At 53.6% G+C, this 121,896-nt stretch overlaps 10 protein-coding genes and 2 long non-coding RNA genes across 43 annotated transcripts; 6 read left to right on the top strand and 6 right to left on the bottom strand.

Moving 5' to 3' along the window:
* Positions 1 to 5,126: 5,126 nt before the first annotated feature.
* On the bottom strand, positions 5,127 to 8,416 carry AP5B1 (adaptor related protein complex 5 subunit beta 1). Of its 2 annotated transcripts, XM_005227034.5 has the most exons (3): positions 8,379 to 8,416; positions 7,851 to 8,018; positions 5,127 to 7,746 (listed from the first exon to the last, which is right to left on the bottom strand). In XM_005227034.5, the coding sequence occupies exons 2-3, from the start codon at positions 7,998 to 8,000 to the stop codon at positions 5,263 to 5,265; spliced, it is 2,634 nt and encodes an 877-aa protein (XP_005227091.1). In that variant the 5' UTR covers positions 8,001 to 8,018; positions 8,379 to 8,416; the 3' UTR covers positions 5,127 to 5,262.
* An 8,015-nt stretch (positions 8,417 to 16,431) lies between these two features.
* OVOL1 (ovo like transcriptional repressor 1) lies at positions 16,432 to 27,472 on the top strand. 2 transcript variants are annotated; one of them, NM_001081521.1, is given in 4 exon segments: positions 16,432 to 16,798; positions 23,134 to 23,351; positions 25,011 to 25,200; positions 25,356 to 27,472. In NM_001081521.1, coding segments are annotated over 4 exon segments (804 nt in total). In that variant the 5' UTR covers positions 16,432 to 16,698; the 3' UTR covers positions 25,652 to 27,472.
* Positions 18,372 to 66,773, bottom strand: LOC101904071 (trichohyalin). 13 transcript variants are annotated; one of them, XM_059883168.1, is made up of 12 exons: positions 64,572 to 66,773; positions 62,064 to 62,156; positions 53,566 to 53,850; positions 32,744 to 32,849; positions 30,664 to 30,845; positions 29,676 to 29,803; positions 27,979 to 28,128; positions 26,607 to 26,765; positions 21,411 to 21,523; positions 21,211 to 21,290; positions 19,409 to 19,544; positions 18,372 to 18,708 (listed from the first exon to the last, which is right to left on the bottom strand). In XM_059883168.1, the coding sequence occupies exon 1, from the start codon at positions 66,722 to 66,724 to the stop codon at positions 65,063 to 65,065; it is 1,662 nt and encodes a 553-aa protein (XP_059739151.1). In that variant the 5' UTR covers positions 66,725 to 66,773; the 3' UTR covers positions 18,372 to 18,708; positions 19,409 to 19,544; positions 21,211 to 21,290; positions 21,411 to 21,523; positions 26,607 to 26,765; positions 27,979 to 28,128; positions 29,676 to 29,803; positions 30,664 to 30,845; positions 32,744 to 32,849; positions 53,566 to 53,850; positions 62,064 to 62,156; positions 64,572 to 65,062. The 13 variants fall into 13 exon arrangements, with proteins under 13 accessions (XP_059739151.1, XP_059739145.1, XP_059739150.1 ...); XM_059883162.1 differs by lacking the exons at positions 30,664 to 30,845; positions 32,744 to 32,849 and adding an exon at positions 28,848 to 28,931; XM_059883167.1 differs by lacking the exon at positions 32,744 to 32,849.
* Positions 66,774 to 67,374: 601 nt separating this feature from the next.
* LOC789733 (uncharacterized) lies at positions 67,375 to 80,964 on the top strand. Its single transcript, XR_816550.4, has 2 exons — positions 67,375 to 79,054; positions 79,341 to 80,964. It is a non-coding gene; the product is annotated as an uncharacterized lncRNA (long non-coding RNA).
* Positions 80,847 to 84,232, bottom strand: CFL1 (cofilin 1). The gene is given in 4 exon segments (NM_001015655.1): positions 80,847 to 81,460; positions 81,664 to 81,740; positions 82,007 to 82,314; positions 84,160 to 84,232. Coding segments are annotated over 4 exon segments (501 nt in total). The 5' UTR covers positions 84,163 to 84,232; the 3' UTR covers positions 80,847 to 81,347.
* On the top strand, positions 84,180 to 84,573 carry LOC132344224 (uncharacterized). Its single transcript, XR_009493395.1, has 2 exons — positions 84,180 to 84,270; positions 84,400 to 84,573. It is a non-coding gene; the product is annotated as an uncharacterized lncRNA (long non-coding RNA).
* A 2,268-nt stretch (positions 84,574 to 86,841) lies between these two features.
* MUS81 (MUS81 structure-specific endonuclease subunit) lies at positions 86,842 to 92,572 on the top strand. Of its 3 annotated transcripts, none has more exons than XR_240673.5 (16): positions 86,842 to 87,252; positions 87,348 to 87,477; positions 87,703 to 87,788; positions 88,553 to 88,651; positions 88,742 to 88,810; positions 88,965 to 89,050; positions 89,348 to 89,488; positions 89,668 to 89,763; positions 89,844 to 89,965; positions 90,057 to 90,154; positions 90,710 to 90,826; positions 90,918 to 91,013; positions 91,302 to 91,332; positions 91,412 to 91,515; positions 92,013 to 92,096; positions 92,189 to 92,203. XR_240673.5 is itself a non-coding variant. In NM_001434789.1 (16 exons), exons 1-16 carry the CDS (start codon positions 87,118 to 87,120, stop codon positions 92,253 to 92,255), a joined length of 1,659 nt encoding a protein of 552 aa, NP_001421718.1. In that variant the 5' UTR covers positions 86,842 to 87,117; the 3' UTR covers positions 92,256 to 92,572. The 3 variants fall into 3 exon arrangements, 2 of the variants coding, with proteins under 2 accessions (NP_001421718.1, XP_005227166.1); NM_001434789.1 differs by having other exon boundaries at positions 91,204 to 91,332; positions 92,189 to 92,572; XM_005227109.5 differs by having other exon boundaries at positions 92,013 to 92,572.
* Position 92,573: 1 nt separating this feature from the next.
* EFEMP2 (EGF containing fibulin extracellular matrix protein 2) lies at positions 92,574 to 99,916 on the bottom strand. Of its 3 annotated transcripts, none has more exons than XM_010821107.3 (12): positions 99,729 to 99,916; positions 99,322 to 99,439; positions 99,044 to 99,092; positions 98,194 to 98,400; positions 97,492 to 97,614; positions 97,109 to 97,225; positions 96,845 to 96,964; positions 94,841 to 94,960; positions 94,627 to 94,753; positions 94,196 to 94,391; positions 93,169 to 93,333; positions 92,574 to 92,889 (listed from the first exon to the last, which is right to left on the bottom strand). In XM_010821107.3, the coding sequence occupies exons 2-11, from the start codon at positions 99,430 to 99,432 to the stop codon at positions 93,172 to 93,174; spliced, it is 1,332 nt and encodes a 443-aa protein (XP_010819409.1). In that variant the 5' UTR covers positions 99,433 to 99,439; positions 99,729 to 99,916; the 3' UTR covers positions 92,574 to 92,889; positions 93,169 to 93,171.
* Positions 99,917 to 101,282: 1,366 nt separating this feature from the next.
* FIBP (FGF1 intracellular binding protein) lies at positions 101,283 to 112,965 on the bottom strand. 9 transcript variants are annotated; one of them, XR_009493307.1, is made up of 11 exons: positions 112,548 to 112,819; positions 110,719 to 110,917; positions 110,389 to 110,515; positions 109,384 to 109,484; positions 108,718 to 108,872; positions 108,343 to 108,451; positions 108,203 to 108,266; positions 107,877 to 107,963; positions 107,693 to 107,790; positions 104,623 to 104,760; positions 101,283 to 102,438 (listed from the first exon to the last, which is right to left on the bottom strand). XR_009493307.1 is itself a non-coding variant. In XM_059882842.1 (10 exons), the coding sequence occupies exons 1-10, from the start codon at positions 112,645 to 112,647 to the stop codon at positions 104,694 to 104,696; spliced, it is 1,107 nt and encodes a 368-aa protein (XP_059738825.1). In that variant the 5' UTR covers positions 112,648 to 112,819; the 3' UTR covers positions 104,620 to 104,693. The 9 variants fall into 9 exon arrangements, 6 of the variants coding, with proteins under 6 accessions (XP_059738825.1, XP_059738827.1, XP_059738824.1 ...); XM_059882842.1 differs by lacking the exon at positions 101,283 to 102,438 and having other exon boundaries at positions 104,620 to 104,760; XM_059882844.1 differs by lacking the exons at positions 101,283 to 102,438; positions 104,623 to 104,760; positions 112,548 to 112,819 and adding exons at positions 107,244 to 107,363; positions 112,861 to 112,965.
* Positions 103,629 to 107,049, top strand: CTSW (cathepsin W). 5 transcript variants are annotated; one of them, XM_005227054.4, is made up of 10 exons: positions 103,629 to 103,737; positions 104,010 to 104,094; positions 104,887 to 105,000; positions 105,363 to 105,511; positions 105,664 to 105,760; positions 105,850 to 105,930; positions 106,033 to 106,158; positions 106,370 to 106,434; positions 106,521 to 106,730; positions 106,811 to 107,049. In XM_005227054.4, exons 1-10 carry the CDS (start codon positions 103,651 to 103,653, stop codon positions 106,919 to 106,921), a joined length of 1,125 nt encoding a protein of 374 aa, XP_005227111.2. In that variant the 5' UTR covers positions 103,629 to 103,650; the 3' UTR covers positions 106,922 to 107,049.
* A 351-nt stretch (positions 112,966 to 113,316) lies between the features above and the next one.
* Positions 113,317 to 114,600, top strand: CCDC85B (coiled-coil domain containing 85B). The gene has a single exon (NM_001144087.3). It carries the CDS (start codon positions 113,754 to 113,756, stop codon positions 114,360 to 114,362), a length of 609 nt encoding a protein of 202 aa, NP_001137559.1. The 5' UTR covers positions 113,317 to 113,753; the 3' UTR covers positions 114,363 to 114,600.
* Positions 114,601 to 114,735: 135 nt separating this feature from the next.
* On the bottom strand, positions 114,736 to 121,268 carry FOSL1 (FOS like 1, AP-1 transcription factor subunit). Of its 2 annotated transcripts, none has more exons than NM_001205985.1 (4): positions 121,177 to 121,268; positions 118,785 to 118,982; positions 116,666 to 116,773; positions 114,736 to 116,246 (listed from the first exon to the last, which is right to left on the bottom strand). In NM_001205985.1, the coding sequence occupies exons 1-4, from the start codon at positions 121,264 to 121,266 to the stop codon at positions 115,827 to 115,829; spliced, it is 816 nt and encodes a 271-aa protein (NP_001192914.1). In that variant the 5' UTR covers positions 121,267 to 121,268; the 3' UTR covers positions 114,736 to 115,826. The 2 variants fall into 2 exon arrangements, with proteins under 2 accessions (NP_001192914.1, XP_024842958.1); XM_024987190.2 differs by lacking the exon at positions 121,177 to 121,268 and adding an exon at positions 120,274 to 120,516 and having other exon boundaries at positions 115,199 to 116,246.
* Between the last annotated feature and the right edge of the window lie 628 nt (positions 121,269 to 121,896).

Raw genomic sequence — 121,896 nt, forward strand, 5'->3', positions numbered from 1 at the left:
TTTTACTTTACTTTTCTGTTGTTTACTCTTCTAAAGTATTAGCGTACACGTAAGTATACTGAATTCAATTTCCTAATACTTTGCGGAGGATTTTTGTACCTATGCCCGAGTGATATTGTTCTGTAATTTTCCTTTCTTGTGATGTCTTTATCCGGTTTTGGTATTAGGATAATGCTGGTCTCAGAGAATGAGTTAGGAAGTGTTGTTCCCTCTGCTTCTATTAATATTTTCTGAAAGAGATTGTAAAGAATTGCTATTGTTCTTTCTCAATTTTTTTTTCACAAGTAAAATTCACCAGGGAACTATCTCATCTGTTGCTTTCTTTTTTAGGAGGTTTTCACTATTTTTTGTTGTCTTTCAAGAGATTTTTTTTCCAACTTTACTGAGATATAATTGACATATAAAATTAGAAAATATTTGAAGTGTACATCATGATGAATTGATATATATGTACATTGTGAAAGGATTCCTCCCATCTAGTTTAACCCATCTCACATATTATAGTTTAATTATATATTAAGAACATAATATTAACTATTGTCATTATTAATTCACTTTCTCTAGAGATAGCTCTATGCAAATCTTTTATTTTCCCATGTGTAAGGGTTATTTTTTTTCCTTTGTGTAAATTTTGTTACTTTGTGTCACTTGAGGAATCAGTCTATTTCATGTAAGTTATCAGACTGTGAGCATACAATTGTTCATAATATTTATTATCCTTTTACTGTCCATGGGCTCAATAGTGGTGACCCCTCTTTTATTTCTGATATTAGTAATTTGTGTCTTCTCTCTTTTTTTCTTAGTTAGCCTGGCTAGAGGCTTATCAATTTTACTGATCTTTTCATAGAACCAGCTTTTGGTTTCATTGTTTTTCTCTGTTGAAATTCCATTGTGATTCAAGAGCAAATGTGTATTTTTTTAAATCTGTTAAGGTCTGTTTTATGGCCCAAATGTGGCCTGTCACAGTGGATGTTCCATGTGCCTTGATAACATGTATTCTGCCCTTGTTGGATACAATATTCTGTAATCTATAAGTGTTCTATCATCTATAGAAGCATTCTATAACTCAATCCAGTTGATTGATGGTGCTGCTCAGTTCAACTACATCCTTACTGATTTTCTGCCTGCTTGATCTGTCAAGTTACTGATTAAAGGATGTTAAAGTCTTCCTCAAACAGGGCATTTGTTTATTTCTCTTCACAGTTTAAAAATACTGTTGCATTGTTGTGCTGCTTTCCACATCAGTTTTTTTTTTTATTCAATTTTAATTTAAAAAAAATTATACATGTGATTCCCCATCCTGAACCCTCCTCCCTCCTCCCTCCCCATACCATCCCTCTGGGTCGTCCCAGTGCACCAGCCCCAAGCATCCAGCATCGTGCATTGAACCTGGACTGGCATCTTGTTTCATACATGACATTTCACATGTTTCAATGCCATTCTCCCAAATCTTCCCACCCTCTCCCTCTCCCACAGAGTCCATAAGCCTGTTCTATGCATCAGTGTCTCTTTTGCTGTCTCTCCACATCAGTTTTTAAAAGTCTCAGTTCAGTTCAGTCGCTCAGTCGTGTCCGACTCTTTGCGACCCCATGAATTACAGCACACCAGGCCTCCCTGTCCGAAGTCTAATGCCCTTCTAATTCTTTTGCCTTTGTAAGTTATTCATTCTTTCTGCCTAGAGATCTTGGAAACTTAAAAAAAAAAAACTCTGAAATCTGTTTTGTGAGGATATATCTCAAAATTGATAGTTCAGTCAGTTCATTTCAGTCGCTCAGTCGTGTCTGACTCTTTGCGACCCCATGAATCGCAGCACGCCAGGCCTCCCTGTCCATCAACAACTCCTGGAGTTCACTCAGACTCACGTCCATCGAGTCAGTGATGCCATCCAGCCATCTCATCCTCTGTCGTCCCCTTCTCCTCCTGCCTCCAATCCCTCCCTGTATCATTAGTTCTTCTTTGCTTTCCTCCACTAGGGTGTTGTCATCTGCATATCTGAGGTTATTGATATTTCTCCCGGCAATCTTGATTCCAGCTTGTGCTTCTTCCAGCCCAGCGTTTCTCATGATGTACTCTGCATAGAAGTTAAATAAGCAGGGTGACAATATACAGCCTTGACGTACTCCTAAAGTTGGTCATTCTGGGTTAATTTCCCAAGGTTCCCAGTGGGCCCTTTGAATGTGCAGATTTTTTTTTTCTTGGAAAGTTTTCTTAGATTATAGTCTTAAATACCAGTTCTGGTTCCCCTGGTGGCTCAGACAGTAAAGAATCCGCCTGCAGTGCAGGAGACCCAGGTTTGATCCCTGAGTTGGGAAGATCCCTTGGAGAAGGGAATGGCAACCTATTCTAGTGCTCTTGCCTGGAGAAACCTAGAGACAGAGGGGCCTGGCAGGCTACAGTCCACAGGGTGGTAAAGAGTCGGACACAACTGAGCGACTACACTTTCTGGTTCATTGTTTAGTTTTTCTCCAGGGACTCCAATAATACAAATGTGTTTCCTTTTTGACTATCTTCTGTTTCCATTACTTCCTTCTGACCCCTTCTATGTATTTATCTCATTTTCATTCTCTTGTTTTTCTTTCTTCAATGCCGCTTATCATATTTTTATTTGAGTCTGTTCTCCAAGCATCTTATAATGTAATCTTTAGTTCTAGTTAATATTGTCTGTTTCTTCCATTTCTTTCCTGAGTTTGATCTCGGGTGGCCTCCACTTGCAGTGGCTTGAAGCAGGGTTTTAGTTCCCGGTCAGAGTTGAGGTCGGGCCATGTCAGCAAAAGCTGAACCCTAGCCACACAAGCAGTGGTCAATGACAAGGCCCTGGCCCTTTAGCTTTGCAGAAATGGATTCCCACAAAAACAGAAAGTAGTGAAACAAGTGAAGTGTTTTTTAGGAGGAAACGAGAGTGGTACGTGTGCATAGACACTCAGGTGGGCTCAGAAAGACAGTAGCACCTGATGGGAGTTTGAATCACTTTTATGGGGCATTTCTTCTGGGTTTCCTTTGATCTATCATTTCGATTTGTGTGGTTCTGAGTCTGTTTGTGGTATATCTCAGGATCCTCTCGTGTCCACTCACATCTCAGCCAAAGTGGATTCCAGTGGGTAGCCTGGAAGGTAGCCTTAGCATCACTCCCCTTTGGATCTCCAAGGAGCTTTCTAGTCAGGAAGGTCCTTTTGACTTCAAGAATGAGAAATATGGGATCTCTTTTCTATTTTATCTGGGCAGGGCCCATCCAGCCTCCTCTCTCAACTGTCCTATTGATCTTTTGGAGTTTCTGCCCACACGGAATGAACTCCACCTGCTTACCTCCTGCCTCCAGTTCAATCAACTCTCTCTTCATTTTGTCTTGGCTTTTTAAATTTCTTAGGTGGCTTTGCATGCCTTCAAATGCTTGTTTTAGTTCTGAGTGTTATATTACAGCTTTCTTTTGCTTCCTGGATATTTTTGTTCAGCAATGTGTGTGAGTTGGGCTTCATAGATATGTCACGAAATTCGTTTTCTCATATTTTGCAATAACTCTGTATGAACCTGTTAATCTTTTTCTTGTTCTGTCCTGTGGGGCTAGGTATTTTTTAAGAGCCCTAGTTTAGTGCGCCCTCTTCTGTCAACACTGAAAAGTCCAGACACTTCGAAGGATTTGTTTGTTTTGAGCAGGGGAGGAGCGTGGGTCCTCTGATCTTGTTCTTTTGTCTTGCGGAACTTGTGAAATTTCTCCATTTGTTTCCCCTTTTATACTCAAATGCCAAAGCATAATCCCTTCCCTTCCACCTCTTTGCTCCCCAGAATTGACGTGTTTCAAAGGTCGTGTTTCAAAAATCCTATAGACAACTTCCAGTCTCTTCCCTAGTCCAAGCTCTAACCTACTCCAGACACTCTTCAACATTGGCAGACTTGGCTTCTGTTTCCTGGAACTGAACACTTACTGGTTTGGCAATGGCTTGCCCAGATCACAAGTCAAATTACTGCAGCAGCTCCAGCTTGGGACAGACCTCCTCCTGACCAGCTCTGCAACAGCCCCACTTGTCCTGAGCCCTTCTTTCCTTCCCTCACCCACCCCAAACAGGAGGGGAAGATTGGGTGCCCAAGAGGCAGGGGCCAAAGAGCCCCTTTTCCCAGAGCAGTAAGGCCCAAGCCTCTGGCCATTCTCCACCCAGCACTCACGACTGCTGCTCCTGCAGCCTCTGGGGAACATCCAGGGCAGGGAGGGGTGGGGACGCGGCCCTGTGGTAATGGAAACCTGCTCCACGATGACAAAACATGATTACCAACCAGCTGGGTGACTGTAGGAAAATCACTCAACCCCTCTGGCCTACAGATTTCCTCATCTGTGGGGCCCTGCTGAGCTGTTGCAAGGATGAAGTGAGGCAATGTGTGCGGAAAACAGCTTGGTGACTAGTAGCAGAGTTGGCCTCAATACATCTGAACTCTAAGTATCTTGCATGTTTGGAAAGAGGACTGGGGGAACTGTCTCCTTACCTGGCAAGATTCTTAGGTCCACAGAGTGGGCTTATCCCTGGGTCGGGAATTTCCGCTGCAGGAGGGCATGGCAACCCACTCCAGTATTCTTGCCTGGAGAATCCCATGGACTGAGGAGCCTGGAAGGCTGCAGTGAGGCAGTCATCCTAATTTCAGCCCAGATCATGGGAGGTCCGTTCCATCAGCCCCCAAACCTTACTACCAGATCCTTCCGAGTTGGCTCCAATCAACACAGCCTAGGAACCCCTTCCCTAGGGCAGGGAGCACCAGGCTGCTGCAGCTTCCTCTCACTGCTTCTCCCATTGGCCCACCATCCCAGCTAAACTAAGCTCGGGGTGTAGGGATCTTGCAAAGCTCTGAAGTTGAAAAGCACTGGCTCACAGGTCAGGTCCAAGCTCAGCTTCATTTCCATTCCTAAGTTGCTGGGTGGTTGGGGCAAGGATTTTCCCTCTCTGGGAAGCAAAGATGTGGCTTTTTTTTTCTTCCACCTCCTGGGCAGGGATTCTAGACAATGCTAGGCATATCTGGGCAGGAAGGAAGTTTAATGTCCTGCAGTCTGGGGGTTTCATAGCTTGGAAGCTCTCCTAGAGCCTCTGATCCCCATCCCAGATGCCTGCCCCGAGTCAGGTCCCAAAAGGAAACAAACCAGTCAGTGCTGTTAGCAAATGTAATTTTTGTGTGTTTTAAAGAAAGGAGCCACAGTGCTGTGTCCTGGTTCTCAGAAACCCTTCCTGGGCAAGAGCCTGCAAAGGGGGTTCCTGCACCCCCACCCCAGCCTGGCTCCGGGGCTCAGCCAGCCGCTGACAGCCCACGGAGGTAGTCCCCCGCCAGGGGCAGCACGGCCCAGTCGTCAGTCCGCAGGGCCACAGGCACTCCGTCCGCCTGGGCTGCCTCCAGCCGCAGCAGCAACCTCGAGTCCGGGGGCAGACGGATGGCTACAAGGTAGCTGACGGGGGGCTGGGCCACCACCACAAAGGGCTCCAGGTGGCGGGACACCAAGGCCTCCAGCCCCTCTGGCCCGAGAGGGCACCACAAGCGACTCTCAGTGCCCTTCGGTAGGCAGGAGTCCCAGAGCTCCTCAAAGAAGTCCAGCTGGGCCCCCTCGGGGGGCTGGGGGAAAGGCAGGAAGAGGTCAGCGAAGGCCACAAGCAGGGGTGGCAGGTGAGCATGGCAGGTGAGGCCACTGGGTGTGCTATACAGGGCACGCACAGCCAGTCTCGCAGGAGCCGGGCGTCGGGGCTGCAGAGGCAGGAGCAGAGGGCGGGTGGGGCGGCCGGGGCACAGGCAGGGCACGTGGACAGCCCCCAAGGGTGCGTAGAGCTGTCCTTCCACACGGAAGCGCAGCTCCAGAGAATACACTGGCTCCAGCACCTCCACCTGGAGCCGCAGCACCGGGACTGCGCCCTCGGCTCTGCGAGGACCCACACTTAGCCGAATCGGGGCCGGAGCCTCCTGCACCATCAGCGCTGCAGCAAAGCCCTGGTTCTCGGCCACCAGTGAGGAGGCCAGTGCGGGTGCAGCAAGGGAGGGGCCCAGGGCCACCCCCAGCTTGGGCCCTGCCAGGTGGGCCAGGAGGATGTAGTAGAGGCGCGCATGGTCCTGCCCATCAGGGTCCTCCAGTTGCCTGGCCAGCTCCTGCAGCAAATCCGCCAGGCCTCCCCCAACGCCTGCCCGCAGCAGGGCCCGGCAGACCCGCAGCAGGGCCTGCTGGAGGCCCCAGTCTGTGCAGTGGGCGGCTGCAGCCCGCAGAAAGCTGAGGGTGGCACTCTGGGCATCCCCGTCTGCCACGCTGGCCAGCATCTGCAGGTGCCAACGGAGGGCCTCCTCTCTACCTGGCCTGGACGCCACCTCCTGCCGCAAGGCCACCCTCAAGGGTTCCTGCAGCTCAGGGCCCACGTGATCCAAGAGATCTACGAAATGGGGAGCCAGTGCAGGCCGGGCTCGGTACAACTGGGCCAGTCCCTGGGTCAAAGGTATCAGTACCACAGGTTGCCCAGCCAGGCAGTGAGCAACTAGGTATGAGGCCTGGAAGCAGAGAGTAGCCAAGGCCCGGGGGCCACCGTCCAGGGCCGCCCTCTGCCGCAGGCCAGCCAGGAGCTCCTCCAGATAGTGCCGGGGACTCCGATCCTGGCCCTTTCCCTCCTTTTCCTCGTCTTCCACACAGAGCAGACACAGCAGGTGCAGGCGGGCCAGGAGGGCCATCGGCTCATGCAGGAGGCTGGGCAGGAGGCCACGGCAGAGCTGGGACCCCAACAACAGTGGGGCGGCCTCCTCCCCTGTGGGTCCTAGCGGCCAGTTCTCAGGGAAGTTCAAGAGACAGTGCAGGTAGAAGAGATGGGTGGGCAGCGGCAGGGCCGGGTGCTGAGCAGCCAAGGTGAGCCGGCGAAGCAGCAAGGCCTCGTCCTGGGCTGTGAACAGGGCCTCGCCGAAGGCCGCCTTCAGAGCCAGCATGGCGTGCAGCAGTGTCAGCTGGGCTGTGCCCAGCAGCCGTACCAGCTGTGGCTTGAAGAGCACTGGTGGCTGTCCCCGAAGACCCCGCAGGGCCCAGCCCAGGAGCCACAGAAGCTGGGCCTGGGCCACAGGAGTGAGCAGGTAGGAGGCGTCCAGAAGCTGGGCCACAGTGGCCCGCAGCTCCCGGGCCTCCTCAGGACTGAGCTCCAGCGCCGCAAGGCCACACTCGTCCTCCTCAGCCGCCGGCCAACTGGGTGCCTGGGGCTGAAGGTGGACCTCACCCTCCTCAGCTAGCATCCAGTTCCAGGGGCCACCCTCCATGGAAGACTCCCCAGCCGTGAGTAGGCCCTGCAGGCCAGCCCCGGCCCTGGCTTGTATCACCAAGGCGTTTCGCAGAGCAAGTGCCAGCAGCAGGCTGAGGGGCTGGGCCGGGCCCTCGCGTCCCAGCAGGGCCCGCAGCAGCCCCAGGCAGCCCCCCAGCAGCCCGGGCCGGCAGCTCTCCAGTTCCCGCAGGCACTCCCACGCTGTGGCCTGAAGGGGGCGCTGTTCCGAGGCAGGGCAGAAGCTTCGCCCCAGATCGCGACCCGAGGCCAAGCCCAGTAGCAGGGGCAGGAGCCGACCGGAGGCTCCCGAGGCGGGGTTCAGCGCACCTCCTGCCGCCAAGGCTGTGGTGGCCGCCAGCAGCAGGGGCCGCCGCAGAGCTGAGGGCCGCGGGGGTAGGAGGACCAGAGTGTCCAACAGAGACGTGGCGGCTGCTTCGGCTGCAGGGGCGTCCGGCCACAGCTGGTCTGGGTACTCCAAGCTCAGAGCCAGCAGGGCAACCTGGAGATGGGGGAGGGCGTGGGGTGGGCATCACGAAGTTGAGGGTCAGGACACGGTGGGCTGGGATAAACACCTGGGACCAGGGCTCGGGCAGGGGGGCCTACCTTCATCGGCTCGCTCAGCTTCTCACTCCTCAAGTCGCTCAGCAGGTCACGACCCAGATCCTCACCCTCGGGACCTGCCATGAAGGCGGACGGGCTGGCCCGGAAGGTGCCCAGGCGCTGGGCCCAGGTTTCCCGGCCGAGGGGCCCCATGGTCGGGCACACAGATCCCTGCAGAGAGAGGCGAGGGAGGAGGGTCAGACGTGCGGCCCAGGGCCGCGCAGGGGCCCCAGGGCCGCTAGAGGGCGCGCGAGCCGCTGCGCGGACCCCGAAGGGGCCGCCCTCAGACACCAGCGGGAACCCGGCACCCGGGTCCCGAGATGAAACCCAGAGGCTTCAGGGGTGACGCTGGGGCGGGCCGCCAGGGTCCCCGCGGGGTAAGAGCGCGGGGAGCAAGGGCGGGGGTGCCGGGCGGGCCGCTGGCGCGGGGTGCGTGCCGAGAGCTCATTAGGCCACCTGCCCGCAACCGGCACCGAAACCACAGCACCGCCCCGGCCCCCGGCGCCCGCGGTAACGGGCCAGCCCTCTCACCCTGCCTGACTCAGCTGACGCTGGCGCTAGGGCCGACCGGCTCCTTCCGGGCTGGCGGCACGGGGCGGGGCGCACGGCGCGTGGGCGGCCGAGACGGGGCGGGCCCCGCGCGGGGGCGGGGCCGTAACGGGGCCACCACCTCCCCCGCCCTCCCGGCCGGCAGGTGCCGACTCGCCGGTTTCGCTGGGGCTGAGTAACTGTCCCGCTCTGCGCAGGCCCCCCTTCCCCGAAACCGCCGCAGGCCCAGGCAGAGGCGGTGGAGTTGGGTGGGCCCGGGCTCCCGGTGCCCGGGTCCCCGTGGGCGCGCCGACTGCAGTCTCGGGGAGCTCAGGTGGCCAGCGGCCGGGGGCCCGCGCGCCTGCCGGGATGCCGAGAATGGCAACCCGCGCGCCCCGCGCCGGCGCCTGGGTGCAGCGCACCCTAGTCCAGCGCCCGCAGGCTCAGGGGGTGATGTGGATCATGAGTACTTGGGGCTCTCGGTGTGGCCGCTGGGGGGTGTGCGAGGTGCAGTCCCGGGCGGCCGCGGGCCTGGCGGAACCGGTCGGGCAGGCGCCGCAGGACTTGGCTTCGCTTCCCCGACGCCAGCCCCGGGCCCCCCACCCGCTCGGCTTGGGGGCGCGGAGCCGGCGCCGGAACGAGGCAGGCGGAAGCTGTTGACCTTTGCCGGAGGCCGTGCCGACGGTCGGCTAGGGTAAAGCTGGCGGGGCCAAGTCACCAGCTGCAATGAAGCAGGAAGACAACGGGATGCAGACGTGCGGACTGGCAAGGCCCGGCGGATCACGGGGCTCCTAGGACGCTTAGCACGGACCGGGAAACTGAGGCCTTACGCCGCAGATCTGGGGTCAAGCAGTGCCCGAGCCCAGTACCTTGACTTCCAGAGGGCTGGACCAGGGCTCTTTGGGGGCACTCAGGAGGCTGAGCCGGGGGCTCACCTAGCAGCCTCTCCTGGGTCCGGGGTCCAGGCTGCAGAGGCCGCACTGACCGCCGGTTTCCAGGGCACAGAACCGCAGGTGTCCAGACCCCACACCCACAGCCCACCGGTCTGAGAAACGCCCCAGGCTCTAATTAGCCTGCTTTGAAGATGAAACAGGCCTGAGCCCCCATTCTAGCTGCCCCCAACTGGTTTCTCTCCTTGCCCCAGGCTTGGCAGGCCCCTCCCTATTCCCATCCCGCTGCCCTCCAGAGGAGAGGTGGTAGGGAGTGGTGGGGTAGAGAGCTGGAGAAGAGGCTTTCTGGGTGCCCAGGGTGCCAGGCGGATCCACCCCAAAGGACAAGTTCAGCTGGAAAACCTAGTCCCAGCTCCTCTAGGCCCCGGCTCCACAGTTGACTCATAGGCGGCAGCCCCACACTACTTCCCTCTAGGTGCCTCAGTTTCCCCACCTATAAAATGGGAGTGATGACTCCTGCCTGGGAGGCTGCAGGGTGGGGCTGTCGGCTAATTAAGTCTAAGATGAAAGAGGCCGGGATGACAGCAGCCCTGGGAGGGAAGGCAGCTTGGGGGTAACAAGGAGCCAGTCTGGTTTCCCTGTCTGAGGCCCAGAGGGTGCTGATAACTGCACATGCCCAGCCCTCACCACTTACAGGGAGGGAAGAATGATTATTAAGCCCCTTTTTACAGTGGAGGAGCCAGGCTTCAAAGGGTCAGGAAATAGGATGCTGGCTCTGGCCCCTGCTCTGCCTGACAGCCACCAGTCTTTCAAAGCCTTGGCTCCTTGGGGCCCAGGGTCTGGAGGGAGGGAGCTCCTGGCGCTGTGCTTCTGGGTACTATGGTGGGAGCACCTGCATGGATTCACGGAGGTGGGGACCTGAGGATGGGGTCCATTCACAGAGAAGGAAAGGGAGGCCCAGCCGGGTGTAGTCACTTGCTCAAAGTCACAGAGCTCCTAAAAGGTGGCGTCCAGCCTTCAGGCAACAGCCCTGTGCTACCCCTGACTTGGCCTGCCACTCAGGGCGGCTACTCTCCGCCTTCACCTGCCTGCCCAGGTGTCTGCTCCCGTGGGAGGGGGCTGCTGGTACTGCCCCTGGCACAGGCCAGGCATTACACTGAGCTCAGTCCACCAGCACTGAATCTGCAGTCAGCAAGCCCACCCCTAAGAGTGACCTCCCAGCCCAGAGGCCCCGGGTGTGGGCTGCAGCAGGGAACTCCCCACTCCATCCCCCCACTCATTTCTTCTCTTTCTACTGTTTCCATCCTCCTCAGGGCAGCCCAGTTCTGGGGAGACATGAGACAGAAGGCTTAAAATAGGGAAAGTCCGTTTCCAGAGGGGTCCTGAGTCATGGTTTTCTCCTCTGTGAAATGGGAGATAACCCATCCTCACAGCCCTAGGACTAGCGATACCGAAGTGCTTTAAAAAGAGCACATCGGGGAGCTTCAAAAGGGAGGGGATATGTGTATACCTATGGCTGATTCAGGAGAGGGCAATGGCACCCCACTCCAGTACTCTTGCCTGGAGAATCTCATGGACGGAGGAGCTTGGTAGGCTGCAGTCCATGGGGTCGCTAAGAGTCGGACATGACTGAGCGACTTCACTTTCACTTTCATGCATTGGAGAAAGAAATGGCAACCTACTCCAGTGTTCTTGCCCGGAGAATCCCAGGGATGGGGAAGCCTGGTGGGCTGACGTCTATGGGGTCGCACAGAGTCGGACACGACTGAAGCGACTTAGCAGCAGCAGCATGGCTGATTCATGCTGAGGTTTGACAGAAAACAACAAAATTCTGTAAAGCAATTATCCTTCAGTTAAAAAATAAATAAAAACTTAAAAAACTATTTATGTAAAAAAAGAGCACATCAATTTGCAAATCCATAGAGAGCAGAGCCATGGGTACCAGGGGCTGGGGTGTGCAAGGAACGGACAGTGGCTGCTACCAGGTAGGGGGTTTCTTTAGGGGGTGATGAAAGTGTTTCTGAAGACAGTGGTGACAACTGCCCAGCTCTGTGCAGATACTAAAACCCACTGAACTGGGAATTCCCTGCTGGTCCAGTGGTAGGTCTCTGTGCTCTCACTGCTGAAGGTGCAGGTTTAATCCCTGCTGGGGGAACTATGGTCCTACAAGCATGGCCAAAAACAAAACAAAACCCCACTCACTGACTTGTACACTTTGAAAGGGTGAATTTTATGGGTATGTGAACTATATCTAAATAAAGCTACTAAAAATGATGTTAAAAGAGGTCCCTCATGTACAGAACTTACACTGGGGGAGAATGGAACAGACAAGACAAATCAAAATTTCATGGAAAGAGATGCTACAAAAAAGAATAATAAAATAAGGTAATGGGACAGAAGTGACTGGTGGGACAAGGATTTAGCTGGGGCGCTCAGAGAGGCTTCTTAGAAGAGGGCATGTCTGGCTGAAACCTGAGTGAGCAGAGACAGCCAGTCATCAAGTGGGGAAATGCCTTGGGGCAGAAGGAGCAGCGGAGGAGAGGCCTGAGCTGGGAACCAGCTTTGGCCAGTTCAGTGGCCAGAGAGCCAACAGCGTGGCGGGCACACAAGAGGCCAGCGGGGCCAGAGCACGCTGGGCCCCAAGGACTCCATTCAGTTCCCAAGGATCGGAGTGGGAAACACGGAGAGTGAGGTGTGGGCAGATTCCAGGTGCCCTGGAAACTGACAGGACAAAACTCAGCAAGCGATGGCAGCGTCGGTGCTGTACTTCATAGCTTGCCAGGGGCTTTGCAGCGTCCTCGGGGCTCCTGTCAAACAGGGCTGGAAAGGCCGCTATTTGAGCCAGGCAGAGGCCTCAGCGGCCTGAGCACCAGCAGTCTGCTTTAAGGCTGAGTCCATTCTCAAGAGCTGCTAGTCCCCCCGGCCAAAGCGAATCAGAAGCATCTCTTGACAGCAGGGTTGGAACTTGGAGCCCTCCATACAGATGTGGCTTAGCCCAAGTCCCTGGCTGGGGCAGCCCGACTCTAGGACCAGTGTTCTGCCTGTTTTCTCAGCACAGCTTCTGGAAGCTCTTCCATCTCCAGCCACCATGCCTCTAAGCCTAAACCCCACCCTCACCCCCTCCCAGTTCCTCCCAGAAGCCTTCTCTGAGAACAGGAAGGGGTTAAAACTTCTCCATCCGACTCCTGCCCTGGCTCTCCCCAGAGCTGCTCAGGATGGGAACCAAGCACTGAAGATGGGTGCCAGCCACCAGTCTTTGGGGAGCATGGTCCTTACTTGCCTGTTGGGGTTCTGTCTCCTCACACCCCTGTCCACTGTACCAAAGAGACAGGTCTGCTGAGGACACTTGGAATCAGCACTCGTGGCTCGTTTTGCAGCCAGCCCAGGCCACCATCCCCTCCTGCTTGGACCATGACAGTGGCTTCCTCGCTGATCTCCCCACTGCCACCCTCAGCTCCCCTCCCCTGTCGATGCACTCCCTTCTCCCCATCACAGACCCCAAGGCTGCCCATCGCCCTGAGCCTCACATGACATGGCAGACCTGCCTCTCCAAGCTCAGACCTTACACCCTCCCATCCTCTCACGATCCAGCCACCCTTCAGTTCATCACACACAGACACCTCCTGTTCTGGGGCCATTGAGCCATCTGATCCATCTACACTTCATGCTCTTCCCTGCTCTGCACAGCTGGCTCCTACCTCGCATTCAGATCTCAGTGCCCCTTGCCTGTCACCTGAAATCAGTCCTGAATATTCACTGGAAGGACTGATGCTGAAGCTGAAGCTCCAATACTTTGGCCATCTGATTCGAAGGACTGGAAAAGACCCTGATGCCAGGCAAGACTGAAGGCAGGAGAAGGGGTGACAGAGGATGAGATGGTTGGATGGCATCACCAACTCGATGGACATGAGTTTGAGCAAGCTCTGGGAATTGGTGATGGACAGGGAAGCCTAGTGTGTTGCAGTCCGTGGGGTTGCAAAGAGTCAGACACAACTGAGTGACTGAACTGAACTGCCTGTCACCATCCACCACTAACGGAATGTCCTGCACCACACTAATCGTTTCCATCTTTGTTTGCCTTGCATCACAGGATACCCAGTGCTAGCATATAGTAGGTGTTCAATGAACATTTGTTGACTGAATTAAGGAAGGAGAGAGTGATATTGAACCGGTGCTGTATGAACAGAGCAGAAGGCACTTGCCCTTACGGAGCTCACAGTTCGGTGTTTACCCAAGTTCACATATACTGCCTAGTTCTAGATGAACTAGAACCAGAGCCCATGAACCAGAAGCCACACACTGACAGCCCATAGGTCAAATCCGCCCCACAAATGTATTTTATTTGACTCATTTCTTTTTCTTTTTTTAAGCTGAAGTCAATGTTTAAAAACTGGTAGGTTTCAAGGAATTCTCTGGCGGTTCAGTGGTTGGGACTCCAAGCTTTTGGTGTTGAGGGCCTGGGTTCGATCCCTGATTGGGGAACCAAGATCCTGCAAGCCACACAGTGAAGCCATAAGTAAATGATAAAAACTGGTAGATTTCACACACAAATTTCGATTTCCAGTTCCCAAATGGACGGAAGTGGCACCACTGGGTCTCTGTGCTTGAACAACATGCTTGCCACTGGCACTGTAGACAGTCACATTCTCCATGGCGCCCTCAGTTTCAGAGAGCTGCCTTTTGTCACTGAACTGACATTATAGTTTTCCTTATGATAATAATAATAATAAAAAAAGTCAGCTCTGCATTTATGCCTCTAGCAAAAGTTGGAACAGGAAAGGCTGTGTCACACGAGTCAAGAAACATAGGCTAGGGGCTTCCCTGGTGGTTCAGTGGTGAAGAATCTGCCTGCCAGTGGAACACTGATCCACGATCCAGGAAGATCCCATATGCCACGGAGCAACTAAGCCCGTGGGCCGCAACTATTGAGCCTGTGCTCTAGAGCCTGGGACCCACAGCTACTAAGCCCACGTGCAGCAACTACTGAAGCCCGAGCACCTAGAGCCCGTGCTCCACAACAAGAAAAGCCACAACGAAAAGCCCGAGCAGCAACAAAGACCCAGCACTGCCAATAAATAAAGCATTTTTTTTAAAAAACAAACATACGCTATTCATCCATTCAATAAACATTCATTGACACCCACTATGTGCCAGGCACTGTTACAGATGCTGTAGATACAGCGTGGACAACACAGACAAATCTCTCTCCTTCGCGGGGCCTCATTCTATACACTGGGTACACTGGAGAACTTTCTTTCCACAAGTGAAGACATCTGAGTTCTTCCCCCATAAAAAGGACTGCCCGTGTCCAGCATTATCCATGAAGACTTCATCAGAGTTTCCACGAAGTCCCTACTGTATCCCAGCTCCTGTCAAGGTCTGGTACAACCAGGGTGCTCAATAAACATTTATCGGATGTCTGAGAGTTCAGGGTAAGAGTTGACAAGGTAAGTGTGGGCTGTGGGAGGCAGAGTCTTGGGAAAGGAAGGGGAAGGGGGCGAACATTAATGCCCCTGCCAGATCTCACACCATCCTCAACACGGCCCCAGGACTTAGACAAGGGATTCTCAGGTCACAGACAATACAGGCTGGAAAGGAAAGCTCCTCCGCAGGCCAGATTCCCGGGTTCCAGGAAGATGTAGAGGAGGAGGCCCATCTAGCCCCTAAGTCCACCCTTTCCCCACCCACCCAGGGTGTGCGCCACAGAAGTTCTGTGGGGGGATGTTAAGGGCCTCTGGAACCTCCCTCTTAAAAAACTACCTTCTTTCACTACATGCCTGAAAGTCCACCATAGGCAGGCTGCTCCTTTTCTGACTCCTGACTTTTGAACTGTGTGAATTCATTTATCAGATTCATTTCCTCCTAATCTGTTTCAGCAAACATTTAATATGTGAGAAAGGTGTGTATTGTGTGGCCGGGACTCTGAAACATTAGTTTATTTTACATGGCGGAAGCAAGGGGAGCTAAAAGAGGAAGGGGTCCCATCCCCTGCCCTTACTGGTCAGCTGGTAAGAGAAGCCCAGTGGCGCAAGCGTCACAGTTACTGTGCCTCACGGAGGCCACCAGGTGCTTCTGAGGAGGGCGGGGGGCTCCCTCCAGGAGGCTGGGCCTGGGGCCTGGGCAGGGCATGGTGAATGGTTGGAGTGAGGGTCCCAAGCTGAACCTGAGCCCTGGGTAGGACACCAGCTCTTTGCCTGCCGTGGCTGCAGCCAGGCGAAGGAAGCTGGTCCTCCACCATCCGCTCCCCTCCAGTCTTGCTGCACCCGAAATCGGGCCATCTGGGACACAGACGAGGGCTTTGGGGGTGGGGCGCGGGGTAAGCCCCAGTGGCTAAGGCGCTGGGGTCTTTCGGGAAGGCGGCGGACTCAGAGCGCTTTAAACGACCCTTCCTCCACGAAGCCTTCCACGCCTGCCCGGCGGAAAGGCGGGCTCTCGGCGGCCCCGGGCCCGGCGGGTTCTCTCCGCTTTGTATTGCGGCCGGCGCGGCCTGGCCTGCGGGTCCACCCGCCTGCGCGTTCCTGCGGCCCCGCGTGCCATTCCGCACGGAGCCGGCGACCAGCCAACACCTCTGGGCTGAGCCACGAATTGCTCAGCCAGGCCTTTGAGACCCGGGGCCGCCTGGGCCCAGGCCCGGTTCAACAAGTGTGGGCCGGGCCGCCCAGTCTCGCCCGACGGCTTCGCGCCTCCCCAGGCGCCCGGGGCGCGCCGGGCCTCGTCTGGCGAGTTTCACTTCATCACCCGCGGAGCGTGCGAGCGCCGGATAACGTTGCCCCTTCCCCTTCCTCCCCTGCTCGTCGGCTCTCTCTCCGAAACTCCGGTTGGCGAACGCTAGCCCTCCCGCTGGGCGGCAACCGGGCCGGCCCGGCAGCCGGGTGCCCTGCTCCCGCCCCCGCCCGGCCACCCCGCCCAGGCCGCGAGGCCACCTCACCGGCAGCGGAATGGAAACCGGTTCGACAGGTAACAAATAGGTGGGTTGTCACCGTTATTTCCCAACGCATGCGCCGTCGCTCCCCGGGCCACTCCAAGCTAATTAGCTCCGATCACCCCCTCCCCGCCCCAGCCACCAACACACACCGCCGCGAGCCAATAAAGCGTGAACCCGTCCGGCCGGCTAGCACTTTAAGACTCCGCGAGCGGCCGCGAGGGACGCCAGTCGCGCCGGGAGACGCTTCCCCGCCGGCCGCTGCACCTGGCTGCAGGGGACCTCATTAGGGACCGGAGGACGCAACAGCTCCGCCGAGCAGAAACGGGCGCGCGCCGTCCCGGGCACGGCCTCCTGGCGGAACGCGAGGCGCTTTGGTTACTTCTTCTCCGACCTACTCGCCTCCCCACCCCGGCCACCCCCCGCCCGCCTCCAGCCCGGCCTGGGAAAGGTGGGACGACTCCGGCTCTAGTTGCGGAAGCGGCCCGTGCCGCGCGAGGAGGGTTCGAAGATGCCCCGCGCGTTTCTGGTGAAGAAGCCGTGCGTCTCCACGTGCAAGAGGAACTGGAGCGAGCTCCCCGACGAGGAGCGCGGCGAAATCTACGTGCCAGGTGAGGCGCTCGGCCAGCGCGCCCCGAGTCCCGCGCCGCTGAGAGGACGCCGGGCCCCGTCGAGCGGGCGGCGTGCGGGGCGCCGTGGCGCAGAGCCCGGCGGCCGGCGCAGCAGCGGCGCCCGATTTAATGTTTAAGCGGCCGCGGCCCCGTTAGCCCGCGCGGGCGCGGCCGACCCCGGGCGCAGGGGGGAGGGGAGGGTAGGGCGGGCGGAAGGAGCGGCCATGTAGGGGCGGGGGTGGGCGCGGGGGGACAGCGGTTCCCAGGCTCCGGCGGGGGCGCACGGGCCCGCGTGGGGCCGCCCTCCCCTCCACCGGCCCGAGCCGCGGCGCAGGGGAGGCAACGGGGTGTGTCACCGCCCCGGCGACCCTCCACTCTCGCGTCGTAAATCCAGAAAGCCGGGGCTTTTATGAGGCGGGCGGAGGGCACTGGAGCGGTGTCACTTTGGGGGAGCCGGGAGCGAGCTGGAGTTTGGGCTGAGGTTTGTGCAAAATGGAAGAGAAGACCCAGAGCGTTAGGCCACCTTCATTGCTCTCTCCGTTTCCCCCACAACGCGGGTGGCCAGAAGGTCCCCGTGGGGGTCGGGCAGGCAGGGAGCCCCCAGCCGTGGGGAACGCCAGACGCGACCAGCCCTTAAGACAAAGGTGGGATCGTCTCTCACCTCGGTTAGAAACGCGCCTCCTTCAGGCTCGAAGAGGAGGACACCAGTGAGCTGAAGGGGGGTTTAAAGAACCCATCCCACAGCCAGGGACCAGCCTGGGGGAAGCTGGGGCAGCCAGTTTATTTTCGGAAGACGCCTTGACAGCGTCGGAGTCAACTTGGAATGAGTAACCCCAGTTGTTTCTTGCCCCGGCGGCATCTTCCTTGTTAGCCTTCTGTCCGCCCCACCCCCAACAGAATCTTTGGTCGGGAGCGAGCCGGTTTCCTTCGGAACTCCCCCTCCCCAGGCCTGGGGGGTGGGGCGAGGGATGCGCCGAACACTCTGCCCAGCGCCTCCAAGGGGGGAGAGGTTGTAATTAACCAACCGACTTTGACCCTTGATCTGCAGGCTCCCCGGCACCGCCCCAGGCCTTGTAGGCAAGTGGCGGAATGAGGGCGGTGAGGGGCCCTGTGAGGGCTCTTGCCTCAGTTTCTCTCCTGCATGCACTGTTGCACTCACTGTTGGAGACAGTGAGTGGAGCGGTGGCCTGACCGATATCAGGATCCTATGGCCTAGGGTGCTGGCAGGGTGTTTCACAGCTGAGCCTTGTCTCAAGCTCCTTGGCCCCTGTCTACAGCCTCCTTAAGACGAGGGAATGTTCCAAGCCCTGATGATCCCAGTGGGGAAACTGAGACATCAAGGGAAGTGAGCAGGCCCAGGATTCTCTGTGCGGTTTCTTGCTTCTCCAAGTTCCCCAGGGAGTTGATGCTGTTTCAGGTCCGGAAGGGGTGAGGGTGAGGGCCACGGGCCCCCTTCCTTGCTCCTGCTCCTCCCTCACCTGTGTTTGACTTGCTGCTTAGCTGCTCCTTGGGATCTGATAAACCGAACTTGGACTGTGTTAAAGGTGAGCGGAGCCTTGCTGGAGACTCAGTGTGCTGTTATTTTTAGTTTTATTTCACATCCCAATCAGTAACAGGTCATGTGTTGACTTTTACAAAGGACAAAGAAATTCCGCTTGTTCAAATCATTGGCCGCCTTGTGTCCTAGTGGTTTTCCCCACCGCAGTTCTGGCGGCTGTGGTGGGAGTGGCGGGGGGTGGGGGGGTACCTACACCCAGGGGCAGGCCCAGCAGGTGCGGAGGAGGGCATCTGGATGTGTGCCACCTGCTGCTGCTGTCCAGGTGAGGGGAGCTGCTCAGCCTGCAGGACCACCCTGGACGTAGGGTGGGGTCTGACCTGTAGATGCAGGTGAGAATTTGCCAGGCACAGTCCTGTGGGGTCAAGCAAAGAGCAGAAGTCAAAGAACTGACTTTTGTCCCTCAAAGCCATGTGGCCCACTAGCAAGTTTTCCCACAGTTTTTGGAAATGAGAAAGCGAATGTTCTCGGGCTACGCTCGGGCGCCTCAGATGGCTGGAGAGTGGGGAGTGTGTTTTGTGGTGGCCTGTCCCCTGACTGGGCCATTCCATCACCAGCGGACCGTGACCCCAGGAGCCGGCTGGGCACGTTTCCTTCACCCCACCCCACAGACTCAGCACGTTGTGACCAGCTAAGCATTGACCCCGTCCGGTCCCCCGGGAGAGGCACTGGGAGGGCAGGGGAATGAAGCATTTGAGGTCTGACCTTCCCACCCCAGACCTCTGAGACCCTCAGAGCAGCAAAGAATGCCTGGAAAGAAGGGCTTTACTGACTGAAGGGTCTGGCCCCTGGCCTGGCAGGTCTGACTCCAGGGCCCCAGCCTCTTCTCTAAGGCACAGTTCTAGAGGTTTCCCACCCTCAGTCCCCTGGCGTCAATCTCCCCCGAAAGCTGAGGGAAAGGCCCACAGGTGGGCACAGGGGCTGGAAGGCTGTGGGGTGGGAGATGGTGCCACTCCTGCTGGGAGCATTGAAAGGGCTCATGGTTAAGAAGCCCCCTCTTTGGGCTCCCCTGGCCCCCATCTCCCTGGCATTTCTCCTGTTGTGTCAGTACTGACTGTGAGAGGGCTGCTGGTTTCTTGAGGATGAACTCAGGCACCTGTACCCAGGAGCTAAATTCCATCTCCTGGACCAAAGAGGAAGCTCCAGGAACAGACAGGAACGCGGATGAAGCGGGGGTCCTCCTGGCCCCTGCTGAGAGAAATAGGCAAAGGCTGGGAAGGCCCTGGAGGGGCAGACCGAGTCTGGAAGCTGAAGCACACGCGCCAGCCATGAGCGTCCCGGGGCCTCTCCCCTCTCCCTAGCTTGGGACACAGCGTCTGTGGGCCCTTCTGCCAGTTCCCCAGCACGTGCCCTCCCCAGGGAGGCAGCCAGGCTGAGGTGGGGGGGCCTGGAGGCCGTGCGGGTTGCTGGGCAGCTCTCTTTCCAGGCCAGCGGAGATAGGAAGGCTGAGAAAGTCAGCTTGGGGCCCCAGCGTACCCATGTGGGGGTGGGACGGAGTGGAGCTGGGGTGCGATTATGCCTCTGCTGGTAATTATTCTAATTCCTGGGAAGGGTTGGCAGTGAGGTCTCCGTGCAGCAAGGCTGGGAAGGTAGGCAGCCAGCCCACGGGTGGGAAGGGTGGGCTCGGTGGGCTTCCTGGCTGTCCCATGGGGTGCCGTCACCCAAGCTGCCCTTGCTCTTTGTCCCTCGCTTGGGTGACCTGAGGCAGAATCCTGCCAGACTGTTTGTCCCAGAAAGAGAGCAGGTGAGGACGAGTCCTCTGGGCACAGGGAGGACAGGAGCAGAGTGTGGCCATTGTTGACGTCAGGCTTCCTCTTTAACTCTGTTCACTCTCAGCCGGGGTTGCGTGGCCTCCCACAGGGGGCTCCCCGTGCTGCCCCGGGAGGGAAGGTGGGCAGCACGCAAATGCTGCCCAGTCCCGTGGTGTCTGCCCGGGAGTGAGGGCTGGGGTGCGCCGGGTGACCTGCACTGTGGACTCCGTATGAAAAACGGTTGGCGGAGGGGGAAGGTCCCGCCTGAGGGGAATACTTGGCGTTCACAGGATGGGAACCACGGGCTGAGAGACGGGCCCGTTGTGTTTGCAGGGCTGCCCACTTCGGGCACTTGGTTTCACTGGCTTCCTTTGAGGCCCTGCTAGCTGACCTGGGGGCGGGAGGAGATGGGTGCGGGAACCCTGCCCTTCCTGATGAGGGTGCAAGGCCGCCTGACAGCCAGGGCTGTGCTGACGCTTGGGGCTCCCTCTGCCCCGATTCAGGGCTGAGCTGAGCCCCGACCCGCTCCCAGGTCGGCGCAGCCCCAGCCTCTGGGAGGCGGAGGCTGGGTGTCCTCACACCTCCTTCAGCTGCTCTGCCCAGAGAGCCTGGCCCTGGCCTGAGGCCTTGGATGGGGAGGACCCAGCACCCTGTCTGGTATTTGGGCCAGGAGCTTGAGGGACTTGCTGAAGGCCGAGGAGCAGGGAGAAGGCCTTTTGGGGGGGTAGAGGGAGCTGCTCTGAACCCCTCATCCAGGTGGAGGCAAGCTGGGCAGACAGAAGGAAAGCCCTCAAACCCCTGAGGCTGCGGGGAGAGGGCCCAGCTGGCGCGGCCTGGCCACGCTCCTCAGCTGTGGGCGGGCGAAGAGTAGCCACAGCGGCCGCCACCTTGCCGGAAATGTCTAATTAGGGGACAGAGAGCAGCACCGGCAGGACCCAACCAGTTCTGCTTCCTGCGACTCGGTGACACCCAGCCAGAGGAGCGGCACGCGGGCGAGCACTCCCTGTGCGTGCGGCGGTGGCGGGGACACGCTCCTGGAGGTGGCAGGAAGACAGGTTTGGCGGGGCGGGTGGGAGGAGGTGAGCACCCCACCCTGATGGCCTCACCTGCCCCTGGCGCGGGGTAGAAGCAGCGTGGAAGCAGGCCAGGTGTCCCTGGCTCCCCAGCACTGTCATTTCGGGGGTTTCTGTAGAATGAGAGAGGCAGGCACTGGTCCCTCCCCAAACGGGCTGAGATCTCAGAACCCTGGCCTCGGACACCACCCCCCAACCCTGGTGGAGCAAGGGAGCCAAGAGTGACGACTCACTGGGGTGCAAGCCGGTTAAGCCTTGCCTGCTGTCACGCCTCCGTCTACTGCTCCGTGTGCAGGCGGTGTGGCCCAGCTCCAGTGCTGGGGAGCCTCGCTCATGCTACCCGATACTGAAAGATAGAGAGTAGAGGTTCCCATTTATCCCTACCTGGATTGAGAAATGGAAATTGTCATCCAGCTTTGAATTCCCAGGCAGGATCTCCAACAGCCGTGTAAGCTGGCATCAGCTGAAGCTGCCAGCTCTCAGACACGCCCGCCCTCAGCAGCCCCCGTCCCTGTGGGAAAACTGGAGGGACCCCCGAGAGCTCCGGCCTGACGTCCAGCCGCCCAGGGCTTGGAGAGAGGCCAGGCCAGGGCCAGGCGCTGGTGAATCAACTCCCAGAATGAGGTGGCTCATTAGAATCCCCGAACGGACAGACAGACGGCGCCAGTGCCAGCCGAACGGGTTTGGGTGTCGGGCAAGCACATTCTTCCCCCGTCAGACCTTTGTTGTGCTTTGAGGGGGCGAGAGCCGGGGCCTCTCCCGAAACTGGGGTGCCTCCACAGCTGCCTCTCTTCCATCAGTGTGTCCTCCGCCCCCTCGGGTCCCGGCCCTCCGCCTCCAGCCTCACCCGCTGCGTCCTGTCTTACCGGCCAGGGGGCAGCGGCGCAGGGGTCTGTTCATGGTTCTGAAACCCTAAGTCCACTTCCCGAGTCCCCTCCCGGAAGCCCACTCATCCTTTCCTCCCTGTGCCCCTCTTGAGTTTTCCTTCTGAGGCTTGGAGAATGTTCCTGGCTTAGCCTCTCTGGGGGAAAAACACTAAGTTGAAACATTAGATTGTTTGCCTTGGCTCTGGGGGGTGTGAGACTCGTCTCTTCTTTGTCACTCGGGAGACCTCCCCGCCTCTCTAGTTGGGACGGGGTCCAAGCCCCCGTGTGTGAGGTGTCTGCTCGCTGTCGCTGGTGTCACTACCCGGGGGGAGCCCAAGCCCTCTAGGCGCCACCGTGAACTGAGCTTGGAGCGGTGAGGAGCGGTCCCTGCTGCGGGGGAGGCTTGCGTCACAGGCAGGCAGGCTGCCCAGGAGACTGTTAGGCCACATCCACCTGTTGCTCCCTGACCTCCTCCCTGCTCTGCCCCACCCACCTGTCTGCCTGCCAGGCTCGGCCCACAGGAGTGGGGAGCCTGGAGCCCCAAACAGCCGCAGTGTCCGGGACAGACCGGCCTGAAGGAGGGAGGGGTTAGGACCACCCCGTTCCCCACAACCAGCGGCTGAATCTGCCTGGAGGAGAGTTCCTGAGTGGCCCTGACCACCAGGACCCTTCTGGGGCTGCGATGAGTCCCGGGACCCCGGGCTTCCCATGGTGCCCTTTGTCCCTGTGGGAGCGTGGATGAGGCCTGGAATCCAGGGGGACTGGCCCAGGTGGAGCCAGCAGACAACTCAGGAGGAATAATTGGTAGCGCAGGTTCGGTCCTCCCAGTTCCGCTAAGACACAAATTACTCAGCGGGCAGGCCTGTGGGCCGTGGCGCTTGGCTGGCGTCACCTGTAATTACCTTAATGGGGTGGGAGGGAGGTGCGGCGGGCAGTGGGCTGGGGGCAGCCCTGCTCTGCCACATGCCTGCGAGGGGCGGGACAGTGGCTCGCGGTTCCAGCCAGCTCACTGCCAGGGAGCCCTCCTGAAACCCCACAGAGTCCCCTTTTCTCTTCCAAGCCCTTCACCTGGCTGCTCTTCTTTTCACAGTCAGCCTGGGCTTCTGTCCGCCACAGCCCTACCAGGAACCAGAGCCATCGGTGGCCGAACCCCCTTCTTGCCCCCTGGCTTTGGACATGAGCCTTCGGAACTCCAGCTATAGCGTGACCCCCGGGCCCTGCGTGGTGGCCCAGCTGCCCTCCGAAGACATGAGCCGTCTGGCAGGCCCGCAGAGCAGAGACCACGGCTTTCTGCGCACCAAGATGAAGGTACTGACCCTCACAGTGTCCCTGAGGCCCAGCGCACGTGGGTCCACATGGGTCCCACCCACGAGATGTGGCCCAAATGAGATTAGGCAGACTGGCTTTGGATCTGGGTCCATATTTCTACAGATGTGAACCTCCCTGGGGCATAGACAGGGTGGGAAAGAAAAGTGAGTCTGAAGTGAGAATGCCATGCATTGGGGAGAAGCAGTAGGGTTCAAGAGATGTCCAGCCCTTTGGAGTCCTTTGTGGGGGTTGTTTAGTTTTGTTTCTGGCCTTGAGGGGAGGCCACCCTTACACAGAAGTCCTTGGAAGAGCGGGGAGGCGTGAGCCTGGCTCTGCGCTTTGGCCTGGCCTGCGTCTCCGCTGCCTCAAGAGTGAGGTCTAGGGTCTGCCCAGTGGTCAGCTGTCCCCCGAGGCGTGTGCCCAGCAGTCTCTGCCTCGCCCAAGTGTATGCTTCCGACCCAGGGCCTTGCATCTGGGGCGGGGCCTGGTGAGCCCCAGTTCAGCAGCCGAGGCAGGAAGAAGCACAGGGTGGCGGAAACGGCCCTGCTTTCCAGGAGCACGAGGCCTGCATTCCTGAAAGTGCTGGAACCTGGAAGCAGCTGCCAGTGGTGATCTAGTGGAAGGGCTCTCACGGAGCTTCCTGTGAGCCAAGAGACTGGAGAAAACTGGCAGGGAAAGGCTGCTCCTCCTCTCTCACCCGTGGAGGCCAGGTGTTGTAACCTGCCGGGCATCACCAGGAAATGCGCTGGGCGGCTGACAGGGGAGCTGACACGGCGCCCCGATCCCCAAGGGCCTCTCCTCCCAGCCCTTGAGCCCCAGCAGCTAGGGAGCACGTGGAGGGAAAGCAGAGGGCACGGGACCGTAGACGAGCCAGAGAAGTGAGTCCTGACCCCAAACAGCTTGCTCAGTGAGCAACACAGCCTTTACCCAGTGCCAAGAGCAGCGCAGGGCCAGGCGGTATGGGTGATGGGGGGGCCCCTCGGGCCCGGGGAGCTCAGGCGGCGTCGCCAGCGACGAGGCCACCACGAAGCACAAGCAGCCTCTGAGCGTTCAGAGCTAGGGCCTGGAGCCCACGTCTCCATTCCTGAACAGACCTGAGGTGTTGCACGGTTACCCTGAATATGAAAAACCTTTATAAAGAGAATCATCAGGGTGGCAAAGGGACTCAGACTAGACCATGTCAGGCTCAAGAAAGGCCGGGGCTGGGCTGGCCTGTGAGGCGAGGCAGCTCCGGGCCCCCAGCGGTGGCCTCAGCCTCGGAGGGCGGCGCGGAGACCACGACCGCGTGTGGAGCCTTCCCCGTCCTGAGGCGCAGACTGAGAACTGAGCAGCAGCTAGAGGACGCCCAGGCTCAGCGAAGCGGGGCTTTCTGCCAGGGAGAGTTGCCCTCTTTCTGTCGGGAGCTGGCCGGCTGTCTTTAGTGACGGCAAAGAAGGGCCTCGCAGAGGGACTCAGGAGCCCAACAGGAGGCTGACCGAGGACCCAAGGAGGCTTCCGGCCCCACCACCCCATCTCTGGGAGCCAGCGGCCCAGAGGTGTGGCCCCTGGGTGGGCAGCGCCCCTCCTCGGGGCTGGGGGCTGGCACAGTGCATCTTCCCCATCTGCCACCTGCAGCCCCAGCTCCTGGGTGTCTATCACACACACCGCCCTCGCCCACAGGTGACGCTGGGGGATGGTCCCAGTGGAGACCTCTTCACCTGCCACATCTGCCAGAAGGCCTTCACCTACCAGCGCATGCTGAACCGCCACATGAAGTGCCACAATGACGTCAAGAGGCACCTCTGCACCTACTGCGGGAAGGGCTTCAACGACACCTTCGACCTCAAGAGGCATGTGCGCACCCACACAGGTGAGAGGGCCCGCCCAGCGCGAGGCCCAGCAGCTGCGCGGCCATGGCGGGGGGCCGGGGCGTTCGGGGCGGACTTCCTCGTCCCCTCTGTCAGGCCGCTGGGACTCCTGTGCCCCAGAGCTGGGTCCCTGACGCCCGCGCTACCCTCCCCGCAGGCGTGCGGCCCTACAAGTGCAGCCTGTGTGACAAGGCCTTCACGCAGCGCTGCTCTCTGGAGTCCCACCTCAAGAAGATCCACGGTGTGCAGCAGAAGTACGCGTACAAGGAGCGGCGGGCCAAGCTGTACGTGTGCGAGGAGTGCGGCTGCACGTCCGAGAGCCAGGAGGGCCATGTCCTCCACCTCAAGGAGCACCATCCCGACAGCCCACTGCTGCGCAAGACCTCCAAGAAGGTGGCCGTGGCCCTGCAGAACACCGTCACCTCCCTGCTGCAGGGCGCCCACCACGTCTGAGCAGTGATGCCCCGAGAGGGTGGGGGCCGCCTCCTCGCTGCCCCTGCCAGCCCGCCCTCTGCGGCTTCCTGCCGGAGCACCCGAGGACAGGCCTGGAGCTGGCCACGCGTGCTTGCTCAGGCTAGCGCTACTGACCTCTGTTTGTATTTGCACTGGTGTCTTTGAGCAGAGGCCACTCTGAGCCTGGGCAGATGTGTGGGGCAGGGCGAGGCCAGGACTGCCTTCCCTGTGGAGCAGCTGAGTCCAGAGATAGGACTTCCTTCCCAGATGAGGTATGGGAAGGTGATTCTCTCATCCCTCGCCTCTGCAGCCCCGGGGCAGGGGCAGCTGGTTCCCCGTGGATGGCAGTCGGGTGCCCTGACAAAGGACACCCCGGTAAACGCCAGCGGTGGAGGAGCTGGCTTTGGCCCACTCGGCTGTGTTCCTCTTGCTCAGGGCTGCAGGGCTCTGCTCGTTGACAGGGAGATGCACGCGCGTGTGCACAGCCGTGGACGTGCGTACACAGGAGGCCTTGCCACGTATCACCTCATTTTTAAGAAATCAACTACTGGTGCCAAGGAGGTTTTATTTCTTTTTTAAAAAGATGACAAGTGTACAGATATTAATATATTTTTGGTGCCGATGGCGACTGCTTTTGAGAGAGGATGGAGCTGAATTTCTCCTCCCCGCGCGGTTGTGTTTATCCTGGACATTTCACACCTCCCCTGTGCCTCGGCTGTGGGGTGGCTGCCCTCCCCCACCCTCGTCTTTCCCCAGATATTTAATCGAAGACTTCCCTCCAGCCCTGGGGGAGGGTGCACTGCGCCCCGTTCTCTCCTCCTGAAGGGACAGCCCATCACAGCTTCTGCTCTTCCCTCCTTATAATTCGGCCTTCCTACATCCTTTCAAGGCCAGCCTCCGGGTGACCGAGAGCCCTCTGGCCTCCTGATGACAGACCATGGGTGGAACAACTCACCATTCCAGAGGCCGAGGGTTTGTCTGGCTGGGGTCGTGGGGCTAAGGCCAGTGGTGGGGTTGTGAGTCTGTGATGCGCCCAGGGGCCCACCGCTGGCAGTAACAGGAAGAGTGCAGGGCCAGTCTGCGAGGCCTGCCTTTTCCTGGCTGAGTCAAAACCCTAGGACAGGAGCAAAAAAATGGGACAGAGTAATAACCAAACACATCAGAAGCTTCTGGAGGGAGGACAGTATGAGATGGTTAACTGGTTATCTTTGTAGCCTTTTTGCTGTTTTTCTAATGGCAGGGTTGGCCCTTGAGCCCCTGAGGAGGGAGCCACCCCTGCATTAGAAGGACTCCATTAGAAGGACTCGGCCAGGCTCCCCTGGCTTTAGCCGGGTTTCCTACTAAGAACAGGAAAGGGCTGTGGGTCAAAAGGCAGAGACAGGCAGGGGCTGGAGCTAGTCTGCCAAAGAGTGAGAAGGCAAACTCGAAAGAGAACACAGAGCAGGTGGAGTCACCCTGCAAAGCCAAAGCCCAGGTGGCCCCAGTCTTGGCCTCTCCTGCAGCATCCACCCAGCCTGGGATGCGGGAGGGGGCCTTCTCTGACACAGCTCGGAATGTGTGTGGATGGTTTTGGAAGAGTCTTGCTTCATTTTACTCTAGAGCCTGCAAGAGCTGCTGTATTCTGGAAGTTGTAATGTATAAAATAACTTTCTCTGGAAGTTCTGTCTTGTTTACATGTCTGGATCCCTGTGTTTGTTGCCTGGTCATTGTTCATCTCTGTGTTCCTTGCCTCTCCAAGGAAGTTGCAAAGCTCTGTGTTGTCTGTTTTATTTTATAACTTTCCCCTCAGCTAGCAAAATAAAAGAACTGTCATTTTCTGTGTTTCAGTGTTTTTGTTTTATAGGCCTTTTTTTTCCCCACCTACAGGGAAATTAATCAAAACAGTGGATACATTCTATTCAAAGTCTTAGCCTTTTACAGGTAGCAGTGGCCCTCAAGTCAAGACAAGAACCTGCTCAATTAAGTGGTCTGCCCATGGTCTAAGCAGTCAGTGCCTGCTGACCCGAGGGCCCCGTTCTGTTCTCTGTGGTGGCCACAGGGTCCAGTCTCTTCCCCATACCCTGCCAGGACCATAGGAGGAAGAACCGCATTCCCTAAATAGTAGGGCATGAAGTTCTTGTCAGTTCTGGGTCAGACACGTAGCTGTGGGGACGGTCACACCCACATAGCCTTTGTTCCAGGCCAGGCACATTGTGTATTAGCACCCTTGACCTTCCAGCCACACTCTGGGATGGGTGCACACTGCTGATGGGGAGGTTGGCAGATGGCATGGCAACTCAAAAGTAGAGGGAAACTTAAGAGATCACCCGGCCATGCCCATCACCTACCTAGGATCACTGCAGAGACCTGATCGCTCGGGGAACCCGGGTGCCTGAGTGCCCGTTCAGTGTTCTTCCATCACAGCCTCGCCAGGGATGGAGGAAGCGGCTGCCAGGCCTGGGCCCTTGGCGTACGTTCTGGGAGAAGGGTTGGTAGCCCTGGTGCAGTGAGGAAAAAGGAAACCATTGATCTGACCTCCACGGCTCTTCTGTGTGAAGGCAGAGGGTGGAAGGGCCCCTGGCCCTCCCTGTGTCTCTTTAAATAGCCAAGCACAGAGGATTTCTTTTTATCTCTGGGAGCCTCCCAATGTGAAAAGCAAACCAAATCCCATTTTTCTGTGTCCCAGGATGAGCAGAGCCCATTGTCGAAGCCCAGATGATTAACTGCTATGTAAACTTTAGCAGGAGCAAGGTTTCCTGGAAGCCAGGGATGGGGTGGGGGGAGGGCTCCCTCTGCGGCTCTGCTGTCTCCCCCTCCTCAGCAGGGCTCAGGGGTGGGACACCACCCAACAAGGTCAGGCCAGGCGGTCACATTTTGAGGGCCGGTAATGATCTCTGGCTTCTGCAGGATGGCTGCCGGATGTGAGCCTCCGTGGATGGGGAAAGAGGCCGCAGCCAGGCAGAGGGGAGAGATTAACGCAAGTCAATGTATAACGACAGCCAGACGACCAATGACCAATACTGCGGGACCCAAAAAGGAGGCTTTTGCGTTTGAAAGAGTAAAGATTTCTTGGAAGAGGTGGGGTTCAGCTGGGCCGGGAAAAATGGGAGGGTCTGAAGAGAACAAAAGAGGAGGGAAGGCGTTTCTGGGCAGGCGTGGGTAGGATCAGACCCAGAAGAGAGGAGGTGTGCGCCCTGCGCTGGGCGGAGGTCCTCACCGGTCCCATTGCCAGTCCCGACGCTGTCACTCATTCAGTCACACCATGGGTATTTTTTGAGCCCTGCCCAGGTGCCAATAAGAACTGGTAACAAAACAGGAGAGACAGAAGAGCTGGCTGGGACCTAGCAAGACGTCTGGTCTAAAGGAGGATGGAGGGAGAGTCCGATTTATACAGCTAAAAGCAAAGCAACCAAGTGCAGGGCAGAGGGGACTTCACAGCACCAGGAAGTGTGGCAAAGATTTAGTCTGTATATTTGTATGCATTTTCTAATGTTTTTACAATGAACATGTATTATCTTTTATAATCAGGAAAAAATTAAGTTATAAAACAATTCGGGGCTTTTAGTCAACTTGAAGTTCAACACGTCACTGGGGACGGAGCTGCCCAAAGGAGTGCCAGTGTGACCCTGGAGTCAGTGGGGGCGGGGAAAGAGCAGAGAGAGGGCTTCCCTGGTGGCTCAGGTGGTAAAGGATCTGCCTGCAATGGGGGAAAACTGGGTTCAATCCCTGGGTTGGGAAGATCCCCTGGAGGAGGGCATGGCAACCCACTCCAGTATTCTTGCCTGGAGAACCCCCATGGACAGAGAAGCCTAGCGGGCTGCAGTCCATGGGGTCCTGGAGAGTCTGACACGATTGAGCGACTAAGCACATGGGACTTGAGGCCCAGCCCTGTCTCTGACTGCCTGTGGGGCCTTGGGCAAGTGACTGAACCCCTCAGTTTTTCATCTATAAAATGAGGCGGCTCCCCAAGTTGAAAGGTCCGTTCTGTCCTAACGACTTCATGTCTCGAGGCCCCCATCTCAATAAAACCCTTGAAGAAACTCACTGACAAACTGCGGTGGAGGAGGTGCAGAAGGCCGAGAAGGTTGTCCTGCAAGTGGGGGAGATCTACCACTCGGCTGCCGACTTGAAGCAGGGGGAAAGGCTCATTCCGGTGGATCCAACGGGCAGAACCTGGGCAGAGAGGTGAGCATCAGAGGGGCGCGGGCCCCCACTGCGAGGAGCCCTGGGGCAGCAGCTCAGGAGGGAGGCAACCCCAGAGAGGGTGCCTGGGATCTGCTGGCTGTGCCTGGGAAGCCATTTGTCAGGAATTTCTGCAGGGACTCAAGTTGGGGGGCTGAAGGCTAGACAGAATAATCTTCAAGACTTCCACCCATGGAATTCTAAGAGGTTGAGCAGTGGTCAGGACTTCCCCGGTGGCTCAGATGGTAAAGCGTCTGTCTATAATGCAGGAGACCTGGGTTTGATCCCTGGGTCGGGAAGATTCCCTGGAGAAGGAAATGGCAACCCACTCCAGTACTCTTGCCTAGAAAATCCCATGGACGGAGGAGCCTGGTGCAGGCTACTGCCCATGAGGTCGAAAAGAGTCGGACACGACTGAGCGACTTCACTTTCACTTTCATGACTTCCAAGCCCCAAAAATGCGAGTGAAGAGAATGGAATAGAAAAGGAAACCCTGGATGGGGAAGACCAGCTGGGAGCCTGGGCTTGGGTGGTTTTGCCAAGAGAAGGGCTCCCCTGGCTGGTTCTTGGGGCCACCCAGGAGGAGCCCACTCCCTCAGGCGGGGGCAGTCACCTGACCTAGGATGTCCCACCTTCTTCATGTCCGAGACCAGCCTGCCCTCTGTACTCCTCATCCCAGCCCGCTTCCCCAGTTCCTAGAGTCTGCTTTGAATTTTTTCTTTTTTGACCGTGTTGCATGGCATGCAGGATCTTAGTTCCCTGACCCCCTGCACTGGGAGCATGGAGTGTTAACCACTGGACCGCCAGGGAAGTCCGCTAGAGTCTGTCTGATACTCCATCCGTCAACCCACCAGTCATCTCCCTCAGGGACGGCCCTCCTTGTCTGGCAGCCCCCTGCCCCCAGGCGGCTGGCTCGCTGACACGTTGGGGCTCAGGTCCCACGCCGGCACTGGAGGGGACGTGAGTCAGGTGTGAAGATTTTGGCCCTGGCCCAAGTGGGACATGGACAATGACGTCTTCCAGTTTCTATTTCCTGAAAACGTAAGAGCTGGGTATCAAGCGATCCGTGTCCTCTCTTCCCCACGTGTTCTCTGCACAGAAAATGAGGGAGACGACTTCTACCCCGTCAAGCTTTCACGGCAGGACACACATCAGGCATCTAGAAACACGCTCAGAGATGTGAAGGGCGGGGAGCCGGCTGCATGGTGCAACCTGCCGAACCCTCAAGCGGGAGCATGCAACTGTCCACAGAATTCTCTGGTGACTTAACCTTTGAGGGCGGATCGCCTGCACGCCCCCCCCGACTCCCACCTCCACACAGAGGAAGCCAGGGCAGGGCGGCCCAGGGCAGAGAACAAGTGAGTGAGCTCTGTGTCCAAGCTGCGGGTCTACGCTGCCCGTTGGTGGACAGACGGACCATGGCATTCAAGGTGGGAGACCAAACCGGGAGAGGCTCTGGGTGCTGAGAGATGCCGGTGTTGCTCACTGCTGAGCCTGGCACTCCTGGGGCCACGTCACCGGCCCTTTAATAGCAGCTAATCACCACTGGCGTTTATTGAGCTCCTACTACACACCGCGCTGCGCTTCCCCTCTGACATCATTGCTAACCACAACAACAACTCTGGGAGGTGGCTATTATTGTTCCTATTTTTAGACAAAGAAATGGAAGCTTGGGGAGATGAAATGCCTTGCTCAGGGTCACATGGGCTCCAGTCTGAGGCCTGACTCTCAGGCTGGGACTCCTGTCTCTCCAGCCCTTCACGATCAGGCGGTGGGAGAACCTTTCCTCTCCATGAGCACCTACTCTGTGCCGAGCCCTGTGCTGAGGCCCTGGGGTGCAGGGGGATGCGGTCCCTGCACCCCGGGGTTCACCTTGCCCTGGGGGAGCCGCACTAGAGCATAAGAGCCAGGGAGCAGGAAGGGGTGACCCCATGTCAGCAGAGCTGGGGAAGGAGAAAGGTGGGAGAAACCCTGACACGAATGAGCCCCCACGACTGCCTGTCTGGTGATTTGTGCCCTAGCCCCAAGGTCTGGACTCTCCAGATGAGAAACAGCACCTTCGTGCTCAGTCACGTCTGACTCTCTGCAACCCCATGGACTGTAGCCTGCCAGGCTCTTCTGTCCATGGGGTTTTTTGGGCAAGAATACTGGAGCGGGTTGCCATTGGGAAAGTGATGCCTAGAAGCACTAACAGGAGGCCAAGTTCACAGTGGCTACCCTGCAGAGCCACCACTGTGCAGGCACCTGGCTGGAGCCTCCCAGACTCTCACTGATGGGTGTCACACTGTATTCCTATGCGTGAAATGCATGAAAATATAAGAAAAGAGGGTCCCAGAAACTCCTAAGCCCAAAGGTCCTCGGTGACAGAAAGGGGCCAAGGGTGTCGGGGTCTAGCTCCAGCCACAGCCATCTTCAGATATTCCAAACCCAGAGGAAGGACAGGCAGGGAGATGCTTGGGAACCAGGATGTTCCAAACCGGCAGGAACTCTGAAGGGAGCTCCAGCACCTGCCCCCACGCCTGCCCTGACCTTCTCCCTGCAGACCCAGATTACCAGGTAGTGATCTTGGCCTGTAAGAAACTCATCCTTTCTTCACCCCCTTGGCCTGTCCAGTCCAGCCCGCTCCTCCAGGCCTCCCCCAGGACTCCAGGCAACAGGCCCGGGCACCTCCCCCTCCCCACGCGCAGGTGAGTTGGTGAAGCTGGCCAGGAGAACTGGCAGGACTCCCGTCCCTTCTGCCAGAGGCAGAACCTGCAGCAGTAATCACAGGGCAAAGGAGCGGGCCAGCCAGAGACTCAGGAAGAGGAGGGCAGGCTGGCGGCCCCAGGCTGGCTCAGAAGCAAGAGGGGCCCTCGGAGAGTCAGGCTCTCTGTTCCTGCCCCGACAGACCCAATCAGTACAGCCTGCCCTGCCGGACCCTGATGCTAATACCCCGACATAGTCTTCTTCTCCACCATCCTCCAGGCTTCTGAGAAGTTCACGGCCGGGTTTTCTGATGGAACCTCTGAGGGGCCCACCATCACCCACAGGAAGCAGCCTGTGAAAGAGGAGGAGGTGGTGATGTCCTGGAAGTTGGGGGTGGAGGGACGGGGGCTTGGTGCCCAGGCAAAGAGGAATGGCCTTCCCTAAGGAGGTCAGGGTGCTTCTGGGGGTGGGCACTGGAGGTGGAGTCCTCTACAAAGTTTGGTCTGTTGCTGGGGAATTTGTTAAAGAGACAGCAGAGGAGAAAGAGCATCTATGGCCTGGTTGGGAGATGTGGGGGAAATCCATACATTCCCACACTCAAAATGGTGCATGAAGATGTGGTGTCGAGAGGATTTCCCTGGTGGTCCGATGGTTAAGACTCTGCCCTTCCACTGCAGGGGGTGCAGGTTCAAACCCCTGGTCAGGGAACTAAGATCCTGCAGGCACAGTGTGGCAAAAAAAAAAAAAAAGAGAAAGGGATTTCCCTGCTGCTACAGTGTATAAGAATCCACTTGCCAATGCCAATGCAGGGGACAGGTTCCCTCCCTGGCCCAGGAAGATTCCACAAACCACAAAGTAACTAGGCCCGTGCACCATAACTACGGAGCCCTCGTGCTACAAGTACTGAAGCCTGTGTGCTTAGAGCCTGTGCTCGGAAACAAGAGAAGCCACTGCAATGAGAAGCAACGCAGAGTAGCCCCTGCTGCTGCTGCTAAGTTGCTTCAGTCGTGTCCGACTCTGTGAGACCCCATCGACGGCAGCCCACCAGGCTCTCCTGTCCCTGGGATTCTCCAGGCAAGAACACCAGAGTGGGCTGCCATTTCCTTCTCCAATACATGAAATTGAAAAGTGAAAGTGAAGTTGCTCAGTCGTGTCCGACTCTTCGCGACCCCATGGACTGCAGCCCACCAGGCTCCTCCGTCCCTACTCACGGCAATTAGAGAGAGCCTGAGCAAAGCAACGAAGACCCAGCGCAGCCAAAGATAAATACATAATTTAAAAAAAAATAAAGAAGAAAAGAAAAAAGATGTGGTGTCAAAATGAGTTTCACAGATAAAATTTTAGCCCTAAAATAAAGAATCCATGCATATCAACAAGAAAAAGAAAATACAGACTACTGAAAACTGGGAAATAATACGCAGGAGCTGTTTATGAAAGAGCTTCAAGTGATAAAAATCATGTAAAAAATAAACTTCATTCATAATCAAGTAAAGAAAAATTAAAATTAAAATCAGATATAGAAGTCTATCATAAAACTGATTATTTCAATGAAAAAGCAGGAAAAATCCAAATGTTTACCCCTAGGTTACCATCAAAAATTATAACGAAATGTTGTGTATCCATTAAATACGATGTTATGAAAGAATTTACTAAAGGGAAAATGTTTACAATATATAAAGTTTAAAAATCAGTGTTACGGGTAGGTGCACCTTCCATTTTTGTAAACACAGATAGGCTGACGTACACATCAGCAAAGCTATGGAAGACCAGACACCGTGACCTTCACGACACTAAGTTATTCCTCAGGGGTGGGAACTAGGATTTTTGTTTTCTTCCGATTGTCTGTCTATACCTGGTACTTTTCTACAATGATCCCATATCGCTTTTGTAATGAAAAGAAACCTTCTTGGTGACTCTGAAAGGGTCCTTGGCAGAGGAGATGTAAGAATTGTTGCTTTCTGTATACACTCATCCCCAAGAAGTGGACAGCTTCTCCCGCTTGGTCATCACAGAGCTGGGGTAGGGTGGGAATAGGGGGAGGAAGGCTGAGGCCCAAGGTCAGCTGGGGGTCAGGAAAGGGGTCCAGGAATCCCAACTCTGAAGCTGCTCTGAAGCCCCCAGGGGCCCACGACCTTGGATGGAAGGTACAGAGGATTTGGAGGTAAAGAACGTGAGTGGATCCCAGGTCCACCATTTGACACAAAGGAAGCCACTTTATCTTTCTGAAAATCAATGTCTAGAAAGTGCAAGTAACAGTAATGTAGGATATTGTTAAAGACCAAATAAGATGATTATTTTCTTTTCAAGGTACAAAGCCCCACTGGACTTCCCTGGTGGTCCAGTGGTTAAGACTCTCCACTGTAGAGAGCATGGATTGGATCCCTGGTTGGGGAACTAAGAACCCAACTGCCTTGCAATGAGCACCCCACCCCAACAAAAGCCCTAAACAAATGTTAGCTGTTGTAGTTATAACGTTCACCTCCGGTTGAGCCAGAGCAAGAAAGCTGGCCAGCTGCTGCCGTCAGGGCTGCACTGGACATGCGGGAACTGAGGGGCAAGTGTCCCTATGTGGCTCAGGAGAACTCTTGGATTTCCCGGTCCGGTCATAGCACGTAAAAATAAAAATAAAATGAGCCTGAAGGAAAGTGTGCAGGCATTCACTGGCTACTCTTTGAGGAAAGAATTTGTAATAAGTGATAAGAACTCCCTGGTAGTCTGGTGCTGGTGGTGGAAAGGAGGAGATGGATGAAAATGCTAAAGATCTTTGGTCCCCTTCACCTAGAGTTGTTTACTGATGTTCGGGCAAAATGCTTGGGGGCTGAGGCGGGTGGACCAAGGATGCCACACTCGTCATCTAAGGAGACTGGGAGAGGCTGGGTGGCGGCTCCGGTTAGATGGGTCCCCACCCTGCATGAGATGGGGGAAGCCATGGCTTGTGGGTGGAGATGGCGGGCACGCCCGTGAATCACAAGCCCCTCTTGTTCAGAACCAGGGAGCTGGCTCCTACAACGCCTCACAGCTTTCATGCAGGGTGGCCTCAAACATCCCCAAAGAGCACCACTTTCTTCATCCCACCAGAAGAAGGGGATTTACTGCTGACAAGCTTTCTAATACTGACCATGTTTGGAGACTTAGTCTTGTTTTCAGTATTCATTTTTATTTATTTGGCTGTGGCAAGTCTTAGCTGCAGCGTGTGGAATCATAGTTCCCCGACCAGGGATCGAACCCAGGCCTCCTGCCTTGGGAGCGCAGAGTCTTAGCCATGGGACCACCAGGGAGGTCCCTGGAGACTCCTTCTTGACTGTGCCTCCCCAAGTCCTCCAAATGAGGTGCTTCATCTTCACGCTTCTTTCCTTGTTTTTCAGCTCCTATTAGGATGCCTTTCTTTCTGTTCACGCCCTTTTCTTCTTTGGGGCCATTTTGGTTGCTGCTCCTCTCCTCGATGCTCAGTACCCCTCCTTCTCCCCTTGTCCACCTCTCCTCGATGCTCAGTACCCCTCCTTCTCCCCTTGTCCACCTCTCCTCGATGCTCAGTACCCCCCCTCTCCCCTTGTCCACCTCTCCTTGATGCTCAGTACCCCCCCTTTCTCCCCTTGTCCACCTCTCCTCGATGCTCAGTACCCCCCTTCTCCCCTTGTCCTCCTCTCCTCGATGCTCAGTACCCCCCTCTCCCCTTGTCCACCTCTCCTTGATGCTCAGTACCCCCCCTTCTCCCCTTGTCCACCTCTCCTCGATGCTCAGTACCCCCCTTCTCCCCTTGTCCACCTCTCCTCGATGCTCAGTACCCCCCCTTCTCCCCTTGTCCACCTCTCCTCGATGCTCAGTACCCCCCCTTCTCCCCTTGTCCACCTCTCCTCGATGCTCAGTACCCCCCTTCTCCCCTTGTCCACCTCTCCTCGATGCTCAGTACCCTCCTTCTCCCCTTGTCCACCTCTCCTCGATGCTCAGTACCCCTCCTTCTCCCCTTGTCCACCTCTCCTCGATGCTCAGTACCCCCTCCTTCTCCCCTTGTCCACTCCTCCCCTCGATGCTCAGTACCCCCCCTTCTCCCCTTGTCCACCTCTCCTCGATGCTCAGTACCCCCCCTTCTCCCCTTGTCCTCCTCTCCTCGATGCTCAGTACCCCCTCTCCCCTTGTCCACCTCTCCTCGATGCTCAGTACCCCCCCTTCTCCCCTTGTCCACCTCTCCTCGATGCTCAGTACCCCCCTTCTCCCCTTGTCCACCTCTCCTCGATGCTCAGTACCCCCCTTCTCCCCTTGTCCACCTCTCCTCGATGCTCAGTACCCCACCTTCTCCCCTTGTCCACCTCTCCTCGATGCTCAGTACTCCCCTCTCCCCCTTGTCCACCTCTCCTCGATGCTCAGTACCCCTCTTCTCCCCTTGTCCTCCTCTCCTCGATGCTCAGTACCCCTCCTTCTCCCCTTGTCCACCTCTCCCGATGCTCAAGTACCCCCTTCTCCCCTTGTCCCACCTTTCCTCGATGCTCAAGTACCCCCCCTTCTCCCCTTGTCCACCTCTCCTCGATGCTCAGTACCCCCCCTTCTCCCCTTGTCCACCTCTCCTCGATGCTCAGTACCCCCCCTTCTCCCCTCCCCCCCCCCCCCCCCCCCCCCTTGTCCACCTCTCCTCGATGCTCAGTACCCCCCCTTCTCCCCTTGTCCACCTCTCCTCGATGCTCAGTACCCCCCTTCTCCCCTTGTCCACCTCTCCTCGATGCTCAGTACCCCCCTTCTCCCCTTTCCCCCCCTCTCCCCCCCCCCCCTTGTCCACCTCTCCTCGATGCTCAGTACCCCCCTTCTCCCCCCCCCCCCCCCCCCCCCCCCTTGTCCACCTCTCCTCGATGCTCAGTACCTGCCCCCTCTGCTCAGTACCCCCCCCCCCCCCCCCTCGATGCTCGTCCCCCTTCTCCCCTTGTCCACCTCTCCTCGATGCTCAGTACCCCCCCTTCTCCCCTTGTCCACCTCTCCTCGATGCTCAGTACCCCTCCTTCTCCCCTTGTCCACCTCTCCTCGATGCTCAGTACCCCCCCTTCTCCCCTTGTCCACCTCTCCTCGATGCTCAGTACCCCCCCTTCTCCCCTTGTTCCACCTCTCCTCGACGCTCAGTACCCCCCTTCTCCCCTTGTCCACCTCTCCTCGATGCTCAGTACCCCTCCTTCTCCCCTTGTCCACCTCTCCTCGATGCTCAGTACCCCCCCTTCTCCCCTTGTCCACCTCTCCTCGATGCTCAGTACCCCCCCTTCTCCCCTTGTCCACCTCTCCTCGATGCTCAGTACCCCCCCTTCTCCCCTTGTCCTCCTCTCCTCGATGCTCAGTACCCCTCCTTCTCCCCTTGTCCACCTCTCCTCGATGCTCAGTACCCCTCCTTCTCCCCTTGTCCACCTCTCCTCGATGCTCAGTACCCCTCCTTCTCCCCTTGTCCACCTCTCCTCGATGCTCAGTACCCCTCCTTCTCCCCTTGTCCACCTCTCCTCGATGCTCAGTACCCCCCCTTCTCCCCTTGTCCTCCTCCCCTCGATGCTCAGTACCCCTCCTTCTCCCCTTGTCCACCTCTCCTCGATGCTCAGTACCCCCCTTCTCCCCTTGTCCACCTCTCCTCGATGCTCAGTACCCCTCCTTCTCCCCTTGTCCACCTCTCCTCGATGCTCAGTACCCCCCTTCTCCCCTTGTCCACCTCTCCTCGATGCTCAGTACCCCCCTTCTCCCCTTGTCCACCTCTCCTCGATGCTCAGTACCCCCCTTCTCCCCTTGTCCTCCTCTCCTCGATGCTCAGTACCCCTCCTTCTCCCCTTGTCCTCCTCTCCTCGATGCTCAGTACCCCCCTTCTCCCCTTGTCCACCTCTCCTCGATGCTCAGTACCCCCCTTCTCCCCTTGTCCACCTCTCCTCAATTCTCAGTACCCCTCCTTCTCCCCTTGTCCACCTCTCCTCGATGCTCAGTACCCCCTTCTCCCCTTGTCCACCTCTCTCTGGTTCTGGGTTCAGCCAGCACCTTCACCTGTGCTCTTCAGGTCACAGATCCTCGGAGTCACCCAATGCCTGAGCCACAGCACAGAGGACAACTGTGTGCTGAGGCTGTGCAGGCGGCCACTGGTCAGTGGGGGGAGGTGCCCCTTCCCCGGGTCCACCAAGCCTGAGGGTTCATGCGCATTTCTCCTTGCCCCCTCACTAGTCCCTTCCTCAATTATCCAACAAGTCATTTCAAATCCTTCTCTGACTTTTTCTCATGATACTCTTGCCAGCCCTACTTCCTGGCCCCCAGGCCCCTCCCCGATCTGATCTGCGGGAGCCTTGATGTATCCAGGCCTTGCTGGTGCCGACATGCCTAGACTGAAAGCTCCGCTCGGCTGTGCGGTTTCGCCTGGTGAACAGTCACAGCCTCTTGCCTCCGAGGCGGAAGCAGCGGGGAGAGACCGGCGAGGACCGTCCTGCACTCCTGCTCAGCTCGGCGGCCTCCCTCCTGTTCTAGGCTCTTCTAGGCCTTTTGTTTGTCCCCGCTATCCAGCCAAGTGCCAGGACGGAGTTTCTCCTGGTCTCCTTCATTCCTGAGAACCTCACCCCACTGTGTTTTTTTCTAATCTGAATCTCATTTCGAAATCTCCTGCCCAAGGGGTTTCCCGACACCTCCCAGTTTTGAATCAACCCGCTGTTTAGCGCACACCCAGATCGAAAATAGAGATGTCAGGGGGGCCTGGATCTGACACTACACCCTGAAGACACTCCTGTGCCCATGACAGCTGTTGGACAGGTTGCACCTGGACAAACAAATCTATTCTCACCTTATCTCCCATGAAAGAGGGAACCAAGTTGGCTCCAAGCTGCGAACAAGGCATGGCTAGAAGGCTGATGCCAACTCGGCCATATCCCTTCCCCAGGGGACACAGACGGGTGCTGTAACCAAGGGTCTGGCCTGCGTCTGGGCCATTCTCTCCAAGCAGCCCACGGAGCACTCTGCTCCGAAGTGTCCAGTCCCTCCCAGCTTAGCTCCCCTTCCCTGAGAGAAGGGGTGGATTTCTGGCCACAGAGATCCCGAGACAGGAGCAGCCGCAAGAACAAACACAGAGAAGTGGGTCAGTGTTTTGCACAAGTGAAAACGGGTTGTTCTCTGCATACAAAGGTGACCCACCACCTGCCTGGTAACCTGAGCCCTGAGCACTCCCTGCCACCAGCAAAGTGGCTCAGCCTGTGGTCCCAGCCGTGGGCTGTGCTTATTCTCTAGAGGAAGGAGTTTGAGGTTAAAACGGCAACCTGGGTTTCCGTATCGTGTCCTCGCCAATTTTATCTTTAATAGTCAAAGCCCCAGTTGTGCTTCTAATTCCCAGAGAGCCAGTCCCTTTGTCCAAGTGAGCAGAGTGACATGCAGACATCCAGCCAGCCTCTGAGGCTCTCGTCACCCTCTGACTGAGGCTGATGGTGCCAACCGGAACTAAGCCTTTCTCTCTGCTCCTGTAACTCGAGGCAAGCAAGCCCGCTCTTGGCGCATGGTGTCAACCCTATGTCATCTTGGTTCAGCGTAAAGCCTTCAAGGACTGGTGGCAACGACCCTACAGAGGAGAGGACTCTCCTGAGCCTCCCCCTGCCTCACGCGCCAGGGTCGGAGCCCAGCTCTCCTGGAAGGAGGGTCCTGACAGAAGGATGTGCTCCACGGCGAGGGGCTGGGAGCAAGGGCCCCATCTCCCTGAGCATGGCCTGGGTGGAACCTCGGCGATGGGAACTGTGGGTTGCGGACTTCACCAACATTTTCTTAAAACTCAGAACTGCTCAGCAGACAACCACACATATGCACACAAAAACACTTAAGTATTACTTGACATCAAAATGGCACATTTTGTTGGCAGAAACACAGGAGACATCCACTCATGACCGGCTCCCAGACTAGGGATTGAACCCTGGCTCAGGAGTGAAGGGCTTCCCTTGTGTGGCTCACCTGATAAAGAATCTGCCTGCAATGTGGGAGACCAGGGTTCAGTTCCTGGGTTGGGAAGATCCCCTGGAGAAGGGAAAGGCTTCCCACTCCAGTATTCTGGCCTAGAGAATTCCATGGACCGTATAGGCCATGGGGTTGCAGAGAGTCCGACATGACTGAGCGACTTTCACTTCACTTCAGCAGTGAGAGCACTTATTTCTAACCACTTGGTGGGGATTCTTTGTCTGCCTCCTTTCTAAGGCATTGGCCCATCACACCTTTCTCAATCCCCAGGGCAGAAGTTAGCCATTTTTTTCTGCTAAGAACTCCTTTTGGCCACCCAGTGAATGTTCTAGTCCTTTCTAGTGAGTCTAATTAACTAACATAACGAAACCTCTCCTTCTGTGGCCCTCCAGCTCCACCATCTGCTCTGTCTCCCTTTCTTCAAACAACTGCCAGGTTCCTCTCAACAGGGTTTAATGAGCTCCCACTGGACTCTGGGCTCACTTCTACAAACCCCCCGACCCCCACTGTCGCCAGAAGATTCCTGTGTCCTTGGGGCTCTCCTGAGGCTCCCGAGGACAGCTCCTGAGGCTGTCCTGGGCTCAGTGGTTCCTCCTCTGGGGATGCGGATTGAATCCTCATAAGAAACCCAGCTCCTTAAATGACCCAATCAAAAATGGGCCAAAGAACTAAACAGACATTTCTCCAAAGAAGACATAGAGATGGCTAACAAACACAAGAAAAGATGTTCAACATCACTCATTATCAGAGAAATGCAAATCAAAACCACAATGAGGTACCATCTCGTGCTGGTCAGAATGGCTGCTATCATAAAAGTCTACAAACAATAAATGCTGGAGAGGGTATGGAGATTAGGGAACCCTCTTACACTGTTGGTGGGAAGGCAAATTAGTACATCCACTGTGGAGAACAGTGTGGAGATTCCTTAAAAAACAGGAAATATAACTGCCATACGACACAGCAATCCCACTGCTGGGCATACACACCGAGGAAACCAGAATTGAAAGAGACACGTGTACCCCAATGTTCATCGAAGCGCTGTTTATAATAGCCAGGACATGGAAGCAACCTAGATGTCTATCAGCAGAAGAATGGATAAGAAAGCTGTGGTACATATACACAATGGAGTATTACTCAGCTATTAAAAAAGAACACATTTGAATCAGTTCTAATGAGGCGGATGAAACTGGAGCCTATTATACAGAGTGAAGTAAGCCAGAAAGAAAAAGACCAATACAGTATATTAACACATATATATAGAATTTAGGAAGATGGTAACAATGACCCTATATGTGAGACAGCAAAAGAGACATAGATATGAAGAACAGACTTTTGGACTCTGTAGGAGAAGGCGAGTATGGAATGATTTGAGAGGATAGCTTGAAACATGTATATTACCATATGTGAAACAGATAACCAGTCCAAGTTCGATGTATGAGACAGGGCCCTCAAAGCTAGTGCACTGGGACAACCCCCAGAAGGATGGGATGGAGGGGGGAGGTGGGAGAGGGGTTCGGGACCGGGGCATGTACACCCGTGGCTGATTCATGTAAATGTATGGCAAAAAACCACCACAATATTGTAAAGTAATTAGCCTACAATCAAAATAAATAAATTAATTAAAAAAAAAAAAAGAAACCCAGCTCCTCATGACCCATGAGGGAAGGTAGTCTGGGAGAGGCCTGACAGTCACAGACTACAGATTTAGTGAAGACACGACCCAGGGGGAGCTGGCGTGGGGAGGGCTGCCTGCCCAGCACAGGTGCCCTGCAGTCGCCCTCCCGCCGTAGCAGGCCACACTGTCACCAGCCCGGGAGGGACAACAGCATCTTGCTTATGAGGCCTGCAGTTTACCTCAATGGTCCCTGGTCCCCGGCCCCTGGCTGCCTAACTGGCTGTGCTGAGCGAGAGCCCCCAGGAAGGAGGGGTGTCCCTGTGCCCTCCCGCCAGAACTCTGGCCTCTACACACAAGGGAGTGGGGCTCACTGGTTCCCGGCTGCCTCATCCTTAAAAACACCTTGTCAACCTGCATCGGAGGAAACAATCTTCTCATTCTGCCTCCGTTTCTGGAACACTGGTGGGAACTGTGCGGCCTGGCAAGTCACGCAGGGGTGGCAGAGGGCTCACCTGACGAGGAGTCAAATCACCACTTATCCCACTTCTGGGGCTGAATGTCAAGGCCAAGGTCAGGAAGGCGCAATGCTGACCCACCCCACAGTACCACCCGGGGCCGTGTCCAGAGCATCTGCTCCTTGCTCTCCCGGCCTAGCCTCGAGGCCACAGAAGGAAGCCTGGACTGTGGAGATTCGTGAACTGACCCAAGTGCAACAGCGAGTCAGGCTGTGCTTTTCCTGAAATACTTCTAACTAACTACTTTACGACAAGTGTCTCATCGATCTGGCCAACAACCAAGGAAAGAAAGAAAAAAAGGAAAGGGAAGAAGAAGCCTTCTCATTTTATTGAAACAAAAGTGAATGGGGGGACATCCCTGGTGATCCAGTAGCTAAGACTCCGTGCTTCCAAGGCAGGGGGCCCAGGTTCGATCCCTGGTCAGGGAACTAGATCCCAGTGCAGCCAAATAAATTAAAAAAAAATTTAAGTGAATGGGGAGGGGGAGCTTTGGGGTGAACCAGGAAGCCAACGAAAACGTGTAAACAAATTCAAAAATCCTGACCCTGGCCCCAGGGCCACAGCAAATCAGATAGTTGAGGGTGTGCATGTGTGTGTATGTGTCTGAGAGAGAGAGAGAGAAAGAGAAATGGAGAGAGGGAGGCACGGGTCCTCTACTCTGGTCTCTGACAGTTCAGACTGACCCCAAAAGATGGGCTGAATTTGACCCCTCTATGCTCCCACCCCCGCCTTCCCCAAACTTTGTAAATAATAGAGACGCTCACTAGAGTAATTAGAAGTAAAAAACTGTCAGCCAAGTGGTTTAAGAAGGTGTGGCTGGAAGCATTCTGTGTGTTTTCTCTAAAGGAGGACTGTGTAGACAGTCAAACGTGCGAGTTTAATAAGCTTATAAACTTGGAGTGACTCCACATCTTACAGTGAGGTCTGGGGTTCAACTACGTCACCTGTGAAGTCAGAGGCGGCTGTGGGCTTCTCCTCCCTGAACGTGGCCTCCAAAGTCTGCGCTCAGGGATTCTGCCTCAGTCTATCTTTTTACCTGTGTAACTGACCCAAACAATTCAGCCCCTGGTGTTTTTGCAGAGGGAGGTAACAACTCCTGGTATTCAGAGATGTTTTTCTGATGTCCTATCTCTTTCCTCCCCTCCTTAGTCTGCCCTGAGCTACCTGAAATAGCTCAATCAGCGCTGATCTCCTTCAGGAACTTACATGCTTCCTAGGAGAGACGGGGACTTGTCCTGGATAACTCCGACAAATCCGCAAGGTGCTCAAGTTCCAGGCACTCTAATCTCAGTAATCACTGTTTACTATAGTGCTTTTCTGGCCTCTTCTACCTACGGTATTTCTAAACATTAATTTAATTGAACTTAAAAGATACTGTGCATAATGGGCCATAATTGGGCAAGCAGATCCTGTCAACGGTATCCTGCTGACGGGCACGTGTAGAGCAGGAAACCACACTGTCAGCAGGACTGTCCCATGCGTGACTCTGAGCCCCAAACAGCCACAGCCTTGGGGCTCCCCCTGAGGGAGGCACACGCGGGTAACGTCACTCATCTGGGGCCTCGCTGCCCCGCTGGATCTAAAGGTGCTCTCCCTTTCCAGGCAGTTTGTTCTGCGGAACTCACACTTGGGCTGCCCCTTCAATATTTCACTCTCTTTCTGGCACATGCCAGCCTGGACAAGAAGACAGAGCAAGTCTGTAGCTGAATACCTTGTCAGCTCTTTTTACAGAGCACTGCTAATATTCAGGGCGTACTGTCCCCATCATGGAACTATCTGTTAACAGATGGACAGACTCCTAACCAGGGCCGCCACATATACTCTGACTTACGCCCTTGGTTCCACTCCTTTTGAAGATTATTTGGGTGGGGGCTTCCCTGGTGGCTCAGTGGTAAAGAATCCGCCTGCCAGTGCAGAGCAACTAAGCCCAGGCTCCCCAACTACTGAGCCGGTGTCTAGAGCCTGGGAGCCGCAACGACGGAGCCCACTGCAATGAGAAGCCCACGCACCCAAACAAAGAGTAGTCACTGCAACCAGAGAAAGCACATGCAGCAACAAAGACCCAGCACAGCCATGAATAAGTAAATGACAGGAGGAAATGATATTTATTTTAAAAGATTATTTAGAGGGAATGCTTCACTGGCCGATAATGCAGATTTGTTCTCCTTATGCCCCCAAGCTGGACGCTGGGATGTGACCCAACAGCCTGAGCCTCCTCTTTGCATCGGTGTTTTTCAGATTCTGTCATTCTCGTGAGTTTTCCTTTGAGAATATAACTAAGACTGGACTCGCTTGGCAGTCCAGGGGTTAAGACTCTGCCTTCCAGTGCAGAGGGTGGGGTTTCAATCACTTGCCCAGAAACTAAGATCCCACATGCCGCAGGGTACAACCAGAAACTGTAAACAAACAAGTAAATAAAACTCGTTTTTAAAAAACGTAATTTGTAAAAAGAAGACGCATATAACGAAGACAAAAGAGGTGCCCCAATCCTGTGGATGCTGCATGAGTGAGTAAAAACTTTAAGATGAGGGAATTGAGGAGAAACCTCATAACATCCTAAGGACTCTTGGTGCAAAAGTTACCAAAGCCACTCTCTCACTCCCACAGCAGCCGGAGACACAGACCTGCCCTTCCCCAGGCTGACTGAGCTGGACTAGATAGGCATCAAAGAGCTGTGCTGCCTCCCTCCCAACTGAATCAGTGTCCAAGCTACTGCCTCCCTGGACTCTTCTGAAATATCACCAAGCAGAAGTCCTTTTGAGGGGTGATCACAACCTTCGGGAAGCCTGGCACCACCCAAGAGTGCTGCCCCAATCTCTCTGTCTTTGGCAGATTCACAGGAGGACTCAGGAAAGGGGGGTGTCCTGGAAGGTAGCAGCCCAGGTGCGAGTGAGGAACTGTGCCCGGGGGGCAAGGAGACGGGCTGAGAAAGAAGGCGCTTCCAGAGACGCTGCTGCACACACAGGTCTGAGCTGGAGGGCAGAACTAGAAACTGAATGATGAAATAGAAACACATTCTTAGTGGTGATCAAACTCCCAGATTAAACCCGCTTTATTTCTTTTTAAAAAAATACATCTCTGTAGCATCTGTTTGCCTCTGGGCATGTGAAACTTGCCTTCTCTCTTCCTGTTCAGTCCTCTTCCAGAGGCAAGAGGGGTGAGAAGCGTCACATTCTGATTTGGCACCAGATGGGGTCAGGAGCGGATGGATCGTTCTCCTTATAAATGCATCAAATCTGACCAATCAACACGTGGGTCTGACAATCACTAAGTGTTTTAAACAAGAACCCACAGCAGTGAGGAGCTCTAAAAGGCCACAGCCTCTGCTTTGAGGTGCTTCTGTGGGACTGATCATGCCAGCCTGGCTACACCTGGCTTTATGCACCTGCCCTGACTTCTGCACAGGTCAGGGTTTTCTAAATGGAGATCTCAGCCCTTCCTGACTCACTGGTAATCAGACCCTTTGTTTTCATTTAAGACGTCCTCCACTGGTAACAGCTTTGGATAGTTATCCTCTGGTTTTTCTATCCTCCCACCTACTTACATCCTCCAGAAGAGTCTCATATTTAAATAAGTCCAAGCATGAATCTCTGGTAAAGAGAAGACTATTCCTGTAAAAAAGGGTACGTCTTCCCGGGTTTGCGTGCCTCAGCTGGGACTGCTGACACAAATAATTCTTTTTTTCTAGAACTGATCTCCATTGTATCTTCCATTTTCTTTTCATCTTTGATTTTTTTTTAATCACCAAAGAAGAGGTTTGTTGCCTAAACTGAAAAAAAAAAAACAGGTTGATAACCAATTTGTGTCTTGTTGAATCAAAAATTCTTTAAGGTCCTACAAATGCAGGTGATTATTACCAAAAGACTTGCATTACAAGGGAAGTGGAGGAATTCTGCAGGGAGCTTACGGCCTGGGTAAGGTCATTCCTGAGCAGGTAACAACTGTTTCACAGTGCTGCTCACAGGCCTCGCTGATGGCCACATTTTCAGAACTGAGAATTGGTGGCAGTCTGATGTGCCCAGCAAAAGGCCAGGGTCTTCTGCCTCAGAAACTGAGATTGTCCCAAAAGCTGATGCCATATGGCTTCCCCCAGCACAGCTCAAAGAAGCCTTTCTCTGCTGCACTCAGTAGGTGAACGCAGGGATCTCGCAGTCGTTTCACCCCTCAATTTCCTCCCACTGCCCGCTCTTTTTGGTAAACCAGAGTTTATCACGTTGAAGAAAGCAAAGGTTCAAACAATCCTCCAAACTGACCTATCCACAATTTTCATTTTTTCCCCCACCAAATCAGCCCCTTCCCCTTTAAAAAAAGAGAGGTCAGCAGAACATGAGCATAGCTCCGCCTACTGATGATTCCTGGCAGGACCTGTTACTGCTCTGTATAAGGCTGGCACTTTCCAGATTAAAAAGCAATTCTTCCAAAACCGCAGTCCAAAAGCTATTAGGACCCGGACTTTGGACAAATGCCATAGGTGACAGTCCCGGGCATCTTCCAGAGACAGGAGGAAAAAGACCCACTAGAAGAAATCTTCAATGATCGCATAGAAAAGCGAAGTAAAATGTTGGAACCTGTTCAGCCACCCTACTTCAGTTAGAAGGTAGTTTTTAAAAACATTAGGAAAGCGAAACTAGCTGTGGGTGGGGTAGAAATGTTGCCAGGTCATCCCGCCTAAAAAAAAAACCCCACGATTGTGCCTACATGACAGACGTGCGGCGGTGGCACCATGGTGGCACCGCTGTACCACGTGGCCACGGGGACCACGCTAGCATTTTCTGTGGCTCCTGCCCAGGGGGCTATTCCCCATGTTTTGGTGACCACTAGCTCATCACTTGAGGTGACTGGGTTACTGATTTGTTATTCCACAGCGTGATTAGGAAACAATCATCTAGGAAAACACAGATGCACACATCAGTGTGTAAGAGAAGGCCCGAGGGTGCGAGGGCTTGCTGGGTCAGGCGTCTTGGTGCGAGGGTGGGCGGGGAGGGGGCAGGAGGGCAGGACCCCAGGGAGGTACGGCCAGGAGACTCCGAGGCAAGCCCAGCAGCGCCTTCTCCTGGAAGTCTGGGAGCACGCCATCTGGGCCGGGTGGATACGGACCAACCCGGCGAGAGCGCGCAGGCCTTCTTCCAACCAGATGCACGACTGCCCTCTACTGGACACAATGCTTTTCAGCTTTGCCGGACAGCCGGCTAAAGGGAAACATTGGCTATACGGCCCGCCAGGTGGCTTTAGGCAGGACCTTTTAAGTTTCAGTTTCCACATCTATAAAATGGGAGTGGTCGGTAACAATATCTGGCCTTGCAAAGGGCTGTTATCAGGAGGAAATGAAGTACCACTGTGTTCTACCCCTGCCTGCCGTTCTGCTCTCTGCCCTGACAAGATCCAGGTCACTTTCCTGAGGTGACCTTTCTCTCCAGTGTCTTTGAACCAAGGGCACAATCATAAAAACCACTTAGTCATAGTATTCTAAGCTCTAGTAGCTAGTGGCACCTCACTTCTGGTAGCTTTAATAACTTCACAAATGCTTTAAGTGTAATTCTGGAAGCACTTAAAAAAAAAAGCTTTTATCATGATTTAAATCAATTTTCTGATACTTTATGCTGCTCCTGCTGCTGCTAAGTCGCTTCAGTCGTGTCCGACTCTGTGCGACCCCATAGACGGCAGCCCACCAGGCTCCCCCATCCCTGGGATTCTCTTTATGGTTAGTGTCTAAATCCTCCACTGGATTATGAGTCCCCTAACTTCGGGGACCTGTGTGCCTTCCGTATTACCCGTACCTACCAGCACAACACATGTGTGATAAATATCTATTGAATAAACACATAGATGACTCATAAGAATTGGGGAAGGCCAGCCAGAAAGGGCACAGTCAGATATGGCGGAGCGGGGTGGGGGGGGGGGGGGTGGAAATCCTTTTTCAAGAGTGCTAACAGGGACTCCCCTGGTAGTTCAGTGGCTAAGACTTCATGCTCCCAACGCAGGGGACCTAGGCTTGAACCCTGGCTGGGGAACAATATCTCACATAGGACAGCTAAAGATCCTGCATGACACAGCTGAAAAAGAAAAGAAAAGGAAAAAAAAGATCCCACATGCAGCAACAAAAATTCAGGATCTCCCATGCCACAGCTAAGATCCAGCACAGTCAAATAAATTAATTACAAATTTAAAAAAAGAGAGGTGACAACCTAATATTAAAAATGAGAGACTTCCCAGCTGGTCCAGTGGCTAAAACTCTGCTCGCCCAACACAGCAGCCCCCGGTTCAATCCCTGGTCAGGGAACTAGATCCCACATGCTGCAACTGAAGATCCTGCATGCTGCAACGAAGACTCCTGTGCAGCCAAATAATTTTTTTTTTTTACAAATGAAAGGGCAGGGTGATGAAAAAATTTCAGAACTAAATAGAGGTAATGGTTGCACAATCACGTGAAGACACTAAATTTCACTGGATCATACATTTTAAAATGGTTAATTATACGTTATGTGGATTTCACCTCAATAATAAAAAAAAGAAAGGGCAGAATCGTAAATAATTATGATCCATGATGATTTAGACATTCTACAAATATTTGATGAAGTCAATATAAAGAGAATAACTTTGATACAGGGCTTGATGGTTTACATAAATGTCTCCGCGTAAATGATTCATCAGTGCCTCTCAACTGGCCCATGGACTTGCCCAGGAGGAAACCAAGGAGCCCGGATGTTCCCACAGTGACTTCCTATTCCTCAGACGAGCTAGGAGCGCTCACCACTGGGGGGCGCTGTCCCCTCGGCCTCCTACCTGAAAAGGACTTCCTCCAATCAGTCGCTTCTCTCTCACCCCTTTCTGGGCCTGACTTGGAGAGTCAACTCATCAGAAAGGCCTTCCCTAACGACTTTCTCTGAAAAACACAGTCCAGCCACTCCCCTCTGTCATTCTCTCTCTGCTACCCTTCTTGGTTTTTCTTCGAAATTCTTAGCTCATATTACATATGGACACAGGTTTTCTGTCTCCTTCCACAACAAGATAAGCAACAGAACAGGAATATTTGTCAGTTTTGTTTTCAGTTACAATCCTGACTTCTGGAATAGTGCCTGATAGGTGCTGAAGAAATACTTGTCAAAGAATGAAGAAGTAGTAGAATTTTACCAAGAACCTGTCTGGACCCTTGGGGGAGTTTAGGCTTCATAGGTGATACTACTGAAATGAAATTACAATGTGTGTGTGCTCAGTCGTGTCGGACTCTCTATGACCCCATGGACTGTAGCGTTCCAGGCTCCTCTGTGGGAATCTCCAGGCAAGAAAACTGGAGTGGGTTTCCATTTCCTTCTCCAGGGGATCTTCCTGACCCAGGAATTGAACCTGGGTCTCTTTCGTCTCCTGTGTTGACAGGTGGATTCTTTACCACTGAGCCAATTATAATGTGACTGAGATAAAGTGCCAGTTGTTTCAGCACTGTGATGAAATGCCCGTTGTTTGTGAATGAGTCGCTGTGTATTCCTCTTGTCCCCAAGGGCGCGGCACCTGTCTGTTGTGTCCCTGGCTCAGCATGGTGCCAACCACCTAATACGGGCATTTGTCTATACGATATCAACAAAACATGGTGGATTCCAGGTGATACTGCCAAGAATGGAAGAACTGACCACAACACACATCCAGGTCCCACCCTGGGCGTGCACACCGGGGTACCAGGGGTGGAGAATTTCTGAGGAAGAGAGGAAGGAGAATGTGCTGGGCAGGGGTCAGAGTCCAAGGAGCACCAGAGGGTGACCTTGAAAGCCTTAATTACTCAGCATAGAAATAGCTCCTGAGACCAAATTGATCTTCAGTGCAAACCTTGTAAGATTAATTTGGGCCCACTAGGGGGAAGATCCCAGGGCAGACCTCTTAAGAGTTGGGTCAGGGTGGTCTGACAACACGATAACCCTTGCAAGATGGACAATGAACCTCTGAGACCCAGTGGCCATCCCAGAGGAGTGCCCAGTGGCCTCTGAGAAATCCGTGTCCAGGAGCAGCAGCCGCCACCTTCCTCCAGTCCCTGAGTCAGGCAGGCAAGCACGGGGGAAAACCCTCTGGGGTAGCATTCAGCACACAGATCAGGAGCCCAACTCCTAAAGCTCTGCTGTCTTCTCTCTTCCTTGCACCTGTTTGAACCTGTGTCTCAAGTGCAGTTTACAAACTGCAGACAATCTCACACAAACATAAAATCTATCATTTGTCCAAACTGGCGGCTGCCGTGGCCCTTGTTACATCTTAGATGGAACAAAATAGTTAACGTGGACAGATACCTGTTTGTCATCCTGTGCCTCACATTCTAACTAAATGGAACAGAAACATGTTTCAACCTTTAGTAAATTGCAAAAACCTTTAAAAAATGTTCTGAACTTGAATTTCTACAGAGAATTCCAAGCTATGTAAGCTATGACACACACACATGTATTTTCTCCAAAAACGTCCTTATAATATGTTCAAAGTTCACAGCTTAAAATTCCAGCAGGGACTTCCCTGGTGGTCCAGTGGTTAAGACTTAAGCAGTGGGTAATGGGTTCGATCCCTGATCGGGGAGCTGAGATCCCACATGCCTCACAGCCAAAAAACCAAAACATTAAATAGAAGCAATATTGTAACAAATTCAATAAAAACTTTGAAAATGGTCCACAGCAAAAAAAAAAAAAAACTTAAAAAAATTCAAGTAAATTAATCAATTACAAAACAAATTAAACACACAAAAAAATCACAACATGATTTGTATAATTCCCATTACTTTGGCCATTTTCCAAGGGGTGACTGACACTTCATTTTAGTGGGTGTTGCTTCGAGGAACTGGGACCATTGACCTTTGGCCTGTACGTAAACCTCCTCCTTGTGGGCGCTCAAGCATGGGTGGGTATTTAGTTTTTCTCAATTCCCACAGCACGAAAGAAAAAACAAACAAAGCAAAACGCATTACTGTTTTTATCTTATATTCCCTAACATTCGAAAGAGTATTTGGCCATCAGTTGGAGGCCTGGGCTTGACATGAGATCAAATGAACAGGCACAGCCTGGTGTCAAACTGAACCAGCAAACTTGAGCATCTGCAAAGGGGGGCAGGGACCCAGGCAGGCTGGAGGGCTCTGGTCAGCAGCAGAGCGCCGGCCACAGCCAAAGGGAAGGCAGACAGGCAGCAAGAGTTGCTCTATGGGCCCGGGCGGCCAGAGCTTCTTACTTTTCAGGAAAAACCAGAAACCCAGGTTTTAATAGGAATTCTATTTTTAAACATTAGCAATTAGTTCTAAAAACTGCTTTCAGAATATTCTATGGGCCAAGCGACTGTCCTTGCAGTCCTGTGGTTAAGATCTTGCCTGTCAATGCAGGGGATGTGGGTTCGATCCCTGGTTAGGGAGCTCAGATCCCACATGTCACAAGGCCCCTCCCCCAAAAATCAAAACATAAAACTGAACCAGTATTGCCACAAATTCAACAGACTTTAAAACTAGTCACATAAAAAAAAACTTTTGAAAAGTTGTTTGGAAAAAAAATATTCTATGGGCCAAGCAGTACACATCTGTGGCCTAATATGGCCCTCGGGCAGCCTGGCTGTGAATCTGGGGAGCCTGAATCTGCCACTCATTAACCATGCCTGGTGGTTGCTTTCCTCCCTTCCCTTGGGTTCACATCCTTGGATTCAAAGTGATATACCTGCCTAGTCACTTTGACCACTCCAGGGCCCAACTTCCTCATCTATAAAACGCAGATAATAACATAACTCCTCTCATATGGCGATTATGGGAGAAAAGGAGATACTGCAGGCAAAGAATCTACCTGCAAAGTAGGCATTTGGTGAAAGACATCAGCGATGATTAGTTGTAAGCCTGGTGTCTCCCTCATCACCATCATTCATAATTAATCAGCAAATTCTGTCAAATAGGACCTATCCTTCTTGTTTTCATCCCCACTTTCTGTGCCTTAGTTTACATCTCGTCCTCTCACTCCTGAACTGTTCATTCCAGTGATCCAGTGAACGGACCTCCTGCACTACTGAGCAGGGGACTCTGTGCCAGGGACCCACGCAGTGTCCCGCTGTGACCCACTCCCATGCTGCTCCCAGCGGACTCAATCTCTCTGCTCAGCAAATGATGAAAAGCAAAGACATGCTGGAGTCTTTTTCCCTGTCACCTACAGAACAAAGGCCAGTTTCCTTATTCTTGCACGCAAGGCTCCCCCCAGCCCCAGCTCGCCTCCTCCCAGTCTCTGTAACCCTCTCTCTGTTCCAGCTACACCAAACTACTTTTTTCACCTTTTCCCAAGTGAGTCACGTGGTCTCTGGTCATCACACACTGGCAACACTATTCTTCCTGCTTAGAGTGTTTGTTCTCCTCTTCTCACCCAATGTCAACCCCTTCTCACCCCGCTAAGTCCAGCCCCAAGTGGTCATCACCTTGAAGCCTTCTGGGATCACCTCTCTAACCAGCCAGCCTGCCTCCTCTGCATTCCCCACCAGACAGAGTACATAGGTCCCTTCAAGTCCTCTCTCAGTGTGTGGCAACTGGTTTACTGCGGCATCTCTCTCAGCATGAGATGGACAGGAAGCTGAGGGCAAGACCTGGTCCCTTATATTTCTTGCATTTCCATCTAGCACGTTGGTGAGTGTTCAGTGTTGGCCGAATGAACTAATGGGACCAAGAGGGCATTGAACAAAAGCCATACAATAATGCCACTTTTATACAACTTGTTAGAAACAGGGATCTTGGACTTCCCTGGTAGTCTGGTGGTTAAGACTCCAAGCTGCCACTACAGGGGGCGTGGGTTCAAACCCCTGTCAGGGAAGTTCCGACTGTTGCAATTTGTGGCCAAAAAGGAAAAGAAAAAAGACAGACAGAAACAGGGATCTTTGGGAAAATGCAAAGAAAGAATAATAAAAACATATAAAATCACCCAAGAGCCCACAATTCCCTGTAATGTGCACATTTTGGTTAAGTTTAGTAAAAAATATATATATTATATACAGTTCTAGCTACTCAGATGATTGAAAATATCTGCACTTACACAAGGTGATGTCACGGTGTCTTGATCTTCACTTTTTCTTTCTGTGGTCTCAGTGGAATGCATCTCATATTCCAGGAGAAAATGTAATTCAGCCAAAGAACAAGTTTGATGATTTAGTTCACAATTTGTATACTGCGAAGCGCAGTCTGAGAGGTTCACATAACGGTAGACTGTCCGTCTTGACCGGGTGCCGGTGCAGGCCTCTTAGGAGAGGGGCAACAGCTTCTCTACACTCAGGTATCACCAGAGGAGGCCCAGAGTGCTTGATCTTGGGGAGGCAGAGGTCTGAGAAAGAAAATAAACATCATTGTCTTTTGGCATTTATGTTCTTAAAAACTTGCCTCTGGGGGGGAAAAAAAAAACTTGCCTCTGAAGTGCTCATTCAACAAGCATTCACTGGGACTTCCCTGGTGGTCCAGTGGTTAAGATTCCATTCTTCCACTGCAGGGGGCACAGGTTCGATCCCTGGTCCAGGAACTAAGATCCCACATGCCACATGGCATGGCCAAAAAATAATAATAATTTTTTAAAAACAAGCATTCATTGAATGAATGGACAGGTGGCTCCACAACCTTGCTCCCTGACTCCCAGCCAAAATGGCAGACCATGCTGTGAAAGGCTAGGAGAACAGGTTGTCGGGCTCAGCTAGCAAGAGCAGAAGCAATTCAGCACAACAGTTTCCCACGAAGGTCTGGGTTCAGGCTGCCTTGACTCTGGGCCTGGCACAGGCAGTTTCTAGTTAAGTAGAGCTGAGAGATTGACAGTTCTTATCTCAAAGGGTTGTTGGAAAGATTAGATGACAGAGAATATGTTAAGTGCTCAGTACAGTACCTACGAGATTATTTTGATTATTATAAGAATTCAGGCAATGTTAGCTATCCTCATTTGCTAAGAAGATCCTACTAATAGGTTTGAGCCTTCTGTAGTATATCTCTACAGCTCTGTCCACACCCAATATCTCTATTTTATTGCCTTAACTATGAGATCAGAGTTCCTAGAGAATGCAAGAAACAGCAAGCTATAAACTTCCAACCAGGGACTTTCCGGGTGGTCCAGTGATTAAGACTCTGTGCTTCCACTGCAGGGGGCGAGGGCTTGATCCCTAAGCTAAGGGATCAGGGAACTAAGATCTCACATTTTGTGTGGTGTGGCCAAAAAAATAAACTTCTGACTGATAAATAAGCAGAAATAATGGATCCAAGGAGAAGAAAACAGGCCACATATACCACACACCTGGTTGGGTACAGCGACTCAAGCATAAAATAGATCTGGACCCTTGGTGGCCAGGGACGTATGAATAACAAAGAGGCATGCCTTCACATTACTAGGGGAAATTCCACACCTCTGCGAGCCTAGACAAGTGTGGAATGACATTTTCAGGAATTCAAGGCTTCAAAAAATCTGAGATATTCTAAGGAACAGCGTAAATTATTCCAGCAATTTCTCAATAGGTGTTAAATAGTATTGAGACAAGTCAAGTCAGTGAATGTGAAGGACTGATTCACACAGCACCTACATGCTGAGTACCTGTGATGCGCTGGTTAGAGAGTGGACTGGAACAGGTACCCAACAGACACACGTTGATACCCTCTGGAGCTTACATTCTAGTGGAGAGAGACAGTAAACAACCACAGAGGGGAAACTGATTCAGATGAATGCTCCAGAGAAAGATGGAGAAGGATATGGCAACCCACTCCTGTGTTCTCCAGTATGTCTGGAGAATTCCATGGATGGAGAGGCCTGGTGGGCTACAGTCCATGGGGGTTGCAAAGAGTCGGACACAACTGAGCGACTATCACTCATTTCAGAGAAAGAAATCAGGGCCGAAAGCCTCAGTTTGGAGCATACAAGAACTGTAGCTGATAGAGGATCCGGGTAAGTGACGCAATCAGATAAATCCAGAATGTTGGCCAACTATGAGAATATGGGCCAGAGACTTCCCTTGTGGTCCAGTGGCTAAGGGTCTGCACTCCCAGTGCAGGGGGCCTGGGTTCGACCCCTGGTGGGGGAACTAGATCACACATGCCACAATTCAAACCCGGCACAGCCAAATAAATGATCTGAAAAAAAAAAGTTAAAAAAAAGAATAGCCTTGCAATGCAAGGCATGCGGGTTCCATCCCTGGTCAGGGAACTAAGATCCCACACGCTGCAGAGTGACTAAGCCCAGCGCACTGAACCTGCGGAGCCTGTGCGTGCTGGAGCTCACGCACCACAACTGGAGAGTCAGTGTGTCACGAGGAGGGATCCTGCACGACCCAACAAAGACCCGACGCAGCCAAACAAATAAATACATGTTAAAGAAAAAAAAGAATATAGGCCAAATTAGTTAAAAAGTTATCAGAGTTGTTAAAAAACAAAAGAAGTGGGAGATTAATGTAAATTTAAAAGAGTTAACAATCACATTCAACATATAAACCTTGCTTGGATCCTAGGCCAAGGGAAAAAAATTATAAAGTATATTTTGGGAACAAGGAAGGACTTTGGAATACAGGCTGAATGTTAGATGATATTAGGGAATTATTCTTAATTTTTAATTTATTAAATTAAAAAATTTTAATTTACTTAGGTATTATGAATATGTAGGATAATGTTTCTATTCTTAGTAGATACATACTGAAATACATAGTGTGCTGTGTGCGCGCAGTCGCTCAGTCATGTTCAACTCTGTGACCTCATGGACTGTAGCCTGCCAGGCCCCCTGTCCATGGAATTCTCCAGTCAAGAATCCCGGAGTAGGTTGCTATTTCCTATTCCAGGGGATCTTCCTGAACCACGCATCGATCCTTGCATCTCCTTCACTGGTAGGTGAATTCTTTACCACTGCACCATCTGGGAAGCCCCAAAATATATATAGAAAAGGCAAATAGGGCAACCAGTACCTTCTGAATCTAGAAATGTTCTATTGCCTATCGCTCTAATCATTAACTTTTCTGTATATATTAAAATGTCCAATATAGAAAAACTGGATAAAAAGGAATGGAGAAGGACTCAGTCATGTCTGACTCTTTGTGACCCCGTGGACCATACAGTCCATGGAATTCTCCAGGTCAGAATACTGGAGTGGGTAAACTTATCCCTTCTCCCGGGGATCTTCCCAACCCAGGGATCAAACCCAGGTCTCCAGCAATGCAGGATTCTTTACCAGCTGAGCCACAAGGGAAGCCTGAGAACACTGGAGAGGACAGACTATCTTTTCTCCAGGAGATCTTCCTGACCCAGGAATTGAACTGGGGTCTCCTGCATTGCAGGCGGATTCTTTACCAACCGAGCTATCAGGGAAGCCCAATCATTAACTTTTCTGTATATATTAAAATGTTCAGTGTAGACAAACATGATAAAAAGAAGTGGAGAAGGACTTCCCTGGTAGTCCAGTGGTGAAGAATCCACTTGCCAGTGCAGGGGATTTGGGTTAAATCCCTGTTTCGGGATGATTCCATGGGCTGAGGGGCAACTAAGCCTGTGTACCACAACTACTGAGCCTGTACACCTGGAGCCTGTGCTCTGCAACAAGGGAAGTCGCTGCAACGAGAAGCCTGTGCACCACAGCTAGAGTGGCCCATGCTTGGCGCAACTAGAGAAAGACTGCGTGCAGCAGCGAAGACTCAGCACACGCACACAAAACAAAACAAAACAAAAACTAAAAAAAAAAAAAAATATATATATATATATATATAAGGAATGGAGGAGAAGTAACATAGATAACTTTTTGGAGGAGTTTAGCTGTGAAGGGAGTGTATTAGTTTTCTAGAGCTTGCTGTAAGAGATTACGATAAACTGAGTGGCTTAAAAGGACAGAAACATACTCTCTCACAGTTCTAGGGGCCAGAAGTCCAAAATTAAGGAATTGGCAGAGGCCACCTCCCTGCAGAGGTTGTAGCAAAGAACCCGGGCTGTGCCCCCCACCTCTGGGGCTTAGCCCCGCCTCACTCCAGCCTCTGCCTCTGGAGTCACATTGCCTCCTCCACTTCTGCCTGTGTTTGATCTCTTTCTGTCTCTCTCTTATAAGGACACTTGTGCTGGCCTATCAGGCTCACCCAGATTATCCAGAATAAGTTCCCCCTCTCAAGATCTTTAACTTAATCACATCTTTCACCATATAAAGTAACGTACGTTCTTCTGCCACATGGGCGATAATCACAGGTTCCTGGGATTAGGAAAGGAATGTATCTTTGGAGGGCCACTTTTGTGCCTAGCATAGGAAGAAAGAAAATGCAACAGTATCTAGAGAGGAATGTGGGGCCATGAAAGGTTTTGTTTTTAAGATGAGAGAAAAGATCGCACGTTTACAATAACTGGTTTGAGACATTTTGCTGTACACGGCAGTAACACTACAACAGTTCAGTTGATTTGTTCATTGTGTTAGTCACTCACACACAGGAGAATTCATAGAGAAAACAGCAAGGCCATCATCTAAAAGTCTACAAATAATAAATGCTCGAGAGGGAACTCCCCTATGGTGCTGGTGGGAGTATAAATTGGTACAGCCACTATAGAGGTTGCTCAGAAAACTAAAAATAGAGTTACCATATGATTCTGTAATTCCATTCCTGGGCATCTATCTGGAGAAAACTATAATTCAAAAAGATACCTACAGAAGGTCACTACATAATGATCAAAGGATCAATCCAAGAAGAAGATATAACAATTATAAATATATATGCACCCAACACGGGAGCACCACAGTACGTAAGACAAATGCTAACAAGTATGAAAGGAGAAATTAACAATAACACAATAATAGTGGGAGACTTTAATACCCCACTCACACCTATGGATAGATCAACTAAACAGAAAATTAACAAGGAAACACAAACTTTAAACGATACAATAGACCAGTTAGACCTAATTGATATCTATAGGTCATTTCATCCCAAAACAATGAATTTCACCTTTTTCTCAAGCGCACATGGAACCTTCTCCAGGATAGATCACATCCTGGGCCATAAAGCTAGCCTTGGTAAATTCAAAAAAATAGAAATCATTCCAAGCATTTTTTCTGACCACAATGCAGTAAGATTAGATCTCAATTACAGGAGAAAAACTATTAAAAATTCCAACATATGGAGGCTGAACAACACGCTGCTGAATAACCAACAAATCACAGAAGAAATCAAAAAAGAAATCAAAATTTGCATAGAAACAAATGAAAATGAAAACACAACAACCCAAAACCTGTGGGACACTTTAAAAGCAGTCCTAAGGGGAAAGTTCATAGCAATACAGGCACACCTCAAGAAACAAGAAAAAAGTCAAATAAATAACCTAACTCTACACCTAAAGCAACTAGAAAAGGAAGAAATGAAGAACCCCAGGGTTAGTAGAAGGAAAGAAATCTTAAAAATTAGAGCAGAAATAAATGCAAAAGAAACAAAAGAGACCATAGCAAAAATCAACAAAACCAAAAGCTGGTTCTTTGAAAGGATAAATAAAATTGACAAACCATTAGCCAGACTCATCAAGAAACAAAGGGAGAAAAATCAAATCAACAAAATTAGAAACGAAAATGGAGAGATCACAACAGACAACACAGAAATACAAAGGATCATAAGAGACTACTATCAACAATTATATGCCAATAAAATGGACAACGTGGAAGAAATGGACAAATTCTTAGAAAAGTACAACTTTCCAAAACTGGACCAGGAAGAAATAGAAAATCTTAACAGACCCATCACAAGCATGGAAATTGAAACTGTAATCAAAAATCTTCCAGCAAACAAAAGCCCCGGTCCAGACGGCTTCACAGCTGAATTCTACCAAAAATTTAGAGAAGAGCTAACACCTATCCTGCTCAAACTCTTCCAGAAAATTGCAGAGGAAGGTAAACTTCCAAACTCATTCTATGAGGCCACCATCACCCTAATACCAAAACCTGACGAAGATCCCACAAAAAAAGAAAACTACAGGCCAATATCACTGATGAACTTAGATGCAAAAATCCTTAACAAAATTCTAGCCATCAGAATCCAACAACACATTAAAAAGATCATACACCATGATCAAGTGGGCTTTATCCCGGGGATGCAAGGATTCTTCAATATCCGAAAATCAATCAATGTAATACACCACATTAACAAATTGAAAAATAAAAACCATATGATTATCTCAATAGATGCAGAGAAAGCCTTTGACAAAATTCAACATCCATTTATGATAAAAACTCTCCAGAAAGCAGGAATAGAAGGAACATACCTCAACATAATAAAAGCTATATATGACAAACCCACAGCAAACATTATCCTCAATGGTGAAAAATTGAAAGCATTTCCTCTAAAGTCAGGAACAAGACAAGGGTGCCCACTTTCACCTTTACTATTCAACATAGTTTTGGAAGTTTTGGCCACAGCAATCAGAGCAGAAAAAGAAATAAAAGGAATCCAAATTGGAAAAGAAGAAGTAAAACTCTCACTATTTGCAGATGACATGATCCTCTACATAGAAAACCCTAAAGAGTCCACCAGAAAATTACTAGAAATAATCAATGACTACAGTAAAGTTGCAGGATATAAAATCAACACACAGAAATCCCTTGCATTCCTATACACTAATAATGAGAAAACAGAAAGAGAAATTAAGGAAACAATTCCATTCACCATTGCAATGGAAAGAATAAAATACTTAGGAATATATCTACCTAAAGAAACTAAAGACCTATATATAGAAAACTATAAAACACTGGTGAAAGAAATCAAAGAGGACACTAATAGATGGAGAAATATACCATGTTCATGGATTGGAAGAATCAATATAGTGAAAATGAGTATACTACCCAAAGCAATTTATAGATTCAACACAATCCCTATCAAGCTACCAACAGTATTCTTCACAGAGCTAGAACAAATAATTTCACAATTTGTATGGAAATACAAAAAACCTCGAATAGCCAAAGTGATCTTGAGAAAGAAGAATGGAACTGGAGGAATCAACCTACCTGACTTCAGGCTCTACTACAAAGCCACAGTTATCAAGACAGTATGGTACTGGCACAAAGACAGAAATATTGATCAATGGAATAAAATAGAAAGCCCAGAGATAAATCCACGTACATATGGACACCTTATCTTCGACAAAGGAGGCAAGAATATACAATGGATTAAAGACAATCTCTTTAACAAGTGGTGCTGGGAAATCTGGTCAACCACTTGTAAAAGAATGAAACTGGACCACTTTCTAACACCATACACAAAAATAAACTCAAAATGGATTAAAGATCTAAACGTAAGACCAGAAACTATAAAACTCCTAGAGGAGAACATAGGCAAAACACTCTCCGACATACATCACAGCAGGATCCTCTATGACCCACCTCCCAGAATATTGGAAATAAAAGCAAAAATAAACAAATGGGACCTAATTAACCTTAAAAGCTTCTGCACATCAAAGGAAACTATTAGCAAGGTGAAAAGACAGCCTTCAGAATGGGAGAAAATAATAGCAAATGAAGCAACCGACAAACAACTAATCTCAAAAATATACAAGCAACTCCTACAGCTCAACTCCAGAAAAATAAACGACCCAATCAAAAAATGGGCCAAAGAACTAAATAGACATTTCTCCAAAAAAGACATACAGATGGCTAACAAACACATGAAAAGATGCTCAACATCACTCATTATCAGAGAAATGCAAATCAAAACCACTATGAGGTACCATTTCACACCAGTCAGAATGGCTGCGATCCAAAAGTCTACAAATAATAAATGCTGGAGAGGGTGTGGAGAAAAGGGAACCCTCTTACACTGTTGGTGGGAATGCAAACTAGTACAGCCGCTATGGAGAACAGTGTGGAGATTCCTTAAAAAACTGGAAATAGAACTGCCTTATGATCCAGCAACCCCACTGCTGGGCATACACACTGAGGAAACCAGAAGGGAAAGAGACACGTGTACCCCAATGTTCATCGCAGCACTGTTTATAATAGCCAAGACATGGAAGCAACCTAGATGTCCATCAGCAGATGAATGGATAAGAAAGCTGTGGTACATATACACAATGGAGTATTACTCAGCCATTAAAGAGAATACATTTGAATCAGTTCTAATGAGGTGGATGAAACTGGAGCCTATTATACAGAGTGAAGTAAGCCAGAAGGAAAAACATAAATACAGTATACTAACGCATATATATGGAATTTAGAAAGATGGTAACAATAACCCGGTGTACGAGACAGCAAAAGAGACACTGATGTATAGAACAGTCTTATGGACTCTGTGGGAGAGGGAGAGGGTGGGAAGATTTGGGAGAATGGCAATGAAACATGTAAAATATCATGTAGGGAATGAGTTGCCAGTCCAGGTTCGATGCATGATGCTGGATGCTTGGGGCTGGTGCACTGGGACGGCCCAGAGGGATGGTATGGGGAGGGAGGAGGGAGGAGGGTTCGGGATGGGGAACACATGTATACCTGTGGCGGATTCATTTTGATATTTGGCAAAACTAATACAATTATGTAAAGTTTAAAAATAAAATTAGAGGGAAAAAAAAAAAGATACCTACAGGACTTCTCTGGTGGTCCACTGACTAAGACTCCATGGTCCCAATGCAGGGGGCCAGGGTTTGATCCCTGGCCAGGGAACTAGATCTGGCATGCTGTAATAAAGATGGAAGATCCCACATGACTCAGTTAAGACCTGGTGCAGCCAAGTAAATAAATAAATAATTTTAAAAATGTGGCATAGAGTTTACAGACCTTTTGGAGACTGGGGAAAATTATAAAGGGATGTGTATAAAACTTTTTTTTTAAGGTTTACCAACATGTTTCGTATATAATTTTATTTATTTATTTATGGCGGTGCTGGGTCTTCGTTGCTGCATGGGCTTTTCTCTAATTGTGGTGTGCAGGCTTCTCATTGTGATGGCTTCTCTTGTTGCAGAACACAGGCTCTAGGGCGTGCAGGCTTTAGTAGATGGGGCGTGTGGGCTCAGTAATTGAGGTTCCCGAGCTCCAGAGCTCAGGCTCAACAGTCGTAACACATGGGCTTAGTTGCTCAGAGGCATATGGGATCTTCCCAGACCAGGAACTGAACCCATGTCTCCTGAATTGGCAGGTGAATTTTTAACCAGTGAGCCATCAGGGAAGCCCAGAAAACTTAACAGTTAAAAAAAAATAGGACTATTATTAATATAAACTTGTTATGAGACTTACTTATGATATGATGAAGTTTCTACCCCTTAGAAATTGTATGGATTTTTAAAAGTATGTAGAGGAGAAAGGGTGAAGTGTTCCTTTCATGCTAACTATCCATGACTGCTTTTCACCCCCTCTTAGGTCCCTACTGGAGACACCAAGTCTTGATACTGAGGCTTTGACACTAGGTACTTAGGGAGTCTCCTCTCTTCCCCGGGGTGACGGTGGATGCTGGATGACAAGTGGAAGACACAGAAGAAAGCCCCAAAGGAGACAGGCACAGGGGGAAACTCCATCTGATTAGATGAATAATTAAAAGTCAAAACGGAAACAATACAAAATAATTGAGGCAATTTCAAATCAAGTATGAGCAATTCAAATTTGATGCGGAGGTAAGGGGAACTTGTGGAAATAGTGATCACAGTGAAGTGATTAAAATGGTGGAATTCACTGTATCATGATTGGTCAACAGGAAAATAATAGAATTCTATATCACCAAAACTACCATTTAATAGAAAAACCTGTAATCACTTTTTAAAATCCAGATGCATATCAGAATTATATTGGAATTTTTTGAAAAATACAAATGCTACTTTTTTTTTCTTTGCTACAACTCCAGATACGTTTCTAATGAGCAGCCATGTTTACAAAGAACTGGTCTATATGAGGATCTTTTATCTAGCTTGTTTCACTTCTACTTCATACTCACTGCTCCCATTTCATTTAGTTTATGCTTTCCAATTTCTCCATCTCTTTTTTTTTGGATGAACTTTCTCAAGCCTTTATCAAGCATAGTAGAAAAGCTCTTGTATACATATATATAAATAATGTGTACAATATATATATTAGAAAACTTATGAATTTTTGCCTAAAAAATTTATGACACTTTGATTCCACTTGTTTGACTTAGCATAAATAGAAAGCTAGATTTCTAATTTAAAGAAATACATATGTAAGAAAGCAACAAAGGTTTGCTGTATAGCACAGGGAACTATAGTCAATATCTTGTCATAACCTATAATGGAAAATAATTTCAAAAATAATATATGCGTATGTATATAACGAATCACAAAAATAATTCTATATTTTGAAATTTAGTAATGTTTATCTTTTTGCCAGTTTTTCTAAAAGTTCTATGGACATCTAATAACATAGAAGATACAAAATTTTAAATTTATTTGTATAGGATATAAGATTAATATGAATAGAAATCTATTATATTAAAATTATTAACGACATTATTCAAGATGCTCCTTATTTTTTCTGAACTTCATATTGTCAGAGAAATGTTAATATATCTTACTATGATTATATTTTTTTTCTTTTCCCTTATATTTCTTCTGATTTTTGCTTTATGTATCTTTGTTTATTGTTAGTGGCTAATGGTTTATGATGTCTATCTTCTCTGTGAATTGTACCTTTTATGATTAAAAATATTTTGTTTCATTTAAAAATAAGTAACTAAATTTAAAATAGGGGAACCCATGGGACTTCCCTGGTGGCCCAGTAGTTAAGAATCTGCCTTCCAGTGCAGGGGTCGGGTGTTAAGTCCATGGTCAGGGAACTAAGATCCCACATGCAGGGGGCAACTAAGCCCAGTGCACCACAACGAAGGGCCCATGTGTTGCAATAAAGACCCAGCACAGCCAAGAAATAAAATAAAACAGGGTAACCCAGAAGTTATTCTGGATACAATTTGCAGGCTAGAGGGAAGATCAGGGAGGCTGGGCTCGGTCCAGATACACAGGGCTCAGTGAGAGGCCTGTCTCACTGCATTGTAAAATTAGCTACATGGGAGAGGAGAGGAGAGAAATAGGGAAGAAAATAACTTTAAAATCCAACAAACATAATTACTATTATGGGATGTGGCTTCTTACTTTTTTCCGTCACTTCTTTCTCATCTCTGCTCTCGCCTTTGTCACGCTCCTCATGCTTTAGGATCCTCTATCAGACACTGACCACTCCAGCCCACATCTCCTTCCACCACCTTGATGATCTATCCACATCCTGCTGCCACTGTCCATTTTTCTCACTATGCATTCTCCTACATCTCATAAACTCAATCATCTGTTAAACTAAATCTTTCTAGCCCATCCTCAATCCATTTCTCAAGCACCTCTCTACAAACTCCTTAGTCACAGCTCTTTTCCAAGAAACCACCATCCACTTTTCCTCTAGCTATCGACACGTTAACAAATCTCTTTCTTTCCAAAATGTTCCACTTCCCTCTTTATCAGACTTCTCTACTTCCTTTGGTCCTGGTGTTCACCTTCATTCCCAGTAGCTCTTCAATCTCACTCTTTCTTCTCTTGGCTCAGATGCTCTTTCTCTCTCATATTTACCCCTTTAGGGTCAATAACATTCTGCTTCACTCTAATTTCTCCTCTTTGACTTGCAAAACTTCCCCTATTTGCTTCTCTTTCCTTCTTACATTCTCCATCTCCTCACTCACTTCATCTTCCTCCTCTATAATTGGTTTCTCTTCCATAGAAACAGATTCATCACTATTATCATTCTCTTCTTCCAAGATATCCTCCTCCTCCCCTACTCCTTTCTCATTCTCTTCATCATTCGCCTCTACACTTTCAAAAGGAATTTCCATCTCAGCATTGGTAATTTCTATCAATTTTTCATCCCCAATCACTTCCACCACTTTCTCAATTTGTTCTTCATTTATGCTGCCCATTCTTGAACGCGCCAACTTTTCTCCACTAGTCCCCAGCTTCTCCCTACTGGATCGCTGCTTCTCTGTACTTGACCGCTGTTTATCTCCAGTGGATCTTAACTCCTCTCCACTTGTCCCCAGATTCTCTACCCTGGATCCCCGCCTCTCTCCCCTGGATCCCCGCCTCTCTGCCCTGGACCCCCGCCTCTCTCTCCTGGGTACTAGCTTCTCTCCACTTGTCCCCAGATTCTCTACCCTGGATCCCCGCCTCTCTCCTCTGGATCCTCGTCTCTCTCCCCTGGATCCCTGCCTCTCTTCCCTGGATCCCCGCCTCTCTCCCCTGGATCCTCGCCTCTCTCCCCTGGATCCCCGCCTCTCTTCCCTGGACTCCAGCTTCTCTCCACTCGAATTCAGCTTCTCTCCACTCGAATTCAGCTTCTCTCCACTCGATTTCAGCTTCTCTCCACTCGATTTCAGCTTCTCTCCACTCGATCTCAGCTTCTCTCCACTCGATCTCAGCTTCTCTCCATTCGATCTCAGCTCCTCTCCACTCGATCTCAGCTCCTCTCCACTCGATCTCAGCTCCTCTCTACTCGATCTCAGCTTCTCTCCACTCGATCTCAGCTTCTCTCCACTCGATCTCAGCTTCTCTCCACTCGATCTCAGCTCCTCTCTACTCGATCTCAGCTTCTCTCCACTGGGACTCAGTTTCTCTCCACTTGACCTCAGTTTCTCTCCACTTGACCTCAGCTCCTCCTCATTCTGCTTTACTTCGTATCCTCTGGATCTCAAGTCCTCTCCACTGGTTTCCACGTCAGTAAACTTCAACTTCTCTTTAAACTCAGGCCCCTTCCGAGATCCCGCTGCAGTCCCTGCACTCTCAGATTCAGCCTCTACTCTGTGTCTGAATTCTTGCTTTCCCCACACCTCTTTTGAGCTGTCTTTCCGCAAACCGGCCGAAACCTGTAGTGCACTTGATACACTGCGCACTCGTTTCACATCCATTCTTTCTGGACTCCGGCCTGACTTTCCTCTTAAGACTGGCTTTTCCACATCTTCCAGTCTCCAGTTCTCAGACTCAAGCTTCAGGTCCCACGTTTTAGGTTTTTGCGTCTTTCTACCCAGGAGCTCCATTTTCCTCCCAATGACGATGAGCCCATTCCAGGGCATCCATAACTTTTCTCGCATCGTCTGCGCCCCTCTGCTTCCCGGTTCCAGCTGCGACCGCCCGAAGCTCCCGGCCTGGCCTCGGGCGCCCTGGCAGCGGTCCTTGTCGCGCCCCCTTGCCGCCCTTTGTGGCTTACCCCGCCACTCCCTCCTGTCCCAGAGCGGATATCCAAACGGAGCCCCTTTCTCCAAAGACATTACGCCTCTCCCCGACCCCTAGTCCGCCCACCCCACCCCAGCTCCCCATTCCCCCGACCCTCCCCACCCTCCCACCCAGCCCACTGGCTCGCCGCCCCGCCCACCGCCTAGAGGGCTCGAGAGGGGACTAGTGCGCACGCGCAGACCTCGCGAGACCGTTGGAAGGCGCGGCCCAGAGCTCCAGCGAGCGGGAGTCAACCAGCCCGGAGGCGGGGGCTGACCGGACTCGAGACCTCTGCGATCGTAGGGCACCCCTCCTCCCCATCCCCTCGCCTCCCGCCTCCACGCAATGGCCTGTTCCCGGCCCTCTCAGTTCCGCACGGCCCCTTCGAGGTGGGGCCTGGGCACAGGAACGACAGGCGTTGCAGCCAATGGCGTCCCGCACGGTAAACCTGCTACCCAATCACAAGGCGCGGCTGCGAGGGAACGGAGTGGGAACCACGCCCGGCTCCAGGTGACTCCTTGGCAGGGAGGGAAGGGCGCCTCGGTTAGTGGATAGGATCCCCACTGGGTCCGTTCCTCGGGGCGAGGTCTCGCGGACCAAGCTGCCGAAGCGTGCGGCCAGTGACCTGCTGTGGAATCCTTTAGTGCTGTAGTCGAGGAGAGTGATGGAGGAGCGTCTAGAAGCTGGGAAGGACAGCAAGGTAGAGAAAAGATGCAAACCCCCTGCCATTCCTACAGCTCCCTCCATAATACCCGCTGATGCCCAATCAGGGAGGGAGGGAGTGAGAGAGAGAGAGAGAGAGAGAGAGTGAGAGAGAGTGTCTGTCTGTCTGTCTGTCTACGCTCACGCATGAGTTAGAAAAGAGATCTGAGCAAGGGACTGGTGAGGAGGCAGGGTTTACCTTTACCCCGACAGATGGAAACGGACCCGTCTCTCTTACTCCTCCCTCCCCTCCCCAGGGCCGACTCATGCAGTTTTCATGGAAGGATGTTATGGATTGAGAAGGGGCTGGAATACTGCTTTCCAAGGTGGGGGGAATACAGTTCACCACTAATGGTTCACATGTGTATCTGTGTTATATAATCAGAAGACCATTCAGTCTTCATTCCTTCTTCTTGACTTCATTTGACAGTTTCTGAGCATCCTTGTGCTAAGGATGGTTGGGGGTGGGCATACAGAGATGCACACTTTTAAGGGTAGGAGATACGTGCAGAGTGGGCTGTGACTAAAAGGCCACTTATCCTATAAGGATGGAGCAGCCGTGGTCCATTTTTGAAGCCCCATCTGTCTCAAGCAGTTACCAAGGAAGGAGGCAGGAGACTTGGGGACCTGTTGCACCAATGAACCAGACTGTCAGGGGCGGGGTAGGGATGGGGGTGGGCGGTGCAGGCATATGGACAGAGGAAGAGCTTGCCCTGGGGGTGTTGGAGAAGCCAACAAGTGAGGAGCGGGGTTCAAGTGAAATTTGATGAAGTGAGGGACTGACAGGCCAAAGTATGGAACAGAAGGCATCGTTTCAGTGTTTATCTATGTTCATATTCATGGTTAAATTAGTGTGTGTGTATATAATGTTTAGAGCAATGCCTGGCATATAGGAAGGGCAAATCTAAGTGTTAGCTATTGTATTACTATTATTGAATAGTGAATGCTACGTGTTGGGAGGATGTCCTGGGCTGTCAAACTGATGGGTTTGTGGTCACAGCCCACTGGCACCTAACCTTTGTAGGTGCCAGACTCTCTGATAATCTACTATTAGATCTTGTCCTTTAGATAAGCATGACCTTCTTCAAAATTCTCCTATAAATATAGAAAGATGAAAAGAATAATAAATGAGTAGGTAAGTAAAAATACAATAGAGAAAAATGAAATAATATAAAATACTTGATTAACAGAATTCAAGAAAGAATAAAAGAGCAAAAAACAGGACACAGACAGCAAGATGGCAGGCTTGTAGCCTACTGTATCAGTAATTACAGTAATAGTGAAGTGGAAGAAGCACTACAATTAAAAATAAAACATTTTCACATTGGATTTTTAAAAAACAATTTAATTCTGTTAAAAGAGACTTATTTTGGGACTTCCCTGGTGGTCCAGTGGTTAAGAATCCATCTGCCAGTGCAGAGGACATGGGTTTGATCCTGGTCTGGGAAGATCCTACATGTTGAGGAGCAGCTGAGCTCGAGTACTGCAACCACTCGAGTACTGCAACCACTCGAGTACTGCAGTTACTCGAGTACTGCAACCACTGAAGCTTGCTCATCTAGAGTCTGTGCTCAGCAACTGGAGAAGCCACAGCAATGAAAAGCCCGTGCACTGCAATGAAGAGTTGCCCCTGCTTGCCACACTAGAGAAAACTCACACATAGCAACAAAGACCCAGGACAGCTGTAAATAATTTTATTTTGAAAAAGACATACTTTTAAGAACACAGAAATATTGAGAAACTAATGGAATATGTACACTATGAGCACACTAACCAAAAGGAAGCTGGTGTGGCTTTGTTAATTTCAAACAAAGTAGACTGGAAGAGAAAGTATTCTAGAAAAAAAGGAGGGATATTTTATAAATATTAAAGAGTCAATTCAACAGGAAGATAAAACACTCCTCAATTTTATGTACTTCATAACATAATTTCAAAATATTCAAAATAAAAAATTACAGAATTGAAGAAATCAACCCATGATTACAATTAGAGTTTTAGCACAACTGATAGCATATTAAAAAGCAGAGACATTACTTTGCCGACAAAGGTCCATCAGTCAAAGCTATGGTTTTTCCAGTAGTCATGTGTGGATGTGAGAGTTGGACCATAAAGAAAGCTGAGCACGGAAGAATTGATGCTTTTGAACTCTGGTGCTGGACAAGACTCTTGAGAATCCCTTGGACTGCAAGGAGATCAAACCAGTCAATCCTAAAGGAAATCAGTCCTGAATATTCACTGGAAGGACTGATGCTGAACCTGAAACGCCAATACTTTAGCCACCTAATGCAAAGAGCCAACTCACTGGAAAAGACCCCAGTGCTGGGAGAGACTGAAGGCAGGAGAAGGGGACAACAGAGGATGAGATAGTTGGATGGCATTACCCACTCAATGGACATGAGTTTGAGCAAGCTCTGGGAGATAGTGAAGGACAGGGAAACCTGGTGTGCTGCAGTCTGTGGGGTCGCAAAGAGCTGGACACGACTGAGCAACTGAACAGCAATAAGTGTCAGCAGACCAAAAAACCCCAGCATTTAGATTTAAATAGTGTGATTAATCAGCTGACCTATGTAGCACTCTATAACCTACAACTGCAGAAAACACATTTTATTCAAGTGTACATGAAGCATTTACCAAAATCCATTATGTGTTTACCCAGAAAACAAGTATCAACAAACTTTAAAAGCCTGAAATAATATAGACTGTGATCTCTGATCTAGGAGACTCATCAAGGAATCAAAACAAAAAGATAACTACATTCCAAAATATTTGGAAATTAAACAACATACTTCTAAATAATAAGTCAAAGAAATTATAATGGAAATTAGAAAAATTTTTAAGAAATTATTTTGAAAATATGACATATCAAAACGTATAAGATTGGAGAAGGAAATGGCAACCCACTCCAGTATTCTTGCCTGGGAAATCCCATGGACAGAGGAGCCTGGTGGGCTACAGTCTGTGGGGTTGCAAAAGAGTTAGACACGACTTAGCGTCTAAATAACAGATGGAGTCTTATGATGACTTGTGGCAGAACGATTGTCCCTAATACATCTGTTTATGAATAATTATGGTGAAAATGATAAGAAAAAGGAAGAAAATGTGACAGAATTCTTAACATAGATGCTTTTTAATATCCAAAGTTAAAAAAGATTTCTTTTCATACAGACTTCCTGAAAATGTGATTGTGGCTCAGCTGGTAAAGAATCCACCTGCAATGTGGGAGACCTGGGTTCGATCCCTGGGTTGGGAAGATCCCCTGGAGAAGGGAAAGGCTACCCACTCCAGTATTCTCTGGCCTGGAGAATTCCATGGACTGTATAGTCCACGGGGTCGCAAAGAGTCGAACACGACAGAGTGACTTTCACATCAAGTGTGAGTACAGTTTGACAAAGAAATGAAAGTATGAGCAGATTAAAAAAAAAAAAGCTGACTTGTAAGATGTAGTTAAAGCAGTATCCAGAGAGCAATTTATACCTCCAAATGTATATTTTAGAAAAAAAGAAAGGTTGAAAAGTCCGTGATCTAATTTCAACATCAAGAAGCTAGAGAGGACATATCTAGTGGTCTAGTGGTTAAGAATCTGCCTGCCAGTGCAGAGGACACCAGTTCGATCACTGGCATGGGAAAATCCAACATGTCACAGGGCTATTAAGCCCTTGTGCCACAGTGTGCAAAACCTCTATGGAAAAACTATAAACATTACTGAGAAAAATTAAAGAAGACCTGAATCATTGGAAAGATAGCCATGTTCATGGATTAGAAGATTCAGTATTGTAAAAATGCCTATCCTTCCAAAATTGACCTATAGATTCAATGTAATCTCAATCAAATCTCAGAAGGTTTTTTGGGGTAGAAATTAACAAGCTGATTCTAAAATTTATGTGGAAATGCAAAGGACCTAGCCAAAATGATTTTGAAAAAGAACAAAGTTAATTCTACATCATTTCCATATTGCCTATCAATTATACTAATCAAGAGAGTATGATATCAAAAATATAGATGTATATCAGTGCAACAGAATAGGGAATACAGAACTGGTCACTTTTGAAGTCAGTTGATTTTCTGCCAGAGTGTACACCAAAACAAATCATAGTGCAAATCAGTTCAGTTCAGTTGCTCAGTCGTGTCGGACTCTTGGCGACCCCATGGACTGCAGCACACCAGGCTTCCCTGTCCATCACCAACTCCCAGAGCCTACTCAAACTCATGTCCATTGAGTTGGTGATGCCATCCAACCATCTCATCCTCTGTCATCACCTTCTCCTCCTGCCTTCAATCTTTCCCAGCATCAGGGTCTTTTCAAATGAGTCAGCTCTTTGCATCAGGTGGCCAAAGTATTGGAGTTTCAGCTTCAGCATCAGTCCTTCCAATGAACATTCAGGACTCATTTCCTTTAGGATGGACTGGTTGGATCTCCTTGCAGTCCAAGGGACTCTCAAGAGTCTTCTCCAACACCACAGTTCAAAAGCATCAATTCTTCAGCGCTTATCTTTCTTTATAGTCCAACTCTCACATCCATACATGACTCCTGGAAAAACCATAGCTTTGTCTAGATGGACATTTGTTGGCAAAGTAATATCTCTGCTTTTTAATATGCTGTCTAAGTTGGTCATAACTTTTCTTCCAAGGACCAAGCGTCTTTTAATTTCATGGCTGAAGTCACCATCTTCAGTGATTTTGGAGCCCCCCCAAAATAAAGTCTGTCACTGCTTCCATTGTTTCCCCATCTATTTGTCATGAAATGGTGGGACAAGATACCATGATCTTAGTTTTCTGAATGTTGAGTTTTAAGCCAACTTTTTCACTCTCCTCTTTCACTTTCATCAAGAGGCTCTTTAGTTCTTCTTCACTTTCTACCATAAGTGTGGTGTCATCTGCATATCTGAGGTTATTGATATTTCTCCAGGCAGTCTTGGTTTCAGCTTGTGTTTCTTCCAGTCTAGCATTTCTCATGATGTACTCTGCATATAAGTTAAATAAGCAGGGTGACAATATACAGCCTTGACATACTCCTTTCCTGATTTGGAACCAGTCTGTTGTTCCATGTCCAGTTCTAACTGTTGCTTCTTGACCTGCATACAGATTTCTCAGGAGGCAGGTCAGGTGGTCTGGTATTCCCATCTCTTTGAGAATTTTCCACAGTTTGTTTTGATCCACACAAAGACTTTGGCAGTCAATAAAGCAGAAATAGATGTTTTTCTGGAACTCTCTTGCTTTTTTGATGATCCAACAGATGTTGGCAATTTGATCTCTGGTTCCTCTGGCTTTTCTAAATCCAGCTTGAACATCTGGAAGTTCTTGGTTCATGTACTGTTGAAGCCTTGCTTGGAGAATTTTGAATATTACTTTGCTAGCATGTGAGATGAGTGCAATTGTGTGGTAGTTTGAGCATTCTTTGGCATTTCCTTTCTTAGGGATTGGAATGAAAACTGACCTTTTCCAGTCCTGTGGCTACTGCTGAGTTTTCCAAATTTGCTGGCATATTGAGTGCAGCACTTCATAGCATCATCTTTTAGAATTTGAAGTAGCTCAACTGGAATTCCATCACCTCCACTAGCTTTGTTCATAGTAATGCTTCCTATGGCCCACTTGACTTCACATTCCAGGATGTCTGGCTCTAGGTGGGTGATCACACCATCATGGTAATCTGGGTCGTGAAGATCTTTTTTGTACAGTTCTTCTGTGTATTCTTGCCACCTCTTCTTAATATCTTCTGCTTCTGTTAGGTGCATATTGTTTCTGTCCTTTATTGTGCCCATGTTTGCATGAAATGTTCCCTTGGTATCTCTAATTTTCTTGAAGAGATCTCTAGTCTTTCCCATTCTATTGGTTTCCTCTATTTCTTTGCATTGATCACTGAGGAAGGCTTTCTTATATCTCCTATTCTTTAGAACTCTGCCTCAAATGGGTATATCTTTCCTTTTCTCCTTTGCCTTTAGCGTCTCTTCTTTTCACAGCTATTTGTAAGGCCTCCTCAGACAACCATTTTGCCTTTTTGCATTTCTTTTTCTTGGAGATGGTCTTGATCACTGCCTCCTGTACAATGTCACGAACCTCCGTTCATAGTTCATCAGGCACTCTGTCTATCAGTTCTAATCCCTTGACTCTATTTCTCACTTCCACTGTATAGTTGTAAGGGATTTGATTTAGGTCTTACCTGAATGGTCTAGTGGTTTTCCCTACTTTCTTCAATTTAAGTCTGAATTTGGCAATAAGGAGTTCATGATCTGAGCCATAGTCAGCTCCTTGTCTTGTTTTTGATGACTGTATAGAGCTTCTCCATCTTTGACTGCAAAAAATAAAATCAATCTGATTTCGCTGTTGACCATCTGGTGATGTCCATGTGTGGAGTCTTCTCTTGTGTTGTTGGAAGAGGGTGTTTGCTATGACCATTGCGTTCTCTTGGCACAACTCTATTAGCCTTTGCCCTGCTTCATTCTGTACTCTAAGGCCAAATTTGCCTGTTACTACAGGTATTTCTTGACTTCCTACTTTTGCATTCCAGTCCCCTATAATGAAAAGGACATCTTTTTTGGGTGTTAGTTCTAGAAGGTCTTGTAGGTCTTCATAAAACCATTCAACTTCAGCCTCTTCAGCATTACTGGTCGGGGCATAGTCTTGGATTACTGTGATATTGAATGGTGTGCCTTGGAAATGAACAGAGATCATTCTGTCGTTTTTGAGATTGTATCCAAGTACTGCATTTTGAACTCTTTTGTTGACTATGATGGCTATTCCATTTCTTCTAAGGGATTCTTGCCCCACAATAGTAGATAATGGTCATCGGAGTTAAATTCACCCATTCCAGTCCATTTTAGTCCGCTGATTCCTAGAATGTCTATGTTCACTCTTGCCATCTCCTGTTTGACCACTTCCAATTTGCCTTGATTCATGGACCTAACATTCCAGGTTCCTATGCAATGTTGCTCTTTACAGCTTCAGACCTTGCTTCTATCACCAGTCACACCCACAACTGGGTGTTGTTTTTGCTTTGGCTCCATCCCTTCATTCTTTCTGGAGGTATTTCTCCACTAATCTCCAGTAGCATATTGGGCACCTACTGACCTGGGGAGTTCATCATTCAGTGCCTATCTTTTTGCCTTTTCATACTGTTCATGGGGTTCTCAAGGCAAGAATACTGAAGTGGTTTGCCATTGCCTTCTCCAGCGGACCACATTTTGTCAGAACTCTCCACCATGATCCGTCCGTCTTGGGTGGCCCCACACGGCATGGCTCATAGTTTCATTGAGTTAGACAAGGCTGTGGTCCATGTGATCAGATTGGTTAGTTTTCTGTGATTGTGATTTTCATTCTGTCTTCCCTCTGATGGAGAAGTGCAAATACAATGTTTTTAAACAAATAGTGCTAAAACCACTAGCTATTGTATGGCAGAAATGAATCACAACCCACACTTTACGCTATATACAAAATGAATTAAATGGATCATAGACCTACATATACATGTATGAAAATGGATCATAGACCTAAAACTGTTTCTGGAAGAAAAAAAATAGAATATCTTCATGACTTCGGGGTGGGAGTGTTTCTTCAAGAGTACAAAAACATCCTTAACCACAAAAGAAAAGATTGGTGTGTTGAGCTTATAGAATTATAAGCCATTAAGAGAGTGAAAAGACATCCCACAGAGCTGTGGATATTGACAACACATATAACTGACAAAGGCACCTGGAACTTCCGTACAGTGCTGGGGGGAGTGTAAATTAGAACAGTCAGCTTGGGAAAGTGTTTGGCAGTATCTGTGAAAGCGTTTTCAGCACATGCCTACCCTCTGACCAAGCAGTTCTCATACCCAACAGAAATGAGTACTTAGGTCCCTCAAAAGATATATGCAAGAATGTTCATGGTAGCTTTATTTATAATAACCCCAAACTGGAAATAATCCAAATGAGCACCAACAGTAGTAGACTAGATAAACTGTGATGTGGTCATACAGTGGGACACCACACAGCAATGAAAAAGAACCACCATGCTCAGCGACAAAGGTGGGTGTCGTTAAAGAACATGGTCACAAAAGAGTGTGTACCGTGTAACTACATTGATATATGAGGCTCAGGGCCAGATAAAATTAATCTATGAGTGGCCCCTTGGTGTCCTAAACATATGCCAAAGCCCGTGAGAGGAGACAGGGAGGCCTCTGAGGGTGAGAAGTGAGCTGTGCTTGGAGCGAGAGTGACTTCTGACCTTCTCCCTAGTACCTCCTGGCCCAGTGGTGTGGACAGAGCAGGTGCGCAGTAAACGCTTACTGAGATAGCTCAGTGCAAGAATGAACTAGCAGCTTGGTGCCTCAGGGATCTTTTCACTTGGAGAGATACAAGTGCTTGACCTATGAGTCTGTGCCTCTTGACACTGAACGTAGCGAGTGGAATGGTCTCGGGACCCCCTCAGAAAGGGGTGGGACCGTCTTTACACCTGGTGAGAGGTGCCTGAGGTAACCAGCTGGGACGGGGTGGGCAGGCAGCTGAGGAAGCACATGGGATGTGGAATTGAAAAACTGTTCCAATCTGGCCCTGCCGTGTGGCAGCTGTTTGGTTCAGGCCACGTTATTTTAGCTCTCTGGGGGTCGCAGCCCCTGGGCCTATAAAATGGGGCAAATTCACCCTACTTCAGAGGATGGCCCGGTGGGAAAGTATCATTGTGAAGCCCTGAGCAGTGACTTACCAGGATCTTTGGTGTGTGTGTCTGGGTGCAGCCAGTGGCCCCAGGGCATGGTGGAAATAATACTTTGAGGTGGCTCTGCAGGAGGCCTGGAAGCCTGGGGCCAGGATGGGGGTGGCGGTGCTCAGTCAAGTCAGGGCCCTCCCCTCCCCCACAGGCCTCCTCCATGTCAGTGGGCCTGCAGGGAGACAGCTCCTTGCAGGTGGAGATCTCAGATGCCATCAGCAAGTGGAGCGGGACAAGGTGAAGTTCACTGTTCAGACCAAGGTGACGTTGCACCGGGAGCAGGGGTGTGGTTCTGGTGGCTGCCAAAGGAGGCTTCAGGAGCCCGAGCAGCCTGGCTCACCTGGTGGGCAGATGCCAACAGAGCCTTAGGGCCCGGCTCCTCAACCTGGCTTTCGCCTCCCTGGCCCTCTGAGAAAGAGAGCATCTCATCTAGTCTCTGCCTGCCTTTTCCTAAGGCCCCAAGTGCTACCATCCCATGTCCACCCTCCTGAGGGTGAACAGGAACACGAGAGCCCCGACTTGGGCCTCACTTGGCATGTGGGACGGGGGTGGCCCAAAAGTGGGCATGCAGGAAGCTTGGTGGGTGTCAGGCTTGTGGGGGGCAGGGAAGGAGAGACCCCTCAGACAGGCTTCTCAGCTTTCAGAGCTGCCTGCCTCACTTCTCCCAGACCGAGTTCTCCGTCATGCAACAGCGTGAGGAGTTCATCTGGCTGCACAATGCCTACAAAGGAGGGGTACGCCAGTCTTCCTGTGAGGGGGAGCCGGCCTGGGAGAACAGGGGGTACGCCGGTCTCACTGTGAGGGGGAGCCGGCCTGGGCCCTCGGGGGAGGCAGGGCCAGGCTTCGGGGTGCGGGTGATGGCCATCTTGATAACGAGAGGTCTCCCAGCTCTGTCCTCCTTTCAGCAGATCCCCTCAGCCCCTCCACGGCCAGACTCTGAGGCTGCATGCGGATTGAGGCTCTGGGTGGCCGTGGGAGGGAAGCCACTGGAGGTTCTGGCCTAGGGGGAGATCGTGCCACCCTTGGGAGCCCTTAGCTGCTCTGCTTCTGGTGGCTCAGTAAGTGGGTCCTGTCTGGCTCCTATAGGAGGTAGATGACTTCTTTGAGCATAAGAGGACCTTCTTGCTGGAATACCATGCCTGCATCTGGGACACCTATCTGTGGGTAGACCAAGTCATGCACTCATGAGTGTACGCAGAACTCCAGGAGCCCTGGATCCCCTACCTGCTCTCCCCAGTGGCATACTCCCCAGGGGAGAGGAAATTTCCTGTGTCTGCCTGTGGCCACAGACACCAGGATGGGGCTTGACAGGTGGACCAAGGGGCTCTGATGGAGGGCTCTATCCCAGCAAGCCTGGCAGATGATTACATGCCTATCTCAGCTGCACTGAGCAGTCTGGGATCTCAGGAAGTCAACCAGCTAAAGAGTGAGGATTTCCTCTGGCCCTTCTCCCCTCTAAGCCTGTAATACTGTGTCTGTCCATGAGGGGTCACTGTGTGGAAGTCTACTATCAGCTTTAGGGGGAGGTGCTTCTGTTTGGTTTTGGTAGAGAAAGAGCCGATTTCCCCAAGGGGGACCTAAGGGCAGGAAGACTTTAAGCACCTGCTAAGACCCCTGCCCTAACTCCTCCCCACTGCCTCCTAGGAGCTTCTTCAAATTGGCAGAGCTCTTTGAACAGTTAAAGGTGAGTACTGCCTTCTGTGTTGAAAGGTGATCATGATCCTTTCCAGGGAAGAGAATGTCCTGGGAGGGGTAAAGCTCCAGGATCGTTTTGGAATCTTTCAGTGATAACTTGGGCCCGATGAAGCCCTGGGCTCATTCTCCACACTAGTTTAGAAGAGTGGAGTGAAGTCAGGGATCCAGCCTCAAGTGTGACTGCGTGTGGTGATGGAGGAGGAGGTGGGAAGTGGGTTTGGCAAGGCCCTTACCAGGATGTGCCACGTGCCTTTGGCACTGTGCTGTGCTGCCAACATTCTGCCCCAGACACACTTCCTGAACTCTTCGCCAAGAAAGTCACTGGAGTGTGCCAATCTTTCTAAAATGTCTGTTGCTCTTCATCTCTTCCCTGCTCAGGGCCCGTCAGTGACCCTGTCGCTTCCAGGAACTGCCTAAGACACAAAGCCCAGAGTTCTAGCTTGCATTTTAAGCCTGGTATGCTCTGGCCACTGCCACCCAACTGCCCTACTGAACTTAAAGTTCCCGAAAATCATACCTGGCTTGCACACCTGCAAAGCCTTTGCCTGTTGTCTAACCCCTACTCAACCCCCAAGATGCAGATCCGAGGCCACCTGCTTTGTGAAGCCTTCAATGGCCTGCTCCCCTGAATGTGAGTACTTGACATAGAGTGGTTATCAGGTGACTCTGTTGGGTATTTAGAGGGACAGCAGCACCCCTTTCCTTAGCAGCCCCTCTGCCAGCTCTGTCCCCAGCTCCACCTTCTTGCTTCAGGAGCTGGAGGGCCAAGTGGCCTCTAACGAGGACCTGAAGCTGTCAGACATGCTGAGATACTACATGCGAGATTCCCAGGCAGCCAAGGTGAGAGTGGCCCCAGAGCAAACCTCAGGGCTGGAGGCCAGGAGGCTGAGCCACCAGGGAGAGCAGGCAGGCGAGGGCCGTGGGCCAGGGATTCTGTGCCCTTGCTGGCCCCAGGACTACTGTCCTGGCAGCTGCTGGCACTGGCAGACTACAAGAATGCCAACAAGGTGCTGGACAACGCCCGCGTGAACACCAACAAGGTGCTGGACGAGGCCCGCACCAGCAGCACACCAGGAGGTGTGGGCTACAGAGAGCCACCGACAGCTGTGCTGCTAGTGCTTCGAATGCCTCTGACTCAGCCAGGCAGAGCAAGCCCCGTGGCCCACAAGCCCCTGCCTCTGCACTGGCCACCCTGCCCGAGTCCCCATTCCTCTCTTCTCCAGAGCTCATGGACTTCAGATCCCATGTATCTTCCTTCCGCGAGAACCTCACTGAGCTGGCCGAGCTGGAGCTCAAACATGCCAAAGGTGAGCCATCCAGCCTCACCGAGCCCTCTTGCTGCCTTCCTGGTCTCCTACCCGGGCCTCTGGTTTCTCGGCGCTTGGGAGCAGGGGTGGACGTGGTGGGGTGGAGGGAGGTGGCTGGCATGAACACCCCAGCTGTGCAGGGCCAGGGCTCCCCATTTGGACCAGCACCCTTCCCTTCTCATTGGTATCAAGGCCTCAGTGAACGGTAGGACAGGGCTGGGGACAGAGGAGTCATTCAAGGTGGGGGAACAGCAGGGAGGAGACATCAAGACCCTTTCCTCCACAGGCCAGCACCCTGCTTCTCCAGAGCACCCCAGTTATCCTCAAGGGGGAGCCTTAGAGCTTCCAAAAGCCCCCAGATCTCCTACTCCAGACAGGCGCCTTCCAGCCCTAGGAGCCACTTGCCATGCCCCTTTTCAGGGCAACCCCCACCCCTGCCCCAAGGTGCCAGGCCCTGCCAGAGGGAGAGCAAGCAGCATGGACACCACTCTTGGCCAGAGGTAAGCAGAGCCCCAACCTGGGGAAGCCCAGGGAACATGACCTCCCCTCCGCAGAGGCAGAGGACAGCCTCCATCCATGCTGGTCCGAGTTCGTTTGTCTCCAGCCTGTTCACAAATAAAAATCCTGGTTTTACAAGGAGGCTTGCTTGTCCTGATATTCCAGTTGCAGGGCCCACCAGGTACATCCTCTACCAGGGGGACCATGGTAGAGGCCAGGTCCCGGGGGACACCCCTGCAATGTGTTCAGTCGCTCTGCAGAGTGCCAGGAGGCACCCTGTATAAAGGGACAAGATCCAGAACTTGGAACCCAGGAGCAGTCAAGATGTGCCACCACCCCCTTATAAACCCTGGCACAGACCACACATAAAACTAATTATAAATCCTCTGCACCCATTTCCCAATTAGAGAATGAAATACGCCTTCCTGCCTCCCTCTCAGAAATACTGGCAAGTTCCAAAGAACAATCTTTAATTCCAGGCAGCTTTTTAGCTGATGGGGAAGTTGGGTGGGGGGAGAAGTATAAATCCTGCATTACCACCACCCCTAGGACAAGACTTCCACCTTTACCTGTGGGGCAGGTGAAAACCCAAAGTACAGTCTGGAAAGAGCCCACAGCAAAGTTGGCAAGAGGCTTGAGGCTCCAGCCAACACCCTCCTGGTTAAACACCAGGAAGGTGGTACCCAAGACACCTGGGTCTGAAGTCCTGGGCTCCACCTGGCCGGCCCCACCCTAGACCCCAGACACAGCTGCTTAAGGCCAAAGGCTCAACCTGGCTTCTGACTCACAGCAGCCAGCAGACCCAGCCCTCATAAATGAGTCAGCCACCCAGGGGAGAAGCAGAGCAAAGACCAACTCCTGAAGGTGGAGAACAAGCTCGAGGCAGCCAGTGACTTGCAGCCTCACGGCCCACATCTGGGAAGGCTGCATGGGGAATAAAAGGACGGGCCTCACCGTCCTGTTGCCCACCTGGATCAAGGCAACAGAAGCAGCCAGTTCAGGCATGAAGCCCCTCTGTTCAAGGGACCCCTGCAGGCAGTAGCAGACACACCCTGGCTGAGCTACCTCCTAGCCAGCCAGCCTGGTGCCAGCTATAAAGTGAAGAATGGAAACTGTCAGAAAAGGAGGCTCAGCCAGGCACAGGGGTCAAATGAAGGTGTGTGGGGGCTGGAGAGGTGGGTACAGAGGAGATGCTCGTTCTCCCACCCTGCCTCCTGCACAAGGTCCCCAAGGGCCCCAACCTTGAAACAAACATCCCATTAGTGAGCCTTTTTATTGGTTTTTTTTTTTTTTAAATTGAAGGTCCCTTACTGGTCCTGCTTCCATGAGTGGCTGTGACCAGAGCAAAGGGGGGAGGGGAGGCAGGCGGCGCAGGGAGGGTCCTCTCAACAGCATTCCATTTATACACAGAACTAAACAGACAAGCACAAAGTCACTACTGCAGTTAGAAGTTGGCAGCATGGGAAAGGGGAGGAACAGGCAGGGAACTGGGGTGTCGTTAAAAAAAATACAGGCCCCCCCCAAACAGGGGTTCCTGGGGGGGGAACTTGGTCTGTTTCAACCCAAGAGGAATCAAGATCAAAAGCGGTTTGGGAAGGCCAGAACCGTCAGGGGTGGAGGGAGGAGGAAGGTCCAGGGGGTCGGGGGGGCTGTTTGGCAACTGGGGTGAAGGGACTGCCCTCCCCCTGCTGGGATTCCCCCCAGCCCCTCCGGTCTGGCAGGAAGGGGGCAGCCTGCAACCCCCGTGGGCAGGTCTGGGGCTGCCAGATGCTCCAGGCAGGGGGCTGGAGGGGGCTCACAAAGGCTTGCCCTCCAGGGAGATGACAGCGCTGCCCCCCAGCTTCTCTGCAAGGGTGCAGCGGTCCTTGACCTCCTCGTAGCAGTTTGCTTGTAATTCATGCTTGATCCCTGTAGGGAAGAAGAGGGAGCATCTGTGAGCAGGAAGGGTGGGGGTGGGGGGTGCTGCAGCTGGGAAGGAGCCAGTCTGAACAGATGGAGGGGACCAGGCTGCCTTCCAGCGGGCAGGGATCTCCTGGGCCATGCCATTCACCCCACCCAGCAGCCAAGGCCCAAGCACAAGGGCATATGGCGCCACCAATGCTGGCCCTTACCCGTCAGCTTCTTCTTGATGGCGTCCTTGGAGCTGGCATAGATCATTTTGCTCTTAAGGGGTGCACACTCAGGGGCCCTGGAAGAGAAAAGAATCAAGAGAACTTGCCTCCAAATCCAGCAAGTGCCCTCAAGCGATAAATAACTTCCAAAAACCCCTGAGCTAGGCCCCAGCATTCACGCTTTCATCAAGTTCCTCATTGACAAGTGTTTTATTACAACACCCTCCTCTGACACGCAGGCGTCTGGATTAAGCCGGAGCCACAGACCTTCCTGTCCTGGGAAAGGGGGGTGGGGCAGAGCTAGAGCAGGTCAAAGGGGAAAGTGCCTGCAGGAGGAGCTCACCAGAAGATGAACACCAGGTCCTCCTTCTTGCTCTCCTTGGTCTCGTAGGTTGCATCGTAGAGGGCGTAGCGGCAGTCCTTGTCTGGCAGCATCTTGACAAAGGTGGCATAGGGGTCGTCTACCGTCTGGCCCACGTCACCCACCAGGATCTCCTTGCCCTCCTCCAGGATGATGTTCTTCTTGTCCTCACTCAGGCAGAAGAGCACCGCCTTCTTGCGCTTCTTCACTTCCTCTGGTGTCGACGACTTACGCACTTTCATGTCGTTGAACACTTTGATGACCCCATCAGAGACAGCCACACCGGAGGCCTAGAGGATGAGCCACACCACACGCACCTCGTGAGGAGACAGTTTCTGGGACATGCCCTGAAGTCCCTCTTTTGCTTTGTTAGGAGATCTGTCTAGAGGCCAACAAAGTACAGTCCTCAGCCCCAAGAGGTCACTACTCATCCCCTTCCTAGGACTAGTGACACTATTTTCCCACCCAGGTCACCGTCAAAGGATCAGATGTGACACAATCCCAGAATAGCAGCCAAAGAAAAAGAGACCTTTGATCGCATAATTCAACAGCATTCCTCCCCACCCCGACATCCTGCAGGCTAGAGATCCAAGACCTGTGAGAAGCAGAGCCTCGGCCAAGATGTGAGTCCAAATTAAAAGAACCGACAGACTACTGACCCCGTTTTCTACGCAGTCTCAGCTTTTGCATAAAGTGCTGACTCAGAACTTCACGTAGAGCAGAAAGGGATCCAGATCCTAGTCATCTCCATAGAACCAGGACCCACCAAAAGTACTCAACAGTTCCAGCAAGCCCATCAGCACGGTTCAAAGCAGTTATTACACATTTCCTTCTCTGCCGGGGTCTCCCCAAACCAAAGCAACAACAAACCCCTAATTAAGGCCTCACAAGGGAAAAATGCAGGCCCCCAAGTCGCTGACAGGAGTCAGCGGTCCAAAGTCAAGTGCCCACAGTCTCTGAGAGCTCTTTAAACTTGTAGGTCGTGTTGCGGGACACCCTAGCCAGGGAGGGAGTGACGGTCCACGGTGAAATCTGCCCCCGCTCCCGGAACTGCAGAGGAAGCCGGCCACGTGATTGAGCCGCTTCCGGAGTAGGCGGTGAAAGCAGATCGGCTAGAATCAGCCCCCTCCCCGAAAAAAAAAAAAAACCTCATACCCAGCGGCAGCTGCATCTCGGAAGGCCTCAACCCAATGGAATCGCCTGCGCCGACGAGCTTATCGGCCCCCTGCGCTGCAGGCCTGAGCAAGTTACACAACCTTCGACTCTCGCAGCCCTCGGGCCGAACACAGGGGACGGGGTGGTTTCCGGGCGGTGCCCGCCTGGGTCACTTCCCTAAACGAGACTCCACCCTCAGGCCCCATCCGGGAGAGCCGAAGGCCCCGTTAGTCCACGGCTTCTGGCCCAGCGGCCAGGCCTGACCGTGTGCGCACGCGCCGGCCGGGAGCGCCGTCCCAGTCTCCGCCGGGTGTACTCCGCGAACCCGGCTCGCCTTCAGGGGCTCGCCAGCCTGGGAGGACAGCCGAGGACTCCTTCGCGGTCCGCTCTGTGACGCGCGGTGCAAGCCCCTAATCGATGGCGCCTGCGCCAGGACACCCCCGCATCCCCCGCCAGCCGCACCGCCCCCGCCCCTCGCGGGCATCCCTGCCACCTGCTCTCGAGACGGACCCCGCTCGAGAGGGAGGGTGACGCGGAGACAGGAACAGCCCTTGGGTGGGGCGCGCGCGCCAAGACCGCTCGCGCGCTTTTCCTCCGTCGCCCCCGGGCCGGGTTTGGATGCCGCGTGTTCCAGTAGAGACGCGCGTCCCCGAGAAGCGACTCTCGGCGGCCCCGCGAGGGGACGGGGGCGCGCGCGCCCTGGACCCCTCCCCCACGGCCCTGGGCCGCGCGGGCGCAGCAGCCGGGTGGGGGAGGGGAAGGGAGCCCAGGGGGCGCGCGAGCGACGTCCAAGCCAACCCTCCCCGGCGCCCGCGGGCGCGCACGCGCGTCCTGGCGCCGCCCGCCCCTCAGCACGAGACCCTCGTCCAGACCCAGGAGCTGGGGAAGAGGGTGCCGACGTTGCGCCCCCTTTCCCTCTCGCGCGCCCAGATGATCGACTCGCGGCCACCTCCCCCGCGGCGCCGTAGCCTGCAGCTCACCATGTTTCCGGAAGCGAAAAGGCGATAGCTAGGAGAGCCTACAAGACGAGAGGCGCTGCAGCTGCTGCCGGGATCCGACTGAACGCGGCCTCTCCCGGCCCCTTCCGTTTAGTACGAGCCGCACAATGAGGGGCGGGGCGGGCTTCCGGGGCTCCCCCTGCGGGCCGACGGGAAATGAAGTCCGAGGGCCCTGCGCGGTCTTCGGGCTCGCTGGGTAACAGAGTCTTCTTCGTCTGACAGCCTCCGAGCGCCACGTTGCATCCTGGGAAAAGTAGTCCGAAACAGCAGAGAGAGGCGGGGCTGTGGCGGACAGAGCGCAGCCGTTGGTCGAGTTTCCCAGGAAATACTCCTAGCTCAGTGAAGGCCTCAGCGTTTGGTAATAAGACCTGAGAATAAACCCTGGCTTCGAGGCTCTGCCTGTGTCTTCCTGCAATGAGGGTAGACCTGGGTTCGATTCCTGGGTCGGGAAGATCCCCTGGAGAAGGAAATGGCAACCCACTCCAGTATTCTTGCCTGGGGAATCCCATGGACAGAGGAGCCTGGTGGGCTGCAGTCCACGGGGTCGGACACGACTGAGCGACTTCACTTTCACTTTCTTTCGCGGCTCTTTACCCAGTAGCGAAACGATTTTCCTAAGCTTCATCTTGGCACTTTCTGGATACCTTGGTATGAAACTTTTCAGCGAGTTAGTATTTAACTTTTCTGAATTGAAGCACCTATAATAAATAGGTGCTTTTTCCTGGGATCCAGTCTTAGAACAAGGAGAATTGCAAGTATAAGGCCCCTCCAATACAATAAGTATTCATGAAGTCTACTTCATGTTGTCTGCTGAGAAAAGGTATATGCAACGTCAATAAAATGAGGAAAAAAACACAAAGGAAAGGCTACAAGGAAATGTTTGGAAATAAGAGATTTGTACCAAAAGGTGTTTGGCAAATTAATAAGGCAATAAAGGGAGAAGGGGTTTTGTGTATTCGATTCAAAGAGTATGTGCTTTTCTACTAGATAGTGAAAAGAGAAAATAGATATTAAACCAGACTTGAATCTCACTCTTGAGTTTGTAACCAGGCATATGGTTAATTAATACCCTTAGACATTGAGGCAGAAGTTCTGTGAGAGCATAATCTTAAAAAAAAACCAAACTGGGGTGGGGGACTCCGGGAACATTTCGTCGGTCTCGAAGACCACTTAGTCTGCAAGAAGAGAAGACAAAGTCCCAAACAAGAGGCCCGGGGCATTGATCCTACACACAAAATAAAGGGTGGAACAATAAACAGCTGGAAGCCTGGTCTTCAGGACCCGGCTAGCGACACCCGAGTGGGGTACGTCGCAGAGCATGCTGGGGATTGTAGTCGGGGACATCCCGTAGCATCGCCCACCAACCGAACTCCCAAGGAGCCTCAATGGGGGGCTGCAGCTCAACCGCCGCCTCCCGCTAGAGACCCGGCCGGAGATAAGGCTGGGTCCACCGTTTCGGAGTTTCCTAGAGCAATGAGGAGGGGGAGGGAGACTTCGCAGTTACCGTGGAGACGCGCTCCAGCCCGCCCCTAGCAGCGGGATGCCCTAGATGTCCTTATTAGGACAAGAGACTAAAGAGGGCGGGGCCAATCTGAAGGCCGGCGGCAGGCTCCTTATAAGGCAGCGTCGGGCGGGAGGCGGGAGTGTGGAGCGTGATAGCGGGTGAGAGATCGGAGCTGGGCGGGGCTTGAAAGGGCGGACCTGGAGCCCAGGCGCTCGCCTCTCCGCTCCGGTTCGGCCCCCGATCTGCATCTCTCCACTTCCGGAATAATCCCTGACGGCTGCTCTAACTCACTGAGTAGACTCGGGCTCAACTGGACCCCTGTGGATGGTTTCCATGTTAACCTCCCTGAGGGTCCCCCACCTCCAACGAGTCACAAAAGCGATGAAGTGTTTTCCTTTGTCCGAGCTTCTTACTCCCAGGCTGCCACCCCGAATCCAACAACATGCACATTTCAGCCCCTCTCACATCCCCCGATGGCTGGTGGTGATTTAGTCGCTCAGTCGTGTCCCGACTCTTGAGACCCTATGGACTGTAGCCCACCAGGCTCCTCTGTCCATAGTATTCTCCAGGCAAGAATACTGGAGTGGATTGCCATTTCCTTCTCCAGGGGATCTTCCTGACTCCAGGGATCGAACCCAGGTCTCCGGCACTGCAAGCCGATTCTTTACCGACTGAGCCCCCGATATCTAGCACCTCCTATTTGTTCCCTTTCTACTTGTTCTCTGTCCCCTATTCCCTGTCCTCCAAGCTTTGAAGGCCTTCCCTGCGTGTCCCCGGCTTCACAGCCCTCCCCCATAGCCCAGGGTGGAGGAGCCTAAACTCAAGATATAGATAACCTTTTCCTCGAAGGGTTCTTCAGCTCCTCTTGAGTTACCTTTGTGTCCTCATTCCCTGTACCCATTCTTAAAGTTCCTCCTACAAAACTACCTGCACGCATTTTTCCCCAACCTATAAAGCGAGTGCGGAGAAAAAACGAGCCAAGTTGTCTATACGGTCCTCCGCAGTAGCGAGACTGAAATCACCTCGGTACGCGCCGCCCCAGCCAGACCTCCCAGCAACAGGGGGCGCTGTCCACATTGCCCCCCTCCTTCCCTGCACAAAGAGGACAACCCCTCGCTCTGAAATCTGTGGTGAGAGGAAGAGGCGGGTCAAGGCCTGGTAAAGGAGGAGGGGCGCGTCCAAAAGGCTGGTCCTGTCCGGGAACGGCAGGAGGGCGAAAGGTGGTAGTACAGCGATCGGTACCAACCGTTTAAGAGTAGCATAGGGGCGGGGAGGGCGGCAGAAGGCTGTCCTCTGGTTAATGCCCCGCGTGGGACCACGTGATTAGAGCGGTCCTGCCCTCCTCCGCCGGAACCAGGTGTTTGAATCCCGTCTCCAGAACTAGCAGCATCTCAGTCCTACCGGCGTGAGGCGCCAGAGGACCCGCCCTGCGGCTCATGGCAGCGCCCGTCCGGCTGGGCCGGAAGCGCCCGCTGCCAGTTTGCCCCAACCCTCTCTTCGTACGCTGGCTAACCGAGTGGCGGGACGAGGCAGCCAGCAGAGGGCGCCGCACGCAATTTGTGTTTCAGAAGGTGGGTTCTGGCCGGGCCGGATGGGGAACAGGTGCAGGCCGGGACGAAGAGCCAGGCCCATCCTGACCCAATCCTGTACCCCCTACCCCCGCCAGGCGCTGCGCTCCCTCCGGCGGTATCCACTGCCCCTGCGCAGCGGCAAGGAAGCTAAGATCCTCCAGCACTTCGGAGACGGGCTTTGCCGTATGCTGGACCAGCGATTGCAGCAGCACAAAGCATCAGTAGGTGAGCCCTGGGAGGATTCGGTAATCCCCTGAGCCTCCCCCAGGTGCAGCTACTGTACCCACCCAGGATACCTTGGCTTCATCTGTCTACTCCAGTTCAAGTTGCTCTTTGACCTGGGGCTAGTGGCTCTTTCAGAGCCCGACCGCTCTCACCAACCACTTGAGCTGGCAGCATCCTGCCTGCTGGATTTCAGGGTCCGGGGTTGACGCTCTTTTCCTCCCACAGGTGACCATGCCCCGTGTTCACCATCCGGAACCAAGAGCCCAGCCCGGGAAAGGCCACCTGCTGAAGTCCAGGACCCTTCCATGCCAGTGAGGAAGGAGCAGGGGGAGTAGAGGGGAAAGCAGGAACAGCAGGAGTAAGATTTTTCTGGCTTGGGGGACTTAGCTGTGCTGGGTCCTAATCCCACCTCTCTCTGGGCAACTTAGTTTTCTCATCTGTAGGTGTGGATAGTGACTTATAATACAGTCAGTTGAGACAGTTCCATGATCAAGCCATTCAGGGGGCTAAGCCCAGTAAGTTGTAGAATTTGCTATTGAGTCTTCTTGCCTTACCTTCTCTGTCCTATGCTAGAACTGAGGCTGGGCCAGGTAGATTACACCCCCACCCCCACCCCATCCCTTGAGACTGTCCACCGTCTCATCGCAAGTTTTCAGGAGATCATCCTGTTACGTGGCCTGTGTGACAAAGTAGACAGTTATAAACTAGTTGCAAAAACTAGAGGACAGCTGAGTGACTTGTGTTGTGCTTAGTCTTTCGGTTATGTCCGACTCTTTGTGACCCTGTGGACTGCAGCCTGCCAGGCTTCTCTGTCCATGGGGATTCTCCGGGCAAGAATACTGGAGTGGGTTGCTGTGCCCTCCTCCAGGGAATCTTCCCAACCCAGGGATCGGAGCCAGGTCTCCCAGATTTCGGGTGGATTCTTTACCATCTGGGCCGCCAGGGAAGCCCCGCTGAGTGACTTGCCCAGGGTTATTTAACCTGCTGAGATAGGACCTGAACCTCGGCTCTGCCAGTGAATCTGTCTACAACAGCTGGTTGGTTTTGGGTTCAACCCCCACCCTGTACCTTTCAGGTCCCAACCCAGCTCAAAGCAGGAGGCCCTGGCAGCTACTGGCCAGCCCGGCACTCGGGAGCACGTGCAGTCCTGCTGCAGCTGTACAGGGAGCACCTGGTGAGTGCCTGCCAAGTTGGGAGTGGGGGACTGAGGCGGTGGGCCTGCTGCTCGGGCACTATGTTGGTTATGTTTCTGTCTTGGTTACAGAATCCTAGCGGCCAGGGCTTCCTCACCAAGGAGGAGCTGTTGCAGAGGTGTGCCCCAAAGGTTCCCAGGGTAAGCACAGCAGGGAGAAGGGAGCCAAGTGGCTCTGGATCTGACCTTGAGCACTCCAGAGGCTGCCCTTGGGAGAAAGCAGCGGCATAGGGCACGGGGAGTGGGCACATGGTAGACCTGGGAGCTCTCTAAGGGTCTCCTCCCCTATGAACAGGTGGCCCCTGGAAGTGCTCGCCCCTGGCCAGCCCTCCGTTCCCTCCTCCACAGGAACCTGGTCCTCAGGACACACCAGCCAGCTAGGTGGGGCGAACTCCCCGGGTGCGGGAGGCAGGGCGGGGGAGCAGGCATGCCGTGCTGAGGGTGGCTGTGCAGTCAGAGATGTGCTTGTTGTCAACTTGAGGAACGGCCCTGGGCAGGTCCAGGGGAAGCTGATCTGGGGGGTGAGAACTCCGCCAGAAGGAGGGAGGTTGGGGAGCCCCAGGGCTTGTTTATAAAAGGTCGCCAAGGCGGGTGAGGCCAATGTAGCTGGGGGGCCAGCAGGAGAGCCTGCCAGGCATGAGTGAAGAAGGGAGATCTGTGTTCTTCTCCACCCGCCAGGTACTCACTGACCCCGCAGGGTCTGGAGCTGGCCCAGAAGCTGGCTGACTCAGAGGGCCTGGGCTTGCTGAATGTGGGCAGCGGGCCGGAGGAGCCCCGTGGGGAGGAGCCTGAAGTGCCAGAAGTGGCTTCCGCTGAGCTGTGAGGAGGAGGGAATGAGGGGGAGGAGAGGGGAGCAGGAGGGGTCCCTGAAATGAGGCTGAGACCCCACCCTCCCTCCAGCAGCTCCATCTGAGCTGTGGTTGCCCCACCTTCCATGGGTTAGGGGAACAGCAGCCCTGGCCTGGCTCAGGCCAATGCCCACCTCTTCTCCCTGGTAGTGGTACCAGCGAAGGGAGCATCCAACAGTCCCCGCTGGAGCTGGGGCCTGGAGAGTACAGGGTGTTGTTGTGTGTGGACGTCGGCGAGACCAAGGGGTGAGCGAGGTAGGCCTGGTGAGGGAGAGGGTCAGGGATGATGGCCGACGCCAACTTGGGCCTCCCGCATGCAACTCCAGGGCGGGCCACAGGCCAGAGCTGCTCCGAGAGCTGCGGCGGCTGCACGTGGCACACACGGTGCGCAAGCTGCACGTCGGGGACTTCGTGTGGGTGGCCCAAGAGACGAGTCCCAGAGACCCAGGTAAGGGGTGTGGACAGGCAGGCAGAGGCCAGAGGCAGGGCGTGGTGGGTGATGGGCTGAGCTAACGGGACCCTTCTTGGCCTCTGGGCAGCACGACCTGCAGAGCTAGTCCTGGACCACATCGTGGAGCGAAAGCGGCTGGACGACCTGTGCAGCAGCATCATCGACGGCCGCTTCCGGGAGCAGAAGGTCCGTCAGGGGCTCACTGTCCCCGCCCGCTCGGGGGCACTTCCGGGTGGTCTCCAGGCAGAGCTCCTGCAACTCCAGCCACATCCCCTCTCGAGCTGGTCCAGGGTGGCCTGAACTCAAACCCCCTTGGGCCCCTCTGGGCACACAGTAGGTGTGCAGGGTCCCTGGGTGGAGCTGAGGAGCACGTTAAGAACCCCAGGGGGTCCAGCTCCTGCAGTCCAGAGTTGACGAGGCTCTCCTCTCCAGGATGGGGCTGCAGGGGCTGTGTCTCCGTGCTGGCTGCTGGGCTGACCCCACAGTGAGGCCACACGTAGGCCAAGGGAGGCTTGAGGGGGATGGGCATCACTCAGATGGGGGTGGGGCTTTCCACAGGAGAGCAGCAGCGTGAGGCAGGGTGTGGAGGCCCCCGTGAGGCAGGTAGAGAAGCTTGGGAGGATGAGGTGGTGGGTGAAATGGTGGGACCAGGGTCTCGTGATGCTTTTGAGGGTGACGTGATGGACACCTAGCGTATGAGCATCCAGGCCTGACCTGCCCGACCCCTGTCTGCCTGCCCAGTTCCGGCTGAAGCGTTGTGGCCTGGGCCGCCGAGTGTACCTGGTGGAGGAGCACGGTTCGGCGCGCAGCCTTAGCCTCCCCGAGAGCACACTGCTGCAGGCTGTCACCAACACCCAGGTGAGCCGGGAGGGCAGGCTGGGCCAGCAGGGGGCCTGCGGTCCGTGGCTCCGCTCAGGAGCTGCCTCCTCCCTTGGCTCCCCTTCCCCAGGTCATCGACGGCTTCTTTGTGAAGCGCACAGCGGACATTAAGGAGTCAGCTGCCTACCTGGCCCTGCTAACACGGGGCCTGCAGAGGCTCTACCAGGTGAGCAGACTCCACTGGGTGCCGTCTGTTCACCACCGGCCCCTCACCTGGGTGCTGTGCTCCCGAGAGGAAGGCGAGCAGACTGAGCTCCCTGGTCTCAGGCTGGCCCCCTGAGGCCTGGGGTGGGGCAAGGCCTGGCTGCTGGTGTCCCCTAGAGCTCTGGCATGGCCTCAGTCCCCTCTTCCCTCAGGGCCACACCCTCCGAAGCCGCCCCTGGGGCACCTCTGGGGACCCTGAATCAAAGGCCAGGCCCTCCCCAAACCCTCTCTGCTCACTCCTCACCTTCAGCGACTTCAACGCGGGAGCCATGAAGAACAAGGTACCGCCTCTGCCCAGCCCCTCCTCCTCCCAGGCTCCGGCCCTCTGCCACTCCTGATGCAGCACTGCCCCCACTGCAGGCCCAGTGTGTGCGGGACGTGTTTGCCAGGCAGCTCATGCAGGTGCGCGGGGTGAGCGGGGAGAAGGCGGCAGCCCTGGTGGCTCGGTACAGCAGCCCTGCCAGGTAGGTGCTCACAGAACCCCTGTCCTCTGCTGTCCCCCGCATCCCCCCTCTCAGCATGGGCATCAGCTCAGCCGGTGCCTTGTGGTGGTCGGGTGCTATGAGGGCTGGACTGACCCGCTGACACCTGAAGAGTTCACGGAGGTCAGGTGGTGAGGGAGACAGAGCCACTCAAGACCAGACAGGATCTCGGGCACTGGGCTGGGGGCAGACCTGGCATGTAGCAGAGAAGGCTTCCTGGAGGAGTGGGTGGACCATGAAGACTGGGCCAATAACAGCCGTTCTGGGGAAACATTCGCAGGAGCATGAAAGGAGGGTGAGCAAGATGGAGCAGGGCCTTGAATGCCGGGTTCAGAAGGGCGGCGGTGGTCCTGACCCCTCCCACCCAGGCTGACCCCTTCTAGCCTGTCTCCTGTGATTCTGGCCTGAGCCACTCAGGGTGGGCCAGCAGTCAGCCGTTGTCAAGACTTAGAAAATCAAACTCCCCATCCCGCCCTCAGCTTACTGGCTGCCTATGATGCCTGTGCCACCCCGAAGGAACAGGAAATGCTGCTGAGCACCATCAAGTGTGGGCCGCTGCAGAGGTGAGGGCAGGAGGCAGAGCCTGCAGGGGGTAGGTGGGCTGCGGGCACCCTCGCCCAGGGCCTGACTCTTACCTGCCTCTCTCTTTGCACAGGAATCTGGGGCCCGTTCTGAGCAGGACCTTGTCACAGCTCTACTGCAGCTGTGGCCCCCTGACCTGAGCTATGTATGCCACAAGACAGACCCCCATCTTCCCAGACTACCCGGTCTTTTAACCAGAATCTTTGGGCTACAGTAAAAATCTTAAGTGTTTGAATTTTTACATGTTAGAAGGAGATACCAGGCCCCAGGGGTCTTGAAAGATATCCAGGAACTGGGGAGACTGTCATGTCCAGTTTTTAAAACTGAGCTCCTTGGGACCCTTGGGGTTCCCTTTCAGAGCACGGCTAGGGAGATGGAGTCAGTGAGGTGTTGCAATGTTGAATCTAGTTCATGTCATCCGAGTTCTCTGATCAAATAAAATTTCCTTTGATGAGAAGTTCTGTAGCTTGGAAAAGAAAAGTTTATAAAGCGCTAACAATCCAGTGGCCTCATTTTATGGATTGGAACACTGAGACTCAGAGAGCTGCTAGGATTTCTCCAAACTGATAGTTTGAGGCCAAGCTGGGATTGAAACCCAGGGCCTCCTGGCACTGTCTAGAGCAGGATTCTTCAGGCCCGCTGCAGACCAGCCAAGTCCAAGTTTCTGGGCTGGGGCCTGGAGTCTGCAACCTCGTTACCTCCTCGCTTCTTGGGTGATTCTGGTGCCCATGGTATGTAGGCCAGTCCCAGCCTTGGGGTTGCAGCTCCCAGCTCCTGTCAATGGGGCCCTTCAGCCTGGGCAGAAACACGCCCCGCCTTTAGGTGGACGTGGCCGCCTCCCATGAGTCTGGCCTTTCCCCACTCTGGGGTTCACTGCAGCGTGCCCCCCCCCCCACCTCAGCCACCAGAACTCCTTCTTTCTCCCTTTATTGCCTTTCTCTCTCTACTACCCTTCACAAGAGCATCTTCCCTTTTAGCAGAACACAGTTATCCCTGAGCCCCAGGCTCCTCATCTACAGAGAACCTCCCATTCCCTGAGGGCCCCCCACCCACCCCTCAGAAGGTGTAGGCCCCCACGAAGACGGTGAGTCTCAGTACAGAGCTGGCCCGGTAGCTCATGAGGGAGTTCATGGTGACCATCTCCAGGTCCAGCACGTACTCCCGGGGGCCCGTCACAGGCCGCGCGAGGACCAGCATGGCGCTGACATTGTTGATTTGCTGCAGGGTACAGTGGGTGGGGGGGACACGTGGATTGCATCAACGTATGCACCAGAATCCTACCCCCGCATCACCTCGCTGCCCCACTTCTGGCACCCACAACCAGTTGGCTGCACAGTGCCCCGGCTGCCTGCAGCCCCAGGCCCTCATCCAGCTCTCTGACCCCCTTGACATCTGCACCCTGCCCCCAAGAAATACCCTCCTGGTGCTCTGCCCGCCCTTTGCAGCTAGTTGTTCTTTTGTCAACCACGGTCAGCTGATGATTCAAGGCCCGGGATGAGATTCTTGGGAACAGTGGGGTCTTTGGTGATCTGGGGCAGGTAGACTCACCTTCAGAGTACTCAATTCCAGAACTTGAAAGCCAGCACTGGTACCAGACAAAGCCTTATGGCCCTCACTGTGAGTCACATCTGAACCTCTCCCTCCTCAGCTCCACCAGCCCAGAGCTGGAGTCTTAGGCCCCAGGCCTTGTACTAGCCCCTGCTGCCTCTCTCCCTCCGAGACCCAGCTGCACTTGCCTGCCTTCCCACACTCTGCTGCATCTGTTACCTCCAGCCTCTCAAGCCAGTCCCTTATCCTAAGGGTGAAGCAATCCAAGCCGGATACGCAGACCAGTGCAGGGACTCAAACCCCAGCGTCTGAGTGCCTTGCTAGGGTTGCATTTAACTATCTGTAGTTTGTATTAATTTATAACACTCCTACCTTTCTACAGAAACTGACCCCTGGGGTTAGGGGGGACTTTCAGAGGAGAGGCAGGGTATGGTGGCATAGTTGAATCTTCCATTTAAAGTTTCCTGGAACTCAAGTTGGAGATTATACAAGTCCCACCCCACTTGAGGGGTGGGGTTAGCGAGAGCCTTACCCTAATGTAGAAGTCTCCCTGCGAGTTTCCAGCACGGATCTGAAAGGCATTGTAGGCACCAGGGTAGACGGAGGTTGCTTGGATTTGGAACACGTCCGCCGGTACGCTCCGCTCCGAGGTGATGCTCATATAGCGGTGCACGATGGATGAGGGCTGCTCCCGGCACAGGGGGTTGGAGGCCGGACAGAGACAGCGACTGGAGACCCCAAGATGGGGACACGAATGAGGTTCTAGCCCATGCCCCAAATTTGGCCCACCCCCCAAAATCAAGGATCTTCCCACTCCTGCTAGAACAGCATGTGTGGTTTAGTCACGAAGGACTACAACTCCCATCAGCTTTCAGGACTTGCCAGTCCAAATAGGTGCCAGGCAGCCGCAGAGCTCTCTGGGAGTTGTAGTTTCTCCTGTGGCCTGGCGTGGCATTGACTCACTTGTCGGACACCTGGACGTAAGGCTCCACACAGCGGTTGGTGTCCACACAGCGGTAGCCCCCGTGGAAGTTGACACAAGTCTGGGCCTCAGAGCACTGGTGCGCACCCGACTCACACTCGTCAATGTCTGTGCCGGGGGACAGGGGCTGGAACCCAGATACCAGGCCACCAGCTCCTCACAACCCCCTGCCCACTCTACCCGGGCAACCTGTACCTTGGCACAGGCGCGTGGCCAGCAGCTGATAGCCCTGTGGACAGTGGCAGGAGAAGCGGCCCGGCTCGTTGACACAGCGGTACTGGCAGAGGTAACTGGAGTAGCTGCACTCATCGATATCTGAGGGAGGGTGGGGCTGAGGACAGGGCCGGGGTGGCCTCCTAGCTCCGCCCCACACGGGCTCACCCAGAGAGCCTGGCCCCACATTAGGCTCAGTACAAGAAGAGGCAGAAGAGATCAACTCTGCAGCTCAGCAGGGGACAGAGGGTTCAAGAAAGGAGTGCCCAGGGGACTTCCCTGGTGGTCTGGTCGTTAAGAATCAGCCTGCCAATGCAGGGGACACAAGTTCGATCCCTGGTCCAGGAACTAAGACCCCACATGCCCTGGGGCAACTGAGCCCATGTGCCACACGTGTGCCCTTGCGCCCTGGAACCTGTGCTCTGCAACAAGAGAAGCCATCACAACAAGAAGCCCATGCACCAGAACTGGAGAAAGCCCTGGCACAGCAACGAAGACCCAGCGCAACCAAAATAAATCAATTTTAATTTATTTTTAAAAATGCGTTTTTCAGTGCAGGGGACGTGGGTTCGATTCCTGATCAGGGAACTAAGAACCACAGAGCAAGTAAGCCAACGGGGCTCAACTACTGAGCCCATGCACCACAGACCCAGTGCTGCCAAAAGTAAAAAAAAAAAGACTGCCCCACTCACAGACCTGTCTCTGCGCTAAGACTAAGATGATACTAAATGAGAGGACTGGGAATCTAGAGGTTTGGCTTTAAATCCTACTGATTGAGGAACCTCGGTTTCCTTTCAGTAAGTAAGTGGATTAAGCTGGATGAGCCCTTGACGCACCCCAGACTGCTTTGGGTTTCAACACTTTGCCCGATTCCTGCAAACCTACGATCCACCCAAGCACAGTCACCTCCTGCCAACTGTGAGCAGCGCAGGCAGGAGCCAGGTTTTCTCCTCTGTGCCCTTTATGCTTCCCGGCACTGAGCCAGGCACCAGTGGGGCTTTAACTTGGCAGCAAAGCACAAAGCTTAACAAACGGGGTACATGGCTAGTTGACCGAGAGAGAGCCCTGGCCGCACCTCAGCCCAGCTACGTGACCCTGGGCAAGTCACTCAACCTCTCTTCGTTGAAATATTTTATCTTATTCTTTGTAATTATCCCCCCCAAAAATTTGGGGGAAGTATTAATGTCAATTTGCAGAGAAGGAAAAACTCATATTTATTTCATAGGATGTGAGATAAATACTTTGGCCACCTGATGTGAAGAACCGACTCATTGGAAAAGACCCTGATGCTGGGAAAGATTGAAGGCAGGAGAGAAGGGGGTGACAGAGGATGAGATGGTTGGATGGCATCACCGGCTCAATGGACATGAGTTTGAGCAAGCTCCAGGAGACAGTGAAGGGTAGGGAAGCCTGGCATGGGATTGCAAAAAGTCAGACACAACTTAATGACTGAACAAGAAGAAGAACAATCTCACAGGATTGTTGGCAGACTGCACAGGGCAGGTTCTCAATAAATGCTAATTCACTTTGTAAAACTTTGTTGCTGCTTAGGACAGTATAAGGTCTTGACTGTTGTCATTTTCTCATTTAATTCTCAAGACAACCCATTCTACAGAAGAAGAAATGGACTCAGAGAGAAGAGTGACTTGCCCTGGTCCAGGATTTGCACACATATCAGCCTGACTCCCAGGGAGGGGGTGCACGTCCATCTTTGCTCAGTCTCTCTACTGAGCTTCAGTGGGGACCTAACTGCTCCCCTCCTTGACTTCCCCAGCAGGCTGCAAGTTCTGGTGGGCAGCTCTGCAGCTGCCTTGCCACCTGCTGGGGTAGAGTACCCAGGAGGCACAGGGGTGCTGGGTGGATGGGACATTAGAGGCATGAAATGGAGGGCTGTGTGGCAAGAGGCTGGCATGACACAGGGCCTGGGGAACCAGCAGAGACCAGTGGAGACCAGTGGGGAACAAGTGTCGGGGGTGGAGTGCTCACCACTGCAGGAGAAGCCATCCCGGTGCAGCTCATAGCCCTGGTGGCAGCGACATAGGAAGGTCCCATAGGAGTTGAAGCAGCGCTGCTCACAGGGAGCCCCCATGTCACATTCGTTCACATCTGGGGGTGCCAGGAAAATAGGGGAGAGGTGAAAACCAAGGAGCAGCCCAGAGCCCCCACTGCACCTGGGCTGATCAGGAAGGGAGTTCCCCCACCTCACACCCCTCTGCCCAGGACCCCGAGCCTGGCCCAGCTCAGCCTCACCCACACAGGAGCGGTTGTTGGGCCCCAGCTGGAAGCCCGGCTCACACTGGCAGCGAAAGGAGCCAGGCAGGTTCACGCAGCGGTGTTGGCAATAGCGGTACCGACACTCGTCTATATCTGGGATGCAGGCAGGGGAAGGACAGTGGAGGGCAGAAGTCAGGTGCCACCCAAGCCAGCTGGGACCCTGCCTCATCACCCACCGTCTTGCCTGAGTCTGGGGGGCTGGGCCGGGCCAGATCAGGCAGGACTCACACACTGCACGCATACTGCTCTGTGTCTGGTGGCTCAGGCAGAGGAGGCAGGGGGCGGGGGGGAAACCTGGGAGTGGGTTGGAATGGGGGTCAGGTGCTGGGGTGAGAGCCAGGCCACAGGCCCAGACTCACCCACACACTCGGGCCCAATCTTGCGATAGCCGTCAGGACAGGTACACTGGTAGGAGCCAGGCAGGTTATGGCACTCCTGGCTGGGGCGGCAGTCGTGCAGGGCCTGGGCACACTCGTCCACATCTGCAAGACACACCGCTCAGCCCCCTCCTGGGAGCCCATGCACCACCCAACATGACAAGACTCCTCCACGTGGGAGGGCACAGGTCGGGTACCACTCACATGAGTGTGTGGGTGACTGACACCCCCAAAACAGGAACATGTGGGCCCACCGCCCAATGGCACAAATAAGAGTTTACTAGCCTGGAGCTAAAGAGAAAGGCACCCCTAAGCTGGGAGACCCCAAGTCAGGGATACATAGGACAAAGCCCTGCCCATACTCCCAGGGGCACTGATTCCAGGGCCTTTCTCCAAGGTCCGTGCCTCCCAGGGGTGGGGTCCAGACCCAGAAGGGCCAGAGCAGAGGCCGAGGGGCAGAGCTCTCGCACGGCACCTGCAGCAGTCGAGGTGGGGGTCCCACAGGAGGGGCTGGGAAGGACAGGCACAGGAACTGGGACCACCTGTGGCAGGTAAGGACCTGGGCAAGGGTCTGGATGTTATCCCAGTGCCCGGAGGAGGCTTTTGAGCAAGGGAGGAACATGAGGTATGCGTTTTTAAAAGGCAATTCTAGACACCTGTTAGAAAGATTGGCGGCCTACTCACCCACGCAGCGCTCTTGCTCATCGGGCTCATAGCCCGGGAGGCAGGGGTGGGGGTGTTCAGCAGGGGGCACAGGCGGTGGGGGTCCCTCTCCATGCAGGTCATTGATGACAGCAGCCGAGCGGGGCAGGCACAGGTAGCCCCCATAATGGTTGATACATTTCATTTCCCCCTTGCAGGCCTCAGGAATGGTCAGGCACTCATTTACATCTGCAGAGAGGGGCCTGCTGGGCACAGCCAGTCTCCAAGGGTGGACCGTGTAGGGCAGGGGAGGCAGGAGCCCAGCTCAGCCTGCTCTAAGCTGTGTGATCCGGCAGGGCCTTCCCTTTCTACTTACAAGCTAAGGCTGCCTGCCCCGGACCCCTTGTTGGGGCCTGCCAGGGCTGATGGTGGGGCAGCTGTTCCCCCGGTCACCCCCATTCTCTTGCCCACAAGAGGGTCTCTATCCCTCCCCGAAGCCTCGGCCCCGACTCAGCCTAAGAGTAATGTGCAGGCCTCCTGACGGCACCCCCGCCCCGCACTGCTCGCCCAGGGCCGTGATGGTGCAGAGCGAGATAGCAGAGTGATCAGATGAGGTGTCCAGGAACCAGTCCTGTAGTCAGCGCCCTGTTGGTGTCTGGACTCGAGAGGGTGGGTGGGGGGGAGGGTGCTCCGGGTTTCTCTGAGGGGGAGGGGCCTGGATGGCTTCTCCACCCCGAGCCAAGTTGGCCCATTGAGAACCAGAGCAGGTGACATTCGGCCAGGCAGAGCAGGGCAGGGGACAGCCACAGGGCTCCTGCAGCCGCTCTAGGAGCTGGGCTTTGTGATCCCCTTTCCGGTTCTCCGGGGCAGGTCGGCCCCCAAGCATACTCACCCCTGCAGTGCTGGCTGTCAGGGTCCCACTCATAGCCATCTGTGCATTCCTACAAGGTGAACCAGAGGTGGCCAGTGGTCACCCCTGGTCCCCTCTAACTGACCAGGCCGAGACCAAGGCCCAAGCCGGGCCACCCTCCCGGCCTGCTCCAGACAATGGCCCCAGCTGCTCCACCAACCAAGGGAGGGCACAATCTTCCCCAGCAGCAGCCACCCCAGGATCCTGGCCTCGGTGTCCCTGCCCAGCCCAGCCCAGGCCAGCGGCCCCACTGTCCCCACCGTGTAGCTGTCGGGCTCCTCGGAATCCTGGGGAGACGCTGCCCCCAAGACCAACAGCAGCAGCGCCCAGAGCAGTAGAGACCCGGGGAGGCAGGAGGCGAAGGGGAGCATCCTGGGGCTGGGAGGTGGTGGGCAGGGGTCAGGGAGCCTCTGCCACAGCAACTCCCGAACCCTGTGCCCCTGCCGCCTCCCGCCCGGGACCGCGCTTAGGGCCCCGGAGCCTCCCTGGGCCGAGGACCCACTCCTCGCGCGGGCCGGGGTTCAGGGCCCACTCGCCTGGGGCCGCCCCGCCCCCGCCCGGTCCCCCTGTGGCTCCAGCCGGGGAGCGCGGGCCTCTCGGCTCCTTGCTGACGCCGACTCGGCCTAGACTTCTGGCTCGCGCCCTCCCCCCATGGACGGCCACTCACTTGGGCCCGCGACGGCCCCGCGGCCCGCGGCTCCGGCGGCTAGGCTGGCTTCGGCAGTGCCTGCGGCAGACGGACAGGCGGACGGCGCAGCTCCCTGGACGCGCGGCCCCAGGAAGCGCCCCCCGCCCGCCCGCCCGCCGCGGCGCGGCCCACCCCGGCGCCTCCGCCCGCCCCTGAGCGGATTCCTGAGCCCGCGCCAGGGGGAGGGACCCCGACCCCCCGCTTCTCCGCCCCCGGCCGGCCGCAGGCCCCCACCCGGTCCCCCGCGGCGCCGCCCGGAGCCTCCTCCCGGCGCCTGGCCAGGGTCCCCCAGCGCTCGATCCTGGGGGCATTGGTCCTGATGCCAGGGCCCCGGCTCACTTAGGAGTCTGCAGGCTTTCACTGTGCGCACCCCCAAAATGTCATCCTGCGCACCTAGACCCTACCTAATCTGTGCCCCAGGAATTCTTGGGGACCCACACCTCAGTGCCGGGGGCCCCAGACTCTGCTCCTCCCAGAATGTCACCCTGGCCACCTGGACCCCACCAAATAATCCTGGGACTTCCGGATTCTCACTCTGCACCCTCCGGAATGTGATTCTGGACACCTGGACAGTCAATCTGGAAATACCAAAACTTCGTCCAGGGTTCCCAGACCCTCGCCCTAAGAACAGATGCTCCCGGGTCCAGAACTGTCCATCTCGGTCCCTTCTCCCCTCCATCCCCAGGGCTGTCGTCAGCCAGGCGGTCCCTTCACTCCAGAACGGCCTCCTCCGAGTCCTCAGTCCGCGAGACTACATCAGTTTGGGGCGGGGGCGGCAGTTCACATTTGGCCCAGAATGAATGGAAGCCCCTAAGAAGGCGGGCAGGGCTGAACTTGGGCGTGCTGGACGCCAGGGTCCGGGTCCGGTGCCCTCGCCTTCCTGGCCATCCTCCCGCCAGTGTCCCGCCTACCCACACATCCCGCCCCCAGTCCCCGGGTTTCTGCCTACTCCCGAAGCAGCGGGAGAGCCCTAAGGGGCGGGGTTTGGGCGGAGCTGGCTCCCAGGAAGGGGCGGGGTCTTGCCCTGCCCACGTCTCAGGGCGGGGCCAGACGGGAAAGGGCTGCGTGTCCAGGGATTTCCCTCCTGGAGGCAGGCGGCGTGCGGGAAACGCCGAGTCCTCGGTTACCTTTCCCACCCGTTTATCCTCACAGTCACCCCCATTAGCAGCCCTGTCCGTTAAGTAGGAGAGGACGTGCCGATGGGTCCTAGGATGAGCCTTCAGGATTCGGTGTTGAACTGCAGAGCACCCTCCCACCTCCAAATTCTTCCCAGCCACCACCACCCGCCAGGGGTGGGGGAGAGGAGGCTAAAAATAATAAGTCTTTAAAACCCAAAAGACAGTAACAAGTGCTGGAGAGGGTATGGAGAAATTGGAACCCTCACACTATGAGTGGGAATGTAAGATGGGGCGGCTGCTGTGGAAAACAGTCTGGCAGGTCCTCAAAAATATTAGTACATGACCCAGCAATTTCACTCCTAGGTGTATATACACAGGGGGATTGAAAACATATGTCCACACACACACACAAATCTGTACACAGTGTTCATAGTAACACTATTCGTAATTGTTGAAAATATAGAGCCAAAGGAATGTTCATCTATTGATGAAAGGAGAAACAAAAAATGAAGATAGAACATTATTCTGCCATAAAAAGGAATGAAGTACTGATATGTGCTACAACATGGATGAATCTTGAACATGACACCAGTTGAAAGAAGCCAGACACAAAAGGCCACATATTCCATTTTTATGACACAACCAGAATAGGCAAATCTGAAGAACAAACTAGTGATTGCCAGGGAAGAGGAGAATGTGAGAACGACTTCTGATGGGTATGGGATTTCTTTTGGGATGATGAGAATGCTCTGAAATTAGACAGTGGTGATGGTTGCACAGTTATGCAAATACATGAAAAATCACTGAATTATCTAAACACTTTAAAATGGTAAATTGTATGGTATGTGAATTATACCTCCATAAAACTATTTTGTTTATTTATTTAGACTGTGCTGGGTCTTCACTGCTGCCGGAGGGCTTTCTCTAGTTGCAGTGAATGGGCTTCCCGCTGCAGTGGCTTCTCCTGTTGCAGAGCACAAGCTCTGTACACAGGCTTCAGTAGTTACAACTCCCGGGCTCTACAGCATAGGCTATTCAATAGCTGTGGCTGACGGGCTCAGTTGCCCTGCAGCTTGTGGGATCTTCCTAGACCAGGAATTGAACCTGCATCTCCTGCATTGGCAGGCAGATTCTCAACCGCTGGGCAAGCAGGAACCTAAAGCTGTTATTTTAAACCTCCAGCTCTGGGGCTAAAACCAGCGTGGGACACATGACTGGGAACTAGAATCATGGAGCCAGGTACCCTCCTGCAGATAATCTGCCTACTGCATTTTTTCAATTTATTTATTTACTTATGGCTGTGCTGGGTCTTTGGTGCTGCGTGCAGGCTTTCTCTAGTTGCAGTGAGCTGGGCTTCTCTTCTTTGTGGTGTACGGGCTTTTCATTGAAGTGGCTTCTCTTCTTGCAAAGCACAGGATTCATGTGCACAGACTTCAGTAGTCGCAGTACATGGGCTCAGTAGTTTTGGCTCCCAGGCTCTAGAGCACAGGCTCAGTAGAAGAGGTTCACAGAGTTAGTTGTTCCTCTGCATGTGGCATCTTCCTGGATTCCAGGGATTGAACCCATGTTCCCTGCATGGGCAGGCAGATTCTTATCCACTGAACCACCAGGGAAGTCAAGTCCTCTACTGCATTTTAATAAAGTCAGCATCATTCTCTTTTTTTCCCCCAGGGGAGACCCTTGGCTTACTACATGGTATGCGTGTGTTGGGGATCAAAAAAGGGATCACAAAAGGGTCCCTTTTGTGCAGTAAAAAGGGACCTCAGGACTTTGGGAAGATTCCCAATGAACGAAGAAATGAGCTAATCAGCACATGAATGAATGGATCCCTTCCCCTGGCTCCCATCCCCATGGAAACCCCAGAAAACCAGTTCTTTTTCTCGCCTGTCTCTGGTCTTGGATGCTGGTTCTCAGACTGAAGGTCCATGTGAGAGCCCCCGAACCTAAGGACCCACTTCAAGGCACAAGTGACAGGTGTTAACACCCCTGCCCAGGCCTCAGCCTCTGGCCTGGCTCTGTCTGAGTTGCCAATCCTGCTATCTTCCTGCTCCCTGAAGCCCATTCACATACCTCTTCCCCTCCCCAGACTGTGACAAGAATGAAGAACAGAGGAGGTCATAGCTGCCACTTGCTGTCTCCTGGACCCTGAACTTTTCTCGTTAAAAAAAAATGACTAATCACTAAGCCAGCAAATCCCCCCTGAGCCAGCTCTGCATGCGGCCCCTTCCTGGGTGCTGAGGATGCAAGCAAGGCAGACACATGCGGTGTGCGCACAGCAGGGGCTCAAGGGGCTGCAGGTCATACCACAGGCTAGGCGAGCTTCTTGGAGGTGACACCTGAGCTGACTGAGCTTTGTAGTACGATGAGCAAGAATGCTTCCTGGGGGGTACTGACCACCGTTCACACCCCCCCATCATTAGGGCCTGTGGCTCCCATAGCCCTATTTCCCCCTCCAGGCACCAATGGCCCTATATTGTCACTGCCCACTTAGCATCTGTCTCCTCCTGTCCCCTTAAGGCCAGATCCATCTCCACATCCTTAGGACTGCCCAGGACAGGGTTGGCAGAGAGGCTCTGCTGAATACAACAGGTAGAGTGGGGTACTGGCAGGCAGGGGCCGTGCTGAGACAGAAGCCTGAAGCCCTCTTGTGTGTGTGTGTGTGTGTGGGGTCCTCCTCCCCTTCCTGACCTGGTTTCCCTTTTGTGGTTTCTCCAGCTCCACCCTCTAAGCCCCTCTACCGTGGTCTGCAGTTTCCTGCCCCAGACACTCTAGTCTGCCGCATCATGGCACCAACTGTCCATCTCTCCTGCCTCCTGGCCCTGCTGGTGGCAGGCCTGGCTCAAGGCATCAAGGACTCCCTCAGGGGCCAGGTAAGTGTCCCCAACTTTCTCCCCATGTCTGGGGCTCACCCCGGCAGAAACAGGGGTTTGTTCCTATTTCTCAGAGGGAGTAACTGAGACTGAAGGGATGATCCATGTGCTCAGGCCCACACAGGGAGAAAGGCGGGTGAACCGGTTGCTCCCCTAGTCCAGTCCCAGCTCGGGTGGGAGCTGAGGTGTGGTCCCCGCCATGACTCCTCACCTCACCCCCTCCCCACTGCTCTTTTTACACCCCCCGCCCCCCACCCTGCACCGCCACCCAGGACCCAGGTCCCCAGCCACTGGAGCTGAAAGAGGTCTTCAGATTGTTTCAGATGCAGTACAACCGGAGTTATCCAAATCCAGCAGGTATGCCAGGGCACGTGCGTCCCCAGTCCAAACCCCTGCTCTCATCTAACAGACAAGGAAATTCAGGCTCAGGGTGGGGAATGCATTTGGCCAAAGCCACTCAGGAGGACAGTGACGTGGGGCTGAGAGTGTACTCCCTGGTTTCCCAAACAAGCAGGGACGGGATCCTCCTTGGCTACGAACCTGGAGGGAGGTGGTAGCTGTTGGGGGTTTGACTGGTCCGAGAGGATCGTCACGTCCAGAGCCACTTTCCTGTGACTGCAGCAGCAGGAGACTGCTAGTCATCCAGGAGGCACCCAGGGTTACCCATTTTGTGGATTCCCTCTCCCATGCGTTGCCAGCCCTGTTCCTGCCCTCTGGATCTCATCTCCCATGGGGGAGGTCCGTGGGCACCTTTCAGCCTGACTTCCTGTGCCAGGGACTTGTACCCCAACCCTCCCCTGCCATGTTCCAGCCACAGACTTGCGGCCAGAGGTGTGAAGTAGAGACAGAGATGACCTGGCAGGAAGTCGGTTTCTGACCACCCACCTTTCCCTTGTCACTAGCTTTCCGACTTTTCACTTGGCTTCTTCAGGTGGGCAGATACTCTCTACCTGCCTTCAACGAAACTCCAACCGTAGGGGCCCTGGGGAGCCACTTCCTTGGTCCAGGTGTCTGTAGCGGGGTCTGCAAAGACCATAGGAAAGGAGCCAGTGCTTACCTGGGAGAGTGTGGGTGGAAAGCCAAACTGGTGGCCGCTTCCTGTCTCTGAGGGCTTGCGAGCCAGCCTAGGACAACCTCCTTTTGGTTTAGAGTACGCCCGCCGCCTGGACATCTTTGCCCAAAACCTGGCCAAGGCTCAGCGGCTGCAGGAGGAGGACCTGGGCACAGCCGAGTTTGGGGTGACTCAATTCAGTGACCTCACAGGTACTGGACTCCTGGCAATGGGTGGTAGGCGGGGAAGCAGGATCTTCCCCAGCAGATACCAGGCTGACTTGGCTTCTGTTCCCCAGAGGGACTCTTGAGCTGGGGGTTTGCCCTGAATCCGAGATCAGGGCAGGAACTCTGTGGAGGCCTGGGCGGTAGCCCAGCTCACAGAGACACCGGGTGCAGGGCTGTGCACCCCAGCAAGGAACCTGGCCTCCCTCTAGGCCTCAGGGTCCTCATCTTTCTGCCTCCAGGGGCATTACAGGGACTCAAATGGCTCAGGATGTGGATGGCTGGGGTGGGAGGCAGGATGTGGGGGGAGGGGTCAAAACACTGAACTTCATGGCCCCATGTGTCCCCAGAGGAGGAGTTTGTCCAGCTTTATGGAAGCCAGGTGGCTGGAGAGGCCCTCGGTGTGAGCAGAAAAGTGGGGTCTGAAGAGTGGGGGGAATCAGAGCCCCAGACCTGTGACTGGCGGAAAGTTGGCACCATCTCACCCGTCAGGGACCAGGTATCTGCCTCCACCCCAAGCCCAGCAGCCTGGCCCAGTCCAGCCCCGGGGCGGGGGCGGAGGGGGGGGGTGTGTGGGGGGTGTGGGGAGGCGGGGAGGAGAGGGCCTGCAGTCTTTACCCGCCCCCACCGCCGCCATCCTTTCCCCACTAGCGAAACTGCAACTGTTGCTGGGCCATGGCGGCAGCGGGCAACATCGAGGCCCTATGGGCCATCAAGTTCAGACACTTCGTGGAGGTCTCCGTGCAGCGTATGGCTGGGGGCAGGGGCTGGGGTGAGGACCAAAGGAGGTGGGGGTGCCTGAGGCCTGGGCATACACATTGTCCCTTCTGGCACCAGAGCTGCTTGACTGTGACCGCTGTGGGAATGGCTGCAGGGGTGGCTTCGTCTGGGATGCGTTCCTCACTGTCCTCAACAACAGTGAGTGCCTGGCTGCTCCAGGCAGTCGTGGTGGGGGAAGGATGGGGCGGGTACTGTTCCCGAGCTAAACTGAGCCTCCTCCTGGGCCTTGCTTATCTCCAGGCGGCCTGGCCAGTGAGAAGGACTATCCATTCAATGGGAGTGGCAAAACCCACAGGTGCCTGGCTAAGAAGTACAAGAAGGTGGCCTGGATCCAGGATTTCATAATACTGCAGGCCTGCGAGCAGAGTGCGGGCACAATGGGGACACGGGTGGGCACAGGGGGGAGACGGACAGGGACAGACGGACCAGGACAGACGGGGCTATAGACAGAGACGGAGGCCATCTCTGGGGGCGGGGGCTAGAGGGTGGAAAAGAGCAAGAGATAGATAGAGATGCCCATGAGCCGAGAGCAGGGGATGAAGGAGTGACAGGGCTAGATGGCACCTTCCACCCCCAGGCATGGCCAGGCACTTGGCCACCGAGGGCCCCATCACCGTGACCATCAATATGACGCTACTGCAGGTGAGATAAGGTAGGGAATGGGGCGGGGGGGGGGTGGCGGGTGCATATAGGGGAGGTGGCCCGACTCGGCCTCTCTGCCCCTGCAGCAATACCAGAAGGGTGTGATCAAGGCCACACCTACCACCTGTGACCCCACACAAGTGGATCATTCTGTCCTGCTGGTGGGTTTTGGTAAAACCAAGTTGGTGGAGGGGAGGCAGGGGAAGGCGGCCTCGTTCGGATCCTACGCACGCCCTCGCCGCTCCATGGCATACTGGATCCTGAAGAACTCCTGGGGGCCTCAGTGGGGTGAGGAGGTGAGTGTGATCTACGGGGGCAGACAGGGCAGGACAGACCTCTCCCCGCTGTCTGGCGCTGATGGGCCCTCACTTCTTAGGGCTATTTCCGGCTGCATCGAGGGAGTAACACCTGCGGCATCACCAAGTTCCCGGTCACCGCCAGAGTGGACAAGCCTAAGAAGCAGCACCAAGTCTCTTGCCCTCCCTGAGGCTGCCTGGCTGCCCTTTGGCTCTCTCCTGCTGTGCCTGTTATCTTCCCCTGCCACCCGCCCCAAGGCTTTTGCCTAGTTCCCCAGTATTCTCGCTGGGGATTGAATAAAGCAAGACAAGACCCGTCTTTGGAGTGATCACGGCTGGGGTGGGGAAACGGGTGGGGAGCGAGTAGATACCGTTCTCCGACATGTCCCTGTCCCTGTGCGGTCAACGGACACATACATCCTCATACACCATGACACTCAAAGAGATGTACGTGTACAACGGGCACACACTTCCACGCGCGGACCCATGTGAGTACCCACTCACAGCCTCCTCCAAAGTCATGGCAACTTTATTGTCAGTGTGGCCAGGGCAGGGCAGGGGCCTCAGTCATGATAGAGGCGCAGGAGGCAGCCACGGAGGGTGCCCATGTAGCGGTCCCAGAGCGCCTGGTGCCTGCAATGGTAACAGTAATGGTGTTGGCTGATGTTGACTGGATCCCCATGACCCTGCTCCACGAGCTCTCAACACCTTCACTCGTTTAATCCTCACGGGATTCCTATAAGCCTTAATGCTGTCACCCCCAGCTTATGTCTGAAGGAACGGAGGCACACAGAGAGAAAGGAACTTGTCAAGATCAGGTCAGTTTCTCAGTGATGGAGCTGAGACTCTGGTCAACAGAGTGACTTCCAACCCCAGGGCCAAAGAACAGGGAACTCAGAGTCTGCAGGAGAGCTGGGCCCCAGCAGGGGGCCAGCAGGATAAGGAAGCCTGAGATCTCTCACCGGAAGCCATCCAGGGAGTGGACCGAAGCGGAATACTGATTCAGGAAGAGCCGCACGTCATTCAATGGCCAGTGGTCGGAGCGGCAGGGTTCCACGAACTGTGGGTCCAAGGTAACATCCAGCACTGGTATAGCCCAGGGACAGGCCAGGATGGGGTCAGAGGGCAGCCGACAGAACAACTCACCTTCTCCACGAGGTCTACAAACAGGTCTCTGACATCCTTATTGTGGGTCAGCTTGGCGGCCACGTTCACCAGCCCCCGGGACAGGTTCTGTCGGGGAGGGAGCCTGGGAGTTCTGCCTTCTGTCCGAGAGAGGCTGGGGGCTGAAACCACATCTATCCACCTCCCTCAATCAAGTAATTCCCCAGCGTTTAAGAGCTGGCTCCCCCCAGGGGCAGGCAGAGGGAACAGCAGCACTGCCTGAAGCCAACAGCAGGGCTGCTGGGGTGGGGACAGGGCTCTGGAGGCTGAAGAGGCCCCAAGGACAGAGGCTGGACTGGGCCACAGACCTTGAAGTTGGCTTCCATCTCCGAAAAGACACCAAGCTTCCCCCGGAGGGCCGTGCACACCAAGCTGAAGGAAGACAGGGTCAAGGCCCGCACTGCCTGGGCGCCCACTTCAGGCCCCGCCCCACAGACCCCAGGGTCACCTCTTGTGCAGGTCTAGAAGGTCCTTGTCAGCCACAAGCACCTTCAGCTCCTTCAAGTCCTGGAGAAACTCCTTGTCCAAGTCCATGTCCATGTCATCCACCTGGGAGTCTAAGTGAGGCCCACGAAGGGAATTGAGGTGGGAGATTCAAAAATGCCTCCTGTGACAACCTGAGCCCCCCCTCCCATTTCATGGCACCCCACAAGACAAAAGAGCACGCTGGGTGTGACAGAGCTGGAGGGACTGGCCCCAAGCCAGAGAGACGCTGTGGGTCCCTTGTCTGCAGACAAGCTGTGTGGGGGGCGCTGGGCCGTGAGCAGAAGCGGCTGGGCAGGGGCCCTGAAGAAGAAGGGCTGCTGGGAACGGGGGCCTGCACCTGGATCAGTGGGGGCCTCACCGACGGCTCCGAGGGTCCAGTTTTGGATCATGAGCTCAGCACAGAAGGCAAAGTCCCCAAAGCTCAGATACTGCAGTTTTTTCTTCCCTGTCTCAAAGCGATTGTTGGCAAAGAAGACGATGGCTGCATAGTCCCTGCGGGGTAGGGAGAGGAGGGGGTCCATCAGGGCTTGAAATTCCTTCTTAGCAAGCAGTTCCCAGCTACAACATCGGCAGGACCTCTGTGTTCTGGCCTCTCTCTACCCTAACTCACTGTGTGATGGGTTTCAAGTCACGTCTCTCTGGGCCTCCTCCTCTGGGCAAAGAGAAGGTTTCAGCCCGGCTCTCCTAAGGGACACGGTGGGAGACCACAGGGTAACAGCGACCACTTACTGAGTACTTACTAAGCCCCAGGGGCTGTGCCATCATGGGCTTTACCCATGGCACCTCACAACAGTCCAGCTGGTGAATGGCCAGGCTGGGATTCCAACCCAGGCCAGTCTGAACCAAAGTACAACCCAAGAGAGGGATAACCACTGCCCCCCTACAGCATGGAGGTCATGCAGGTTGGGGCAGAAAACAAGGGTCAGCTTCAGGGCATAAGGAAGGAGTGTGCAGGAGGGGGAGGCAGTTGGCTCCTCACCTGGCCCCTCTCCTGGCCCCTCACCTGGCCAGCCGGTCGGACAGGAGGAAGTGCTGCTGGATGTTATCCACCAGGGAGCCCCGCATTTCCTCCACCACCTTGAAGACGCGCTTAAAGTTGTCGAACTGCAGGGCAGTTAGAGGAGAAGGACAGGTCAGGTTGCTCACTCAATAAACTGTTGGGTGAGCATCCCTCTGTCACTGACCCACCTATCCAATCACCAGACACGGATGGAGTATTTGCTATTCCTTCAACAAACTATTATCCCCTGCATTGGCAGGTGGATTCTTTACCAATGTGCCACCTGGAAAGCCCCATTAATTATTAATACCTCTTATCAATTCCCCAAATGTTCACCAGCTTCTGCCATCTTGCCTTGGATAAATGTTTACTCACTCTTATCAACAAATTCACACCTATTTTAGCATCATGCTCTCTAGCTCTTCACTAGTTTGTGCTGAAACTGACCTTCCTGGCTAAGCCCCAGGAAATCAAAAAAGAGCAAATACTAAGCCATCTTGGGGAGCTCACAGGAATCACAGAGGAAAATGCTAAAGGCCCAGTTAGAAGGGTTACTTCTTTCTGGCACCACTGGCAAGGCTTTTGGAGAAGGTGGTATATGACCACCCACCTCAACCCCTGACCCTGCCTTAGATTTCGGGGGTAGATATGTCCTAAAATAATACCCTGTAAAAATAATACAGGCAGGGGCAGATGAGCAAAAGGAATCCAGGGGCTGGGGAGTCTAGAGAGGGGGGCAGGGACAGGATGATAGGAGAGTCTGAAGGTCAAGGCCAAGGAATGTGGCTGCTATAGGAAAGAATGGGAGCCATTCAAAGTTCGTGAGCAGAAGAAAGCTAAGGTCTGAGAAGTCACTCTGGCTCAAGAGTAGGGGACGGCTTGGAAGGGGCAAAAGGAGGAGAGTGGAAACGAAGGCACTGCCACAGAGGTGTTGGAGTGGGCTGGAGGCGAGGCAGGAACCAAAGGGATGGCGCAAAGGGGTGGGCTGCAGACAGCTGCAGTGCCCACCTGTCTCCGGCAGCTCTTGAGGGTGATGCCTGTTTTGGTGCTGATATCATCCAGGTCTTTCTTGGTGCCCTTAGACAGCTTTTTGCCCAGCACCTCCCGCACGAAGGCCTCGTCAAAGGCATAATACCTGTGGGGAGTTGGGGACGACACTACTGACTTTCCATAAGAAGAGGGGAGAGGAGAGCTGGCAGGACCTGGGTTTGGCCCCTTCTGCTCTCAACTTTCTCCCGGCTTGGGTAAGTCCCGACCGTCCCCGGGCCTCATCGTCAGCCTGCAAAATGGGTACATGGACAGACTGATTGGCGTCCCCACCACCCGCCAGGTGAGCACCTCTCTATGAGCAGCGCCTGTCGAGAGGGCGGGATCTGGAAAATAAGCTGGTGAAGCAGCTTGGGAGGCGCGTGGAGCAGGCGCTCGAGCATGTGGAAAGTCCGGTAGTGGTCCATGGTGTCGCTCTGCAGCACCGCTGCTGTGGCGCCGGTCTGCTCCAGAATTCCCGAGCGCACCCTCAGGGCCACCGCGTCGCTCACTGGGAAGCGAGGGCTGGCATCAGGCCCCGCCCCGCAGACCCTAGGGGATTTCAGCCCCGAGCCCCAGGCATTTCATACTCCCAGGCCTCTGCCCACTGCCCTATAGGATGCCTAGTCCTGGCTTGGCCCCCTCTCCCATCCAAAACAACCGCTCCGCCAGACCGGCTCCCCCAGTCGGCCCCCCACAGACCCGAATAACCGTCCAGCCAAAGGCGATACACGTCCTCGTCGATGAGGGTCGTGTTCCCCACGAAGATGTCCAGTTCGCTGGTCATGGCGACGCCCGGACCCGGGCGCTACCGCAGCGCCCCAGCAGGAGCGAGCACTGCCCGGGCCCGGCACGCCGCCGCCGGGCCACTTCCGGGAGCACTGACATTCGTCTCCCGGCACCCGGAGCCAGAGAAGGACCACTTCCGGGACAGAGCTAGTCTGGGCAGGAGCCGCGAGGAAAGAGGCTGAGGCGGAGGCGGTTGGGTAGCCCCTCCTCCCAGCGGGAGGGGGAATCTCGGGTTCCCGGGTTCCCAGCCCAGCCCACCCCACCCTCACGCCGGCCGGGTTTGCAGGAGGGCATCCAGAGCCAAGGCCTCTGGCTAGTTGCCCCTGTCCCAGCAACCTTCACCCTCATATCCTCCTGGTTGTTCTGTGCCCTTTTGCGGGGAGCCCCACTACTTTGACCTGTATCCTGAATGTAGTAGCTCCACAGGGCTCTATGGGGCTCCCTGGTGGCTCAGCGGTAAAGAATCCACCCGCCAACACAGGAGATGCGAGTTCCACCCCTGGATCGGGAAGATGCCCTGGAGAAGGAAATAGCTACCCACTCCAGTATTCTTGCCTGGGCAGTCCCTGGGGTTGTGAAAGAGTAGGACACGACTGAGCGACTAAACAACAGGGCTCTGTCCTGAATCTTTTTTATGCAAAAAAAGTTGTCTGGCTCGTCTTCAAGGGCCCTTGCTGAGGGCCCCTCAGTCCATCCTGCAGATGAACCCCTCTCCTGAATATGGGGTACCTACTCCCATGGTTTTAAGCCAATCGGCCCGCCTCCACCCCTCCAACTAATGACCTCCCTGATACAGCTTAGAGCTCTGTCTGGAAGTCCACATCCAGTCGGCCACCAACCTGTAACTCTTTCCACTCGGTTCCCCACAGCCAGACCTGTTGGTTTCCTGATCTGTTCCCACCCACACCCCACACACACACACCCCCACACACACCCCCACACCCCCATCCCCGTGTTCCTATTTCAGGAACAGCCCCTACATCCACCCTGTTCTCATACCAGAAACCTGGGCTTCTCCCAGACTCTTCTCTCTCCACATTCAAGTCTGCTGATTTGCCTCCTGAATATTTCTAGTATCTGTTTTGTCCTCTCCACCCCCACTGCACTGTCCAAGCCTAGTCCTTCTGCATAGCTCTTTGCCCACTGACACATTGTTCTCAGTAATCTTTCTGCCTACATCCCCTCCCTGTGGTCCATCCCACACAGAGCAGCCCAATCAACCTTTTTAAAAAATGTATTTTCAAAAATATTACTCCCCTGCTGAAATCCTTACTCCATCTAAATGCTCCATCTTAATATTTAAAGCCCTTAAGAATTTAGCTCTACATTTGTTGCCTGCCTTTCTCTCTTACCACTTTCTCTAAGAACTGCCTTTCCAAAACAGACACGAAAAACCAGTTTACTCTCGCTGTTCCTAAAGCATGGAGTCTCTTTCAGTCCCCAGACTTTCATCGTGCTATTCTCTCTTCCTCAAATAGCCCTCTCATGACTCGCCAAAGTCCTATACATCTTTCAGGGTCCCTCTGGTAGCACCTCTTTGGGGAAAGCTTCCCAGGTGGCCATAGAACCCGCCTGCCAATGCAGGAGACATGAGATGTGGGTTCCATCCCTAGGTTGGGAGGCTCCCCTGAAGGAGGGCATGGCAACCCACTCCAGTATTCTTGCCTCGAGAATCCCCATGAACAGAAGAGCCTGCCAGGCTACAGTCCATAGAGTCGCAAAGAATGGGACACGTTTGAGGCGACTTAGTGGGTGGGGTCAGTCCCTCAAAATGTGGTCTTCCTCCATTTGCGTCTTCATCGCAGCTTGTCGCCTCTTCCAGATCAAGACCTCTTTAAGGACAGTATAAGGATATGACTCAAGTTTATTTCTGCGTAGCCCTTACACACAATAAAAGTTTACTGAACAAACAAATCCGTTGTATGCCCCTCCCACCGGACAGGAAACGGTCTGTGAGAGGGAGAGTAGGCTGATGATGTGAGCCAGGACGTTTGGACTTTAATTTCCAAGGACTGAAAGCGATGCTCAGTGAGTCGAGACTCTACAGTTAGAGCAAAGCTAGGAAGGATGGAAAGGCGATCCGTCTGGATTTTGTCAGAGGGTGGGCGGAAGAGTTGAGGGTCGACACTGGAATCTTGGTTCTCAGAGGGAGCCGAGAGGCCTGGGCTCGAGCTTGAGGCAGTTTGGAATTGGAAGGTACGAAGCACGTAGTTTGGGGCTGACTGGCACCGAGGTCGGGGACGCGGATACTCAGAGTCAGCGAGCATCAGGGACACCACGGTCCGAAGTGGGCGGGGAAGGGCTTCATTCTGGGAGCCTGGACCCCGCCCTCTTCTGAGGGCGCTAGCCCGGATTGGCTCTTCGTCCTTGATGTCATGGGGCCCCGCCCCGGCGCGCGCCCCGCCGCGTGCCCACCCCCGCGCGGCTGCTGCATCCTACGCTAGCTCCACCACAGCTTGTCCACTGAGCGGTTGCCTGAGCCCCAGCGGCGAGGAGCTCGTCGTGGGGCTCCTGGGCCGCGGCGGCGGGCAGGCGATGCTCCAGAGGCTTAGGCAGCCATGGAGGCCGAGACGGGCGGCCTGGAGGAGCTGACGGATGAAGAGATGGCGGCTCTGGGCAAGGAGGAGCTGGTGCGGCGCCTGCGGCGGGAGGAGGCGGCACGCCTGGCGGCTCTGGTGCAGCGCGGCCGCCTCATGCAGGAGGTGAATCGGCAGCTACAGGGTCACCTGGGCGAGATCCGCGAGCTCAAGCAGCTCAACCGGCGCCTACAGGCCGAGAACCGCGAGCTGCGCGACCTCTGCTGCTTCCTGGACTCGGAGCGCCAGCGCGGGCGGCGCGCCGCGCGCCAGTGGCAGCTCTTCGGGACCCAAGCATCCCGAGCCGTGCGCGAGGATCTAGGCGGTTGTTGGCAGAAGCTGGCTGAGCTGGAAGGCCGCCAGGAGGAGCTGCTGCGGGAGAACCTGGCGCTCAAGGAGCTCTGTCTGGCGCTGGGCGAAGAGTGGGGTCCCCGAGGCGGCTCCGGCGGCTCGGGGGGCTCTGGCGCTGGGCCGACACCCGAGCTGGCCTTGCCCCCCTGCGGTCCTCGTGACCTGGGCGATGGAAGCTCCAGTACCGGCAGCGTGGGCAGCCCCGATCAGTTGCCCCTGGCCTGCTCCCCAGATGACTGAGGGCACAGCTTCCCGCCGACGCCCACCCGGATTGCTCCTCAAGCGGCGAGACTGCGGTGGACCTGGGGACCCGACGCCGCCCCGGCTGCGCACGAAGGGCCGATGGAATGGACTTAGAAACCCTAACACTGAGGAAGGCCCCTGACTCTCGCTGGCGGGGCAGTAGGGGGACTGGAGGCTGGAGTGGAGGGACTTACTGGGGGCTGGGTGGAGGCTAATAAACTGAGGCGGAAGCAGAGCCCATGGCCCGGGCGCGTCTTTTGGAACTCGCCGGCGTTGGGACGAGGGCGGGGACCATTGGGGGGTACCATTCCCATCTGGAGGGACTGTAGAACTAAGGTGGCTGACTCCCCCATTACCTCAGTCCTGGGGCGGGGTGTGGGACAGTGGTGAGCCATCGGCTCCCCCCATCAGGCCCCAGGACAGGCCGTGATCCGGCCCCAGAAGTGGCTCCAGCTCCCTTCCCGGCTCCTTCCTGTCCAAGACAATGGGGCAGGAAGCAGGTGCGGGGGGCCTAAAACCCACTCAGCCGCCTCCCGAGAGGCTGGAAGGGGCCTAACAGCGCCCTCCGGTGGCACACGCCGGAGCACTGTGGGTCCCCCACCGGGAGGAGGATAATCCTCTTGGCTTGGCACCTCACAGCACTTCTCTTCCTCTTCTCAGTCCTGGAGATGAGGCAGAACAGATGTAGCCTCATTTGTCAGATAAGAAAATCGAGGTCCAGAAATATCAGTTTGTCCAAGGTCAGGTAGTGAGTTGGTGGAGCTGAAATGGGAGCCTGAGGCTTCTGGTTCCAAATGGTCTCCCTTTAGCCTCTGGGTCCAATGAGAGCAGGCTAGAGCTTCAAGCCTTTTATTCCATTTTGGCAGGTTTGTATAAAAATACTCTCTTTAGGAAAATAAATAGCAGCTGCCCACGCTGTGGAGGCTTGTAGCTAAAGTCTTCTCAGAGCTGGGGGCTGCAGGTCAGCTCTGGCACTCTCCTGAGCCGTTCCTTTTAGGAGGCGCTGGCAGAGTGTCCTGGTTCAATAACCTGGTGCTGCTGGCAGTGGGGCTGGGTGAGTTAGTGTTCTAGGCTGGTAGAGTATCATCTTCTGTCAGGGGTAGGGTTGGGTGGATCACAGGAAGAGGTGATGAAGACCATAGGGGTGATCTGCAGGGGATTAGGGCTCCAGAGGACCTCTGAGAATCTACAAAGTCCCTTGGGAGCTGCCTGGAATTTTCTCCAACAAATGGGAACTATTTTGTCTCTGATTTAGTGCAAATTGTGCTAGAGAGGCCAGCTCTGGAGAACCAATGGGCAGCTTTGGCTCTACTAGGAAGCAAAATATGCTCAGTCTTGTCTGGAGGGATGGAGAAGAATCTGCTGGGGTTGGACATGGGATATGATCCAGGCCAGCTGGATCAAATGAGCAGGGAAATACTGGTTAGGGTGGCACCCACAGGGAGCGGGAGCCGGAGTGCCTCATAAGGCCAGGAGGGTTGGGGAGCCCAGGGGATCAGAAGAGGGGTCCCCACTGCTGCTGCTACTCTTGCGATGGGCTGAGGCACAGGGCTCTGGCGTACTGGGGTAGGTGAAGACCAGACTGGGGGTGAAAGGAGTCAGGGAGGGTGTGGTCATGAGCGTGGGAGTGTGCAATGCTTCGGGTTCAAGTACAGGCCCTGGGGAAAGGGAGATACATGGCACAGGGCGGGAGGGGCCTGGCGGGCTGCTGGTGCCGCTGGCACCACCTGTGCCGCTGGTTTCGCTCTCCTTGGCCCCTTCTGGGATTTTGCAGATGGGGCGGTGGGCTTCGAGCACCAGCTCCAGGCGCTCCTTCTGTTTCTGCAGCTCCTCAATCTCTCGCTGCAGTCCAGATTTCTCATCCTCCAGTTTGTCGGTCTCCTGTGGACGATAAGGAAAGGAGTAAAGAAGAAGAGGGCTGAATGTCGCAGAGCCTCCCGCAGTGGTAGTGATTGGCAGGTTGGGGCGTGGGGGAGGGGAGGTTGGGGGGAGTAGAGAGTCTCCATCAAGTCTGGACTACAACTCCCATGAGCCCAGGGGAGAAAATAGGCACGATTCCCATCAGGCTAGGGGGCACCTTCGAAGGATATTGTCCGGCCTGCTTCAGCTCTGCTGTGTTCAGAGCGAGACAAGCTGCAACTAATTTTTAACCACTTTTTCCTCGTCTCAGTGCCGCTCCAAAAGGGAGCTGGGGGGAGGGGATGTATCTAATGGCGCCTCTTGCGGCCCTTGGGAACTGGGGACCCTCTGAGGTTGGGTGGGCCTGGACCAGGGTACCCTCTGCACTCGCTGGTGCTCACCGCCTGCAGGAAGTCGGTCAATTCTTTCCTCCGGTTCCTGCACTTGGCCGCGGCTAGCTTGTTCCTCTCCCGCCTCACTCGACGGCGTTCCTCCTCCTCGGGGCTGATCTGGGGGAAGGAGGGTTACAGAGCAGTGAGGTGGACTCTGTGCTGCCGGCCCAGTGGTAGAACCCTGGCGGAGGGCATGGCAGCGCAGGGACGCCCTCAGATTGCTCTTTGGGGACCTCCCCAACCTGACCGGTTCGTATTTAGTAAGCTTGGATTAGTCAAATTTCCTCCTCGCTCCCAGCTTTTGCTTCCTATGATTCCTCTGGGAATGTCCTCCCTGTCCCACTATAAATCCTAAGCCTCCTCTCCCAGGACTCAACTGAGATCCCTCAGGCCACCACGACCCTTCCTGGAAGTCTTCTTTCATTCCACAGCTATAAGTGGCCGTTGCAGCCACTCTTTTTCAAAGGAACCTCATTCTTTTCAGTCACTTGATAACCAAACCTCCTCTTCCCCAGAGGCTGTAAGCACTAAGAGGGGGTAATGAGAGCGTCTATGTAGTTGTTTATTGGGAACCTACTGTGTGCCAGCTAAGTGCTTTACATGGATCCTTAACCCAGCTTCTCTTGTAAGGAGCCAAAGGCCAGGGAAGATGAATAACTTGTTTGTGGTTCAGAGCAGAAATTAAAATCCATGCACTCTGGGGCTTCCCTGGTGGTCCAGTGGTTAAGAATCTGCTTTGCAATGCCAGGGACACTGGTTTGATCCCTGGTCCAGGAAGATCCCACATGCTGGAGAGCAACTAAGCCTGTGTACCACAACTACTGAGCCAGCGCTCTAGAGCCCGTGCTTTGCAACAAGAGAAGCCAACACAGTGAGAAACCTGTACACCACAAGGAAGAGTGGCCCCTGCTTGCTGCAGCTAGAGAAAGCTTGGCAGCAACGAAGACCCACCAAAGCCAAAAAATAAATAAAGCTTTTAAAGAATCGATGCACTCTATTTAACACTGAGAAAAGGGCCAGCTGATGGACACCACCTCTTGCGAAAAGGAGCCCATTCATAGCCCATCTAGGAGTACTCAGGATCAAAGAGACATGGCTGAAGGAAGTCCAGGAGCTTGCCTCTGGGGCTTACACCATGGTCTCCTTCCATCTGGTCACAAAAGCCAGCCATTCTTTTTCTGCAAAAGCCAGCCCTGACTAATCGCACATCTTTCTCAGGATTCTAACTGTCCTTTCCATCCTCTACCTTGCTGTCAGAGCAAACTCATTAAGGGGCAGCCCTCACCCACTACAGTCTCAGATACGGAAATGCCCCAGGGAGAGGAAAGAGGAACCAGTCCCTTAAAGACCCTCTTAATCATTTATTTGGGCAAGGACTTTATTACTAGCAGTGAGCAGCCAAAAACCCTGGTTTGGAAGGCAAGTGTTCCCAGCTCTTTCAACGTCAAGCCTTCTCTTACCTCCTGGTGAGACACTGTGGCTTGGTGGGTACGATCTGACTTTAGAATTGGACAGTCCTGTCTCATTACTCACTCCTTGTGTGACCTTGGGCAAGTGACTATCTCTCTGTGCCTTCATCTCCTTAGCTGTAAAATGGGGGAAACCCAGAGTTCATTCCCAAGAGGGTTTTTGTGAGGATTAAATGAGTTAGAGAAATTGAGACTCAGAGTAGCTGAAGGAAACCCTTTCTATTCTCTTCTCAGCAATACAGACAGCATAAGCCCACCCTCTCCGTACCTGTCATCAGGTGGAGCCCCTCTACTGCCCACACAGCTTTCCACATATACACCTTACATGTTCTCACCTCTACCTCCATTCCTGCTCCTGCCATCCCCTCTACCTGGAATGTATTTTCCATCATCTTTCTCCCTATGCAAATCCAACCCATCCTTCTAGGCTAATATGCCTCCACCTCCAAGAAGCCTTCCCTGATCCAGAAGTGACAGCACTGCCCTCTGGGCCTCCCCAGGGGCTCTCATCACTTTCTGTCTTGGCCAATAGTAACCAGTGGACCTACTCTCCCCACGCCCCTTCTCAGCCTGTGTTCTGCTTCTGGACAAGAGTTTATTTTCTGCGCCTCAGCACCCCTGTGGACTCAAGAACCTTCATGAGCTCCTCTGCTTCTTACCTGTTCACAGGGCCGGCGACGCACCCCTGGAGTTGGGCCCAGGGCCCGTATGACTCCTGGCCGGGGCTGCGGGGGACTGTACGGGGGATAGGCCAGAGGCCTGGGGTAGCTGCTGGGTCCCAGGAAGTGAGGTTGAACCATCCACTGAAGCTCCTGGTTGCCACTCACAGTGTTGATGCTTGGCACGAGGTGGAACTTCTGAGGGATAAGACATGGAGGGCCAGGGATAAGGTCTGTGAGGACTGAGGGGCTTCCAATAATAAAGTGTGAATTCCAAGTGCTATCCCAGCCACTTTAAAAATACTGATTCCTTATAATTTGCACAACAGTATCTTCATTTTAAAGGCTTCCCCGGTGGCTCAGAGATAAAGAATCTGCCTGCATTTCTGATGCCAATGCAGGAGATGCAGGTTTGATCCCTGGGTCAGGAAGATATCACTTGGTGGAGAAAAAGGCAACCCACTCCAGTATTCTTGCCTGGAGAATCCCATGGACAGGGGAGCCTGGTGGGCTGCAGTCCATGGGGTTGCAAAGAGTTGGACACGACTTAGTGACTAAACAACAACAAATCTTCATTTTCAGACAGGAAAACAGTTGTCCTTAGACAGACAGTCAATAAGTGGGAAGTGAGGTTTGGGTACAGGTCATCAGGGTCTTACCAACTCCTGCACCCTGTCTGAGTCCCATCTGCACAAAGAAGATAATGACAGCCCTAGGAAGATTCCCTGGGGAAGGAAATGGCAACCTGCTCCAGCATTCTTGCCTGGGAAATCCCATGAACAGAGCAGCCTGGCGGGCTACAGTCCATGGGGTTGCAAAAAGTCAGACACAACTGAGCGACTAAGCACAACTTCAAGGGTGACTAGGAGAATCAGGTAAGAGAGTGTATGTGCGACAGAGCCTGGCAAGTGGCAGGTACCCAACATACAGGGGCCATGGTAGACAAGAGCCATTGCTCTGGGTTCAAGCTAGCCCAGTTCTGATCTTAGCTCAGCCATTTACTGGCTGTCAGGGTAAATTATTTATCCTCAATATGCCTCAATTTCCTTGTTTTTAATATTGTCATAGGTGAGGATCATTTCCCTGATGCCAAGAAGTACCCTTCAGTAGCTCTGAGGTCACAGTTTAATTGACAAACTAAAAAATTTTTTTTAAAAATAGTGGCACAAAATAACAGGTTTTAAAATCCATGGGGTCTTAGATTCTGTGAGACAAGGTAAAAAATGAGGTGGAAAGTGCCCAGCACAATGCAAGACTGCACAATATGCGCTGCCTCGATTCTTTCAGCCAGAAATGTGAGGAATGGGTTGAGATAGGGACTCAGTGTTCCGGAGGAGAAGTGAGTTCAAGCCCTGGGGCTGGGCCCTGGGTGTGGGCCCCCAGCCGTCCGGGAAAGCTCCCTCAAGCCCAGGCAAGTCTAGACAGCAGTGTCCCCGGCTCAGCGCTGCGGGCGCAGTGGCCCAATGACCCTAGTTCCCAGCCTACGTACCGCCGGCGGCATCTCCCGCTCCCGACGTTGTCAGGGCCCGGGCCGCTCCGGGCCAGGAAGGGAGGGGCACCCGGGGTGAGTCACCCACCGTGACTCGGCCGCCGTGACTCGGCGGAACGGACGCCGCTCCTTCCCTCCCCTAGAGACACGTGCTCATCGCCCCTCGACAGGAAATGGGCACCTGCAGCCTCCCAGGTCCCCCCAACCGGCAGCGGGCGCCGTTCAGTGTCGAGAGTCAGGGGAGCGGGAGTTGCCGGTTGCAAGACCCCGTGCACGTCCTGGCATCTCGCGGTCTCCACGCGCCCCAACCCGTAAAGGGGTCAAGAGCCAGTCTCCTGGATCCCACCAGGTCCACTGCGGCTGGACGGGGATGAGGACTTGGCGATGGGGTGGAGAGGGACAAACAGGCAGGCACACGGATGACCACAGACTGCCCAAGATTCCCAGTCTGTCCGGGCAAGCCGGCTTGGGGAGCCAGTGCGTGGGGACCTCTCGGCCGCGGCTTAGACTCCGGACCTCGGAAATGTCGTCCGAGATAGATCGGGACCCTCTCTGATCCGGTCGGGGCTGGGACTAATCCCGGACCAAGGAATTAACGGTGAACAGGAGGAAGGAGAGGAGGTAACAGAGACGGAGGGACAGAGAGACAACGGACAGAGGGGAAGGGGGACGCGCGCTTGGGCCGATGCTCGCAGAGATGTGTTCCTCCCGCCGCGCGTGCTCTGCTGGGCTGTGGGGCAGAAAGTGCCTTTGGACAGCGGAGAGTGGGCAGGATCCGCTGCCACCGCTCCGATACCTGGTCCCTCCCCCAGTTCCCGGTCCCAGTCCCCGAGTGTGCCGGAGCGGCCCGCGCTCTCCTCGGCGCTGTCCACCTGTGGACTCCAGGTGTCGGGTTCCTCTCACCTGCTGGCCTGTGGCCGGGGGCTGAGTCGGGCCGCCGTACGCACCGCCGGCGCCGGAGCTCGGTCCCGGTTCCCCGTAGTCTCGGAACATGCCCTGGGTTGGCGGCTCTGTGGGGTCCGCGTCGGCGGCTTCGGTTCTGACTCACTCGCTCCTCGCGGAGTCTTTTCTTTTTATGAATGAAAAGTCCTCGGGCTGAACCACTTCTACTCGGGGGGTGGGCGGGGGAGGGCGGGCGTTTCGCCGCGGCTCTGGTCACCTCCAGGCTCCACCTCTCCAGACGCGCCGCCTTTTATCAATCCGCCCTGAACTTTTCTGTCGCCTCCCACAGTCCAGTAGCCGACTGACTCTCGGTGGGGAAAAGGGGCGGATCTGGCGGCTCCTAGGGCCAGCCGCGGGCCCGCCCCTCTGACGTAGCTGCCCAAACATGGTGCGATTTCCTCGCCGCGCCCAGGTGGAGCTAAGGATTCCCCCGCGGTCCTACGCACCTGCGAGCTGCCGGGCTCCCCGCCCCGCCCCGCCCCGCCCCGTCCGCCTAGCCCGGCCCAGCCCCCAAGAGCCGACTTAGCCTTCGCCACCCTCGCCACCGCGGTCCCCCCGCAGCCCACTGTTTGGTCTAGCCTAGTGTTTGCATGCGTAAAATGGGACAAAATATTCACAGAGCGACCTTGCCACGCGTGGGAAGTTGGAATGAAGAATATGAAAGAAGTCTGGAAACTGTAC

The sequence above is a fragment of the Bos taurus genome, chromosome 29, assembly GCF_002263795.3.
Source record: "Bos taurus isolate L1 Dominette 01449 registration number 42190680 breed Hereford chromosome 29, ARS-UCD2.0, whole genome shotgun sequence".
Lineage (NCBI taxonomy): Eukaryota > Metazoa > Chordata > Mammalia > Artiodactyla > Bovidae > Bos > Bos taurus.

Coding starts and splice junctions, on each gene's coding strand:
- AP5B1 (XM_005227034.5), bottom strand. CDS start 8,000: ATGGGGCCCCTCGGCCGGGAAACCTGGGCCCAGCGCCTGGGCACCTTC. Junction 7,747..7,850: donor AGCTGAGCGAGCCGATGAAG/GTAGGCCCCCCT, acceptor CCCCATCTCCAG/GTTGCCCTGCTGGCTCTGAG.
- OVOL1 (XM_015461267.3), top strand. CDS start 23,220: ATGAGCCTTCGGAACTCCAGCTATAGCGTGACCCCCGGGCCCTGCGTG. Junction 23,352..25,010: donor TTCTGCGCACCAAGATGAAG/GTACTGACCCTC, acceptor CCTCGCCCACAG/GTGACGCTGGGGGATGGTCC. Junction 25,201..25,355: donor GCATGTGCGCACCCACACAG/GTGAGAGGGCCC, acceptor CCCTCCCCGCAG/GCGTGCGGCCCTACAAGTGC.
- LOC101904071 (XM_059883169.1), bottom strand. CDS start 66,724: ATGTCTTTGGAGAAAGGGGCTCCGTTTGGATATCCGCTCTGGGACAGG.
- MUS81 (NM_001434789.1), top strand. CDS start 87,118: ATGGCAGCGCCCGTCCGGCTGGGCCGGAAGCGCCCGCTGCCAGTTTGC. Junction 88,811..88,964: donor GTGCCCCAAAGGTTCCCAGG/GTAAGCACAGCA, acceptor CCCTATGAACAG/GTGGCCCCTGGAAGTGCTCG. Junction 89,489..89,667: donor GAAGTGGCTTCCGCTGAGCT/GTGAGGAGGAGG, acceptor TCTCCCTGGTAG/TGGTACCAGCGAAGGGAGCA.
- EFEMP2 (XM_010821107.3), bottom strand. CDS start 99,432: ATGCTCCCCTTCGCCTCCTGCCTCCCCGGGTCTCTACTGCTCTGGGCG. Junction 97,226..97,491: donor GATTGGGCCCGAGTGTGTGG/GTGAGTCTGGGC, acceptor CCTGCATCCCAG/ATATAGACGAGTGTCGGTAC. Junction 94,392..94,626: donor TACGTCCAGGTGTCCGACAA/GTGAGTCAATGC, acceptor TGGGGTCTCCAG/TCGCTGTCTCTGTCCGGCCT.
- CTSW (XM_005227054.4), top strand. CDS start 103,651: ATGGCACCAACTGTCCATCTCTCCTGCCTCCTGGCCCTGCTGGTGGCA. Junction 105,761..105,849: donor CGTGGAGGTCTCCGTGCAGC/GTATGGCTGGGG, acceptor TTCTGGCACCAG/AGCTGCTTGACTGTGACCGC. Junction 105,931..106,032: donor CCTCACTGTCCTCAACAACA/GTGAGTGCCTGG, acceptor GCTTATCTCCAG/GCGGCCTGGCCAGTGAGAAG.
- FIBP (XM_059882841.1), bottom strand. CDS start 112,647: ATGAAAGTCTGGGGACTGAAAGAGACTCCATGCTTTAGGAACAGCGAG. Junction 110,918..112,547: donor GGCAGTTCTTAGAGAAAGTG/GTAAGAGAGAAA, acceptor CTCGCTTCCCAG/TGAGCGACGCGGTGGCCCTG. Junction 107,791..107,876: donor TTGTAGACCTCGTGGAGAAG/GTGAGTTGTTCT, acceptor TTGGACCCACAG/TTCGTGGAACCCTGCCGCTC.
- CCDC85B (NM_001144087.3), top strand. CDS start 113,754: ATGGAGGCCGAGACGGGCGGCCTGGAGGAGCTGACGGATGAAGAGATG.
- FOSL1 (NM_001205985.1), bottom strand. CDS start 121,266: ATGTTCCGAGACTACGGGGAACCGGGACCGAGCTCCGGCGCCGGCGGT. Junction 118,983..121,176: donor CCCCGGCCACAGGCCAGCAG/GTGAGAGGAACC, acceptor CTTATCCCTCAG/AAGTTCCACCTCGTGCCAAG. Junction 116,247..116,665: donor TGACCGACTTCCTGCAGGCG/GTGAGCACCAGC, acceptor TATCGTCCACAG/GAGACCGACAAACTGGAGGA.